The following is a 144,179-nucleotide window of genomic DNA, read 5'->3' as shown; positions in this document are numbered from 1 at the left end:
GTTCAGATGAAGTGGGAAGGGTATGAAACGTAAATATTATAGCAGGTATCTCATGGATGGGGGTTAGACGGATTCCAGAGTTTAATGTTAATAAAACTTACATATAAAATCACCTCTAAGAACCGTGTCTAGCGTGTAAAGCCAGAAATAGGAATTTGCTGCGATACGAGGTCTGAGTATACTGCACTAATTAGTGCTCTGACCCTTAACCCAAGCCCTAATCCCAAAGATCATTAAGGGTACCTAACCCTAAAGATCGTAAAGGGTGCCTAACATCAAACCCTAACCCTAAGGATTGTGAATCGTGTCTAACCCTAATTCCAAACCCTAACCCTAAGGATCGTAAAGGGTACTGCGCCTACTGAACTGCATTCTAGCCAAAAGCCTGTATGGAAAGAGGATGCCAGATGGATTTTTTAATTTTCTTTAAATGCAGGGCTAGACTGCAGTTTACCTTGTGCTGAAACAGATCCTTCTATTCCCCCCATATTTTCTCTTATGCATAGTAACAAAGGTTCCCATAAGTGGTTCAACCCTATATATTGTACTTAATATTAGGGCTTTTAGTTATATTTGTGAGTCCTTTAGTAATTGTTATGTTAGGTTTTGGTAATAATTCTAGTATATATCAATTTACAAATATTTCAATATTTGGGATTGGGGAAGTCTTACCCCGGGCGCAGCACCGTTTACAATACTTACGGTTTGGGGTTAGGGTTAGGCACCCTTTATGATGATATGGGCGTAATCCGTAATTTAATGGGCGCCTCTTCAGTACTTAGTATGATTTAAACAATATTTTATTTCCATTAGTCATGTTAATGTTTACATTTTTAATCTCATATGGTGACACTTGACATACTGGAAAATGGATTAGCAAACAGGCCATAATGCCTATATCAATGCTTCCCTGCAAAAAGTACGTGTTGCATCTTGAAGAATGTTGAGGAGTAGATATTAAAACCTAAATGAATGAGTCAAAAGCAAAATGCAAAATAAAATAAAGAGCAAGATACTAAGTACATTTGTATTCATAGATCATTACTTTGATTCCATAATGCAGTTAGTTTTAGTTACGTAATTTTGATTTGTACTGATTTTCTAACGTTTTCATTGTCTAAAGGCAGTAAATTGTCATTGCTGTAGATTACAGTATGTATGTTGTACCTAGTATGAGGGGACTGTGGGGTAGTCTAGTGGTTAAGCGTTGGCTCGTCAAGCTGAACACCTGCGTTCAATTTCACACGTTGGTAGTTATACAAAATGTGAAATCCATTTCTGGTGTCCCTTGCCATGATGTTGCTTGAAATTTAATATTGCTAAAACTGGCTTAAAACCATACTCACGTATGAGTTCAGAGGATATATCAACAACTTTATTCTTGATAATAAAGGTGAATATATTCCATTGTAGCATCTCTAAATGATAACATGACTATTGAAATGTGCATTTGACTATAATGATGACATCCTGATTGTTAACAAATTTCACTGAGGTTATTAAGATGGAAATAATCGTAAGTGATAATCATGTTGATGTAAAGAATGCGATGTTGCATAATTGAACAAGTTAAATTAAAATGTGGTATATAGGTCATATTGTCATTCATATCACTCTGCATTTCAGGTGAAACTGTATACCCCTCATGGCAGTATGAAGTATCAGACAGACTGCGCCCCCAACACAGGATATTACCTCATCCCTCTCTACGACAAAGGTGACTTCCTGCTCAAGGTGGAACCTCCTAAAGGATGGAGTTTTGGTAAGAGGAATTTTCCAATATTATACAGACTCCCATTTCACTCTTGCTTGTTGCTCTGATTTATTATTGGTGATATCATGCTCATCACTGTCATCTCAAGACGTGTCATGTTTGACGTTTCGATCATTATGTCATTACGTCTTACGTCATCAAGCTTAGAGTGAACACAACCAGATGACGAGAGGTACATGTACATTGTATTTTTTGAGAAATATTTGATTAAACATTAACAACAACATAATTAACAACTGATACATAAGTGGGAGAGGCCAGTGGGAGAGTAGGAACAACATGAGACTTGTGATGACGTCATTGAACAAGGGGATTAAGTTGTAATAACAAGCTGATTTGGTGCTATATTATAGAGTTCATTATTTGATTATTCTTCATAGGTTGATGGTTTGTAGTATCTTTAGTCTCTGGTGATCAGAGGTTTGTTGCGGTGGATTTCGATGACCTCCTGAATCCAAATTCCAATAGTTTTCTTTCTGTGAAGTCTTCATTCTTGGTTGATACAATGATAGGAATTCGTCTTTGTCAGACTTGATTTGAATTTCTGTTGGTGATCGGAGAGGGACCAGAGTTATGTCCCCTAGTGGTGTATGGATCAGAGTGAAGCACAACTAGGTGTCAGTACTCAAAATATCTAACTGTGTTATTATGTGCTGTCATGTGCTGCTATGGTATTTAAAATGTGGTACCCCAAACCTTTAACGTTTGAAATTTGGGTTTTATTAATTCAATGCCAAATAAGGAGAACTGTACTTGTGCCTGCAGAACCTGAGAGTGTGGAGCTGCAAGTAGATGGAGCCACAGACAAATGCAGTTTGGGCGAAGACATAAACTTTAAGTTCACAGGCTTCTCTGTAACTGGAAAGGTTGGTATCATGTTATGTCCATTCTTGTTCTTTATGAAAGATGCATCTGTAATGATAATCTTATAAACCATGGACAACTGTCATCAACAACAGTGTAATGCCATGTTAGAGCACATGCTTATCACACTGTAGACCCTGATTTGTTTTTCCACATGGGTACAGTATGTGAGGCTCATTTCTAGTGTCCCCACCTAAGATTTGCTGGAATATTGCTAAAACAACATAAAACCCAAACTATTCACCCAAAATTGAGTAATCTTAGGGTTCCTTAGGCATGTGGCAATGGCATCTTCATCAGGATATTCTTGAAATGTTTATGTTAGAGTCGGGACATGGACCCCAATACTTTCAGGACTAATTTTGAACACTGATTGTATTACAGGTGATCAGCAAAGGGGAGACTGAAGGCCCATCAGGGGTCAAGGTCACTGTAGCACATGCTGGGAAAGATGAGGTGCTACAAACAGTTACCACCACTACAGGTGGAAGGTAAGATAATGCCAGAGGCTGTTACATGATTAAATGGACACTGACATTGCTACGCTAACTGACATTTTGAAAATTGCTTTGATCCTGAAGTGGGAAGCATCCCATATGGGATATTCCTTAGTAACTTAGTTTGTGTTAAACAACAGACCCATGAAGATCTGATCTTCAGCAACGCTGCTTGTCGTAATGGGGGACTGATAAGATTGAATGGCCATGTTCGCTGTCTTGGTTGACACTCTTCTTAGTCCACTTTCCACTTTTGTAGATCTGTGTTCATGCTGTTGATCACTGGATTGTCTAGTGTAGGTTTGATTGTTTAGATACTGACGTCATATAGCTGGAATATTGCTGAGTGTGGCATTAAACAAGAATATATCAGTCAATCATTAGAAAACTAACAGAATAACATTGCATGTACCTGGCAGCTTTTATACTGCTTGTGTGTTCATAAATGTGGGAGGTTGTGTGGTGACATAGTGGTTAAAACCTCTGCATGTCACATCGAAAATCCAGGTTTGATTCCCCACATGGGCACAATATGTGAACCTTATTTTTGGTGTCCTGCTGTGATAATGGTGTTATTGAAATATTGCTAAAATCGGTGTCAAACCATACTCAGTCACTCAGTCTCTCACTCATGCATGTGGATTTAAACAAAAAGTGAAACAAAGCCTGTGTTGTCAATACTGTTCTCATTGTCTCAGCTGGACATTTCAACATGATGTTCTTCCTGTGTTTAGCTTCAGCTTCTCAAACATCTTGCCTGGTGACTATGTAGTAAAGGCGACTCACCCGACATGGCGCCTCCAGAAGGTAGGTATCAACTGATGCCTGAACTGGGGATGTGGGTGTTGGAAAATATGTAATTTTTAACTTACCTTACCATAGGTCTTATGCATATTACCTCAAGCTTCGCTAGTAGAGATCAGACAGACGTTGATTCGCCATTCCCTGAATGGCTACCTCGTATAATCTACGGATGTAGTCACGGAAGTGACGTGATCTCCCTACTCGCGGGAAAGCGAGCCATCCCAAAATTCACTTTTACTTCTAGCGTTCGTCTGATCAGACGTGTTTGTTTCGCTCGGAGTTTTCTATTGTGTTGAATAAAGTTGTCGTTCAACAGGTAGGTATGTCTTGTTTCCCTAGGTGTGTGGTTAGTTAAATTGAATTTAACTTCACTTACCTTGCTACCTCGTGTTGTAAATGTTTCTTTTTTTCTCTCACTTCGATGTGGGTTTTCCTGCGTTGTTTGTGAGGTGTCATGGCGGCCTTGGAGGTTCTTTATTCCGTCAGGAATACTTCCTCCATCTGTTCTGCTATTTTGTATGGTATTTCCTCCCGATTTTTGCCGTTTTTCATGTGTTTTTTGTCCCACGTGGCATGTTTCACAGGTAGCCATGTTGGTTGCTAGCCGTCGCTGTCGCGAGCTTACAGGCGTACCCACTTTAGGTTGGGGGTGCGCTTTTGCTGCATTTTTTATGTAGGGGTGTTTTTCGTTTCTACCTCTAGCGTTATTGTTTTATTTCACGCTTCGGGTATGTTTTTATCTGTTGCAGTTAACTGTGTATGACTCGGCAGTTTTGTACTGTCTGCAAGGGGCAGAAGTCAGCCAAGGATCCCCACCCCTGGTGTCCGGATTGTGCATCGCAGACCTGTTCCCTTGACAGCCGCTGTCAGCATTGTACTAGTCTTTCAGTGGCGGATTTCAAGACCTTTTTAGCTGTCCGTAGAAAGAGGTTTACTCAGCAGAAGAGGAGAATGTCTTCCCCAGCTTCTTCTTTAGGTTCTTTACAGGACGACCCGGAGCTGCCTACCTTTACAGCACCAACGCCGACGTCTGGTTTGGAGCGCTCATCTACGACGCCGGTTCGATCGTCTCCGGAGCCACTTCGCTCGGACGCCTTTGTTGACTTATCCCGTCCGGACGCCTTAGCGCACCCAGAAGTTCAGAGGCTATTACGGTCTCTCCTGACGCCCAGCACTTCTACTAGAGAGCCAGCGCCGACCTCAGCTACTGTGCCAGCGCCCATGTCAGCGCCTGCCTTGATTCCCGAACTAATTTCAACGTCAACGCCTACGCCTATGCCAGCACCGACACCTACGTCAGCGCCTATGCCCACGTCAGCGTCTACAGCCTTGATGGGGACACCTTCACTGGTTCCAATACCAGCACCTATACCTACGCCAGCGCTTGTTCAGACGCCGGCTCCTGTGCCTCCGCCAGCGCCTTACCGGATCCCCAGGATTTCTCACACGCTATCTAGAGAAGAGGTGCTACAACGTCAGCTAGACGAGGAGCGCGCTCGGCGCTTAGAAGCTGAGCGCTCGAGACGCAGATCATGGTCCAGATCTCCGAGGAATCGGCGCTCCCGTTCTCCTCACCGTAGTCGGCGCCGGCGCTCGCGCTCATGCTCACGCTCTCCTAGACGACGGCGCTTCCGTTCGCGATCCAGATCTCCTCGGCGCTCTTCCAGAACCCGGCGTTCACGTTCACCAGAGGCCTCGCGAGTTTCACTGAAGGATTCTTCTACTCGGACGCCTTCTACCTCTTCCACCCAGCGGCGGGAATCGACTTCAGTCTCTTGGGAAGATTTGGAGGAGCAACACTTCTGCCCTGACTATGAAGAAGAGGCAGGTGTAGGCGAGGATGATGGCACCTATCTACCACTATCGGCAGTGTTTGAGTGGATTGCTGACAGGCTACCTGACTGTCCTTCTCCGTCAGTCGATCCTAATAATCCGGCGTCCATCCGTTTGTCCCCGGAACTACTAATTCCACCTCATCCTATGGTGGCGGAGGCAGTGTCTCTCCTGGACGAGGATTTTGCCAAGCTGTCTCTGAATCCTACGATCAAGGCGTCTAAGTCAAGGAAGTCGGATTACAAGATCCACAGCCTAGACTTCACAGATAATGGTGCAACCCAGGACGACTCACTCAAGCGCTTGTCAAGTTCTTCACTCTCAGCTTATAAAGTGCAGGACTCCAAATTAGCAGCTATTGACACGGAACTCAAGCGTATGCTTAAACCCATTTCGGCGTTAGCCTCAGCTACTTCAGCGGCTGCAGCAGACCTATCAGAAGACAACGCCTCCAGGGTGGATCATCTCACGACGATCTTCCAGTGGCAGGGCAAAGTTCTTCATGACTTACTCGGTCACTTACGTGCAGCGTTGGCTATGACAACTTCGGTTCGCCGCTCCGGCTTCCTGGATACATGTAATTGGCAGGAGGAATTTAAGCGCCTATTACTTCGGGCTCCCTTCACTTCCAAGTTTCTGTTCGCCGACAAGATTCCAGATATTTACAAGTCGCACGCGGAATTAACGAACACTGAAGTCGCGCTGTCTACCTTTGAGGCGCTTGGTTCTGCCTTTCGTGGCAGAGCCAGAGGAAGTGGAAAGAAGCGCTATATTCCCAGGAGGGAATCCATCCGCTCCTCCTTTGGGAGGGGACGGGGCCGCACCAAGGATAATGACACTCAGCGGAAGCCCCAGGAGCGCAGCCGGGACACCCCCTCGATGCCAGGGCGAGGCAGAGGCAAGCGCCCCTACTCTGGTCGCTGAAGCCGTGGATGTCTCCGACTGGGACCTCCCACCCCCAGTCGTACCTGTCCATCCGACTCCAGTAGGTGGGAGACTAGGGATCTTCTGGCCCAACTGGTCATTCCTAGAGGATCCGTTTGTAAGCAAGATTCTGAAGTCCGGCTACAAACTACCATTGGTCGAGACTCCACCGCTGACATCTACTCCCCAGTCGCGGATATATCCTCAACACCAACTAGCTCTCCTAGAGTCCAATATCGACATTCTGTTATCCAAGAGAGCCATAGAGACAGTGCTGGAACCCCACCGCTCCCCGGGGTTCTACTCACCCATCTTCCTGGTGCCAAAGAAAGATTCCGACAAGATGCGCATGATTCACAACATGGCGGTCTTCAACAGACAGTATCTGGCCGACCCTCCTCATTTCCGAATGACGTCCCTAGAGCAGATTCGAGCCAAATTGTCTCCCGGGGCTTGGCTAGCCAGTCTGGACCTACAGGACGCTTACCTACATGTTCCCATACATCCGCGTCACAGGAAGTACCTGAGGTTCGTCTTCAACGGAATACATTACCAGTGGAGGGTGCTTCCGTTTGGCATTTCTACGGCCCCGTGGCTTTTCACACGCATCACGCTTCCGGTTACCAGGTTTCTTCATCTAAGGGGAGTGGACTTCGATCCATACATAGACGACTGCCTTCTCAACCACGGCAGTCCTCTACTGCTACGCAAACAGTTGGACTTCTCCACCCGCCTGCTGCATCAACTGGGTTGGATGGTCAACACCAACAAGTCACATCTGGAACCAACTCAAGAACTGACCTTCATCGGGGGATTATTTTTAACAAAAGACAATCTTGTCAGGGTCCCTCCAGATCGATGGCTAAAGATTCTGGCGTTTGCGGATCGAGGTCTCTCTCAACCCATGACCCTCAGAGAGTGGCAGTCTCTGTTGGGTCTTTTGACATCGGCGCAGGATCTTACTCTCAGAGGGCGCCTTATGCTACGGCCCTTACAGAGGTTTCTGTCACCATTCATCCAGATGAACGACCTCAAGTCACGGGTTCTTCTACCTCCACATCTACATCAGTATCTCCGGTGGTGGATGGTAGAATCGAATGTCTGCGTCGGCGTCTGTTTGGAAGACTCCAGTCACGACCACGAGTTGTTCGTGGATGCGTCTCTACTAGGGTGGGGCGCCCATCTGGCGGGCCGAACGACCTCAGGGCTGTGGTCCGACGCCGAAAGGTTGTGGCACATCAACAACCTGGAATTGCAAGCCGTCATTCTAGCAGTTCGCCGCTGGCTACCGATTTTGTCCAACACCAAGCTCCTGGTGGCGTCGGACAACTCCACAGTCGTCTGGGTTATCCGGAATCAGGGCACGACCAGGTCCAAGCAACTTCTAGACCAGATGTTCGTGTTAGCAGATCTGCTAGACAGCAACAGGATCACAATCAGGGTTCGACACATACCCGGCTGCAAGAACATTCTGGCAGACGCGTTGTCGCGCCCAGGCAGACCTTCACCGACGGAATGGATGCTTCATCCAGACGTGTTTCGTCAGATTTGCCTTCGCCACGGGAGACCCCTGGTGGACCTCTTCGCCACCAGCTTCAACCATCAGCTACCAACTTACGTGTCTCCCGTACCGGATCCACAGGCTTGGGCAGTCGACGCTCTATCTCTGTCGTGGGAGGGTCTAGACGCGTACGCTTTTCCACCACCCGTTCTTCTCCCAGAAGTGATTGGCAAGATCAAGCAGACACAGAACCTGAGACTGCTTTTGGTCGCGCCCTGGTGGCCAGCCAGACCGTGGTTCCCCGATCTGCGACGCCTCGTCAGCGGAGATCCGGTTCAGCTTCCAGATTGGCCACACCTCCTTCGTCATCCGCACAGCCAACAACTCCATCCAGATCCGCTGAGATTCCATCTGCACGGCTGGACCATTTACAGAAGGCATTAAGGGCGAAAGGCTATTCCTTGCATGTGGCGAATGCCATAACCCGAGCTCATCGGACATCCACCAGATCCCTCTATGATGACAAGTGGCGCTCATTTGAAAGCTTTTGTGCTCAGAGATCACAGGATCCCATGACAGCTTCCCCACAGTTCGTGGCGAATTTTTTGATGTTTCTACGTAATTCCAAGCATCTCAAAGGGAGTACGTTGGGTACCTACTTGTCAGCGTTGAACTCCGTCTTGGCGGTCAAGACGGATCGTCAGATTTCTAAAGTTCCAGAACTGGTTGCCCTGCTGAAGGCGTTCAAGTTGGAGGACCAGAAGGTCAAGTTCCGCCCTCCAGCTTGGGATCTGAATGTTGTTTTGCAACACTTGAGAGGCTCCCCATATGAGCCCCTAGAGGATGCTTCCTTCGAGCTGTTGTCCAGGAAGACGGTCTTCTTACTTGCCCTAGCTACGGCAGCTAGAGTTAGTGAGATTCATGCCCTGGATGTCACACAAGTGCGTTTTGAACAAGCTAGGCATGGTCGAGTCCACTTGGGATTGCTGTGGGACTTCATTGCCAAGAATCAGCTTCCCGGGCAACCAGATAGACGGTTCTCCATCCCGCCTTTATCGACCATCCTCGGACGACATGATACGGAGGAGGAGTTCCTGTGTCCAGTCAGGGCCCTTAGATATTACATCCAGAGGTCTGCCTTGAAGAGACATTCCCGAAAGAGACTGTTTATCCCTTTTTCTTCATCGTGCAAGGGGGAAGTTAATAGAAACACTATTGCTCTGTGGCTTCGTGCGACTATCCTGGCGGCGTACGATGCCAAGAAACTCCCCCATCCGACGGCGAACAACCCCCATGAAATTAGAGCCCTGGCGTCCACTATGGCCCTCCACAGGAACTGTACGGTGCCACGGATTATGGAGGGTTGTTTTTGGAAGTCGTCCACCGTTTTTGCCTCACACTACCTGAGGGACTTGGCTGTCGAGGACATGGAGGGGCTTCAGTCTTTTGGCCCGTTGATGGTTGCACAGCAACTCACCCAGCCTTCCGCCCATTAGGTAATTGTGTTGTTCTTACCTTTGGTCTTAAGATTAACCTCACCCTCTGGGTGCGTCGGTTTCTCTTTGGAGTTCCCTTGGGTTATCCTTTGTCCTGTTTCCAGGTTTGCCCTGTGACGTTGGCATTGGTCTCCCGGGTCTCCTGTGCATGTGCTTGGTCTGCTGAAGATGTGAAGGTCCTCCGGAGTCCACACCACCGTCCTCTCTGTCGAAGCCATATGCATAAGACCTATGGTAAGGTAAGTTAAAAATTTATTAAAATCTAAATATTTTAGATATTTAAATACTTACCTTACCATAGGGCGGTGACTCCCTCCCAACGCTGGATGCTCCTCCCCACTTTGGACTCATCGGACCTTTCTTTCCTGCTGCCAGTAAAAGTGAATTTTGGGATGGCTCGCTTTCCCGCGAGTAGGGAGATCACGTCACTTCCGTGACTACATCCGTAGATTATACGAGGTAGCCATTCAGGGAATGGCGAATCAACGTCTGTCTGATCTCTACTAGCGAAGCTTGAGGTAATATGCATAAGACCTATGGTAAGGTAAGTATTTAAATATCTAAAATATTTAGATTTTAATAAAATTGCTTAGGCAAATACTTGTGTCTGCATTAAGGTTGTTAGCACAAATTGTTTTAGGAAATACCTGAAATGTTCTTATTGAATTCCAAAGCTCTATAGTTTAACCTGACATCATGGGAAGGGGTCACCTTCACATCATTGAGAAAGAGGCAACTTAATGCCCTGTATTTGTTTTTCTAATGTGATGGGATTCTGGGTTCGTAGGTAAACACAAGACACCTACTTTGGTTGTAAGAATGGAAGCATGCTCAGTTGCACCATTTCTATTTAGTGTGTATGTGTACCTTATTGCATTGCTATGGTTACAGGGTGAGGCAAGGGTGACTGTTGCCAACGACAACGCCAATACAGGAAACAGTCTGGTGATTGCTGGTTATGATGTCACAGTGAGTATCCCAGTACCAGGAATTTAACCTTGAATGTTGAGTTTTCCGTGCGATGAGTACAGCTGCTTTGAAATAAGAGTTATTCATTTTGTGATTTTGGTGACTTTTATAAATGCTGCATTCAGTTTTGACAAGTCCTCTCACTTGTTTTGAAATACTACATTGGATTACAAATTGTTTTGAGTCGGGGGTGGGTACCCGAGTGGGTAGTTCATTACTCGCCCTGAAGTCAAGTTTTGATCCTGGCAATGTCAAACCTGGCTTGTTCGGTATTTAATATCATCTTTTTATTTTCAGGGTTCCGTATCCAGTGAAGGGGATCCTATTAAAGGGGTTAACTTTCTACTCTTCTCCGACACAGTCAAAAAACAGGTATGATTCTCCAAGAGCATGGAATTATTCTTATTAATAGCTAGAGGGTAACTAAGAAACTATGAGTAGCTATACGTAACCTAGCTCTTTTCATGTGTGTTGTGATGCACAGGGAGGAGTGGGTAGCCTAGTGGTTAAGGCTCTTGCTCATTATGCTGCAGACCCAGGTTCGATTCCCTTCATGGATACAATGTGTTAAACACATTTCTGATGTCCAGTGCTGGGTATTGCTGGAGTATTGCTAACAGTGGCACAAGACCAAATTCATTCCCTCACTCAGTAGGGTTTAAGTGTCCACATTTCCTCAAGGGTACACTGTACACAAGCAACAGCGTTAACTTAAAGGTAAACTTTGGGACTGTTGGTGGGTGAGGTGATGATGATTTTAAGGGAGTGTCACCCATTTTCTTCTGGGGAGGTATAGGGGTCACCAATTTTATTCACATGTTTTAGTGGGATTAGCAGTTTGGTACATAAAATATGAAACAAAATATGGGGCTGCTAATTGATTTTGTACATGACATGCAGGGTTTTTACTTTCTTTGTACACAAACTTTAGAGGCGGGGTTGGAGGTGGGGTGTGTGTTGTTATTCACATTGCACATGTTTCCCCATAAAAATCGTCCTCAGTCCCACCCAGCCATCAATCATGAACAGTCTCCTACTTTCATTGGGCCACTGAGTATTTGCTCTTTTGTCATAAATGCTTTGGTCTGAATGACATTTTCGGATGTTTTGTTTCTTTGCAGGATGTATCAGGCTGTGAGACCAAGCCGGTCAAGGGCTTTACATCAGCAGTAGGGACACCGCTGTGTCATGTGATATCGGAGTCAAGTGGCATCTTCAGCTTCCCATCTCTGCCTTCTGGCAAATACACCATAGTGAGTCAGCTTGTGCATAAGATCTATCATGCCTTTCATTATGGAATGTCAGAATAATCTCGAATGTTTCACGAGTGTCCTTCTATTTCTAGAGCATATTTAGTTAAATTTGAATTTGAAATTATTTTGTTCTTGCACAAAACCATGTTAACATGCCTTTTAGTTAATTGCTGTTCTAATGCCAAGTTAGCTGATAAAATCTCTGTAACTGGCAAGTCATTCCATTGGTACCATTGTCAATTACTGTCACCTGATTTACAGCATATTGTAGTGCTCGGAATCACTGTGTGATTACAGTCAGTAATGAGTGTCAATGATCAGTATATTGGTGAACTGGGGATATTGGGTAGTCCAGTGGTGAAAGCGTTTACTTGTCTTGGCCGAAGACCCAGGTCTGATTCTCCACATGGTTACAAATGTGAAGCCCATGTTTGTTGTCCCCAGCCAAGGTATAGCTGGAATAGTGCTAACAGCTGACTATTGGTAGACTGTGACATCCTAAATGTTTGTGTAACACATTACTGTATATATGCATCTTGTTGTCAGGTGCCTTTCTATAAAGGCGAGCACATCACATTTGATGTGGTTCCATCTAAGCTGGAGTTTGTTGTCAGCCATGAATCCGTCAAGCTTGAGGTGAGAGGCAAACTAGCTGTTGTCATGATGGGTACATGCTTGAATTATGTATGCTTGTTCAATTATCATAATACTGCCAAAATTCCCGATTGGTCTACAGAATAGGTCCTTAGTGTTGAACGTAAAAAGGCAGTAAAGTTAGTTGATTCGATGGACTCTGATAATTTGCCTTTGTATCACAACAGTGTAGATAATTACAGATCAGTCACTGCATTGTCTGATCCAGAACTGATTATGATAGTTTTATTAACAAATATATATATGAAGGCACACTTACTATGAAAGTTGTTTTGGTTGTGTAGCTTTGATTCCAACCTACAGTGACATGTGTATCAGCTGTATTGTATACTTGTGTAATTACTGTCAGCATAAAACAACATTCACTCTCTATCTGATGTTTGTGTTTCAGAAGGGATTCCAAGTGGCAGGTTTCTCAGTGTCTGGACGAGTACTAGATGCACCCAAGGTAAGGAGTCACAAGCACAGTTGTTGTAGAATTCTGATTGACATATTCATCAAGTCCACCGGTTCTCCATTTCAAGTCCAAAGATTTGTTCCTCGTGAAGATCAGAGTTAGTGGGATTGGGTGGTCAGGTTTGCTGACTTGGTTGACACACATCATCGTATCCCAGTTGCATAGATCGATGCTCATGATATTGATCACTGAATTGTCTTGTGCAGACTCTGTTGTGTATGTATACCTTGAATATTGCTGTGCACAAAGTCAAACAACAAACCAAACTAGTAATGTGTTTGTTCCAGGGTGTGGGAATTGGAAAGGCCAAGGTGACCTTAGATGGCAAAGTGCAGACGACCACTGCCTCTGATGGCTTGTATCACCTGGACAACATGAAGACAGGCATGTACACTCTCAATGTGGAGTCTGACCATATCTTCTTTGATGAGCTGAGTGTGAGGATCACTCCCAACACTCCCCAGCTGCCTGACATTGTGGCATCAGGGTAAGTCGAACCAGGTCCTCTGTGTCTGATGCATCATTGATCACTGGATTGTCTGGTCCACATGTGATCATATACTATCATCTCTGTCTGATTTGTCAAGGTTCAGCATGTGTGGTGAGGTGGCCATTGATCATTGGATTGTCTGGTCCAGACCTAATCATATACTATCATCTCTGTCTGATTTGTCTAGGTTTAGCATGTGTGGTGAGGTGGTCATTGATCATTGGATTGTCTGGTCCAGACCTAATCATATACTATCATCTCTGTCTGATTTGTCTAGGTTCAGCATGTGTGGTGAGGTGGTCATTGATCGTGTCCCTGAGGGGCTGAACCAGGTCCCGGTGCAGAGGAAGGTCATCTACTATCCTGAAGGTCGCGGGTCAGACGCAGTGTCGATCACCACAGATGCAAGCGGGAAGTTCTGTGCCCGAGTCAAGTCTGGCAAATACATTGTCAAAGTAGGTTTGACTTGCTGTTTTGGAGGGACATTTAAATATTTGATAGATGCACAGAATTTTTACCATTGATAATTATGGTGTTAGAGAATTTTGTTTGTCACAGATATTTTTGTATTAGGTCAGTGTATCCCTGGGAAGTATTTCCAAGTTGTATTCCCTAGAAATGTTCACCAGAAATCCAAAGTCTATGTCATGCCTTGTCCACTGATCTAACAGCCTCCATGGCCACATGGATGGGTGTCATCCCGAAGAGCTAAATTTGGAGGGTTCGATCCTCCATCGGTTTATGTAGTCCACTGATACTGTGGAAAGTGGAAAGGTAGCACTGGACTGGGGTAGAATAGATCTTCAGAACCCCATGCTTGACACAAAAGGCTACCGATGGGAACGGGAGTCAGGTTTGCTGACTTGGTTGACACATATCATCGGTTCCCAATTGCACGGGCTGATGTTCTTGCTGTTGATCACTTGATTGTTGATTGTTTACATATGGCTGGAATGTTGCTGAGTGCGGCGTAAAACTAAACTCACTCACTCCCTCACTCACTCCACATAAGTGCTGTAAATCTGGATTATTACCCTTGGCCACAGGTTCATCTGAGTGAGCAGGAAGTGAAGGCAGGGCTCACCCTGGCTCCGGCAGAACGCACTGTCGTCATCAAAAGCAAGCCTGTGTTGGATGTCCGCTTCTCTCAGTTCCGAGCCAAGGTGCATGGAGCAGTCACGTGTATGGGTGAGTGAGAACAGCCACTCTCATATCAGGGGAGATAACCACTATCGAGGAGATGACGCCATCAGGGGAGAGAACCACTTTCCAATCAGGGGAAATAACCACTTTCATATCAGTGGATATAGTCACTTTGTATCAGAGAGATACTTTCCTAGCAAAGAGATACCTACTCTTGTATCAGAGATAACCACTTTCATATCACAGGAAATAATTGCTTCATTATCATGGGAGAAAATCGCTTTTGTATTGGGGAGATTACCACTTTTGTATCACAACCATAAGACTGTTACATGCAATCTTTTCTTCTTCAAAACTTGGTTTACAAGGTCTTACTTCCGACAATAAGTGTTTTCTGTTTGGACTTTAATTCAACTTGATCAATGCACATTTTAACATGCTGGAATAAAGAGTATTGCCTCTGTTGTAACATGTTTCTACATGTGTTGCAGAGAAGTGTGGTCACATTGACATGTCCCTAGACTCACTCACTCGCTCTGACTCTAAGCAGGTAGTACAGGTGAGACACGATGATGATGATGATGATGATGATGATGATGATGATGATGATGAAAAACACGACTAAAATGACTAAGACTGCTACTACTTCTAAGAGTAAATGCTGGTGTAGGATAACTACTTACACATAAGAGAACAAATTGTGTGTATTACATTATGGTTTATGTTGCTCTTTTCACATTTTGCTCAATTTGTCATTGTATTTACAGGTCCAAGAATCTGCAAAGGGAAACACATTCTCTTTTGAAAATGTTCTACCCGGAAAATACAAAGGTAAGCGGTAAACTGAGGACCTTGTGTTTTAGTTAGCATCAAACTGTGAACATTCATCCTACCCTTTCGTAATATTATTCATATGTACATAGCTCATTTCCAAAGTAGTACCCCTCAGAAACCCTGGTGTAACCCCGAGCTGTCTGTGACACGCTGGAGGGTTAATAGTCATATGTCAGATCCCACTGGCACCCATATTCCACTGGGTGAACACACGCATTCGTTTTCATAGAGAACATCCTGTGTGTACATATATGCATTTTCTGCTGCTGAAACTGTTTTATGACAGTTGTATCAATTTTTTAAAGGTCACATGCAACCAAAAAATCAAACATAATTAAAACACATTTATCACTTATTCATGACATATAATATACATTGCTGCTTTTAAGAACACAAATAAACAAAATTATAAGCGTACGATCGCGATTCAAAAGTGCATATTTTGTACTTGGGCTTACTTCCCCCGAAACGAAGCCCTCGTGAGACCGAACCCAGTCGTAGCGGGTGGATCTGCACTCAAGTGTAACGACGGCTTCCGATTGGCTGTTTCATTTGCTGATATGCTGAGGGTTCATTGTGTGTGCAGAAAGATGATCTGTTTGATGGGCATTTTAGAAGTATGGCGAGTCACAAGAAAGTAAGATTCTTTATGGATAACAACTTCTTTTTGTGTACTTGATGTGCCGTTTCAGTATGGATTCATATACTGTTGTCAAACAAAAAATCATATACACTAAAACAAGTTGTTATCAATGAAGAATGTAGATATAGATGTTAGGTTTTGAAAATACATGTTCTCTGAATTTGCGCTCGATCGAATCAAAAATCATCTCAGTAGAGATGGTAAACTACTGCGTGGCTGGAATCAGTCATTCGTCCAAGTACAAAGCAGGACTTGAAACTGACAAGAGTTTGCACCAGTTTCCGTCAGATCCACTCATCCAAAAAAACATGACATGTGTATCGAGTCATAAATCAATTTATTTTCTTTATGTCGTATATTCTGATAGGTGTTAAGTTCAAAGTGCACGTGGTCAATGACAACAAGCTGTGTACTGCATGTTGTCTTTAACAGACAGACAGGCAGACATATAGGTGTGAATAAACCAGACACTGAGCTTTCTCTGAGACAGACTGCTTACCACAATCATCAAGTTTTTTTTACGTAACAAGAAGATTATTTACTTGTTTGTGTACACAACCAAGATTAGACTACTGCTCATGACCTCAGACTCTGGGCATGCATACTGTTTCAAGCTCCGCGACCCTATTCACTACGCATGCGTTATGAACGCAGCGCAGCACAGCTGCTGAAACCAGTTTTCCCCCCAGTGCTGGGGGAAATGTTACACACCTTAGGAAATGTTAAGATTTGTGTGAAGCCCATATTTTTGTATCCCTCTGCCTACATGCCATGATATTGCTGGAATATGGCTGAAAGCAACGTAAAACCATACTCACTCATCCGTATGTCAGCAAGATGAGCTGTTTCAATGACACCAACTGGCGCTGCTCAGTGACATGTGTTTCTTGTGTTGTACAGTAACAATGCTCCAGGACAGTTGGTGCTGGAAGGACAAGACTCTGGAGATCGAGGTGGTGGATCAGGATCTGACTGGAGTGGACTTCGTCCAGACAGGATACATCCTCAAATGCAGCATTTCACATGAAATAACACTTGTAAGTACTACTGCTCTCTTGCTGAACAAAAACATATTTTTAACTTACCTTACCATAGGTCTTATGCATATTACCTCAAGCTTCGCTAGAAGAGATCAGACAGTCGTTGATTCGCCATTCCCTGGATGGCTACCTCATGTAATCTACGAATGTAGTCACGGAAGTGACGTGATCTCCCCACTCGCGCGAGAGCGCAGAATCCAAAATCCACTTTTACCTCTAGCGTTCGTCTGTTCGGACGTGTTTGGTTCGCTTAGTTTACCTACTTTGTGGTTTATTTAATAAATTTGTTTTCTCACGGGTAGGTATGGTTTGTATCCCTTAGGTGTGCGTGTTTAGGTAAGTAATCATTTAACTGCACTTACTTTGCTACCTCGTGTTGTTTTTTTCTCTCACTTCGGGGTGAGTTCGCCCGCGTCGTGTGTGAGTGCGGCATGGCGTCCGTGGGGGTATTATATCTTGCTGGTTTTTTCTTCCTCCATGTGATTTTACATGTCGATTAGTATTTTTGCCCATGTTTCACAGCATTTATATGTTTTTCGTGCCACGTTGCGATGTACGCAGACAGCCATTTTGGTTGTTTGGCCTTCGCTGTCACGAGCTTACGGGCGTGCCTACTTTACAGTGGGGGTGCTGCATTTCTGGTATAGGGGTGTTTTTTCTACCTCCTAGCGTTGGTTTCAACACATTGTTATGTTTGTTTGTTGCACTTAACTGTGTATATCTCCCCAGTTTTGCACTATCTGCTTGGGGCAGGAATCGGCGAATATCCCCACCCTTGGTGCCCGGATTGTGCGTCTCTAGCCTGCTCTTTTGACGGACACTGCCAGTACTGCGAGGCGTTATTGGTGGCGGATTTCGAGACTTATTGCGGCTAAGAGGAAGTTTTTTTCACAGCGGTAGAGAAGGTTGTCGTCTCCAGCGTCGTCGTTGGGATCTCTGCCGGACGACCCTGACTTACAACCGCCTTCAACGCCTGTGCCGACGCCTGGGATGGGGCGTTCGTCTGTGACGCCTGTACGTTTGTCCCCGGAACCACCTCGCTCGGATTCCATCGTGGATCTGTTTTCATCCAGATGCCTTGTCTCATCCGGAAGTCCAGAGGTTCCTGCGCTCTCTCCTGACGCCCGGTGCTGCTGCGATGCCAGCGTCTGGACATCTCGACACCAGCGCCTATGCCAACACCAGCGCCTTTGCTTACGCCAGCGCCTATGCCAGCGCCTGTGCTTGTGCCTACGCCTATGTCTACGCCAGCGCCTATGTCTACGCCAGCGCCAGCGCCTGTGCTTGCGCCAGTGCCTATGCCTACGCCAGCGCCTATGTCTACGCCAGCGCCAGAAGCTGTGCTTGCGCTAGTGACTACGCCAGCGCCTATGCCTACGCCAGCGCCTATGTCTACGCCAGCGCCAGCGCCTGTGCTTGCGCCAGTGCCTATGCCTATGCCAGCGTCTGTCTACGCCAGCGCCAGAGGCTGTGCTTGCGCTAGTGCCTATACCTACGCCAGCGCCTATGCCGACGCCGGACCCTATGCCAGCGCCAGCGCCTGCGCCTTACCGTATACCCAGGGTGTTGCATACGTTGTCCAGGGAAGAGGTTTTACAACGACAGTTGGATGAAGGGCGCGCTCGGCGCTTGGAGGCAGAGCGCTCTCGGCGCAGATCGCGCTCCAGGTTCCCTGGGAGTCGGTGATCCTGTACCCTCCACAGTAGTCTTTGTTGGCGCTCTCGGTCCCCGCTACGCCCTTTGAATGAGCTACCAGGTGAAGACGTTGCTTGCGCTCCCAGTCCATATCACCTCGACGCTCCTCTAGAACTCGGCGTTTGCGGTCGCCGGAACCACCTTGGATCTCGTCCAAGGAATCTGCTGCTCATGCATCGACTTGGTCTCCTACATCGCGGCGTGATTCGAATTCCGTTTCCTATGAGGACCTGGAAGAACAGGTTTTTGGCCCGGACTTCGACGAGGAGGCAGGAGGCGATGGTGATGACACTTAACTACCCTTATCAGTCGTCTTCGAGTGGATTGCTGACAGGTTACCGTACTGCCCTTCACCTTCGGCTAATTCCAACAACCCTGCAGCACTTCATTTATCGCCGGAGCTACTCATCCCGCCTGATCCTATGGTGGCGGACGCCGTGGCTGTATTAGATGCGGTCTTTGAAAAATTGTCATCTAATCCGAATTTCTAAGTGTGTAAATCCAAGAAGTCAGATTACAAGATACACAGCCTGGTTTTCGCGGACAGCGTGGCGGTCTTGGTTGAATCTATGTAGCGGTTATTGGGCTCCTCGCAGCTCTCTTACAGAGTGCAGGATTCTAAGCGGGTGACCATTGAGACTGAACTCAAGCGGATGCTTAAGCCGTTGTCTGCTCTGGTGTCAGCTACCTCGGCGGCGGCGATGGACTTGTCTGAAGACAACGCCTCGAGGATTGATCACCGTACCAGATATTCCTCTGCTGGTAGGCGTGAGACTGGGTGTCCTTTGGAGGGACTGGCTGCATCCTCGAAGATCCTTACTTTACAATTTGTCTACATATACTTCAAGCGGAGAAAGTTTTCTTTCACGTGCTTTACGCATTTTGTCACGAAGATTTTTCGAGACAACTACAAAGTGCCACGCCTAACTACACCTCTTATTACAAGAGAGGGCAGCATTTATCTTTGGGGAAAATTCCAACACATGTACTTGGAAAGCAATTTGTCTGCGTCAGTTTTCAAGCGGCGGAAGGGTTTTCGCGCGCTTTACTCCTTTAGACACGTGCTCGCCATACAGCATGGTTACTGTTAAGCCTACAGGCTAGCAGGGTATCACCGTTTACAAGATTTCATGGTGATCAGTTACCTGCTACACCGGTGACGTCACGTCTACATTTTGATTGGTCCCCGAGAGACAACGCCCTGCAAAGGATCCCAGGGACGTTACATCTACGTTCTGATTGGTCATCGAGGGACAACGCCCTGCGCAGAATGTGTTGTTATTATTCTAGTGTAAGGAAGTTGTCTGCAGTGACTTAGTCATTTACGATGGAAAGATGTCGTTACACTCTAGACTAGCAGTCTACAGCGGCATTGGATTTCTCTAGTCGGCATAGAGATCCTGTAACAGTAGTCTCAACGCTGCCTATCAGGAGGCGTGCAGCGATGTATGGCAGTTTCTGATCGGACAGACAGCCAGCTATAAATAGACTTCCTTGAAATGTCAACACATTCATAATGAACAGCGTGGTTATTCTGAAGTCGAAGAATGACGCATCTTTACGGCATACAAGATTATCTTGAGAGGGGTGGACTTCATTATCAGGCTGTTAAGTCAGCTTGGATGACTAACTAACTCCGCGGGACTTGATTCATCACATCGCCGTCCCAGGTTCGGGGGTCGAAGTTCAAGGCTATGTTAAAAGCAAGCTCTACTCTGTCCGTTATCACTATGTCAGTGATAATGTCTACTCGATTTGCTCATGTCACCTTAGGATATGATCAGACGTAGACGTCTACTATTACGTCTATGACAGCGTTTTCTTGATCATGATTTCATGACAGGTTTACGACATTGGACGTCTTGACACCACACCTGTGGTAGGCTCGCTGGTCAATGTTTGCGTAGGAAGTTACTTATTAGAGCCGTCATTCAACAACCATCTTTAGGTAGACACTTCTCTCCAAGGATTGAGTGCCTATCTAGTCAAGAAGGTTGCAGCAGGATTCTGGAAGAGTGGAGCTCAATCTCTTCACATCACCCAGTTGAAGATGAAAGCGGTGATGCATGTCTGTCATTGGTTGACAGCACCGAGAGACAAGCTACTGATGATCCATACGGTCAACTCAGTAGTAGCTTTCTAGGTAAACAAGGGTCAAGGAGGCCTCGACCTCTACTACACTTGTCGTTTCTACCCTTCGATGTGGTCGAGTCTGATCCTCCAAAATAAAGTATCTCACATACCAGGAGCCTGCATCTTCATGGCAGACGCCTTATCTCACCCCCTACGTCTATCACCAACGGAGAATATGTTGTGTGGAGAGACGTTTCAAATAATCGGCTTCTAGAGTGGGACCAATTGTTGTTCCATCCTCACAATCGGACACTGCACCTGGTTCCGTCGCGGTTTCATCTTTGCGCCTGGACCATCTGTGAAAGTCTTGAGGGCCAAGGGGTACTCATCTCAAGTGGCGAAGTTAATCGCCCGGGAGCACAGGGTTTCCACTCAGTCACTTTATGGACCTGGAGGCGTGAGCGATCGACGCGATGTCCCTGTCGTGGGAAGGTCTGGACGCTTACACGTTTCCACCACCAGCCCTTTCTCTCAGAAGTGGTCGCTAAGGTCAAGCAGACTCAGAACCTGCAACTGCTTTTGGTCGCACCTTGGTGGCCAGCCAGGCCATGGTTCCCCAACCTTCGACGACTCGCAAGCGGAGAACCATACAAACTTCCAGAGTGGTTGCATCTACTTCGGCATCCACACAGTCGACAACTGCATCCGGATCCACTGCGATTCCATCTTCACGCATGGGTCATTTGCAGAGGGCGTTAAAGGCTAAGGGCTACTCCATGCACGTGGCGAGCGTTATAGCTCGCGCGCATAGTTTCTACCCGATCCCTATATGACGACAAATGGCGCTCGTTCGAGAATTTTTGCGCTCATAGATCTCAAGATCCTATGGCAACATCCCCTCAGTTTGTGTCAAAGTTCTCTTTCTACGGAACTTTAGACATCTCAGAGGCAGTACCTTAGGCACCTATCTGTCAGCATTGAATTCTGTCCTTGCGATCAAGTCAGGTAAACAGATCTCCAAGGTACCGGAACTGATTGCGTTTCTCAAAGCTTTCAAGCTGGAAGACCAGAAGGCCAAGTTTCGTCCTCCAGCCTGGGATCTTAATGTCGTTCTACAACATCTTAGAGGACCGCCGTATGAGCCGTTAGAGGAAGCCTCTTTTGAACACCTATCCAAGAAGACGGCTTTCCTACTAGCATTGGCGACAGCGGCTAGAGTCAGTGAGATCCATGCTCTTGACGTCACACAGATTCACTTTGAACAGTCAAGGCACGGACGAGTCCATTTGGGTCTGCTCTGGGACTTTGTGGCTAAGAACCCGCTTCCCGGGCAGCCCAACAGGTTATTTTCCATCCCTCCTTTGTCTACGATCCTTGGTCATCATGACTTGGAGGAGGAACTGCTATGTCTGGTCAGAGCTCTGAGATGTTACATTAAAAGGTCAGCCTCTAGGAGACGGTCCCGCAAAAGACTATTCATCCCATTTGCGTCGACCTGCAAAGGAGAGGTAAACAGGAACACGATTGCCCTTTGGCTCAGATCGACAATCCTGGCTGCCTACGACGACAAGCTCCTGCCTCATCCGGTAGCAAATAACCCGCACGAGATCAGGGCTTTGGCATCTACAATGGCCCTCCATCGATATTGCACGGTAGCGCAGATCATGGAGGGTTGTTTCTGGAAATCATCAACTGTCTTCGCTTCCCACTACTTGAGGGACCTGACAGTTGAAGATGTGGAGGGGTTACAGTCATTTGGTCCACTGGTAGTTGCTCGGCAACTTACCCGACCGTCCGCCCATTAGGTAATAACGCTGTTACTTACCGTTGGTCTTAAGATTAACCTCACCCTCAGGGTGCGTCGGTTTTTCTTTGGAGTTCTATTGGGTTACTCTTTGTCCTGCTCCAGGTGTTATCCTGAGACCGTTGGCATTGGTTTCCCAAGTTCTCCTGTTGCATGTGCACTGTTTGCTGAGGGATGGTCCTCCGGAGTCCACACCACCATCCATCTGTCGAAGCCATATGCATAAGACCTATGGTAAGGTAAGTTAAAAATTTATTAAAATCTAAATATTTTAGATATTTAAATACTTACCTTACCATAGGGCGGTGACTCCCTCCCAACGCTGGATGCTCCTCCCCACTTTGGACTCTTCGGACCTTCCGGTTGGCGGTAAAAGTGAATTTTGGATTCTGCGCTCTCGCGCGAGTGGGGAGATCACGTCACTTCCGTGACTACATTCGTAGATTACATGAGGTAGCCATCCAGGGAATGGCGAATCAACGACTGTCTGATCTCTTCTAGCGAAGCTTGAGGTAATATGCATAAGACCTATGGTAAGGTAAGTATTTAAATATCTAAAATATTTAGATTTTAATAATATTGCTGACTTGTATTCTGTTACAGCCGTTTGAAAGGACCAATTCCAATTCTTCCGTAACCCATCCTTGTCATTAGAGATGACTAACGGGATAGGGTGCTCAGACCCACTGACTTGGTTGACACATTGGCTCCCAGTTCCCAGTTGTGTACATCGATGCTTATGATGTTGATCAGTGGATTTTCTGGCTCAGATTTGATTATTTGCAGACTGATATTGATAGCTGAATTATTGCTGAGTTTGGCATTACACAAACAAACAAAGCAGAAGCAGCTGTCAGTTTATATATGGTCACTGAAATGACCACTTCCTTGACACTGTATCACCTGACAAATTGTAGCTCATATTGTATCCACTTGTTTGCCAGTTGTGGACTGTTTAAAGCTCACCAGCTCAGGAGTGAAATAGGTGAATAGTTATTGCCCTTGATAAACATGTTCAGCAATTTTGAATCTTGACTTTGAATGAGATACTTAAAATTCCTCTTCATGATGTTTCAGAATTTTGCTCATGAGAAGAAGGCTGGGAGTGTTGGATCCTTCCAGCTGAACAAGGGTACCAACCGGTTCTGTCTGGCTCAACCTGGTGTGTACCGGCTCACTCCAGATTCTTGTCACAAGTTTGAGAAAGATGTCTACACATATGACACGTGAGTAGTATCTAATCGTGCAGGCAACTAGTGGATATGTATCCTGGAGATCCCGTTCCCAGAGACTTAATCTGAATTACTCTTTTAGGTTGGTTCCTTTGAGCACAGATATAACACAGGTATAACAAACTTAATTCACCGCTCAATTTCATTAGCTATAATCATCGTCCATTATGTGTGTTTTTACTTAAATCCGCAGCAAATGATTGTCACAGAAGAAAACCAGGCTTCTTTTATCCTCTGTTCATTACAAGCATGTTTGATGGGAATGTATTTTGCAGTAACAATTTTTCCCATCTTGCCTGTCTCGGGGATGTAGGTTGGGACTAAGTCACTTCCCTGTACATTTTTGTTCCTGTATTTTTTGGAACCTAATATTTCAAAGAAAAAACAGGGAGTCATGTGTTCCGCATGTAATGAATGCTTGTTGTGTTCAACAGGTGGAACCCGCTGATGGTAACGTTGATGGCTGTGCAGCATCTCACCTTAGGCTCAATCAGCACAAGAGATAAAGTGGACGACATCAAAGTTGTCATCACGTACGTACATCTTATGTCAAGAAGGCTGGGGAGTATTGGTGGCATTGCTGCTGTAAAGATTCCAGGGTAATGTTGGCACAATGACTGCAAGTGTGTTTTGAAGTAGGTAGTTATGAGGGCTAGGACAGGTCCAAATTTCCTACACGGATACTAGACCCCCTTTTACCCGACCGGACCATAGTTCTTGTAAGTTTCCAGTGCATGCTTAAGTGCGGCATGGTATCTCAGTGAGCTAGAACTATGAAACTAGCTATGTCTAAGCTAGTCCAAGCAGCCACACATACACGTATATGCACATCGTCATACGAGCGAAATGATGTTAGACTCCATTGCACGTCACCTCAAACGCTGCTATTTTAATTCAGGAACAGTACTGAGTGCTCTGTCAAACAAATAAAAAACATCATGGAAAGTTTATCAAATCTATCTCCAATTTACTTTGTTTTGTTTATTGCCATCAAGTATCTTTGGTATGGCAGCATATGTTTTTTCTGTCTTCTGTTGATGAAAATCCCTGGGAACAGATGGTGATATTTGTCTGTCTTCAGGTCTTCTGTGTCGGATACACCCACTGTCCTTGGTCCTCTCAAGCCAGAAGGCACCAAGGACAACAAGCAGCCAGCTAAAGGACCGTTTGTGTACAAGTTCTCACACTGGGCCAAGTAAGCATTATTGCCATGATTTGGTTCATAACAAATAATCGATCATCTAAAAAGATTAATTCCTGTGACTGTTATTTCTTACTTTTATGGATGTGTTGGTAGATAAGATTAGGAACTTGCATGTGGTTCTCTGTTTATATTTAGAAACAGCGCAAAATGCGTTTGTAATTTTCTCATCTAACTTAAAACTGAAGGAATCCAGTTTCACCAGTTTGTTTGTCATGTAGAGACTGCAGTAGACATAATAATAATCTGGTTGCAGGACTGGAGAGAAGCTGATGTACACAGTAAAATCTGCTGAGCTGCTGTTCTACCCTCCTTCTGTCGACACCACTATCATTGGAGGTACCTGCAACACGACGTGCTAAACATGGATCATAGTACAGCAACTCATCCCACTAAACATGAATCTTAGTGCAGCAGTTCATCCCACTAAACATGGATCTTAGTGCAGCAGCTCATCCCACTAAACATGAATCTTAATGCAGCAGCTCATCCCACTAAACATGGATCGTAGTGCAGCAACCCATCCCACTAAACATGAATCTTAGTGCAGCAACCCATCCCACTAAACATGGATCGTAGTGCAGCAACCCATCCCACTAAACATGAATCTTAGTGCAGCAGCTCATCCCACTAAACATGGATCGTAGTGCAGCAACTCATCCCACTGAACATGAATCTTAGTGCAGCAGCTCATCCCACTAAACATGAATCTTAGTGCAGCAACTCATCCCACTGAACATGAATCTTAGTGCAGCAGCTCATCCCACTAAACATGGATCGTAGTGCAGCAACTCATCCCACTGAACACGAATCTTAGTGCAGCAGTTCATCCCACTAAACATGAATCTTAGTGCAGCAACTCATCCCACTGAACATGAATCTTAGTGCAGCAGCTCATCCCACTAAACATAGATCGTAGTGCAGCAACTCATCCCACTGAACATGAATCTTAGTGCAGCAGCTCATCCCACTAAACATGAATCTTAGTGCAGCAACTCATCCCACTAAACATGAATCTTAGTGCAGCAGCTCATCCCACTAAACATGGATCGTAGTGCAGCAGCTCATCCCACTGAACATGAATCTTAGTGCAGCAGCTCATCCCACTAAACATGGATCGTAGTGCAGCAACTCATCCCACTAAACATGAATCTTAGTGCAGCAGCTCATCCCACTGAACATGGATCGTAGTGCAGCAACTCATCCCACTGAACATGGATCGTAGTGCAGCAACTCATCCCACTGAACATGAATCTTAGTGCAGCAGCTCATCCCACTAAACATGAATCTTAGTGCAGCAACCCATCCCACTAAACATGAATCTTAGTGCAGCAGCTCATCCCACTAAACATGGATCGTAGTGCAGCAACTCATCCCACTAAACATGAATCTTAGTGCAGCAACTCATCCACCTAAACAAGAATGTTAGTGCAGCAGCTCATCCCACTAAACATGGATCGTAGTGCAGCAACTCATCCCACTGAACATGAATCTTAGTGCAGCAGCTCATCCCACTAAACATGAATCTTAGTGCAGCAACTCATCCCACTAAACATGAATCTTAGTGCAGCAGCTCATCCCACTAAACATGGATCGTAGTGCAGCAACTCATCCCACTAAACATGAATCTTAGTGCAGCAGCTCATCCCACTAAACATGGATCTTAGTGCAGCAACTCATCCCACTGAACATGAATCTTAGTGCAGCAGCTCATCCCACTAAACATGAATCTTAGTGCAGCAGCTCATCCCACTAAACATTGATCGTAGTGCAGCAACTCATCCCACTGAACATGAATCTTAGTGCAGCAGCTCATCCCACTAAACATGAATCTTAGTGCAGCAACTCATCCCACTAAACATGAATCTTAGTGCAGCAGCTCATCCCACTAAACATGGATCGTAGTGCAGCAACCCATCCCACTAAACATGAATCTTAGTGCAGCAGCTCATCCCACTAAACATGGATCGTAGTGCAGCAGCTCATCCCACTAAACATGAATCTTAGTGCAGCAGCTCATCCCACTAAACATGAATCTTAATGCAGCAGCTCATCCCACTAAACATAGATCATAGTGCCACAACACATCACACTAAGTGTGAATCTTATAAAGCAACCCATCCCATTAAGCATGGATCTTAGTGCAGCAGCTATGGATCTTAGGCCCACAACACATCACACTAAAAGTGAATCATATTGCAGCAACAGATCCACTAAACCTAGATCTCAGTGCAGCAAGACATTCCACATAACATGGATCCTATGGCAGCAAGACATCCCACTAAACATGGATCCTAGTGCTGCAACACATCCCACTAATCACAGATGTTTGTGACTATTTTTCTCTCTCATGTTTCCCAGATTCCTGTCCAGGTGAGGTGGCTTTGTTTGAGGGCAAGAGAGGCGTGTTTATCATGGGGCAAGTGAAGCCAGCACTGGAGGGGGTGAAGATCACTGTCACTGCTCAGGACGGCTCCATCGACGCCATCAATCTCCACACGGAGGCATCCGGCAAGTTCAAGTATGTGCAAGCAAGCGATGGCTTCAGGACATGGCACCTACAATACTGCCATGTTGTAGAGGGAGATCTCTTACATCAGTAGATTTTTGTTGATGTGATATTTGTTAAACAGTTTCATCAGCTGCATGATTGTAACCAAAGTGACAAAGTTGTATCTGTTGTGAAACTGTTATCATCATAATTCTCATTCACCTTCAGTGACACTGTCAAGATCGTGACAGTCGGCTTCAGTGACACTGTAGAGATAGTGACAGTCACTTTCAGTGACACTGTAAAGATAGTGACAGTCACCTTCAGTGACACTGTTAAGATTGTGACAGTATCAACTTCAGTAGCAATGTCCCTACCTCAGAGACTTAAAGTGACACTTGGCCGTGTGCTGTGAAACTGTTTCTCTTTCAATGCATCTGTAATATCTGTTACAGAGTGGGCCCCCTGCACAGCAATGTGCAGTATGATGTGTCTGCTGAGAAGAACGGTTATCTGCTCACCAAGGAGAAAGATCAGCAGGCCGTCTTCAGGGCGTTCAAACTAGGAGAGGTCCAAGTCACAGTAAGTTCTTTGTGGCAACAAGGGTTTTCTTGCCTGACTTCAACGTTTACCCTCTGACCAGATAAAAAAAACAAGTCTTAGGCAGACAAACCTTTTTGCATTTCATAATATGATCTGCATGCAGGTTTTGATTCTGGAATTGACATAATGTCGACACTGTGATACTCAAACCGGGAACAGCTGCGTGTTGGTTTGAATCCTAGGTTTTCAAATATTCATCAAGGGCCAGTCTGCACCTAGTAATGTTTTTGCCCTGAAGACCATCTTGATTGACCCATGAAGATTAGTTAGAATTGGGCTTCAGTAACCCATACTTGTCATCATATCCCAACTGTGTAGATCGAGACTTGTGCTTTTGATCTTTGGATTGTTGTAGACTAGGCTGTATTATTTACAGACTGTTGCCATATGGCTGGAATAGTGCTGTTTGGTGACAAACCAACAAAGCAGCTAACAATCATCTTGATTGCTAATTTCGCATGTTAGACAGTCATGTATTGTTGATCCTAGGTTGTGGACGAGGCCAAACAGGCGCTGTCAACAGTGCTGTTGTCACTTAGTGGCGGCAACCAGTACCGCAGCAACAACGTCACCGGAGACAATGGAACCATTGCCTTCACTGCTCTTGTAAGTACTGTGTCCATACTAAGAGTGACATTTTGCTGATGTAAAGTCATTTTTCATTGATGGCTTTGGTTGGTTAAACATGTCTCTGTTGCTTGATGATGTTTTTTGTCGCCCTGAGTAGTCATCACACCCTTTGCAGGAGATAGTTTGCACTTCTGGCGTTTAAGGATGTCATCCTTTCTGGGAGGTCATATTATGTGTATCATAAATTAACTTCAGCCATAGTATCCAGAACAACTTCCATTTGGAAAATGTTAAATCAGAATGGATCTTTCTGATGGATGGGTAGGCTAGGGAAGACAAAGGTGATTGGATGGTTAGGCTTGGGGAGGTAAAGGTGGTTAGGCTTGGGGATGTAAAGGTGATTAGGTGGTCAAGCTTGGGGAGGTAAAGGTGATTAGGCGGTTAGGCTTGGGGAGACAAAGGTAATTTGGTGGTTAGGCTTGGGGAGACAAAGGTAATTGGATGGTTAGGCTTGGGGAGATAAAGGTAATTAGGTGGTTAGGCTTGGGGAGATAAAGGTAATTAGGTGGTTAGGTTTGGGGAGACAAAGGTAATTAGGTGGTTAGGCTTGTGGAGACAAAGTTAATTAGGTGGTTAGGCTAAGGGAGACAAAGGTAATTGGGTGGTTAGGCTTGGGGAGACAAAGTATGGTTAGGCTTGGGGAGATAAAGGTAATTAGGGGGTTAGGTTTGGGGAGACAAAGGTAGTTAGGTGGTTAGGTTTGTGGAGACAAAGGTAATTAAGTGGTTAGGCTAAGGGAGGCAGAGGTAACTGGGTAGTTAGGCTTGGGGAGACAAAGGATGGTTAGGCTTGGTGAGGCAAAGGTTGTTTAGGCTTGGGGAGACAAAGTTAATTGGGTGGTTAGGCTTGGAGAGGTAAAGGTAATTAGGTGGTTAGGCTTGGGGAGACAAGAGTAATTGGATGGGTAGACTCGGGGACACAAAGGTGATTGGATGGTTAGGCTCCAATAGATGGAAAATATCAAAACAGAATAGATCCCCTTTGCTTGACCCCCTGTCTGGGTTGACATTTTGATCAGAAGGTTATGTGATATTGATTATTAGTTTTAATTAAGGCTGCATTATTCTCAAGACCAGTCAGACAAAAGAAAAGATTCACCTTTTTCACACGTCTAGGCTGGAAGTTTGATTTTCAGATAACGTAGAACACAGCACCTTTATTATTTACATTCTTAACATACGTTTCAAGACGTTTCAAGATGCACCTGTGAGATTTGCCATGTTTTGAAACTTGTACAGTGAATTAGATGTCTTGATTAGAGATGGCTCGAGTCACATCCTCCAAGGGTAGGTTTGTTAGGTTTGTTCCCTGAGTGAGGAGGCTGACAGGAATGTTACTTGTGTATAGAGCCCTGGCCAGTACTTCCTGCGGCCGATGATGAAGGAGTACAAGTTTGAGCCAGCATCTCAGATGATTGATGTTCAGGAGGGAACAACACGCAAGATTACCATCACTGGCGCCAGAGTGGCATACAGGTCAGTCCCACTAGCCGTTGTTTCAGGAAACATGCATCAGTTTTAGAAATCAAGTAATTTTTCATCCTGTTAACTATACAGGGTTGAGTGTTTTGAAATTGAAATTAGAATCTGTACTCTACTGAGAAAGTGTAATCCTTAATACAAATACAATACAGTAAGAATACCCTTAAGTGTAGGATGATTGAATTTGGGTGGGCGTGCGTGCGGGCGGGCATGGGTGAGGGTGGGGGTGCGAAAGTGGGTATGGATGCGGGAGTGGGTGTGTGGTGGTGTATATCCTAGTGTTTGAAGTGAATGAAGCCCATTTCTGGTGTCCCCAGCCTAAATTGCTAAAGGCAACATAAAACCCCACTCACTCACTCCACTCGCTTGCTCGCTCAGAAATATTTCCAAACCTCATAATCCAACTCATCACTCTCCACTTGTGTGCAGTTGTTACGGCCGTGTGACGTCCCTGAACGGAGAACCAGAGCCTGGTGTGGTGGTGGAGGCGGTGGGACAAGACAAGTGTTCAATGTACCAGGAGGAGAGTAAGACGGAGCAGGACGGTTCCTATCGCATCAGGGGTCTGGAGGTATGATCACCAGTCTCACTTATTACTTGTGAAGATGCGGGTTAAACAAAACTCACTCATTCTCAGTCACTAGTGATTGTGTCTGGCTTACTTGGTTTTACTTTGACTTACTAACAAAGTGGTCTAGTGGACACCCGTCAATAAATTTTGCAGGTCCTTGCGGGTAATGTGAAGGTCATGTTAAAATATTGAAATGGTGCAGTGTATGTGCAGGAGAAAGCACGACTACAAGGGTTTACCATGCGGTCCTGACTCTTGGGATCACAGTCTCTTGTAGACCCGAGTAGGTGTGGTTACTCCAGCTTACCAACCGTTTTTGTGTAAAATGTCTTCGAAAATATTATATAATGATTGACATCAATAGCCCCCTGTGCCTTATAATAGATCCCCATAGGGTAAATGGTTTAGTGAGTGTGTTGACATTACATGGCCGTAACCTGGTTGATTTTCATGAAACGCTAGTGCATTCAGCGTGTTGGACATGCGCTGCTCACAGTACCTGTCTTGTGATGAACACATGGTTCATACTGACAAATGGTCTCATTCTCTCTGTGATCCTTAGTAGCCTAGTGGCTAAAACCACCAAGCTATAGAGCAAAGTATATCAAGTATTGTTTTTCCTATTTGTGTTGCAACTGTTTGATGCTCTGCTGCCGTTCTCTGAAGAGGACTATTGTAGAGTGAGTCTCAGAGTAGTGTTGTCATTTGTTGCAGCCAAAGTGTGAGTACCTGTTGAGACTGAAGAGTGGTGAGGTGAACACACACATAGAGAGGACAGCCCCAAAAACCAGGATACTCAAGGTAAACACAGTGTTGTCTTCTTGTTTCGTGTGCTGTCAACTGCTGATCTGTCAGCTCACAGGTGAACATAGTATGTGTAACCTTTCGCCACTTTCTATATGGCATAGTGCATTCATTGCTCTCTGCCAAGGGTGCTGTGCCAATAATCACTTGTCAGACTACCATGTGTCCCAGTTCCATTTTTACGAAAGTTGTGGTGACTGAGTCGGTAAGATCTCCGACTTTGTGTCCTGTGATCAGGTGTGTGGGTTTAAATATCAGGTGGGCCTCAGACAAAGGGACAAAACCCCTAGAAAGTGGAATACGAAATATAACGTGTTACATTTGACCATTTTCTAACTGAAATTGTGTATTGAATACATTGCAGGTGTAATTGTGCTGTAGCTTATTAGACATTCACTCAGTATTGTGTGTGGACATGGTGGTTATCTTGAGAGTGCTTAGATGAGTTACTCCAATACCATGGCTGGATTGCTATTGGGTACAACCCAGACCCAGATGTAGTTGGCTTATGAGGATCTGGGTAGAATTGATCTTCAGCAATCCATGCTTGTAACGACAGGTGACTAATGGTGTCAGGTGGGCCAGACTTGTCACCTGTATGCCTGTTGTGTTGTTCAGTGCTCAGATGTCAATCACTCGATTGTTTGGTCTAACTGGAATATTACGAAGGGAGTAAACAACAAAACAAACATATTGTTCACTATTGTGTGCCTGATCAATCTTTGTTTTCCCACCTGCAGGTTGACAGTAAAGACTTCCAGGATGTGAACGTGATCGCCTTCCGTCACCTCAACCAGCTGGATATCAGTGGCAACATCATCGTCCCCCAGGAGCATCTAGCCTCCCTCAAGGTAACACACATGTGTGAAGCATATTTCTGGTGTTCCCTGTCATGATATTGCTGGAATATTGCAAACTGATGGAAACCGAACTCTCTCTCACCCCATCACACAAATTGTTTGCCGCATGTTGATGGACATGGCGAACAGGCTGGCTAGTGATCCAGTGAGCTTTAGGTGTAGTTGGGTTTGTGTTGACTCATACAGGAGTACAACTACACACCCATTGGTGTCTGATGCTTGCTGACTTGGTCTGTCTCCCCAGTGATGTTCAATACATCTCAGTGGAGGTTCTGAGGTTGAGGGGACACAAACACGAATCATTGATTTAGGTTTTGCTGATACACCTGCTCCCTATCGAGATTTGTTTTTATGAGTAATCATAACTTGTGTTTCTTGTGACAATCAATACAGTTAAGTTTGATTGATCTTAATGATACTTTACTGCTTTGTTTATCCTGATCATCAAGTCATTACAGTTGGACTAATGAGGTCGGACTAAATATATGAGAATAAGTTACATTTATTCAATTTGCTACTAACAAAAATGTCGGATAAAGCCAATTGTTGGATAAACGGAAGTTGGATTAATGAGACTTGACTGTATACTGATGGGAACAAACAAAGGAGTTCATGCAAGTTCAGGTGCCTCTTTATGTATTTCCGGGTTTTCACCCACAGTGTAATACACAACATACAAGGAAACCTGGACATATATATCGTTTATCATCCCTCTCCCTCAGCATGTACTGACAGCCATATATAACGTTTATCATCCCTTTCCCTCAGCATGTACTGACAGCCATATATATCGTTTATCATCCCTCTCCCTCAGTATGTATTGACAGCCATATATAACGTTTATCATCCCTTTCCCTCAGCATGTACTGACAGCCATATATATCGTTTATCATCCCTCTCCCTCAGTATGTACTGACAGCCATATATAACGTTTATCATCCCTTTCCCTCAGCATGTACTGACAGCCATATATAACGTTTATCATCCCTTTCCCTCAGCATGTACTGACAGCCATATATAACGTTTATCATCCCTTTCCCTCAGCATGTACTGACAGCCATATATATCGTTTATCATCCCTCTCCCTCAGTATGTACTGACAGCCATATATAACGTTTATCATCCCTCTCCCTCAGTATGTACTGACAGCCATATATAACGTTTATCATCCCTCTCCCTCAGCATGTACTGACAGCCATATATATCATTTGTCATCCCTCTCCCTCAGCATGTACTGACAGCCATATATAACGTTTATCATCCCTTTGCCTCAGTATGTACTGACAGCCATATATATCGTTTATCATCCCTCTCCCTCAGCATGTACTGACAGCCATATATAACGTTTATCATCCCTCTCCCTCAGTATGTACTGACAGCCACATATAATGTTTATCATCCCTTTGCCTCAGTATGTACTGACAGCCATATATATCGTTTATCATCCCTCTCCCTCAGTATGTACTGACAGCCATATATAACGTTTATCATCCCTCTCCCTCAGCATGTACTGACAGCCATATATAACGTTTATCATCCCTTTGCCTCAGTATGTACTGACAGCCATATATATCGTTTATCATCCCTCTCCCTCAGTATGTACTGACAGCCATATATATCGTTTATCATCCCTCTCCCTCAGTATGTACTGACAGCCATATATAACGTTTATCATCCCTCTCCCTCAGTATGTACTGACAGCCATATATAACGTTTATCATCCCTCTCCCTCAGTATGTACTGACAGCCATATATATCATTTGTCATCCCTCTCCCTCAGCATGTACTGACAGCCATATATAACGTTTATCATCCCTTTGCCTCAGTATGTACTGACAGCCATATATATCGTTTATCATCCCTCTCCCTCAGTATGTACTGACAGCCATATATAACGTTTATCATCCCTTTCCCTCTGTATGTACTGACAGCCACATATAATGTTTATCATCCATCTCCCTCAGTATGTACTGATAGCCACATATAACGTTTATCATCCCTCTCCCTCAGTATATATTGACAGCCTCAGTTGTGAATGAGAGGAAGTAGACTAAAAATATGTACATTGATTGTACCAGGTTCATGAGTGATTGAGTTAAATTATATGCCCACTCAGCAGTATTCCAGCTATATGGCGGCAGTCTGTAGATAATCAAGTCTGGACCAGGCTATCCAGTGATCAGCAGCATCAATCTCTGCAATTGGGATGTGATGATGTGTCATTCAAGTCCGACTACCCGATCCTGTTAGTCACCTCTTACAACAAACGTGGGTTCAGTTCTAACCAGTATCTTCACAGATGCAATTTTAAGCTGAACATGGTATGTGTTTGCTGCAGGTGCTGCTCTTCCGTGAGGACTCCCCTGACAGCCCAATCCACACCATCAACATGGCTGTCACAACCTTCTTCTACATGCCATCTCTGCCCATAGACAACAAGGTAGGTAACTCAGACTGTGCTTGATTCTTACAGGATCCCAGAACTCTGATCACTTGGTTCAGATGATTGGATCGGCTAGTTGACAATGACACATTGTAACAAACATTGAGATTTTCAGAGCTGTGTCAAACACTGAGGTCTTAGGAACTGCAGTAAACATTGCGGTCCAGAAAAATAGGCCATTGAGGTATTTACAACTATGCCATACATTGAGGTATTTACAACTATGCCATACATTGAGGTATTTACAACTATGCCATACATTGAGGTATTTACAACTATGCCATACAATCTTGAGAACTGCAATAAACATTGAGGTCATGAGAACCTTGCCAAATATCTAGGTTTTGAGAACTATGCTATATATTGAGGTCTTGGAACTGTTTTGAACAGTGAGGTCTTGGGAACTGGGGCAAACATAAAGCTTTTAATTGTTTTGAGATATATGTAGGGTCAAATGGATACCAATGTTTCACCTGACTGCAGTATGCCCCCAGTTCCCACTGGGCAACTGTAACAAAGAGTCGCACACCTGTGTGAGACCTTGGGTGGTGTGTCTTTGTCGCCTAACTGTCATGTTGTTGTTTCAATCCAGGTGTACACTATCCGTGTAGAGAGCACCCTCAATAAGGGCATGTACGACTACTCACTACCCGAGGTGCTGTTCACTGCCAACACCACGTACCATCACTTCACTCTTGTCTTCCAGCCCAGGGTAAGAAACACTTTGTGGAGATTGATGTCCTACCGACTTCTACCTGTCTGAATGTTTTATTATTGCTGTTTATCTCTCCAAAACAAGGGGTGATGGGGTAGCCTGTTGATGAAATCGTGTGCTTGTCATGCTGAAGATACATGTTGAATCCTCAGATGGGTACAAAATGTGAAGCCCATTTCTGGGGTCCAGCTCTCATGATATTTCTGGAATATTGCTAAAAGAGGCATGAAACTAAACTTACTCACTACCTTGTATGATTTTTTTTAGGAATACATGACCCCTTCCAGCTTGGCAAAAGTCAAAAAACAAAATTCTGACCTTTTACTTGTCCACACAAAATGAACCTTTGAACATTTTCAATACCTCAAGACATTGTCAATGCCGCTAAACATGCTCCATACCTCTAAACTACTGCTAAAGTCTGTTTATGTCACTACATCAACAATATCTCTGTGTAATTTGACATGTTTTATCAGTATAACGGATGGCAAGAAGAACATTCTGAACTCCATGGGAAGAGTTGTGTATGTATAATGATGTTGCAGTAATTTTGATCACTTTGCCTCTTTGTTTCAGCGCAAGTCTCTGGAGCAGGAGTTGAGCAGCGGTTCCTTCCTGCTTCTCCCCCTTCTCCTTGGCGCCGTCTACCTCGCCTACAACTACCAGAAGGTGGGAGACTTGTATCACGTGTAGTCAGATTGCCATTACTCAGGTGTCAGTTAAATAAACAGTTCAGGGCAATGGGGTAGTCTTGTGTTAAAACTTACAGTGGTTCGATTCCAGACATGGGTAGAATGTGTGAAGTCCATTTCTCGTGTTCCCGCCATGATATTGCTAGAGTATTGCTAAAAGCAGCATGAAACCATACTCACTCACTCAGTCAGTAATAGACCACTCCTTTACACTAACATGGACAGTAATACAGCTTTGTTGGATTGTCTTCATTGTTTTGACAAGGATTTACAGAAAGGTTTGGTGCTTAAATTCTGTCATGGAGAGAGACTACTGAAACCTCTCCTGGGAATCCTGGAGGCAACTGCTGAAACCAGGCAAAATAAGAGTTTGTTTCAAATGGTGATTGAGTGAAATGCTTTTTAGAGGCTCAGCATGGTGTTACTTTTCACTTCTTCACTTTTCACTTCTTCACTTCAGGTCCTACCGTTCATGAGTCAGGGCATCGATCAGGTCCAGAGCATGATTAAACCTCCCCAGTATGATGTCATGGCAACCACGCCGGAACAAGTGCAGGACATCAGCACCGCTGCTGCCAAGAAGAAAGCCAAGCCTCGCAAGACATGATTGTAGTGCTTTATAGGAATTGGATAATTTCTGTAAATTATGACCCAGGGATCCACAAAGTGTTTGTACCATTAATTCCTATCGTAAGGCAATACTTTATCACGTGCTTGCGAACGGCATAATGCTGTGAATGGTTTGTGGATATTGTCCCAGACTTGCTCTCATGAATGTTCTCATTGGTTTGTTGATGGGTAAAAGTTTGCATAGAAATTGGATTTTTTGTGAATTTAGCCGAAACTAGAATAGACGGAGTGTGATCAGGTATAGTGTTAATCATCTCCTTTAAATTCGGAATTCAATTCTGGCACTCTGCATGGCAGTAGAGTTTGATCTCATCACAACCTTGTAGACTTAGATTTGGCCAGAAATTTGTGAGCTCACTATTTTCATCACTTGTTTTCAGTACTGTTTTTACTGAATTTTCTTAGCTGATCTACTTGGCTGAAGGACATTTTACTAAATTTCAGCCAAGTGCCTAAAGCGATGGCTTGATTTCTTTATACCCATATGGGGATTGAACTTGTGCTCAACATAATGAACAAACACTTGAAACACTAGGCTACCTGCTGCTGCACTGCAATATTTAATATATGTGTTTGTCAGCAAAAGAGGTAAGTGCATTGTTACAAAGTGAAAGTAGTGTGAACTTGAGTGTTATAAAAAATATTTTGAACTGTGCCATTGATGTGTGTTGAACATAATTTCTTATAATGTTATGGAGTTTGAGAGAAAGTGAAAGTTTTGCCTGTGTGATGTCACGTTGTTCAAGATACAAGGTGAATGTAGGCAGAGATCACGTATATTGTACAGTTGTATCATAATCAGTGTTTCACCTATTTATATGGATGTCTGTAGATGTTCCTACCACTGTCTGTTGCACCAGTGATCACATTGATAGTCATGATTCAGCCTAAAACAAAACAGATTACCTGACCTACCCTTGAATTCTTGAATGCTGATCCTATTATTTTTTTTCTCTGGCACCGATGGACATGGACCATTCTGATACAGAAAGTCAGTTTGATGACCCCAAGCGTGCAGTCTGAAACATGATTAAATAAACAATAACACATTGATATAAAATGAAAAACAATCCTACCTACCTACCCTAAATTTGACGAGGTGCAGTGTATGATCTCGTCCGACTACCGAGACGGACTAGCCTTCTTACAGATGGTCTAAATGTACAGCTAGCTTCATGTTCACACAACCAACCAATCACATTCCTCCATTTCTTGCACAATACCATTTATGTTGTACCCTCACATGATATCATGGAATATTGCCAAACACTGGGTAGAACCATACTCTCCTACTTCCACAACTCTCATCACCTCATCACCCAATATTTGCCAGTCTTCAGGTAATTGCAGTCGTATATGAAAGGTTAAAAACCCCTATCTCATATTCATATCTTAAGTGACATGTTTTCATAATTAAATATCTTTAACATTTGATTAGGTACAGAGTTCCTTCCCCTGATATATTGCAAACATATGAAACTCTTGTTACACAGTAACACTGACTGAACCATGATTTATTTACAGCTTTTTGCACATGATGTTTTGAACGGTATAGTAATGTGTCTGTAAAATGATGTGGGGAAATCCCATCCAATCACACTGTGTGTCCTGACATGTTGTGTATGCTTTTACAGGGAGTGAATGTTGAGTTATGCAGTGTCAGCAGAAACGAGGAATGTCATATCCAGACCAGTTTAATGTGTAGGGGAAGCTTGGCTGGGATGTTTCAACGACCTGAACTTACTACTTTAGCATATCCGTTATGTCAGATATGATCAAATTACATAACATATATCCTACAAGTTATTGTGTATGGCATCGTGGAACGTACACACTTTTTCACAAAGCAAAGTATGGTGGTAATCAATGTGTTATGACCTCAGATCTGTGGGTGGAAAGACACTTCTGACTAAATGGAATAACAGGCCCAGTGTTGTTTCTGGAAGGCGTGGCCAAAGACCTGAAGTTATGTTATTCTGGTTTCTGGAATGTTGAGCATTCACAGTCATTGGAAATAAAGTATCCACAAATCTGTACTGGAGTATACAAATTTGTCCTGTTGTTACACTGTCTAGAAGAAATTAATGTATAGAGGATACTAAAGACCGTCCGTGTAATACCATGTTTGTTAAACGAGTTAATGATTTGGTATTGATACTAAATCTTTCACGAGTTTAATGAAAATACTGTTTCACGGAAGCGAGTTTAGTATTCTGTTTATTACATGACAACATGGATTGAAAGAAACTGCGCACAATTGCGTACAGTGTGAGGACTTTAACATTACCAGTCAAGCAAGGTCTAGTACCATTTTGACAGAGGGATTAGCATTGTGACGTCAGAAGTTTGAACCATTGTGCGTCATAGCGATATTACACTACTGTAATATTGTCGCAAAATATTACACTGCAATATCTTCCATGGACGAATAATAAAATGCTGTATTAATTGTAGGTTAATCATGTGTCCCACCAATACCTATATATATATGGTCCACATTATTTACAGCAATCAAAACCTTAATCTTGTAGTGTCAACACCACATTGTTATTTGTAGGAGGCTGTGTTTGATGTTTTACAGGCCATTCAAAGATAATTTTCTCCAATGTGTATGTTGTATAATGAATGTTTTCTCAGTTGATCTCATTCAGTTGTAATAATCATCATTAACTCCCAGGTTTCCTGTTGCCATGGTAATGGTCATTTGCTGGAATGTCCAAGAATGGTGTGAGTGTATGTATGGAATATCAATAAATATATACCAGTCACTGGTGTTGTGTTTTGTCCGTTATTATCATAACATACTTTTGTCTTGAAGCCAGTGGAATGTCTTTGGGCAAATAATGGAGACTGATTGATCCAAGTGATTGAGGTTGTAAGGGATAACAATGAAGGCTCCGGCGGGCACACAAAACATTTGTTCACGACGACTGGACAAGACAGAAGACAAGACGAGCCTAATGCACACATGTAGCACGGACGCCCGGCTTACAGTAATGTCCTCTGATTGGCTCACTGTGTCACGTGTGATGCACGGGTATCGCACTAATTAAAGGGACCGTCCGTCTCATGTCTACATCTCACATTGTATACTCATGGATACAAATAAAGGAACACATGAAAGTGCAAGTGTTCCTTTATTCTTTTCCAGGTTACAAGGTATGTATTGCACTGTGGGTGAAATGCTTGTGAGAGGTGAACAGATTGCTGACACGGTTCACATGTCATCGGTTTGTTCTTGCACAGATCGATGCTCTTGCTGTTGATCACTGAAGTGTCTTGAATATTTACTGACCGCTGCCATACAGTCAGAATATTGCTGAGTACGGCATAAATATATATATATATATATATATATATATATATATATATATATATATATATATATATATATATATATATATATATATATATATATATATATATATATTGTATGGTTCCTCTGAAGTGAGTCATATCTTTACAAAGTTTGCTAAATATAGGACAGTTCAGGTAATACCACTGGCAATCAGGGCCTTTATCGAATATAAAACGAGTTAAGGGTGTTTAAGGGTATACTGTCCATATAACAGGCTTTTTCAAGTCCTTGCGAACCCCCTATCAATTTACGTTTTCTATTCTATCACGAACAAATATAGATAACAATTTCAAGGGTTTTATTCACGTTGATTGTGGCTAATAATGGTACAAACATTGATACAACCATGATACAATATAATGGTAACATCGGGGTATATAAGTACATTATACCATGACTTCAGTAGATACTCTATTGTGATTGGCTAATCAGAGTTATAACCACGTTATATGGAATGGAAACAAATGCACTGTGTTGGAAAACGGTAAATAGTCTTTTATGAAAGACAGAGACACCCTGTTACCGGCGCCTATGATGGTGAAAAGGTTTATGGCCGATTACCATAACCACACAGGAAGGGAAAAGAAAGCGTAATTTCGGACAGAAACAGAACAGTCCTTTAAGCGTATAAGAAGGCGAAAGAAATGTTAATTGATTATGACTTATATACAGTCAAATACAACGAAAATTTCGTTTCCTGTATGAAACAATCGGTTAACTGCTTGTAGCTGGTGAACCTTTCTGGCACATAGGTTGTTAAAGAAAAGTTGCTACAAAAAATTGGCTGCGATCACAGACAGAATGCTGTCCAGTATAATCCTACAAGATGTCCACCCGGATGTTCGCCAGTACATGGTATGGTTGTCGTGACACTGACGAGTTGCTAGGGCGGTGATGAGAGGTGTCCCTACGTCTCCCACAGTGGTGTTATCTCTGCAACATAGGTTGGAGCAATGAGGACAAGTTAACATACCAGCATCGACTGCCTGACAGAAGCCCCATAGACGAAAGCCCCTCGGACAAAAGCCCAATTGGACAGAAGCCCCAAACATATGAGACAAAAGTCTCATATGATAATAGATACAAAAACAATTCCTATTTAACAAGATTTATTTACATTCTCATATCAAAAATCAACATAGCATTTAAACACTTTCTGCGCCACACTGCTAGTCACATCAAACCACAACCAGATCAGCACAGTCCCATCCAATCTGAGAATATTTTCTTAATGCAGTAATTGTTAAATCTTATCCCAATCGTAAAGTGCGTCCAACATTCTCAAGAAACTCTGGAACACTTTATACATCATGTTTTAAGTCCACACACAGATTTTGCAGAGACAAATACGACGAGAACACCTCAAGAACAATCTGATCCTTAAGACCAACTTACAAAACACAACTCTTAAGAGTCCTATCTAATCCTTTTCAAACCCACTTTCCTCTTCCAAGATCTCAAGCCATGCTTGTTGTAAGAGGCGACTAACTATACCGAGTAGTCGTGCTCGAGGTCGACACGTGTGATTGTATCCTAGTTGCCAAGATGGAGGTTGTTGCTCAATGCACAGCCTGGTCCAGGCTCAACTATTCACAGACCGCCACCACAAAGCTGGGATATTGCTGGAGTGAAGCGTCAAGCAACAAGTACCACATGTATCACCATGTACTGCCATCTTTTTATTACCCTGAGACAGAAACAGTGTATCTACTCTAGGTAATCCAGGGTTTAACAAATATGAGTATAAATAAAATATTACAGATTCACATTCAACGGTCATGAAACCTAAACTTAAATGGAATTAGTCACCATAAATAGCCCCAACACAGTTAGAAGCAAAGCACGCGCCATTCCAGAAACAGAAAGTCATGTGTGGAAATGGAGCACAACAATTGACTTAATTTCTACGTGAGTCTGCTGAATGATTCGAATATTCGTATCGTGTCAATATTTCCTTCTGGTCTATTTTTCCATATAATTACGGACAAAACATGTGGGAAATACTTCATATTCTCAATATTTGAGGGGCGAGGGACGGGTAACGATCTGTTATAATTAATTTAAACACTAAAGAATATAAATGTCATATTTTCTACATAATGAAAATAACACTGGCATTGACATGATGGCATTTCCGGTTCGATTGAACGCAGAGTAGAAAAGGTGAATTATTAGTTTTGATTCTTTCCGCTTAAAGTGTTGTGTATGTCTCGACACAGGTGAGAATGTTGTTGTTACTCTGTTAGTTCTGACAGGTGTTAGTTCAATATTGCATACCTGTCAGTTTGATCTGAGATTGCACCGGATGTGACGTCATCACTTCCACAGTCCATTACTGTGCTCTATTTCTAAATAGTAAGAAAAGCAGGATATTGAACAAGACAACAATTCGACGTGATTGACGTCACTGTAGTAAAAACGTTCGAAATGATACCAAGTCTGTTGAACAAATCAGAATTTTAAAACCATTGTCAATGATTCACGCACCCCGCGCCATTCTGGTAGAAGTGTGATCAAGCCGAGACCATTTCATAAAATCTTATCATATGGTATCAGACTCAAGAGTTTTCAAACATGAAGAATTGAACCCAGATAACAAAGGGACAATTTATCATTTCTAGAATATTCCTATTTTGTATATTTTAAAATAAGCGGAAAGATTGTGCTATATCACTGCGTGAGTTTAGTTTAAGACCACAATCAGCAATATTCCAGCTATGTGGCAGCGGTCTGTAAATAATCGAGTCTGGACCACACAATCAAGTGATCATGCGCATCGATCTGCACAACTTGGAACGATGACACACCAACTGCATGTGATCAGAGGCCTACACAAAGCCACGACTACCAGGTCCATTTAGTTGAAGGCGCGCTGGCTGAGTAACCATGTGTGCTGCGAATAGATGCCTGGCTCCAAGGGTGTGGGTTCGAATGCAGGATGGGACTCAACCCAACATAAGTACTGGAATCTGTACTTCCCTAAGCCAGTGTAATCCCTGACACTACATGTTAGATACTTGTTTCCGCATCGCAAAATATGCAGGATTTAATACCGGAGAGGAGTTAGCTGTAATATATTATGTCAGTGCTTACCATGCATGCAAATTATATATATATATATATATACTGCTGGCAAAGCGTTATTTGATTATATATTTCAATCGATCATCAGTCAGCAACATGCAATGTAATCGTTGGTACAACGCTTCAACCGTTTAACAACAGACACCCTTGTCATGACGAAAACGTAATGGTGCAACTTTGTTAGCAGACCTTCAAATTCTTTTTCGTTATTTTGAATATTTGAGAACTGCTTATAACGAAATTTCCATTTCTTCATAATTTTTCGAAATATCAAGACTATTTTCGACATTAAAATTATTCATTTTTTCAAACATTCGATTCTTTTCTCGTAGTTTAAACTTCATAAAGAAAGAAATAGAAAGTTCGAGGTTTTCTAGCTACAGAATAATCGAAATAAGGCTAAGGTGTGTCGGGGACCGGGCACAAGCCCCTCAGGACGAAAGCCCCTTGATATAAAAGCCCCTCAGGACAAAAGCCCCTCGCTAAATGGAGTACCCCTGTCAAAAGCCCCTCGATTCATGCATTCACCATACCTATTGCACTCTGATCAAGCATTCAGCAAACAAACATGTATTTATTTATCATGTTTAGCTCCATAATGTCATATCATTGATAATGCCTAGTTGATTTGTTTTCATTTGATTGATGATATATTTTTTCATTCTCTAAAAAAATTTGCTGATTACATATGAATTAATATAAATAATCCATAATTTATAGAGTCATTATATTTTCAAGCAACAAAGTGTATGATGTTGTTAATCATTTCTTATCTTTAACCTTATTTGCCCTTTAATTTGTAAAGTGAGGGGCTTTTTTCGCGGGTCTTTTGTCCTGAGATTTTTTGGTCGAGGGACTTTTGTATCAAGAGGCTTTTGTCCTAAGGGGCTTTGACCTTGACCCAGTGTGCCCGTTTCTCCGTCCTTTTATTGTATAGAGTCTACTTTGTTCCAGTAAAGACAAGACTGTGAACAAAATGATATGACAAACTTGTAATACAGAGAAAATGATTGAAATGATCGAAAAACAAAAACGAATTTCGTTTTATTAGACTAATAGACAAACTTCTGTTTACAAAGTGGCACCACTTGGCTTTCGTAGTCATAATAAGATCAAGGGAAAGTCATGCCAAAGTACAAATGTTTCTTTCCAACGTTCAGTAACTCAAACCACCCACAGTTTATTTATTTCCTGATTAACTCATAAAATCAAAGGATACATCATATCTATAATATAATATAAATAAATATAACACTATTAGTTACACGGTGTTTTCAAAGGGCGTACGGGGCAGTGAGACCCTTGTTCATTCCGTATTTCGGATACGATACCCTTGACACTTGATAGCTATGGAAAATCAAAATCAGCATCCGAAGAATGTAAACTGTACATATCATTTTAAAAAATGATATTTCATTTGCCATGACAACATAGCATTTAATCCAGTTTGATCTGGGCACCTTCCTGCGCTGCTCTGGAGGTACCTTGAGGAAACTTTAAACAGATTAACAAACCTGCTAAAATAAATGCTTTTAAAAGGTAAACACATTGTGTAGGTAACTTCGTTATCATTTGAAAGTGAAATGAATTTACGTACTCAGATTTAGGTCTGTAATAATGTAACAATATCTATATATATAACTTTAATTATAATTAAAATTAATGTATTTATTACCCTTTGACTGCTCTTTAAGATCACCATTATATGCCACCAGGCCTTCAGCAAGTACCGATATCGATCTGGCTGGTCCATGTCTTTTATAATCTATTTCATTATTTCTGTATCTAACGATGGTCTTTACTGAAAACAATAAATGCTCTTTAACGAATAATGACTTCTATCTCAATTAACTCATCAAAGAACTATGCCTCCTGTGGGCACTCTTCAGCAACAGGGTTGTTCCTACTTTCACTGTAGGGAGCTGGAAGCAAATTCTATGTGTATTCAACCATTAATTAATGCGTCTCACTAATGGGAGGGCACCAGTTAATGGGAGGACACTCATACCTCTAAGTCAAATAACTCATACCACAGTTTATTTCTAATCAGCTCACTTATATATCAGGATATAAAACGTTGCAGTATTAACTGCAGATATATATCTTGATACCTGTGACATCTGTTAAAATATAATGCTTTATAATGATAATGATCATATAATATGCATAGCTGAAGAATATTTTTTTTCATTTCAGTAGTATTAATTGATTTACGCTAAGTCAGCAATATTCACGCGACACATCCAGCGTTAGATCGTCAGACTCGCTGGCTGGTCCGCCAGCCCGATGTGACAAACCCATCTAATATACTGGACACAAATAGTCAGGGATATAAGTATGTAAATTTTGAAACAGTGAATAATGATCCATCTATTCACTGAAAGTATGATCAAATATCAATAAAAAATACCAATATCCCTAAATTATTTTGTCCAGTATACATTCACGCCTCACTTATACCAAAGTACACTTGAAGATCTGAAGATCATCAAAGGTGTCAAAGATGGAAATGACGGAAAATCAAAACACCTCTGTGATTTAGACAATGCAGTTTGGATATATGTTCATATAAAATAGGGCATGCATTGCAACTGAGTCCAAGACATAACCTAGAGGTATTTGGTGGGTTGTACAGATGACTTCACCTTGCAATGAAAGATGGGTGACCTTTGACACGGCATGTGTTCCGCGATATGGCACCTGACGGCGGTGTCGTGATGGCAGGTTTATAGGGAGATAGTATTTACATGTGGCACAGTTTACATATTACAGACAGCAGCGTGTATGTATGTGTATGTGTTTGAATGAGATAGATAGATAGATAGAGAGAGAAAGAGAGGAGGGGAGAGATAGACAGATAGAGAGTATATGTATGTGTGTGAGAGAGAAAGACAGAGTGAATCACTCGGTGTGTGTCTGTATGTGTGTCCCCCCGCCCCTAAGTTGACACATCGCAGTCTCATGCTGCTCTCGTCTACATCTGATACGTGTATCAGTGGGCGTGGCAAGACTTACCCCCCGCGTCGACACAACACAGTCCCATGGTGCCTTCGCCTACTGTCTGACACGTGTAACGGTAGCTGTACCAGTAGGAGGTTCCGCCATTCTGTGGACACTGCCGGTACCAGGAGCAGTAGAAAGGGCTGCCATTAGATTGCATCAAGGGGGCGTAAGAGTTCTTGCAGATCATCTGGTAATACCATGCGTTGTTCCCCCCCGACGCTGACCTAGTTGTCGAGGAACGTGAACTTGCTGTCGTTCTGGATCTTCCTTGAAAACGTCTGGAACGTTCATCATTGAATTAGCGAAACCACAAGTCGGTAAATGAAAACAGAACTACTAAAAGAGATTCATTTTGAAAGTGTTTTTGATCAGACCATCGGGATGTCTGCAAAATGCAAACCCAGATCAAATGCAGTACATTGCTTTGGGGTTTTACGTAACGTAACTGAATAAACTTATGTGGACTCTGTGCATGACTTGTTATATTTGCATGCCGTCGATGTATGTAGTGCCGTGTGATGTCATGAAGAAACACATTATGCGATCAATTTATAAAACTTTCATGGCAGTGTACTTTGGAATGGAATATGATGACCGGTTAATCAGGACTTGGTTTCTCGTGTTGACGTTATATATTCTACTACCAAGGCGCACAAAATGTCACCATTCTGGTATTGAACCTTCATATTGTTACGAGTGTTTTTTCTGTAATTTGTATTTTCATTCACTAATAATACTATGCTGGCCGCATGGAACTCTTGGCAGGAGAGTGTGTTTACTTCCTGCTCGAGAAAGCTCTAAATGAATGGCGAAGCCGTATTTTGCTCGTGTGTTCTCGACTGTGTGTCGTACATATTAAGGCCGGTTGTTGTGTTGTGCAACACGGGAGATCACAAACATGGACTTACATTCGGAATTACTGTAGTTGTGTGCCTGTGCCTGTCAACGTTTGTTTGTCAACAACATCACATTCATGAGCCTGACTGCTGTCTCATTGGAAACAATATTTCTTTAATATTTATGGCATGTGTAATGCTAAGATTCTGGTCCGTTAATATTTCATATTTGTGATCCATTACTGGGACTTGTCACTCAATTGCATTGTACTAGAAATCTGTAATTTGGTCAGTGTTTGCTCAATATATTATTGAATACTTTGACTTGTCTGTATTTTGCTGGTTCAGATGGGATTTCTCATATCTTTGTCAAGGCAATTATTTAACCGTGACAAAATGCTACTGATCTTTTTCTGATGTTATTGCAGACCTCTTCTCTCAACCGTTATATGTTACTGCCTATCCATTCTGTTATGGTGGAAATGTTCCTTCATCCTGCAAGGTTACAGCGGACCTGTTCATCCACCTGCATATGTTACTGAGGACCTATTTGTCAATCTCAAAGGTTACTGCGGACCTGTTCAGTCAATCTGCAAGGTTACTGCGGACCTATTCGCTAATCTCCAAGGTAAGTGCGGACCTGTTCAACAACCTGCATATGTTACTGCGGACTTAGTCCTCAGTCTGCAAGGTTACTGCGTACATGTTCGATCAGCCTGCGAAGTTACTGCTGACATGTTCTAACCCACAAAGCCTTCACATCTTCACCTGGAAGTACTTAAACTAAAATTTTTAACGTTAAACAGTCACGGCATTCACCTGTCCCAGGTCGACCCGCTCCAAGAGTTCCAGCTCTTCCAGGTGTTGTCACCGCGTCTGTTGGCCCACCTGTCAGAGCTCCAGTAATCGGAGCTGCTCTTATAGCTGTCCACCCCTCGCCTGGATCCCCACCGGTTCTGATTACCATAGTTCCACCCCCAGCCGTCTGAGGATCTGCTGTCCCACCGATTCCACTTCTCCGGCTCCGTGCTCCAGCTTGACCGACGACCGTTGTTCCATCCTCCCCAGTTCCACGACGCCGCCGATCTCCGGCGTCCAAGAATCACAGAATCTGGAGACGTGAGTCAAATACATGCTTCTTTAATTACAGACATCTCATATTATTGTTGATTCTGCCATTGCTTAACGCCGCACTCAGCTATGTGATGGTGCCCGGGGAGGAAGATCCGGGTTAGAATTGGTCTTCAGGAACCCATGCTTGTCGTATGAGGCGACTAACGGGATCGGGTTGTCAGACTAGCGATGACACGTCATCGTATCCCAGTTGCGTAGAACGATTCTCATCACTGGATTGTCTGGTCCAGACTCGTTTATATACTGACCGCCGCCATGTAGCAGGAATATTGCCGATTATGGCGTAAAACACCATACCAACCAAACCAAAATCAGATATGATGAAAAATTATTGAGTTTGAACCAGACAGTTAGTGATTGACATCGTGAACACTGATCCATGCAATTCGGTTACGACGACAAGCATCACCTGTTACCTATAGAGGTACGGTACTTTATAGATAAAGTTACTAACAGATCACCTGCACAAGGGTTGCTTATGGACAATGGCCCCAGTCAGGTTCCATAAATCAAGTTGGAATAGTGTCAACCACGTGCATAAATAGAAACGTTGCATCATAATCTGTCTTTTAGACCCTAAAAAATACACTTTAAAAACATAACCAAGCTTAAGTGTAGAATGAATTGGCAAGTTTAGAATGCCGCATTTCTAAGCCTGAAATGGAAGCCATGGCGGGGAACGCCAGAAATAGACTTCACACAATGTGTCCATATGTGGAATCGAACTTGGGTCTTGACGAGTGAACGCTTTAACCATTAGGCTACCCCACCGCCCCCATAGTCACCAGGAAAATGATGGCATCTCACTGTTCCTTTGATGACCTTGAACGACCTTGGTGATTCCTGTAGACCAGCGTATAACAAAAAGTTATACAAGGTTTACAAGGCTGGTTGAACAAGGCTGGCTCATGTTAACTGATTTACGTCATAGTATGGTTAACCTAGTTTGTCCATACCCGTCCCTGGGGCATGTCATCAATATTTATCTTACCTCACACATAAATGTCACTTTCTGATTGGCTGAGCGCTCTTCTGTTATTTTCAATGTACCCTGCTTACAAGCGAGGTACATTGAAGTGGAATAAGTTGCCAATGGTAACTTATTAGGTACATCGTGGTTGTACTTCTTTATCTCGAATAACATTGACTGACGTGTGATGTACGGAAATTACCGATGTCTGTCCCTTCGGGCTCAGGGAACATAAACAAAGATCGAGGAACACCAACCCATGGTCCCCTCGTGACCAGTGAACGACTTATTATATATAGTACATGTATACGCTTTTGTCATGTCCGATATTGATATATACAAACGTCCCAGAATTACATTTGAAAGCGGATGACGATTTTCATAAATGTGAGTGAATTATTAATGACAGTGGACTGTGTTTACTGTCGTTTTAGCGAAATTCAAGTTTAATCGGTCAAGTTGGTTTTGGGGAAAACACGAAGGGATACATATGTGAAACCACTTTGGGGCAACCCATGAACATGGGTATGGTGATTGTTGGAGCAATCAGAAATTAGAACCCACAATCACTGTAAATTGCAGTCTTTAGACTGGGCCACCCTGTCCGCTGGCTTTTAATTACAGTCTTTAATTCTCAGTACTAAGTGACGAAAACGATGATTCGTCACATTCGTCATGATTTCATTCCCCAAATTAAGAAATGTTGGAATAGATAGGGACGGAATGTTCTTAAAACGGTGTAAAATATTCTCGCTCACTATAAATACAAAAATATAATAAATACAAAAATAATAAACCATATTAAAAATGAAACATACAACTTTATGAATGACCTTGAACGACCTTGGTGATTCCTGTAGACCAGCGTATAACAAAAAGTTAGACAAGGTTTACAAGGTTGGTTAAATTGTATTTATCACTCTTGAAAACGATGTAGGACCCTACATCGAAACTATATGCAATAAATAAGAAGTTGTCACCCATAAAGCTGCATGCTTCATTTTTAAGTCACCACCTTCTAGAATGCCGATCAAACAAATAAATCTTGTTGATAAACAAGTTTTAGGTTAATCAAACTACAGGTACTTACCTACTAAAGCAAGCGAGCAAGCTAGCAAGATAACATGTACATGGAACTCCATGGTGACAGAATCGCCCCTAGAGGCTCGACTGGCAACCCGTGGCACTTACGAGTTGTCAGACAGTTGTGCTTGTCCGTCACGTGTCACGTGCAGTGGCGAGTACAGTCGACTACAGCTTCAACAGCTCCTGTCATGTTACTCTATATTACAGGCATCCGCTGGAATCATAAAAATGTGTTTAAAAACTCAGTTATATAATGCTGGTGTATGTATACATGAGTCGACGTGTATTGAGTTGGACTGCTTGGACAGGTTTAACGATGATGTGAGTGCGTGTATGAGTGCAGAAGTCCAGTATTTGTTTCGGTTGAAAGAACTACCAAATGTTGGGGAGGGAGTGGGTGGGGTTAATACGATCAAAAGACAGGGGTTTAATTCCATACATGAGTACAATGTGTGTACAATGAGTACAATACCCATTTCTGGTATCGCCCACCTCGACATTGCTGGAATATGTCAACACGCACGCAGGACGCACGCGCGCACACACTGATTTATGTAGCGGCAGCCCCACCATTCACTCAGTCTGAATACATACAGAGCACCTGTAAAACCCAAAACCACATGAATTTCGGGATGTCTTTGGAGGAGTGATGGCGTAGTGATGACTGACTTGAAAGACGGATTATACTGGAGCTGACATCGACTCTTTCTTATTATAATAACCTTGACCTTATAGTAACCTTTTTAGGGTTTATATGTGGCCTAGGATAATTATAATACCTAGAATTGCTGTCGGGGAATTAGCTTGGGACCGCACACCTTCAAAATAACTAAGAGAAGCATCAATTAGTGGCCAGTCTTTATTCGGTGCATTTCATGAGTCAAGTACCCCGAATAAAGGCCGTTATATATACCACCGATGCTCTCAGAGTTAGTGATATGGACGCACGTTCAACTGAGTAATCCTTTAAACAACACTTACAAATGTTACTAATCTACACTGCTGCCTATCTGAATTTTGAGATTACCAGCGTAGCTTCAAAGACTTGAGAATGCAGAAATGACTAAAATTATCTAACAGTTTTCACGGCGAGTGTGTTATCATAGCGTAATCTTTACCTTTTCTCTCTGGACATGTATTCTTAACGATTAGGACATAACGTTTATCAAGTAACTTAGTACTTAAAACGAGCGCATATCTCACTGACGGATTAATATACTTGGAACGGACCATGCCTGTAATCTTAAAGCTTAACACACAATGCTAATTATCTTATAACCTGGAAAGTGGAGATCACCAATAACAGATACAGCGTTCAGTATTCTCGTTTTTGAGTAAAAATATACAAACTGGGTTGTTTAGTTCTATTCTATAAACTCAGATATATGTATGTAAGACCGAGGAAAACATGGCGTATTTTAGAACTATGATATACCCCTGGGCGTCGTGGAGCTTTTGTCCTCAAAAGCTTTTATGTTGAGAACAGTATACATCATACAAAAATAAGATTATGTGAAAGAAAGACATGAATGCAAGACATCAAATCACATCAAACATCAGATATCTAAATGACTACACAATACAAAAATACACAATATAATGTATTGCTCCGATGCAATGCCCACACAATATTGCCTACGACATGTCTGTCTGACCAAGGACCTGATAGAAACTGTTGTGGACTTGAAGAATGTATGCACTGAAAGGCTGTGATAAAACCTTACGAAGATGACGACGATTAAAGAAGGATATTCTTATGTTGTTGGGGATGACAATGGAAGTTGTAGTCAGGTTGTTTGTAATGGTGAATCCTGGCCAATCAACAGATAGAGTAGGGAAGAAATAACCTGAGATACGAAGGTTGTCAATGGTGTAAGGTGGCTGAATGTTCCAATAAGAAGGGCAAAGAGTCAAAGATATGACTGGGACGGTAACACAATCTGGACCTGTAGTGAGTTCTAGCCAGAGACCATTCTGAGAAGCGGATCCTCGGCGACAGAGAAGGAGCAAGACAGAAGCAATGGCTACAGTGAGCAATCCTAAAAGAATAGACACGTGATAGTCAGCTAGGTCCCGTAGCACAAGGTCAGATGCACCTTCACTGGGAGTGGTTGAAGCAATATAACTGAGATCTGGAGGCATCACAGCTTTGACAGGGGCAGCCCGGGTGACCAACATAAGGGCAGCAGTAAGTGAACGAACATCCACAGAGCCAAAATAAATGTTATACCAGAGACAGTACTAGCACTAGTAGCAATGAGGAAATTTGTATTCAGCCATGTGGTTTTAACGGGAATTTTTCCATCAAGAAGGGGTTCAGCTATTGTTTGAAAAATAGTTTCATCTTTCTTGGCACTCTCTGCAACATGCTTCAGACTAAGATGTGCCTTATGGTCGTTTGCCAAAATATCGGACATCTCATGTGAATATATATTAAACTTTGGAATCGAAAAATTAAGGGCTTTCTGAAACGTTGTATCTCCGGCAATTGTTGAGAGTGCAGACGAATCAAAGAAGTGTTGAAGTAAAGCTAGATTGACAGGGAAAAGTTTAGAGATGTCCCTAGAGGAATTGTTACAAGATGAGAAGGCTGCTGGATAGGAGAATGCTTCAGTTGATAAAGAGCAGTAACATGGGAGCTCTAGAACACAAAAGGAACAGCCAGTAACCATTCGATGACTGCCATTACAAGCAAGTCTTAGAAAAGGAATCCTGTATATGAGAACATGAGAGTCATCTATCATTAGTATCTGGGGAGGCTGGGGTTTGGGAAGGTAACGAAAATTACAGAGAGCCTTTACAGAAGATTTGGTATTTTGAAACAAGGCAAGAGCACATGAAGGCATAGTTGTAGAATGGACAGCAATACGAAAGGGACACTGAAGCAATATGTCATCACCGAAGCAAGAGCCTATGATAGAACTGGAGAGTTCAACATAACTTTGATGGTCTTGTGAAATTGCAACAATATCTGGAATATCTAAAAGTTGTGTAGCATGAGAGGAAGTATCATTGATGGGTAAGGGTAGAGATATTATTTTGTATAGTTGATATGGCTGGATCATAGAGGACAATGGAAATTTTACTGAAATGTAAACATTGGACTTTGAACGGGTAAAGATGAATTTAGCATTAGCATAATAATAGTTGGGAGTCGTTTGCAGAATCTTGAAGATTGGGTACTTTTGGGAGAGAAGATTTGAAATGTGGTGTACAGTCTGTTGTAGGATCTCAGGAGGAATGAGGAGTGGTGACAATTTATGCTTGGCTAAATCATGGATACCTAACTTTAGTTCCTCCAGTTGATGTTCTACAACATATGCTTGTTGAATCTGGTCAATTAAAAGTGATGTCATTGTTACAAGGGATGACTGAATGGACTGAACATTTTTCTCAAGGGCAAGGGCAGTAAATTGAATAGCGTCGTGGTTTGCTTTAACGCCTTTCACAGCATTTTTGAAGCGAATATCAACGACTTTCATGAATGATGACATATGAGCAGAGTGTTGTTTGAGGGTGTTTGCAAGACTAAGGTCATGTTTTGTGAGGGCATTAATGTGTTGAGCAAGTATGTTGACATCATTTGTAGTTGCTGTTCCAAACAATGTCTTAGACAAAGAACCAACAAAACTTAAAATTGCTCTTTTGGAGCGAGAGGAGGTAGAGCGACTGATTTCAGGGATGAGCTTCATGATTTGTTGACGAGTTGCATTAAGTTGCGTAACACATTTGGTTTTGACAACATTTAAATGCATTTGAAACTGATTGAGTAGTGGACAAATGTTGTCACCCTGGTGACAGCCACTCATTGTGGGAATACTCGGAACTGCTGGAAGCTTGATTTCGTAGGTGTGGACCCAAAACTCTGTGGCAAAGTGAACTTTGGAGGTTGGCTGGTAGATGATTCCATAATTAAGTCGTTGAACTGGTCTTGAACACATGCTAGGATGAGCGAAAACAGTCAGTAGCCAAAGTAACATCAGACTCCATGGAGACCCTTAGAGAAACGAAAGCAATGGAACCAATAAAACAATGATGACCTGGAGATGCAAAATGTCCTGCAGTAACATATGCAAATCCTAGCAATTGAAACACAGAAACTACGTAACTGTTGAAAGGTTGGTCAAACATTATTTAAGGAACCAAATGAAATATCTTTAAGAGACTGAGGAGTGTGAGGCACCTCTTGAACTACTTGAAAAACCGAGGTTTGCGTTTGCGTGCACGTCCAGAATGTGTCTTGTGCTTGTGGAAGTGTTTGAGAAGATGAGAACTGAGGTTTGAAGCAGGCTCCCAGGTGGTTTTGGAATATCCAGTCCATTTGACCTGGTAGTGTTTCCTACCCCTAATGATTTTGCAGCGAAGGATCGCATCAACGGGGAATGTTTGACTTTGATGGATGTCAACATCATGTGTCTGAGAAGTAGAAGGAGTGGGTGGAGAATTAAGGATGTCATTTGATTGTGAGGATTCTGGAATTGTGTCATCTTCAGAGTCATCTGTTTGCTCAGGAGCTGAGGATGGACATGTAGTCTCTTGCTCATCATTTGGAACTTTGGTATTGTGCTGATCTTCGGTTCGATCAGTGTAAGCTTTCAGCCTGTTAGCGTGAATGAGGGACTTGTGAACTTTGGCTGTGTGTGAATGTTGTAGCTTGAATGTGTGATTTGGACCCAAATCAATGATAGTGAAAGGACCTGCCCATTTGCTTGACAATTTGGAAGAGAGGCCTTTTGGAACTGTAGGGTCAGTTAACAGGACCTTGTCACCAACAGAGAAGGAAGGGACCTTAGCCTTCAAATCTGTACGTTCTTTATTGATTTTCTGACTAATCTGCATGTTGTCTTGGGCTAAGGATTTGGCAATTTTGAGATTTTCCAAGATCGTGTTAAGATGTTTCTCAGCAGTTTTCCCTACTGTGGGATTTGGAAGTAGCCTCAAATCTATTGGAAGATGCATTTCCCGACCAAACATGAGATAGTGAGGTGTGTAGCCAGTGGAATGGCATCGAGTTGAACGCATAGACATCATGATACAGGGGATGAGATCTGCCCAGTTGGATTGATCACGATCAATATACGCTCTGAGGGCTTGCTCAATGGTGCTGTTCCGTCGCTCACACATACCATTGGTCTGAGGGTGATAACTGGAGGTATAGTGATGCTTGATTTCAAGGAGCTCACAGAGAGCATTGACAAGCTTTGACGTGCATTGCCGTCCTCTGTCAGAGAGAAGGGTACGTGGTGCCCCAAAGCGAGTGATCACTTCATTGAAAAGAATTGTAGCAACCTCAGTAGCCTCCTGTGTATGCATCGGAAAACCTTCTGTCCAACGCGTTAAAGAATCAACGACCAACAGAACATACTTGTAGCCCGCCTTGGTTTCAGGAAGGGGACCTAAAATGTCAATATGAAGGCGAGAGAAGGTGTCTTCAATTGGCATTGGAACCATTGGAGCTGGCTTGGCATTGATCTTACGCTTAGATCGCTGACAGACATCACAGGATTTTATGTAGTTGTCAATATCTTGATACATGCTGGGCCAGTAATATTTGGTTAAGAGGGTTTGCCGAGTTGAGTCCCTACCAAAATGACAACCACCTACTTTTGAGTCATGATAGGCATACAGAAGATCTTTGCGGAGAGAGAGAGGCACAACCAGTTGAGTGACGACAGAGGGGCGATTGTTTTTGGAACCTCGAAACTTGGATTGATGAAAATGGTAAAGGACACCATCACAGATATCAAATTCTTGAGCACGACCTCTGAGACCTTTGACCTGAGATTCACTGTAGGATTCCGGAATTTCACCTTTTTAAGGAAGTCTATAATAGGCCGAAGATCCGGGGAATTGTATTGTTTTACATCCAGTTGCTCTACATCTAACTCAGATGAAACTGCAGAAACAAACGGGCCAGCAATTTGTGGTTCATTGACATACACAAAATCAACAGCTAGGGAGACAGAATCGTCAACAAGCGAAGCAGGATGAGCTGTGATGTTTGTGACAGAGGTGGATGGTGCAGAGGAGGCTGAAAGCCTTTGCTGGCACTCATTAGTAGTGTGTGCTTTGGCTGTTTCTCCACCATTTATAATAACCTTGACCTTATAGTAACCTTTTTAGGGTTTATTGTGGCCTAGGATAATTATAATACCTAGAATTGCTGTCGGGGAATTAGCTTGGGACCAAACACCTTCAAAATAACTAAGAGAAGCATCAATTAGTGGCCAGTCTTTATTCGGTGCATTTCATGAGTCAAGTACCCCGAATAAAGGCCGTTATATATACCACCGATGCTCTCAGAGTTAGTGATATGGACGCACGTTCAACTGAGTAATCCTTTAAACAATACTTACAAATGTTACTAATCTACACTGCTGCCTATCTGAATTTTGAGATTACCAGCGTAGCTTCAAAGACTTGAGAATGCAGAAATGACTAAAATTATCTAACAGTTTTCACGGCGAGTGTGTTATCATAGCGTAATCTTTACCTTTTCTCTCTGGACATGTATTCTTAACGATTAGGACATAACGTTTATCAAGTAACTTAGTACTTAAAACGAGCGCATATCTCACTGACGGATTAATATACTTGGAACGGACCATGCCTGTAATCTTAAAGCTTAACACACAATGCTAATTATCTTATAACCTGGACAGTGGAGATCACCAATAACAGATACAGCGTTCAGTATTCTCGTTTTTGAGTAAAAATATACAAACTGGGTTGTTTAGTTCTATTCTATAAACTCAGATATATGTATGTAAGACCGAGGAAAATATGGCGTATTTTAGAACTATGATATTATGTACCACCTTTTGTGATAGAAATTCCTGTGTAACCGCTTCTCTTGCAGGAACGCACCTGTCGCTTCTGTCACTCTCATAGGAAGTACCACTCATGTTTCTACATTAAACCTTGATCAGATTAACCTCAGTACAACTCGGCTTGTTTGCATCTTATCCTCTTACTGTGCACGAAAGCTACTTAACACAACACCTGACGTGCATGCATGAACATAAAGACATGCAATAACAATATTGTAAATTCCTTTTTTATTTAGAAACCAATCGCTTCTACCCAACATGTAGATTAAGTTTCTAAATGGGTTTGTGATCATTCAGTAATGTTCAAAAGATTTCCTTTTCACATACGTTCAGTATTTTTATTTGTAACTGCAGTCTATTTTTCACAAGTATAATGTACAGATATTTCATGTTATAACTATTTATGTGTAACTTGTTGATAGATATGTATTTAATATTATTTATATTTGGTTCTTGTCATGTATATTGTTGCCAATCCATTAACACGACAAATGTTCTAGCAAGTGGTACTCAGAATAATCATCATGTTCCTTCCTTATCAAATCACTTCATGTTTCAGAGTGAGTGAGTGAGTGAGTGAGTGAGTGAACAATAATGTATCGTGAATGGTACTGGAGTATTCCAAAGATCGGAACAAATTAAAGAAATTTCGTCTGCTTTTACCGGCACTACTGCATGATGAAGACTTTATCCTGTAAGTAAGTAAGTAGTATGTAGTAATCTAAAGTAAGTAAGTAGTAAGTAGTGGTCTAAAGATCCGGGTTAGAATTGATCTTCGTTAACCTTTTCTTGTCGTAAGAGGCGACTAACGGGATCGTGTGGTCAGGCTTGCTGACTTGATTGACACATGTCATTGTATCCCAATTGCGTAGAAGGATAGTCATAATGTTGTTTGACTATATGCAGACTGTCGCCCTATAGCTGTCGCTGAGTGTTGCGTAAAACTAAGCAAAACTCACTCACTTAGTTTGTGGTTATATAAACTGTATATGATGACTACTCGAATGTCAATGTCAAACTTTATCTCAGAAAGAACAGGACCAATGAAGCTTAGACCTATCTTGCTTGTTTCAATATTAGCGGTGGTGGGGTAGGCTGTTGGTTAAAGCGTTCGCGCGATCCAACACATAGATACGATGTATGACACCCATTTCCGGTGAAACCCGCCGTAATATTACTGGAATATTGCTACAATTGGTGTAAAACCAAACTTACTCGCTTAGTGTTTCATGAGCACTAGCACCAAAACTAATCAACTGTAGCTGTGTTGGAAGATCTATACAGTTCCAGTTTAGGACCATTTTGTGTTAAAAGAGTTTTATAAGTAAGTTAGGGAGCCCCACAAGGCTACCAGTCACAAATACATGCAAAGCCAAGTGAACAAACATGGGGACCTAGCGTACACGTCACAATGTAAAATTTTATTTGGCACAAGTCAGGTCTGTGAGGCACCTGGAGTAGTGTGGTAGCTTAGTGACCACTGCGTTCGCTCGTCACTCCGAAGTCCCGGGTTCGATTCCCCACCTAGGCATCGTATTTTAAGCTCATTTCTGGTGTCAACCTTCGTGATATTGGTGGAATATTGCTAGAAGCGTAAAATTTCACTCGATCACTTGATTCACCAGTAATTATATCAGTGCAGAATCAAAAGCGGCCCTTGCTGGAAAATCTATAAGCATTTGCAAATACTTGACCATTTTTGTCCAAAGAGTGTCTGGTTCAAAGTAAATGTTTCTTTTTTAGCATTTCGCTCGAAATAGAATAAGAGAGATTGAAAAAACTTAATCCACAGAAATCGTTCTGACGAGGAAAAGTTCACACATAAATATACCATTAGAAAAACTGATATGTTCAGATAGAGAGACATTTACGTTATCAGGAAATGGATCAAACTGTGGATAGATTTAAGATAAACTGCGATAAACATACATATTCTGAGTATACAGAATAAGCAGAATAACAACACTTTCAGAACGAAGAACGCGTGCAGGTGTACCTTGGTGGTTTCGTATAATTGATGAAACGGGCATCATGTACCTGATACGGCTGGTCCTTATGTTGTCCTTATTGGGTTCTGTTGTCTCCTTGACATATTGTAGTAACATGAACGACATCATCAACAAACATGAAGTGGAAAATGTTACAAAGGTTGGTGTGAACATGTGCAGTCTCAAATGTGAGACCAGGGGCTACTGTTGGAGCATCGCATATGATGTGGGCGCCCTCATGTGTCATGTGCTGAAGCTGAGACTGGAGCATAGATCAGAATGTGTACAATTTACTTTCATACTTTCATACTTTCATACCAAAGCAAGACAAAACGGTACGTAGCTTTCGTGTTATGGCATAACAAGCAAATGAAGTCAGTATCACACCATTAATATGTTATGGTTTCTATCCCTATTGTCTTCAGGATCAAGCTGGACTCGAGAAACATGTCGAGTCAAACGACATGGGGACTCGTTCTGGAAGAGAAGTGTGTGTCAAAGGTAGCTGCTGATTTCTTACAAAATAGGACATACTACCATTTGTTCTAGTATGTCGACCTATGTTTGCTGTCGTGCAATATTGAAATTGCATTTACTGAAAACCAACTGAAAAGGAGTCAGATGTGTTCTGCTCATGAGACGGGATTAATGAGTCATACATGGTATGTCACATTTGTCAACATTATTGTGACATTCTGTTGTTCCTGATAATCTTTTCATCACATGTGCAATATATCACTTGGCCCTTTATTAATGACGCCTAGTACATATTCTATGATGGAAGTCTTAATCCGTAACCGAGATTGTTAGTAACTGTATCCTCAAAGGTGGTTAAATTATTGTAAAATGATTATCGTCCTGAGAAAATAGTTAAGCCCTGAAGCATTCAGAGAACAATTAGACCAACCATACCTTTCAGTAGAAGCATGTGTGTGTTTATGGTTTATGTCTAGTTTTGTCCTCTGTCGTAGCATTTGAAGGGAAGGTGTAAATTCGGCAGAGTCCATGCAGGTAGCAAAGATAAGTTCCCATCTTCCCTGTGTATTCATGTATCTTCAGATGCTAGCGATCTAAAACCCGCTTTATATCGTACTGTTCAAAATGTAAGAAACATTTGCAGATCTATACTAGTTTTAATGCATTTTGCATGCTATTCTAGTTTCTTTACTGTCCAGGCTTTTATGATTTAACCATATGATCCGTATCTTCAGATTGGAAGCAGGCCCACATTGGACTGACCTCTCAACCTATGGTGAGAAGGACATTAAAATGCAGACTTTATGATGCCTGAAAGGACGGTGATCTAAACCGAGTGAAATGGGTCTTGTCTGATAGTCGGGTGACCAAGAACGCTAGATGTGGGATGGTGAAGTCAAGGCCTCTCCTGCGGACTGCTTTCTATGGACACCAACAAGTGTATGTCTTCCCTGTCAGTAGAGACGTCGATGTTCACGTAACAGACAGTAAAGGTCAGAATGTCCTTCATATAGCATGTGCTGCAGGACATGCAGATACGGCAGAGTATTTACTTTTGCAAAATGTTTTCATATATGATCAATAGCAGAGACAGGCTAGGGAATACCCCCACTATGACAGCAGCATATTGGGGACATAAAGTCGTGTATGATCTACTTGCCAATGAAGGGGCTGATGTTTCCCTGGTAAATGCTGATTGTCAAAATATTCTTTATAGTGCATCTGGGGGTGGGCATGTCTCTATGGTGAAACATATCCTTTCTCAAAAGATTGTTGACATCAATAGCAGGGATAACAATGGGGTCACACCTGTCATGTGGGCAGCATATCAAGGACGTAGAGAAGTGTATGACTTCCTAGTAAGTAAAGGAGCTGATATTTTCCTAGTAAGCCACAAAGGCCGGAACATCCTTCACAGTGTTTCTTATGGTGGACATGTAGAGATGGTGAAGTATATTCTTTCGGAAAATATCTTTGACATCAATAGTAGAAGCAAGACAGGGGTTACACCAGTTATGGATGCAGCAGTTGGAGGAAAGAGAGAAGTATATCGCCATCTTGCATCTAAAGGCGCTGATAGTGGATGATGACGGCAGCAATGTCCTTCTTCTTGCGTGCCAGGGAAGATCAGTGCAGATGATCAAGTGCATCATTTTACAAGATATCGTCGACATCAATTGCTGAGATAACAATGGAAAGACACCGGTTATGTGGGCATCATATCGTGGCAACAGCAAGCTGTATGACTTACTTGTAAGTGAAGGAGCTAATGCTTCTCTTATGAATTATGATGGCAATAACGCCCTCCATACCGCCTGCGCCATGGAACATACGGGAATTGTGAAGCTTATCTTACAACAAAAAGTTGTAAACATTCACAAAAAGAATGCATTTTGCCAAACACCAGCAATGGTAGCAAGACAGCATGGGTATATAGCAATATATAAACTGCTTCAATCACAAACCCCTGGTGTCCAGGTAAGGCATCAAAGCATTAGAAAGTATAGACCCGATGCGCTTCTTGATGTAAATGCCACATAACTCTTGCCGTTTGTATGGATAAGGGATCGTTCATAATTTATGGCTAGGGTGGATGGTGGAAAAGGGGCTGATAATGATTTTTGCTTTTAATGGAGAAGCATGTGTAATGTGAATGATTTCGTTGTTTCTTATCTTACCGTCGCTCCAATAAAAACAAAAATGAAAATTCTGGATTCTTTTAAAGCATAAACGGAATCAGTTTTTAGCAACATTGTCACTGTGGTGATTGTTCAGTGGACGTGTAGGTGGCTGGATAGCCGTTGATCTCCGCACTGTAGAACTAGATCCAAGCTGCAAGTTATTGCCACCATGCTCATTGCCAGCGTTGGGCCAATGACGTAATGCTATTTGTACTGTTTCCCTTCGTGCTTGTGAACTTGCGATTTGAGAGACTGGTCCAGCCTAAGGAAGCTTCTGGTTACCTGTGGAACCTTCAGTTCTTGTTATCTTCCAACATTATTTTTGGTTCAATGACGTACCGGGCCACTTTCGAGACATTCAATACGGACGTATTCTGAATGGTCGTATCAGGATCTATATACAGAGTCATGGGAAAAGTATTCAAGACTTGACGTAATTTCCATTGACTTACATGTTAATTTTCATGGATTTAATTTTCGTATGGATCTGGTCAACTTTTGCACATCTTACCTTCAAGCACAAACTTTCTGTTTAATTTTCCATTCCATATTTATCGAATGGCAACAATTCAATCAACACATGTAGTCCCGGGAACTTCTTTAACATGGCGGCCTATGGGACTGTGCAATGTTACACTGACATAACATGTAGGCCTATGGGCACGAGTTCAAGTTGCCCAATACTTTTTGCACGGGTCTGCACATACAACATATTACGACTCCCAAGTACCAGATCCTGTTTGGCCTTTTTATCGTGAACCAGAAACAGCGTTTGAATATACATTTGTGATAATATGACAGTTTATAAGCGGAACTAGACGTCTCAAAAAGCTGTATCCGTCCCCGCAGTTATTTTCGTCTGGAGGTAACACATGGTAAGTGTGAAGCCTCTTTCCTGGGACCTCCGATGTTATATTGCTGGAATATAATAAGCGGTGTAAAACAATACCCACTCATGCATATGATTCGACAGTTACTAGCTCTGTGTATACTGATTTCTTGGTTAACCTCTGATTTTCAATATTGATATCACCTCGTAACATATTTCATATTCACATCACTTCCTCAGCTTTCAGTACATAATGTTTCAGTTGAAGTTAGTCATATCGTGTCTACTCAACACTCCTTGATTACCGACATTTATGTTTAAATCTGATGGCTGTATCAGACAGACATTTACCGAAGTACAAAACATCGAGTAAGTGGGTGAGTGAGTATGGTTTGGCGCCGCTTTTAGCAATATTCCTGCAATATCACGACGGGGGACACCAGAAATGTTCTTCACATATTGTACCGTTGTGGGAATCAAAAGAACGCCTTCAAGCGAACGCAGTGACCACTTGGATACCCCACCGCCCTAAAACAATAGAACCGGTCACTTAAAGTATTTAATTTAGTAATAATTTGTTTTCGTGTGTTGGATATAATATTACAGTTGAAGTTGTGGAATACGTAAAAAGCAACGATCAAGTCGTGTTAGATACTCTGCGTTGAATGAAGTATAGTTATTCTGATCATCATATGCAAGGCGGAACTATCACCAACACAAAGCGCACATAAAATATCCTTCTGGAAATCCAGATAGGATGAGATTTCAGATCAGGTTATTTCTCGCCGTTCTTGACATCAGCAGAGAATCGAGAAATGGGCTTAACGAATTGTAACTGTATGCGGAATCGAACCCGGACCTTCGACATGAGGAGCAAACGCTTTAACCACTACCCCGCCGCATGTATTGTCTAGTATTCAACCCATATACAATGAAGTTTGTAGGACCATCATACACTTCAATTCTTTTAGTTTAGAAAGTACAAACCTTCTTTTCACAATTCAACCAGAAATAGGATCGGTATTTACAAAAACGAATGCTTGAGTATGTGTCGTCAACAACTCTTGAATATGAGTTGTCGTGTCCTCAGACACCAGTTACGATATTAAGGTCAATAGAAGGGGTGAGTGAGTGGCTGTGATTTTAGACCACTTTTAGCAATTTTCCCGCAATTTCACGGCGGGGTACACCAGAAATGGACTTCACACATTTCACCCATGTGGGAATCGAACTCGGGTCTTCGGCGTGATAGACTACCCAACCGTCCAACAAGAGCAGGAATTGAGGAGAAAATAGTGTGTTCACCTTAGGCGATGGAGTGTTAAGTAATGGCGTTGTTGGTAATGTCTTTATCTGGAGCCGATACTGGGACTATAAAAACCTATAAAATAAGAGGAAATTCAACGAGCTTATTTGGTCTGTATGTTGTCTGGTAATAAATGGACTTCTTTAAACACATGAGAAATATTACTGTCATTGAACATTACAGACTCTTATTGCCACTGAGAATAACAAAAATATTATTGCCATGGAGTATAACAGGAATATTATTGTCATTGATAATAACAGGAATAATTATGTCAAGGAAGGTAACAAGAATATTATTGTCATAATGTGTAACATGGTATAATATTTTTGACTATAACAGGAAATATAAACGTTGGTGAGTATCAAGAAGAATATTTATGTCATAGTCTACAGCAGGAGATATCAATGGGTTTATCATTTCTCTCCACACAAAATTATCTGTTGTCAGGTCCTGGACACAGAAGTTGTGAAGCTGTCTATACACATAAACATCTGTTGTCAGGTCCTGGACACACTAGTTGTGAAGCTGTCTATACACATAAACATCTGTTGTCAGGTCCGAAACACAGAAGTTGTGAAGCTGTCTATACACATAAACATCTGTTGTCAGGTCCGAAACACAGAAGTTGTGAAGCTGTCTATACACATAAACATCTGTGGTCAGGTCCGAAACACAGAAGTTGTGAAGCTGTCTATACACATAAACATCTGTGGTCAGGTCCGAAACACAGAAGTTGTGAAGCTGTCTATACACATAAACATCTGTGGTCAGGTCCGAAACACAGAAGTTGTGAAGCTGTCTATACACATAAACATCTGTTGTCAGGTCCTGGACACACTAGTTGTGATGCTGTCTATACACATAAACATCTGTTGTCAGGTCCGAAACACAGAAGTTGTGAAGCTGTCTATACACATAAACATCTGTGGTCAGGTCCGAAACACAGAAGTTGTGAAGCTGTCTATACACATAAACATCTGTTGTCAGGTCCGAAACACAGAAGTTGTGAAGCTGTTTATACACATAAACATCTGTGGTCAGGGTCCATTACTCAAGTTGTGAAGATGTCTGTACACACAGACATCTGTTGTCAGGGTCCATAGCACAAATTGTCAAGCTGTGTCCACACACAAACATCCGTTGTCAGGCTCCTTAACACAAGCTGTGAATCTGTCACCACACACAAACATCCATTGTCAGGCCCCATAACACAAGTTGTGAAGCGCGTATCAAACAGATCTGTTGCCAGGCTCACGGAGCTGTCTCAACAATATTGTTTGAGATCTGAGGCCAGGATTCGCAAGCTTTAGAACTCTTTCAACGTACACAACCGTCTGTTTGAAGTGTCAGGTACACAACGTGCAAGCTATAAGGGTTCACTAAACACATGCAGGACAGTTGAGAGATGAGTGTTCGAATACATGATTTGGCTGTTGATGAGTACTACAGTAAGTGTTAGTAGGGGTACATACGGCAGCAATCTTCACCCTACAATACAGGTTCCACCGCTATAACCTAGTCCGCTCCAACCTGCTCTGAACAACAGTCACTCTCTTCTGCCACCACAACCTAGTCTAAAAGGAACTCTCTCTTCTGCCACCCCAACTTGGTCTGAACAACACTCTCTTCTACAACCTGGTCTGAACACTGTATTGACCACAGACGCCATCTTCTCGAAAACCCTCGTTTGAAACGCCGCCATTGGTGTTTCCAGAATCCTCGTCATGTGACATTGGACCAGTGCTGATTGGCTGAGGTTTAGTTGGGGTGATCTAGGAAAAGATATTAACGTCATATGATTTATATATGTTATCAGCTCTGAGCAGGCAGTGAAAGTCATGCCATTGAGTATATCTAAGATTCTTTACAGTGGATGCAAACACGTTAGGCAGGCCTGAGCAGGCAAAGTAGTGACAGTCATACCACTGAGTCTCATCACAATCAGCGCGTCAGGTAAATTAGAGCTAATACCAACGTGTACTTTCTGACCAGCATATGAAAACTTGCTACTGCTCGATCTTCCTCTGCAATCTGTTTGTTCAACCGTGCTTTCTTGTTACCTTGTACACTCTAAGTTGCCTATGAAAAGGACTCTTCACCAGGAACATAAACATGGAGGAGACAAGAGTTATCGCCCCTGTCAAGTAGAACCCAGGGTTGTAGGACTTGAGCTGGTCGTGCATTGCGCCTAGAGTAGAAAATGCCATTATGTTTCCAGTGTCCAACTTATAGATGTATAATAATTATAGATGTATAATAATAGCTGGAGTTACGTCAACATACCATGTACATCCAGTGACATAGTTATCAATGTTCCTGGACTATGAGGAGACTAGTGGTTAAAGCCTTCGCTTGTCACGCTGAGGACCTGGGTTAGATTCCCCACATGGGAACAATTTGTGAAGACGATTTCTGTTGTTCCCCGCTTGATATTTCTTGAATATTGCTGAAAGCGGCCTAAAACCAAACTGACATAGTGTCATGTGCCTGACGCCACGAAGAATCCCCCCTCAGGGGATACTGCTACACCAAGCAAGTGGGAAATGGACTTCAGCTCTGTGACTTGACCACAACACGGCATGCTCACGTTGCACCATGTCTGTCATAATTAACTATGATATTGCTGGAGTCGTGATAAGAATCAGGTTTCCCAGGTGGTCTAATGGCTGATCTGCTGGCCGTGAGTTCCTGATATTGGCCTTTTCTGCTAAATGTTCTGACAAATATATTTTTATACTTTATAAAGTGAGTGAGTATGGTTTCAATCTGCCTTTACCAATATTCCAGCTGTATCATGGTGGGGGACACAAGAACTGGGCTTCACGCACTGTACCCATGTGGGGAATAGAACCCGTGTCTTCGGCGTGACAAACAAACGTTTTAACCACCAGGCTACCCGAGATCCTCATCTGAATTAAAGCTGAAGCTCGTGGATGTACATAAAATACTGTCCTAAACGGCGTCGTACTTAACATATTCCTCCGACCACAGAAAGAAGTATTATAGCGGATGCAAAATCCAGTAGATATAAACCCTTAAAGATCCGGGTTAGGATTGGTCTTCAGAAAACCACGCTTGTTGTAAGAGGCAACTAATGGGATCGGGTAGTCAGGTTTGCTGACTTGGTTAACACGTGACACGTGTAGAATGGTGCTTATGATGTTGATCACTGGATTGTCTATTCCAGACTCGATTATTTACAGACCATAGGCATATAGCAGGAATATCGCTGAGTGCTGCGTTACATATCAATCGATCAATCAAGATATTGAAACCCGTGTATTACAAAAAAGGATGTACCTGTAATAACGGGTGCAGACAGGAATGTCGGTATAGAAAGGAGGGAGGAAAAACCAATAGCTTGAGAAGCATTTCCGGCCCCGACCAGCTCGATGGCGTTTGGTCCAAACAAAACCATAATAACAGCGTCCGCCAGTCCTAGAGTGACGGCGATTACAATGAACCCTGGGAAGGTGTGGTTGAATGGAATGCAGATGACGATGACGCCATAGACAAATAGCGCCCCCTGCTGGAGATATATCCTGTATTGGCTTAACAAGTCGGATAGCTTCCCCACCACGAGTTTGAACACGCCCGATACAGCCGCCATGATGGTGATGAGAATACTGACATGGGTACCCGGTAGGATATGGGCCACATGGTTGACCTACAACATTCATTAGACATTAAAGTATGTTACTTTTGTGAAATGCTAAACTGAAACAAGTTGACATTAAGGCTGCGACGATTCACCCAGACTTCGATTCGATTCGATTTTCGATTTTGGATCATCGATTCGATTCCTTATGCAATATGAAAATCAGATGTCACGTAACCCTCAGAGGTTATCAAACAAAACATATTACACTTAAGACATTTCCCTAGATTTGACTAGGAAATCAGGAATATGAATAATGTGACCCTTTTCAAACAAGTTCTGAGTGACTAAGTGAGTGAGTATGGTTTTACGCCGTTTTGTGCAATATTCCAGAAACATCACGGCAGGGGACACAAGCAATGGGTTTAAATTGTTTAACCACAGAACAGCATTCTTTACTATTTATTACAGCATATATTTATATAGCGCACATATCCATGCAACTAGTACATTCTTACTGCGCTGGTATATGTTACAGTGCTGATAATAGAATATCGATTATGTAAGGTTCATTTATAATTGTTTGTAATCTATGAGGCTGTCGATATATAATTGTTTATAATCTATGAGGCTGGATATAATGCTTGACGTTACTAGGCCAAAATTCTATAAAAAGAAGGCAGATGTAGAAAAAGTGACAGTTGTCATGCGAGTGCCGGAATGTGTCATTTGACGGTCGGTTTCTCATGGAATATCCTTCCGGTGGGTATGAAATTAAAACTTAATCTCCCTGAAATTGTTTGAAAAAAAGAAGAGTCTGAAAAGTAGCAGTTGTTAGAGGAGTGCCCAAAATGTGTCATTTTGAGACAGATTGCGGCAACTTGACAGACGGGTCATTATGAAATTGTTATGAATTTTGTGGTAAACGAGGTTTTATTGAAAATAACGTAAACGTATAAAGTTCTACAAAGATTGTAGGTTGGTGTCGATTGATAATAGCCAAAAGGATACGATAAACAGTACATAGTCCCTACCTCATCGAACCACCGGGATTGTGGGGTAGCCTGTTAGGTTAAGCGTTCGCTGGTCACGCCGAAGACCTGGGTTCGATTCCCCACATGTATAAAATGTGTGAAGCCCATTTCTGGGGTCCCCCGTCATGATGTTGCTGGAAAAGTGCTAAATGCGACGCAAAACGTAACTCACTCATTCACCAACTCACCATGTGGAAGTATGGCTCCAGGTAACCGAACCGACTTACAGACAACACAATACACCACGTGACGAACTGTCTGTTCTTCCAAACCCGTCCGTTCAAGACTTTCCAAGACGTGAAACTTAAACACCGCTTCAAATGACTCGTGCTCCCATCTGTACTGCTATGACTTGAATATTCTCGCGTGATCAGAGGTTTCCATGCGAGTGTACATAAGGTCAAGGTCACTCCAAGGCCAGCATAACATATCAACGTCACCTTAAGCCCGAAGTAGCCAAGTATGTAGGGCAGAGAGAACGACATTGCGACGGTGAAGGCCGACGCACCAAAAGTGACAATTCCGTTGACAAGACCGAGGTTTTTCTTGAAATAATGCCCTGTTATGGCCACCATTGGAGAGAAGACGAGGCCAAAGCCGCTCCCGAGGATGACCCCATAGGTGAGGTAAAGCAGTTCCATCTGGGTCACAAAGGCACTGGACAGAAACCCCGACACGCAGAGAACACCGCCAATCAGAGCCATGTGACGTAGTCCGATGACGTCACAGAGTATGCCCGACACACAGCACATGAAGAACATGACGCCATTCATGCACGAACCGATGAAAGCTGCAAACAGAGATATCATATAATTACTAATAGTTATGATCAGTATCTTATCCCTTTCAACTTAATAACCTGTACCTATTTGGAGGCAGCAGGGTAGCCCAGTGTTATACATTCGATCGTCACGCCGAAGACCCGGGTTCGATTCCCCACATGGGTGCAAAGTATGAAGCTCATTTCTGGAGTCCCCAGTCGTAATATTGCTGGAATATTTCTAATGCGGCGTAAAACAAAACTCCCTCGCTCAATTATTTGGTTTATGTGAGAAAACTTATTTTCACGGCATAAAGTCTACAAACACAGACGTTGATACACCCAAAATCACAATGACAACGTATATGAAAAATGCCCAAATGTCACAAATTTTGAGAGTCTATTTCCTCCGACTTAAGAGTAATGTAGGCGGTCTGAGTTGGAACCAGCTTAGCAGATGTAAATAACTTTAGACGTGAACTAATAATGGTTGAAAGCAGGAGCTAATTCCAAGAAAGAATCACAACAGACATATCTTCGGGATGTCAACAGGCGGGTGCCAGTATTAATTCACACGCATAATCACATCGGACCCAACATGTCACTGTCTGCCACCATGTTGCTTTTACCTGAGTTCTCTCAGCATTTCCTCCCCTCTCCTCCCCCTCTCAAACACAAACACATAGACACAGACAGACACAGACAGACACAGACAGACACAGACAGACAGACAGACAGACACACAGACACGCCCACGCCCACGCACTCTCGTCACCTTCTCGCTCTTGGTTTTATTCAAACCCGCATAGTGTTAAAATGTGTAAAGCTAAACTCACTCACGCACTCCTATTTACAAAGTTTTTAATTAGCATGCAAATGTTCCTTATTTACTCCGTAATCATCACAATCGTGAAAAACAAGAACACAAAGAATATCCCCACAATGATTTGTTCAGATCTTGCCGCAATATATATTTCCGTATGAACCCAATCCCATTTCTGAATCACTTGCACCTAATGGAACATTAACGATAAATCTACCGTTAAAGCTGCTTTACTTAAATCCCCGCCGGAGGGCACGTCTTTCAAGTTGATACAGACGTTGCTCCCAAGGCACATCCTTCATCTGGCAGCACACACTGATATTGCCTTTTGATTGCAACTATTATTCAGTTTAAAAAAATTATGATGGTTACTGTATTCAGTATCAGAAGTATGTAACGATATTATAATAGCTCTAAAATATTTGTTTAAAACCACACTGTACCATAACCGCGGTATTAAGATTTAAAAGAAATGCATACTGTATTGGGACATCAGTGGCATATAACCTGTTTATATACCACTGAATCACTTTAATCCTCAAATCACTATTCGGTATTTTCTGAAGTCATGGCAGAATATTGATTCATCCAGATATTACTTAATCCATTAATAGTTATTAACCAGGAAGTGTTGATTGAAGTAATACTTAAACAGTAACACTGGCGTATTCCGTTACACTGACTTGTCTAGTTATCTTGATTAATCCGGTTATGTTGACAAATAAGAAACATAGTGTTTTCTGTAGCAGTTTTGAATAATCTAGTGGCAATAATTTATTTATTATTATGAAATAATCAAACAATACTGATTACTCAGTAATATTGATTTATCCGGAAATGTTGATTTATTGAATAATCTAGTAGTAATATTGACTTCTTCAGCAATTGTGCTGTATTCAGGAATACTGACTTATCCAGTCATATTGACCTGTCCAGTTATAGTGACTTCTTCAGGATTATTAACGTATTTAATATATTGATTTATTCAGTAAAAATGACTCATGCAGTACTATTGCCTAATCCAGTACTACTGACTTTTGCAGGAATATTTATTCATTCAGTCATATTGCGTTATCCTGTAATACTTACTTTTGCAGTAATATTGACTTATCCACTAACTCTTTCACTGATGTTTTATTCATTTGTCTACAGATTTAGTGATTATTTGGTTTCATGTTTCATATTTGTTTTTTCATCAATATTTCATATGCTTGTCTGGTTACACCAGACCATTCCTTCGCTCACTTGCTTAAGATTTTGCTCCAGTACTATCATGAATGTCAGCACACACATTGTCAGGATCTTTCCAGGTAGATTTGAATAAAGTAGTCTATCGTCTCGACGTGTACATTGTCTCGATGGTTCGGGGCTATTAATATTGTCAGGTCAGGTCTTATTGTTTGTTACCATGTACTTGGGAATGTTTTTCTTTAAAAAGGATCAAGTCAAACATATACTCCTTCACGTTGGATATCCCAATTGTAAAAGCGTTCGCTTGTTAAATCGTTCGATATTGCTGGACTATTACTAAAAGCGGCATAAAATTAAACTCACTCACTCTCTGACGAAGGAGTTGGTGACGAGGAACCATGCCCACCTTCACCCGACGAATGTCACTTTGAAACGTCCACTGACACAGTTATTAATTATAGAAAGAATAAAATGGCCAAGTCATGTGAGCTAGATTTAGACGTTAGGGCAGGTCGTTGTGTGGACGTCAGTTTCTGTGCAGCACGCAATCAATCATGTATACTTAACTTCAAATGATCGATAAATGTGCCGGAAACCAAACTAATCAACGTATCTCGGCTTTAGTCATCGGCCTCGCTCTGACTTCCCATGTGTGAGGTCAGTAACCTCGGATGAAGAAGCGAAAGTAATGGTCCCTTTTGACATCCGTGCTCTTTTCGATATTCGGAGTTCCTCGAGTCATGGCTCATTTCAACATCTGCGACATTAAAACAATAAAGCCTTTATATTAGGTAGAGGACAATCAGTGACTGACGTTCTATGCCATTCACTACTAGGTTTCTAGGTGAATAATTGACCTGTATGTGCATGTGTTTGTGACGGTTCGGGCAGAATATGCTCATGTTTTCGCAAGCAGTTTTTGTCATCACCGCTTCATAAAAATGTTCAGGCCATATGTTCGGACTCTGCCTTTAACAGAGATATGAAATGAAAAAAAATAGAAAAAAGTTTGTTACATTTACATTTTGAAAAAGGAAAATTTTAATTAAACATGTTTCGTTTGTAACAAACAGCAAAACTAATTAGTCTCGAGTTACGTTTCCCGCAATCAAAAACATAATTCAAAACGATACGGAATGGGATATTTGGGGGAATCGAACAAAGGTAATGAGCGTGTCAAGATAACGCTTAAATACTGTGTCACCCAGCATTGGGGAAGCAAGAACATTGGCAGTCTGCGAGCCGGCAGCGATGCAGAAGTATTCATAGATGACAGCAAAATGCAGCCAAGTCGTTGTTGCCCTTTAAGAAGCCATCATATTGCCTTTGTTAGTCTTGCTTAACGAAGGCAGGGGCATAACAGCACCTAGACATGCAACTGTTAGGCGTGCTAGAATAAAGTGAAGATTCGTTTTCATGGATTCGAACTTAAGTGGTATTCTCTAACGTGAAACTATACAAGCAGTACTACCTTTGACATTTGAAACGCGTTCCGTGAAAAAGACACAGGCAGTGTTCATGCTCATCATTTACATTACACACATAAATAACAGTACGTGTGAAGAGGTAACAGTATATGTAAGGCAGAGTGGTAGCATAGCCCAACCGTTCCTCACTCATTTAACATCAAATCATCAGACACGCAGAGACACTGTTTGTTTCACCTGTGAGGCTAGCCAGAAAGAAGTCAAGATTCGGTTTCGTGAGTTTGAATTTAAGGGCTGATCTCTAACATGAAATTATGAGAGTAGGACTACCTTTAAAATTTAAAACGTAATATGTGAACAGGAAACAGACATTTGTTATATATATACATGACAAGGTCCGGTGGTGTGAAGAGCAGATGCTTCAGAAAAAAATGTTACGTCGGAATTCACTTGGCAGTTCTCACTATGATACAACAAGGCAGGGACGGTGTAGTTCCACGCATTCCACTGTTATGTCGTCGCTCATTGTGGCGCTAAAGATATGACGTCACATTAAGTTACAGATCACAGGGTCTCTGTAGTCCCTAAGACTATGAATACATACGTTGTGGGACAATAGATATGATGTCACAGTCACTTACACACTACATATTACAGTCATACTACTGGCTCTGTTGTGCCTATGACTGAATACATACGTTCTGGGACAATAGATATGATGTCACAGTCACTTACACACTACATATTACAGTCATACTACTGGCTCTGTTGTGCCTATGACTGAATACATACGTTCTGGGACAATAGATATGATGTCACAGTCACTTACACACTACATATTACAGTCATACTACTGGCTCTGTTGTGTCTATGACTGAATACATACGTTGTGGGACAATAGATATGATGTCACAGTCACTTACACACTACATATTACAGTCATACTACTGGCTCTGTTGTGCCTATGACTGAATACATACGTTGTGAGGCAACAGATGTGATGTCACAATCACTTACACACTACATATTACTACGTATTACACACAGCGTTGTGAGGTGAAAGATATGTCACGCTCAGTTAAAGGACAAAAGGTCACGCTACTGGATCTTTTGTGCCTAAGACTTTGAATACAGACGCTGTGAGGCAAAAGGTATAGCGTCTCGGTGTTGACAGAGAGCGTCATACCACTGGTTCTCTGTTGTCTCTAATACTTTGAATACATTGTCAGGCAGTGGATATGACGTCACAGTCAGCTACAGGAAACGTCATACTACTGGCTTTCTGTTGTCTCTAAGGCTTTGGAAACAGTCGTAGTAAGGCAAAAGATATAACGTCACAATCAGTTACAGAAAAGAAACGTAAAACCTCTGCCTTTCTGTTGCCCCTAAGCACTTGTATACACTCGTTCTAAGACAAAACATATAATGTCACTGTCAGCTGGATACAGTCGTTGTAAGGCAAAAGTCACAGTCATCAGTTACAGAAAATACCCCCCAAACCCCGACATCCTACTGGCTCTTTGTTATCCCACTGGCTCTCTGTTATTCTCAAGCTTTTCCCACAGGCTCTCTGTTGTCCCTAAGCGTTTGAATACACTCCTTCTGAGGCAAAACATACGACGTCACTGTCAGTTTCAGAAAACGTCACACTGCTGGCTCTCGGTTGCCCCTAAGACTTTGAATACAGTGGTTCTGAGGTTAAAAGATATGACGTCACGGTGAGTTATGTCACGCCACGTCATGCCACTGGCTCTCTGTTGTCTTTGTCTATGACTTTGAATTCACTCTTCCACTGAAATGGCACTGTTCAGAATCACTCACAGCAACACCTTTATTCGAGGGGTCGTCCTAGAAAGTTTCCCACATTCATCCAATATTAATCTTGTCACGTGCAACCCACGTGACCCCCTGCCATTAATGTCACAAGAAGAGCCGAAGCCATTCATCACGTCGGAATATCTCTGCAAATCCTTTACAGGGGACATTTTTATTTCAAATTAGCATATATAATCCCAGAGAAAGACACACTCGGGAGAGATGAAAGACGCCATTGTTCGTTCTTAGCTGTGTCCAAATTGGTGCATACTTAAAAATACCTTTATAATGTCGATGTAATCTTTGTAAAGATGTTGAAATAGCGTCACGTAAGACTGTCTATGTCACAGTAAATGTCCCTTACAAAGAATGTCACTATAACCTGCCTATTGTCTGCACAGGGTTTTAAATTTGGAATAATTTTTAATCTGTGTTTATTCCAGACGTTGAAGCAGTCCTGTTGTTAAAACGTTTTCCGGTCACATCGACGATCAAGGTTCGATCTCCCAGTAGGAGAGATGATTCCTGAAAACATGAAATGGCTGGAATAGTGAAATGCCTGGCGTGACTCTTCAAATATGAATAAATATACTCTTTAAAACAGAAGGGTAACTTGAACTTTCAGTTTGGATAGGAAGTATAAAAGTTAAAAAAATTTTCAAAGACAAACATATTATGAAGGCAACAGCATTTCTCTTTGTCGCCACCCTTTAGTTTCTCTGGGCTGTTAACATTTTCAAATTAGTTCGGAAACACTGAAACACTGAAATATTCTGTCCCATTATTGGCCTGTATTTCAAATTATCTCGCATTAGCTCAGGGCATTTCACATTATTTCAAATGATCTAACTTTATGTCAGTGTAATGTCACATTCATGTACAGTATCACACACCAGCACACATCCCACAAGTACTTCTATATACTGGGCAAAATAAGTTAGGGATATTGTTATTTTTGTGGTTGATATTTTTTAATATATTACAATTAATATTTATTCATAATTTCAAAACTTAAATATATATCCCTTACTATTTTTGCCCAGAGGATCAAAACAACACAGAATGAAAAAAGCCCCATGTTTCTTCATGAGCACGTGGTGTATTTCATTACAATATATTATGTCGACCCCTCTAAAAGTGGATCTGAATAACCAGTGTTACTGCAATGTCTTTTTTTTGTCTTGGTATTATTTTTCTTCAACTGAAGTACTGAAAATGTTATTATGTATATACAAAGAACTGTATTAGATCTCTGACATATCTTATGATTGAATGAGACCCATCTTAATCCTTTGGGACATATCTGGGACATGATTGGTCGTCACGTGCATCAAAGGGATCCACCTGTACAGGCCCAATTGGAAGCTGCCTTACACGAGGAATGGCGTAAACTGCCCTTTCAGAGGATCAGGAGGCCGGCATTTGGTATGAGGAGGAGAGTGCTGGTTGTCACATAGTCACGTGGAGGCTATACGCGGTATTGACCTTTAATCGTGTAGACCACGCAAAATGACATTTTGAATGTTCACATTCACCAATCAACATCCAAGTCACTATTAGACATTCCTGGGTCTTAGAAACATGGTTTTGTATGAAAATAAATGTTTGTGAAAATGAACCATTGTCATCATAATATCGACAAGGATTCCAGCCATTTTGTCGTTGTTATGAGTTAAAGGATCATACGGGTAAAGAAAATTCATGTTTCTCTATCGTGATCACCACGAAAGGTTTTATGAATGTGTTGAAAACCTATCGGAACTGCAAGGGAGCTTAATTACGTTCTTTGTGTATATTTAGTGATAACAAGTTTATCTGAAACATAAAATACACAATATTTACAATGTACTGTCTACCCCGTCACGCATTTGTCTCTAGGATATCACGTGATAGATATAACATTTGTCTTTTCCTGTTAGATAACTTGTTTATGACATGTCTTGACAAAAACATTTCCTCAGTGACAAAGACGCAGGATATGTTTTTCACTCATAGCTACGTTCAGGAAAATACTTATTTGTCACAACATAAGTCAATCAGTCTGTTCGTCACAGAGAAAGTCCTTCACACAATTATTTATAAAAGTGGATAACACGTGTTATATCGTGTTGTAATGAAATATCTATTCAGTTTCACGCGGATATAAATAATTAACTATGTCAACTGATTTTTTATTTGCTATCATCAATACACATGGTACATAATATTTGTTTGTTTCCTCGGTATATATGAAATTGGTATATTTGTGAATATTACTATGTGCGTAGGTTCACATTTTTCTGTGTTTTACACATACCTCGTGAGTAAGTGAGTTTAGTTTTACGCCGCTCATATTATAGCAGTATCAAGGCGGGGGACACTAGTAATCGGATTCACGCACTGTATCCATGAGGGGAATCGAAAATGGATCTTGACGCTTTAACCACTAGGCTACCTCACCGCCCCTGCACCCAGTAACGGAATCCAACAACATTTCTCTTTACTGTGTTAAAGATATTTCCGTGTAAGCTGTATCTCTAGGCAGGAAGACCTGTGAACTATGTTCCACCTGTACATGTGTGGGTAAGTATAAGTAGAACTACATCTTGACATGGGCTTTAAGACGCAGGCAGGAAAAATAGATGACGGACGGTTTCACATTATATACTGCACGTGATAAATCTCACTCACAAAGTTTGCGTGGAGAAGATGGAGCCGGATTGTTCTCTATTTTGACATCAGGAGGAGCACCTTGTTAAGCACGTGGTTTAATGGCTGCGTGCACAATTGAGTGAGTCGTCGCCTTTCATTGAGTACGTGGCTGAGAGAGGAGTTGAGTTCATGGTTACGTGCGCACCAGAATGCATGGTTGAGTTCATGGTTGAAAGCATGGTTGAGTGTAGGGTTGAGTGCAGGGTTGAGAGTATGGTTGGGCGCAGGGTTGAGTTCATGGTTGAGAGCACTGTTGCGTGCAGGGTTGAGTTCATGGTTGCGAGCACGGTTGAAGTAATGGTTGAGAGCATGATTGACTGTATGTTAAATTCATGGTTGAGGGCGTGGCTAAGTGTAGGGTTGAGTTAATGGTAGAGAGCGTGGCATAGAGAGTTCATGGTGCGACTGATTGATTTGTGTGTGGTGAATGAGCATGAGATGCGTAATCTGTTGAATGCGTTAGTGAGTGAGTTTTTGTTTAACTACACATTAAGTAGATATTTGAAAGTGTATCAGTTGAGTGTGAAAGAGAACTACGTGACGCATGTTTATCAGCAGGGCACTGTAACATCACAATATTCCACTGATATTTTCTGGTTAGAATATGATCACAGTTTCTCCTGCTTGTCACAACAAACAACAACTGGGAACAATCATATTATCCTTAAACAAGCTGATCTTACACATTAAACGATTCTGTATATGAAATAGGTACTTACAAGTCTTCAGAGACATGCCCTCGTCTCCGAGGGCATTTAACTCCCTCATGTGGTTGTAGAGGATGCCAAAGGTGTTGACTGTCCCCATGACACTTCCGTTCACCCAAAAGCACGTGGCACATACCACCCATCCCCATCCCCCATCCGGGGGAACAAAGTCCAGACCTCGGGTATTGGAGACACAAGTTTCATGTACCCTTGGGGTACTCCTCTCTGTGTTGTCAGACTGTCCCTGTAGGTTTCCAGTTGCTCCACCAGCACCAGCTGTAGGATCACCGTTGTCAGAAGGGTGGTGGTCTGATTCCCCTCCCTGTTTCATGTTGGATGGTGGATCGTTTCAGAGACAACGCTACCGTACATATTATTAAGGGAGTGTCCCTTGTGATGTAAATGTCTGATCTTCCAATGAGCGCCCTATGTTCTTAATTTTCAGTTGTAAAGACATGCTGCATTCCTTGTCTAGCTGTGGTGCACCCTTGACAGAGACTGATTGGCATCCGACCTGCTTCAGTCTTTGATCCTTGAGGATTTTGATAGTAACGAGGCAAGTTCAGCAACTCGCGTGCGTGCTGGAACAGGCTGTTCTGTAATCTCCGGTCATTAATCCACCCTGAAGGCCCCTTTGCCAACAGTTAGCAGCCATACATTGCAATGAGGATGTATATGTAGGACATGCTGTCATTCAAAACAGTTACATGTGTCACGGTGTGCAAAGTCATCTGAAACAAAAACCTTGTCACAATGTCCTGGTGTTGAATGTCAAAGTGGTATAGGGTCATATCATATCATACTGTCATACTGTTGAATGCTATTCCGTACAGAGCCTATTTAGGTCATAATGATGACTGTCATCGACATCATAATCCTATTGTTGACTGTCATCTACATCAGTGTCCTATTGTTGACTGTCATCTGCATCAATGTCCTATTGTTTACTGCTATTTGCACCAAGGTTCTATTCTTGACTGTTATCTGCATCAAGGTCCTATTGTTGACTGTCGTCTACGTCAAGGTTCTATTCTTGACTGTTATCTGCATCAATGTCCTATTGTTGACTGTCATCTACATCAGTGTCCTATTGTTGACTGTCATCTACATCAGTGTCCTATTGTTGACTGTCATGTACATTAAGGGCTAATTGTTTACTGTCATCTGCATCAATGTCCCCACATGAAGTGCTACCTGCATCAAGATCCATCTCTATTCTCTTATTCGTTGTTCAGTCGCGCAGCTGATGCTGCTTGTGTTGTCGAAGAGGCTGGTGTTTGTGAGACTGTCAACAATGCTGGCGACTCATAAAGCTGATGACTACACCAGCGCCCTCTCTACCCCAGGGGTGGGCATGGCTGCACACATATCCGGGGGCCGTTTGATAGCGCTGTACCATCAACAAGGATGCTGCAGGGATTAAGGTTACTTCACATCAATGATGACTCACGTTACTGAAAATTAGATCATATCCGATTGCTATTTTGAATGCAATGACCATTAGCGATCCCTAAATTTAAAACTGTTGTTCTTCAGGTCATTTTGAGCATGATCAATTATTTGTATAAAACTGTAATGACTTCAAGTAAGAGGAAGCTAACGGAGTCAGGATCCCGATGAGTTACTTATTGATCGTGTATCATCGTTTACCGATGGATGCTCATGATGTTAACCCATGGCTTGTCTCTGTTCGTGACTCCTGATTATTTACAGACTGTAGTTATATGGCTGGAATGTTGCTGAGAGCAAGAAATCAACATTGAAACACCTGAACCATATATACTCATAGAAAAGTAGGGGAGTCTGAACTTTCAGCTGGGATAGGCAGTATAAGAGTTAACGGACATGAATGCAACACCATTTTATATTTATCACCTGAACACAACGCATGGGATGCACGTGGACAACGCAGTAGTCCCATTACGTGAATGGGGTGCTATTCCTGATTTTAACAGGTTTCCAGAAGCTCGATAAATCATTGTAGTTCATTGATTTTGGCAATCATTATGCATCACTCAGCAGTTAATCTTTCTTTATAGACGTTTTGCCAAATGCAAATTTCACGTCGAACACCAATCCAATTATCTTTCAAGAGCGATTACTCCTACAAACAGCTATCAACATGAGGGAGTGCAAGTGGTGATCGCAAAAACATTCATTATTATCACATCAACAATGACTCCGATATATCTCCCAACTCTTTCAATAGTAAATCATTAAAACAGGTTCCCCTACTTTTTTGATGAGCATAGTTAGATAGGGGTCATTGAAGGTAACCTGATGACTGAAGCGCTCAATCGTACGATGAATGCTCGGGTTCGATTGCCGACATTAGTACAACGCTTGAAACCCAACTTTGGCGTCGCCGTGATATTGCTGGAATGTTCCAAAAGGCGTAACAGCGTAAAACACAAGTCACTACAGTTCGATCGTAAAGAGGTTTACCATAATTCCAAAATGAAGACACGCTGATTCCATGAGCCGTTAGCTTCGGTGAATACCTGGTCCAAATCTTAAAATACACAATGCCCCTCCTAAGTCACGTCATGGATATACTGATATTACGTTATGATTTTACTGTCAGATCTACCTACCGATTTCCCAGATATTCCACGGACTTGTTGATGGCGTATGTAAGCAACTCTACCGGTGATGTTTTTGTCAGCGTTCACACCGTCACGCCTGAGTGAACACAGTCTACATACATCACTGTTCACATTCTGCTGGAGTACGGGCAGAGTCAACCATGGCCTCGGGCAAGTCAAATATCTTCACAGTTAAATCTCTATCAAAGCCGGCTTGTTTTAATGTGCAGGTTTATACATGTTTACAGCAATGAAGCATATATCTTGCATAGGATTGAGGTATATCATGTCAGTCAGGATTAACATTCTAACTTTGATTGTCAGTCTTTTTCTTGCATACAGGTGTTATTGTGTTGTTGTCGTGACAGTGCTGTAACGTGGCAGTGTTGTAGTTGTGTTGTAAGTGTTATTATATTATCCTGTTGTTGCGACTGTGTTGCATTGGAGAAGTGTTGTATTGTGTCGGTGTTGTAGTTGTATTGTGTCATGATATTATTGTATTGTGAATGTGATGCATTAGAGATGTGTTGTATTTTGTTAATGTTGTAGTTGTGTTGTACGTGTCATTACATTATTGTGTTGATGTGACTGTGTTGCATTGTTGTAATTGCGTTGTAAGCATTTGAAATATGTTATTAGCATAAGTGGAGATGTGTTCAAAACGTCATTTGTGTATTCAATGCATACGATCTGAAAGGATATGGCTTATATCTTAATTACATGAGTATAACAACAAAGAGCGTTGCTTAACGGCTCTACAAACAGTATTTCAGTGACAACACAACGTCTACATCCTAAAGAGAATCACATCGTAGGCTACTGACATACTGGTAAAGTCTAATTGCAAGGATATGGTGCTGCCAAATCTACGTAAATATTGCAAACCCGGCTCCTGGCATTTCAAAGGGAAGGAGTCCCGCAGTGTATATTGTGTATTATTGCACCATGTGCTCCGAATGCACCAAAGCATGAACAAAATATAATCATGCTTGAGAAATACCTTTACTCACACTAATAGATAACACTTGCTATTTAAAAAACAAAAAACAAAACAAAAACAAAACAAAGCAACAGACAAGGTTAGTAACTGAAAAAAGCCTTATGTTATACGAGAGAAGGTCCACCTTGCGAGGTGTTAAACAGTCCCTACCACATTTTGCCCCCATCTGTCTAGCCCTCCCTGCAATGCTGTCTGTCTCACAGTCCATGAACCACTTTATTCATCTACCTAATTTTTTTAGCCTTCCCTGCAATGCTTAAGCCCTAAATGATTTCCTTTGGTTCTTAATTTCCCATCTGACTGGGTTTAAATGGGTTTATTTGTTTCTATCATAAGTTGATAGATCTAGATTGAGGGACTAAGTGTTAGGCAACGTGTTAATTATGGATGTGCCACGATAATGCAGACTAAATGACCTCTTTTCGCCCTAGTTTCAGTATCTTGTTTCTTTTAACTTGCATATTTGAACATTCAACTGTTTACCATCTATTTTGTTTGTTGTTTAGCACCGCCTTCGACAATATGCTAGCTATATAACGGCCGTCTGTAAGTAATCGAGTGTGAACTAGTCAATCCAGGGGGCGGTGGGGTAGTCTAGAGGTTAAAGCGTCCGATCGTCACGTCGAAGAGCCCGAATTCGATTACCCACATGAATACACAATGTGAAGCCCATTTTTGGTGTCCCCGTTGTGATATTGCTGGGGTAGTGCTGAAGGCGGCATGAGACTAAAGTCACTCAACAACCTGTACCCCCTCCAATAAGACATGGCATGGCCGATTTCCTCGAAATGACGTCTCTGGGCAATTTCCAAGAAATGGCAGAGTATATAATGTCGTCAGTTGTACATCACTGCTGGTCATCCGCTGTTAGCGTTTTTTAACATCGTCGAAAAAAACCCAAAATAACATTTATAGACTTTTTCCAATCGCAAACAAGCAAACCCTTAACACTAAATATATACATGCGGCGGTTAACCACAATCGTCAAGCCTGCAGATATGACGCCTGTGATAAATATAGAAACTCACTGGAAAACCCAATGTCATTACCTGAATTCACAGACGGCGGAGTACGTGTACGTATCTACAACGTCGGCACGGTTAACCACATGCGTAAGGCTTGTGTCATTCCTTGTATGAGAGTTTAGTGGATTTTAAAATAGATAGACGTAGTATCATGTGTTTATACCTCACTCGTTGTCAAACTTGTGACCATGACGTATGCAATATTCTGATAATGTCACGGAAAGAAAGGACAAGTGCACACATCAGCATACAAACAGTAACAGCTCATAAATACATCCACGTAGATCTCAACACACTAGTCGCATAGACATACACACATACACACACGTGCGCATGCACAGTACCCCACTGCCCACCATTAAACTCTGTAGCGTACAAAGCAACCGATCCTCTACCCATCTACTATAAAATACCCCGCTCAAAAACATCCACGTGCAACGTCATCACTTCAGAACAGACACCTACATCTCCATACCTTGTTAACCTAAACACGAAGGCTTACGTCAACGTACTCCTATGAAATAAGGAACTGTAATGAATACGTAAATTCATACGAACTCTTTGCCCGGATAAGAATCCATTGTACAATAAACTGCACCATGAATCACTATCAGATTGCAGGTACAGTGAGACGCACGTGAACGGCATTATGTCGGCGTATATCACACTTGGGTGAATTTAATGTCTTTGTCAATGGAATGAATTCAATGTCAGTTTACACGAAGGTGCTGACAGCTGAGCTTCATAAACGGTGTTGAATGCACCACACACGATGTTGTCAATACCCACTGTGATAGTACTGTGTTAGTTCGACACCACGCCACACTTCAGCTCGGTAATGACTTGTTACTGTGTCAGGTTTCGATACTGTGGGGTTTGCCCACGTTGATTAAATGTGCAGTGCAACAGGGGATTTCCCAGGGGCTACTCTCAACGGCTATATAAAACCGACAGAATAACAGCGTCCTCACTTCCACAGCGACGGTCGGGAACACTGGTCTGCCACAATGACTTCAACTGGAACGGTAGCAAAATATACACGTGTATTTGTCGTCATCTACTTAGTTTTCGTTGCCATAGCATCTGGACGTCCAACAATATCGTGGGCTAGATCTGCGAAAGGTAAAAGATGGAGACATTCTATCATTCTATCAGTTGATGGGATTTGAGAGAGAGAGAGAGAGAGAGAGAGAGAGAGAGAGAGAGAGAGAGAGAGAGAGAGAGAGAGAGAGAGAGAGAGAGAGAGAGAGAGAGAGAGAGAGAGAGAGAGAGAGACTGTGTATGTCATACAGTAAATGTTCATGGTACATGATGTAGTGGGACAGCAGTGTTTTCTCGCGTTCAATTTGGCAGAATTGTCACCACGCTTAAAATATAGCAGTTTGATTGATAGCGATTAATAGTTGTACATTTCCACTTGCCAGGTTATCGGAGTCACAGGACCGGGGAGTTGCCTACACCAGGCTGCCTGATCTATACTACTGTCCGAAAGTGTCATCCATCACTTCTACCACAAAACTCTCACACCATGTGCGACATTTTGACCAGAATGTGCAAGGCTACCCTTCCCGTCACACAATACAACTGTACATCTGGCGCTCTCACATGTTACCTCAATGCCATGAAAGCGCATCTCCACGGCACCAAGAAGTACACAGAATCCCCAAACGGTGCGAATCAGTTCCTTGTTGACCTCGGACAGTCACAGAACTGTACACGTACAGGCACTGGTTGAGGAATAGACACATATCTGCACTGCATGTATACAGAGCACCAATATCGTAGATGTCAACGATTCTTGATGAGGTGGTTACTCCCTATTATAAAGATTCCATCTGTGATACCTTCCAATGTCTGAAACGATAAACACTGCCCGTGGAATGGCGTTGCTGGGATAATGCTGACGGACAGACCGGAAGAGCTATTTATCCCCTATCTGTGATACCTCTCTGACACAAGGATTTATTGGAACGACGTTGACCAGGCATGATGTCCCAAATCACGGCGTCGCTGAGATGCTGCTTCTGAAAGGCTGATTGGAAGTACTGCCATCCTATATACACCGTGGCCATATCTGCTGAAGTGTGGCTATGGTGACGGAAACGTATGCAATTATTCCCCGCAGTGGACCATTCGCCTTCTTCCAGGATAAGCGATATACCATTGTACATAAACACATGTGGTGCCAAGATCATCCATGACTCCATTACAGACTCCAAGACATTGTGATGTAGCTACATACCGATGTGATGCCAAGATCATCTCTCTACTAGTGCGACTCCATTAGAGATTCCAAGACATTGTGATGTAGCGATATAACGATATACACTTGTATATAAACACCTGTGGTGCCGAAGCCAGTCTACCACGTTAAAAACTTTGTTATGTAATATGTTTGTGATATAGTGCTAAGTGATGGACACCTGTCTGACTGTACTTGCCATTAAAGCCAAATAGTTTAATGCCTTGTGATCCACAATATGCTATATAGCAGTAGAAACTGCACTGCCGTTTTCTAATAAGTCGCTTGTCTGTATGGACTCAGGAGTATTTACATGTGATTTATATTTTTACGTGTTGCTAGTTCATTTTTATTGAAACCGAATAAAATCAGATGAAATAATCCCGTATTGTACTGTAAATGTATCTCCGATGACGTCTGCAAGTATGGGAAGCTGGTCTGCGTTTGGGAAACACACCATGTATCTATGATAACCAGTTTCCAGCTGAATATGTCAGGATATTTCAAAGCTATCATGCTTGAATGTAACATACTTCGTATTGACGAACGGCGGGTTTTAAAGCTTGTCTAGAGATTAGAACTGACGCCATAAGGAGTGGGTGAGCTTAGTATAACGGAGAATATCCAGCCGCACCAGCTGGATGTCGGATAAATCATACGTTACTGATGTGTTACACATGTACCGGTTTGGAGAAATGTAACAGCATAAATCCTGACCGAGCTACCACCAATACCAGGGCGAATGGGATTCGAACCTGTGATTCTATACCAAAGGGGCCCAACTATTCTGGGCGAATTTTGTTGCCATGGTCCAATGACGCAAGTGAATACACCATGTGAAGAAGTGATCAAAAGTAACGAGAAAGTGGGTGGTCGTGAAGATTTACAAGAGGGTACACAAATCCGTGTTGAAAACTAACAGTTGTCCGACTTCAAGATTTATAGAAGACGCGATGGCTGAGCTGCCTAGGCGGCGGAGCTTGTGTGCTGGCGTTTAGGTGACTGACTCGGAGGGTGTGGTTCGAATCCCGGATGGGACTCATCCCAACGAAATTACTGGAATCTGTAGTTTACTGAGATGGTTTATCCCAAATATGTTACAGATGACTTAAGTATGTACAAGCTCAAGAGAGCAACCGTTGTTATAGAGTTGAACGTTCATAAGCGTCAAAGAGCTGTAGATAGTGGGAAGTCAAGGGTTCTGAATCTAACTATTATTTAGAAGATTTATTTCAGAAAATCAGTCACCATCGAATAATCGTTTTTTGGTGTGCGATTTACTCAGTTTAGTCTGCTACCAGTCTTTGTTTGTTGCAATATTCCAGCTTTATGGCGACTGTCTGTATATTATCGCATCTTGACCAGACAATCCAGTGACATCTACCATGCGTACGTGTACGCCAATGTGGATCAACATTCCACCAGCCAAACTTTGACTGTCAGCCCTGTCCTTGCATACTCGTGTCAGCTGATGGTATCGTGTTGTCGTGTTTGTGTTGCATTGGAGAAGTGTTGTATTGTGTCAGTGTTGTATTTGTGTAGTATGTTGTATTGTGTTGTCGTGTATACAGCGATGGAGCATATCTCTTGCACGGGATTAACGTATATCACGGTCAACCTTGATTGTGAGCCTTTATCATACATAGGGATGTTCTTGTTGTAACTGTGTTGTATCGGAGAAGTGTTGTAGTTTTGTCGTAGGTGTCAGAGTGTTATTGTGTTGTCCGGATTGTGCATTGGAGAATTGTTCCATTCTATTGTTGTATCTGTGATGTAGTTGCTGCTTTGTTTTGTATCCTCTGAGTTGGATTGTGGAGTGTCATAGCTGTGCTGTAATGCGTGACTGTTGAAGCTGTAGGTAGTGTTATTTTCTGGAAACCACTTTTGAATATATAAGTACAAACCTCTGGATTGCAAAAAACCCACACTTATCCACAGATAAACAACGCAAGTGAGAAATGATCTCGGCAATTTAATATCTTCCTAAAATTTTAGTTCCTATAATTTGAAACTGTCTGTGTTCCACGTTAGATCCGACAGACATCCGCTGATTGGGCTGCTGACCTCCAACATAGATGTCCATCATACCTATATCGAAAAAATACGTGTCACCGCCAGGGGTGTGTGGACAAAGGTCACACGGCTTTGGTAAAATACTAACAATAATATTCGTAATATTCATGTGCTTACAGAGAAACTGTTTTGAGTGAGTGAGTGAGCTCAGTTTTATATTCCAGCAATGTCACGGCTGGAGACACTAGTAATGGGGTCGACACATTTTTCCCATGGCCCTCGGCATGATATTTCTAAAAGCCGCGTAACACTCACTCACTCACTCACTCACTCACTCACTCACTCACTCACTCACTCACTCACTCACTCACTCACTCACTCACTCACTCACTCACTCACTCACTCACTCACTCACTCACTCACTCACTGTCGTTATCCGACTAACCTGGGACAACCACCCATCCGTCATCATCTGTCCACACGGCCATGTTCCTGGGGTCCAGTGTAAACTCGTAAACAGCAGACCTACCAGACATGATGGTTGTCCTGGTGAACGACACCAGCTGAATTCTGGGTACAGGAAGTGACGTATTTTGCCACGACATATAGGCCTGGGTTACCTGGAAAGTCAACATGTTTTTTATGGGAACAACATAGAATAAAGACGATTAACAGCTTTATGACGCAATCCCCAGCAACGTCGTGGACAACATCTTCACTTATGTGACGTGACTTCTAAAGACTTCCACCCGTTACTCAATTGCTGTTTTTTTAAAAAAATATGAGCATATTTTCATCTTTTCAACATCAAGTAACAGACAGACACCTGCAAATGCAATAGAGAGGACAAATCTATACTTTGATAAGAATGAGAGATTCGTTTGGTTGGTGTGTTTGTTCGATAATGCCACATTCAGCAAGACTGTAGATATATGGTGTCGATCTGTAACTAATCGGTTATGGACAAGACAATGTAGTGATCAACAGCATGAGCATCGGTCTATGGAAAGGGAATACGATGACATATGTCAACCAACTCAGCGAACCTTTTACGACAAACATGGGTTGCTGAAGACCAATCCTAACCAGGATCTTCACGAGAAGGAACACACAAGAATTTCACAGGAAATCTGTACAGATATTACAATAACACTAAGAGAAACACAAGAAGATAACAGCAACAATACACAGCGTCAACTGCGCACAGTATCAAACATCCATATTTGTGATGTGTAACGAAAGGCGGTGGTCTGGAAACAATGGAGTCTGGACCAGAAGACTTGATCTAGTGAGTGAGTAGGGTTTTACGTCGCCTTCAGCAATGTTCCAGCAATAACCCGGCAGAGGACACCGGAAATGGGTTCCATACATTGTACCCATGTAGGAATTCGAACTCGGGTCTTCGGCGTGACGAGGGAACGCTTTAAGCACTAGGCGACCTCACACGCCTAGAACTCACATGAGCCAATGATGTGTATCTTGTGTCTACTGACCTCATCAGCGTCATACGACCCCGTGTTGTAGACGGTGACACTACACCACAGCCCCTCCCCAGCCATGACGGTGATGTCGCAGGTAAAGTCATCATATCTGAACGTGGTGTACGACAAGCCGTAGCCGTAGGGAAAGGCAGGCTCTCCATCGAAGAACCAGTATGTCCGACCAGCCATGGAATAGTTCACCATCGGAGGAATCTGCAAGAGTAGATTTGAATATGGAAAATGATGCATAAATATGATCTTTGTTTACAAGTTGATTTTAGCGAAGTTAAGTTTGTATGGGATGAGTGAATAAAGAGAGTTTGGTAAATTGCTCATCGTATTGCAATCACTGTGGGTCTTTCAATGTCAGTTGGCTCGCGTTCCACAGTACGTACGCACCCATCAGTGTGATAGCTGATAAGGGGCAGTGGGGTTAACCTAATGGTTAAAGTGTTCGCTCTTCACGCCAACGACCCGAACTCCATTTCCCAGATGGATACAATGTGTTTGCCCATTTCTGGTGTCCACAGCCATGAAATTACTGAAATATTGCTGAAAGCGGCGTAAATGCATACTCAATCGCCACTCGTCACTCTGGATGATACAACAAATAACGAAAATAACTTGTAGGCCACGGGTCGGACTTTAGTTGACTTTCTGACCTGCTTATCAGCGCCTGGACACAAACGGATGCACAAAACTTTCACCTGACTATCAGTGCTCGGCCATGTGAAGGGCAGTCTGGCAGCTGGTACAGACCCCATCCCAGTGTTGGTCAAAGAAGACAAAATGGCGTCGCCTGCTCCTTGAGCCGGATAGAAACATTCCAAAATGGCTACGACGCGTGGATTTGCCATGGCCCAACCGATGTTGAGGGGGCCGCCGTTGATCAAAATCAACACCACGGGCTTGTCCGCTGGGGAAAACAGAATGGTTTTCATAAAGGGAGGCGTCATCACTGACCTTGATATTTCAGTGGGGTGGGGTAGCCTAGTGGATAAATCGTTAGCTTGTCCCGCAGAAGACTCGTGTTCGAATCCCCACATAGGTACAATGTGTGGAAGTTATTTACGCAAGTGACATGATATGATGTGAAGTTTATAATTTGATAAGAACAGTGTTATAAGTGAAAAGGAAACATTAGAGAGTTCTGAAATTACTAACTTCAAGCGTTTTCAAAGCAATTAAACGAAATAATGTAACAGACAATGGCGTTAACCAACAAAATAACACAGTAACTGCAACTGTGTTCAGTTAAATTTATGTAATGGCTTGGCTGGCTGACCGAGATGTCAGGCCTGTTTGCGACTCACGATAGTACATATCACCTTGTAGTTCCAAAGGATGCCTTGTAGACGTGTATACTTATCAACATACTTCAAAGGCAAGGCACCCATGTAAATTTTACAATGGCAACCGTGAGTCGTAAACAAGGGCAAAGGACAGCCAGACACTAGAATTAAAAGCTGGGGGCCCAGACCCATAGGTCAGAAGCGAACAGAAGCTCTTCTTCACTGGTCTGAATGGACCTTGGCTGACACAACGCATCAACCGGACTTATAGGCTACACTCACGAGCCTGATGGAAGTTCGTGAAATAAAAAGGTCAAACAACTTTGATTCGTAGTGTTATACCAAGGCAGAAACATATACGTGGTATAAGCAAAAAAGAAAAAAAACCAAAAACACTCACACACAAAAACCCCTCCAAACGTCACTCTTTTTTTGGAATTGGTAATCAGTTTAATCCACACACATGTAATTAACTCAATAATTGTCGGAAAGATTTTAAAATTGACGTGTTTGATCATCAATGCTTAAAGACGAATTTCAGACAATTACAAGTCAGAAATGACGTCAGGTGGCGCGACAGCGCGACCCGACAGTCAAAACGTGAATGGCCACCTTGGGCGTTGATGACAGCGCTGCATCGTCTGTACATGGAGTGGATGAGACGGTTGATGAAGGCCATAGAAACTTGCGCCCATACTCGGTGGTACGCCTGAAAGTGTACAGCTGCAGTTGTCGTCGCACATTATTGAGCCTTTCCTGAACCTCGCCCCACAAGTGTTCTGTCGGGTTTAAGTCTCACTTTAAGGGGTGAGGGCCTGTGATTGAAGACTTTGTATGCCGTGTTGATAGAGAAAGTCTCTTGTTGCTATGGCAGTATGGGAACGCGCGTTGTCCTGCTGGAAGACGAGATTTCCATGACGACCAAAATGTGGCACGACGAAGGGACTCAGAGCTTGATCAAAGTAGCGGATAGATGTTACACCATTTGCTTTACCAGGACCAATATTCTGGAACACCATTATGCACGAATCTCCCTACAAGTCTCTTCCAGGACACAGTCATCTGCAAACCGCTCCCACGCCATTCTTTCACTTTGCCATCGAGTGAGCGAGTGAGTGAATGAGTGAGTGAGAGTAGTTTTACGCCGCACTCAGCAATATTCCAGCTATACGGCGGCGGTCTGTAAATAATGGAGTCTGGACCAGACAATCCAGTGATCAAGAACATGAGCATCAATCTGCGTATTTGGGAACCAATGACATGTGTCAACCAAGTCAGCGAGCCTGACCACCCAATCCCGTTAGTCGCCTCTTAGGACAAGCATAGTCACCTTATATGGCACGCATGTGATGCTGAAGGCCTATTCTATCCCGGGACCTTCACGGGTCCTTTGCCATCGAGATGCAACACCGAATTTTGTCGGAGAAGACAACAGTTCCCGCGAAGACGCACACACGCACATGGAGACTCCGATATAACATATGACCGCATTAATCTTGACGCAGACGTCAGACCATTGTGCCAAATAGGACCTTGTTCGTTAGCCTGTGGCAAGTAATAATCCAGTCGGGCCAGTAAACCTACAAAGTGACTGGCCCGACTGGCCGCTGGCTAGTGAATTTTCATGGGTTGTTCAATGTTTGAAACTTTTACACAAAGACAGGGAGCCCACAGGGCTGATAACTAAAAATGTTGTCGGCCCTGCTAACATGTAACCAGACCTTATTAAATATGGGAAAGAGAGATATGGCGTTAAAGGAAATTAATTAATTAATTGTTTGTAATGAGGTAAACTTAAACATGTGCAAAAGCAAATTTAATAAAACCATGACTTGCTGGTCACTGTTAATTCATTAAAGGTCACATGTACTCTAATAGGGTACAAATACAAAATCACTTGCTGACATCGTCATAAATGAAACCCCGTCATTAAAACTGCTCATTTCGATCTTTAATTACCTTAAATCGACCTTTTTGTCAACAGTGCTCAATTCTCAGCCGCAAACGAAATTTCAGCCAATCAGAGCGGCGCGTCTCCGTGACGTATTAGTGGGTATAGACATGAGGGTCTGTGAAGTATTCATCTACATTTCAGGGGTTAAACTATTTCGTTTACAGGTTTGTACAAACCTGAAATCGCGAAAGCTGTTGAGAAAAATGAAAGCTATATGTTCTCACAATCTACTATCATTTAGTTTTGTCTCCTGCTTTGCCTAGTTTTCGAGTTACAACCCTTGTTTTCATAAACGATTCTGTCAAAATCACTTGGTGTCGCTAGGTTGTAATCCGTGTTAGGTGGTATAAACCTGCACGTTATTTGTCATCATTCACTTGATGCTCACTTAATGAATTTATAACAGGTATAATTAGTGGTAACGCCACTTAGATTACCCGACAAAGGCCCCCATTTGGCATTTCTTTTGTCTGGATCGATCAAAGGATTCACCGATAACACGCTGATTGATTAATTAGTTTTATGGGGATTTAAATGGGGGATTTGTCAAAAGGTAGTGTTTATGTGTGTACATTTACTAATCTATACTGAATACACTCTGTCGTGTCTGTGTCTATGTACGACAACACCCTTCTTTCAAAGGATTAACCGCCAATACATTGATTGATTGCTCATTATTGACTAACTAAATAACTTTTTAAAAAGAATGACGCACATTATGCAATTAGTTGCCAGGTGTGCTATCTTGGGTAACCAATGAAACTATACAGCAGTGTGAAAAACCTGAAACGATACATCACGTTTTCGTATATGAGACTGTTAAAAGACACATCACTTGGGAAATCTGCAGATGAATTATATATCACTTGTTTTTGTTTATATTGATGGATACATTCCCCGAAGAAGGTAATAGACTGATATCGCTCCTATAACTTTAATTTTAATATTTGCATTTTTGTTTTTAATAAGTTGTCGTAGCTTTCAACAGAACCATTGTTTTCGTCGTTAAGTGTGATGATGCAGACGACATACACTAGGGCGTGCGTGCGAATTATGATTCATATAGGCAAACTATGAAATGTCTACATATTACATTCCTGTTACACATTCGCAGATCGCTTCTTTTTATTAAGTTTCAAAATGCATACAAGTATGATTATGAAGTAATTAGGATTATGAGACCAAGTATAAAGACGTATACTGACAAGTGTCTACATACTGGTGAGTGAGCGTTACAAACCAAGAAAATTTAGCAAGTGAAGACATTTATCGCGCAGTATTTTCACTTCGACCCCGACCTCGCTTAGGTTGTGTTACAGGTTGTGTCATGCAAACTCCTTTTGGTAATGATTCAAATACTAGTACATATTTATGTAGTTTTGATTTTCTAACTTGATGAGTACAAACCATACATAATCTCATTAATTCAAATGGATTTGACCTTCAAAAACGGCGGCGCCCTGTCTTGGGATGAATGCTATTTAAGTTTGTTTTCACCGACTTACAAAAGGACAATTACTTTCTACTGGTAGTAAAATATGTATTTTATTGATGAACAAAAGGATTTTGCATGACATTGCTTATAACATAACAATTTCACTCTTGGAGGTGAGGTGGAGGTCAATATATCATTGCTTGCAATATAAATGTCACGTCGACCCCCACCTTGCTTCTTTGGAAGAAGTCCTTATGTTAAAAGTTGTGTCATGCAAAATCCTTTTGGCCATGATTCAAATGCATATTTAACTACCAGTTTTGATTTTCTAACCTGGTGAGAACAAATCATAATCTCTTTAATTCTAAAGGACTTTTGCCCGTGACTTCACGATTTTAAAAAATGGCGGTGCTCTGTCTGAGGATGAATGCTATTTAAGTTTGTTTTCACCGACTTACAAAATCAAAATTACTTTCTACTTGTAGTTAATAATGTATTTTATTGATGGACATTAGGACTTTACATGACATTGCTTATAACATAACAATTTCACTCTTGGAATCGGTTAATATAAGGGATCAATATAATATTACTTACGATAATATTGTCACTTCGACCACAACCTCGTTTCCGAGGAAGAAAGCGTTATATTCATGCAAAATCCTTTTGGTCAGCAATGTGTAGAAAGCAGTTATTTCAAAGGCATTTAGAAGTTGGAGGAATCAAACTAAAAGTGCTTTATGGTTCAACTTCTTGCCGATCAAGAAGTTGAACCACAAAGCACTTTTAGTTTGTGTAGTAAGCAGTTTTGATTTTATAAACTCGATGAAACTTGAACTCCATTTCCTATCTTGGAAGCGTGGTTGGGGGCGAACCATCAGTTTTAGTATATACCACAGGCTTCCACAAAGCTCACTTCGCACACACAAACAATCAATTTAAGCACAAACTACGGAGTCTGGTGGAAATCAGTGCATAGTGACACCATCACCCGACCCCAAGGAACAATTGACGGCAACATAACAATTCAATGTGTTTGGTGACGTCGAGAAATCAGCAAAATGACGAGCTTCCTACACATTTTCTATACATTTAACAGGAAATCGTTCCTTCTATGACGTCACTGTAGGGCTCTGGCGACAGAGTTACATAACCTGTCTGCGGTTTCGTTTGCGGGTGAGAGAGAAGCAGGCGGTTTTTTTTAGCGCTTGGTATTAATTAACAACAAGTTTTTTTTAAATGGTGTTTCGTTTATGACTAACCAAAAGTCTTTCATATCCCGTGATAAAAAGAGTACCAAAAAATTGAGTGTAGTGGTCCTTTAAGTGTCACTGCCATCAGAAGAGAACGACATTATTCATTGGCTGAAATCATTCCCCAGACCAGTCACGTTTAGTGTTGATATATGGGCAGGTTGATCTGTGAAAGTTACGGTTTGACTGATCATGGACTACACAGACATCAGCTAGTTACCACAGCTGGAAATTATTTTCGAAATATTTCCCGTGGTCAATAACATGGTCAAATATATACCCTTGGAAAATGTTTTGGCGCACAGGGCCAGCTATAAAATAAAATAGTAATATAAACACGCCATGTAACTAGAAAGCAGCGGGACGCCGGGCAGACGTTATTCATACACTGGATTATTTTGTAAATAAATCACACTTGTTGAGTTGTCATACACTTTTAAATCATGCAAGATTATGGCCTGATACAAATGAATGATGCAATCCGTGTCATGGCTAAAATATTATGTTCTCATTATTTAGTAATGCTTTGCCTAGTTTCTATATTCAAATTTTGGGCGGGTAAGTTTTTTGTGGGATAGTAACTTTCAGGCATTGCTTGCCCGACTGACTGGCAAACTAACTCGCACACTGCGTTAGAATCCACTGCACCAGTCCCAGAATTTGATTTAATTAAGCAAAGGAGTTCATGGTTTCCCCACTATACTGTGGTATGTAGTGTATGTTATGGTATTGAGCACTTTCTGTGACTTTGCATGTATTTTGACCTCTGCTAGCAGTGGACCAGGGTACGCAAACACATCGTATCATGACAGTTTGATAGCAATTCATGAACACATTTGTCATATGATTGTGAAAAGTGTTCTGTAGCTCATATTGCATGTGTGATGTAGGTTATGTCTTACTGTTGTTGACGGCGTCCAGTAGAAGTTGCAGTTGCTGTCCCGGCAGTGAGATGTTGTGTCTGTCACGTCCCTCCGCCTCGATAGCCTGACCTGTACATCGTAAGAGCAGAGTAAAGTTACAACACTGTATCCTCCTCCTCGATAGCCTGACCTGTACATTACAAGAGCAGAGTAAAGTTACAACACTGTATCCTCCTCCTCGATAGCCTGACCAGTACATTACAAGAGCAGAGTAAAGTTACAACACTGTATCCTCCTCCTCGACAGCCTGACCTGTACATTACAAGAGCAGAGTAAAGTTACAACACTCTATCCTCCTCCTCGATAGCCTGACCTGTACATCACAAGAGCAGAGTAAAGTTACAACACTGTATCCTCCTCCTCGATAGCCTGACCAGTACATCACAAGAGCAGAGTAAAGTTACAACACTGTATCCTCCTCCTCGATAGCCTGACCTGTACATTACAAGAGCAGAGTAAAGTTACAACACTGTATCCTCCTCCTCGATAGCCTGATCTGTACATTACAAGAGCAGAGTAAAGTTACAACGCTGTATCCTCCTCCTCGATAGCCTGACCAGTACACCACAAGAGCAGAGTAAAGCTACAACACTGTATCCTCCTCCTCGATAGCCTGACCAGTACATCACAAGAGCAGAGTAAAGTTACAACACTGTATCCTCCTCCTCGATAGCCTGACCTGTACATTACAAGAGCAGAGTAAAGTTACAACACTGTATCCTCCTCCTCGATAGCCTGACCAGTATATCACAAGAGCAGAGGAAAGTTACAACACTGTATCCTCCTCCTCGATAGCCTGACCTGTACATTACAAGAGCAGAGTAAAGTTACAACACTCCATCCTCCTCCTCGATAGCCTGACCTGTACATTACAAGAGCAGAGTAAAGTTACAACACTGCATCCTCCTCCTCGATAGCCTGACCAGTATATCACAAGAGCAGAGTAAAGTTACAACACTGTATCCTCCTCCTCGATAGCCTGACCTGCACAGTACAAGAGCAGAGTAAAGTTACAACACTGTATCCTCCTCCTCGATAGCCTGACCTGTACATTACAAGAGCAGAGTAAAGTTACAACACTGTATCCTCCTCCTCGATAGCCTGACCTGTACATCACAAGAGCAGAGTAAAGTTACAACACTGTATCCCCCTCCTCGATAGCCTGACCTGTACATTACAAGAGCAGAGTAAAGTTACAACAGTGTATCCTCCTCCTCGACAGCCTGACCAGTACATCACAAGAGCAGAGTAAAGTTACAACACTGTATCCTCCTCCTCGATAGCCTGACCAGTATATCACAAGAGCAGAGTAAAGTTAAAACACTGTATCCTCCTCCTCGATAGCCTGACCTGTACATCACAAGAGCAGAGTAAAGTTACAACACTGTATCCTCCTCCTCGATAGCCTGACCTGTACATCACAAGAGCAGAGTAAAGTTACAACACTGCATCCTCCTCCTCGATAGCCTGACCAGTATATCACAAGAGCAGAGTAAAGTTACAACACTGTATCCTCCTCCTCGATAGCCTGACCAGTACATCACAAGAGCAGAGTAAAGTTACAACACTGTATCCTCCTCCTCGATAGCCTGACCTGTACATCACAAGAGCAGAGTAAAGTTACAACACTGCATCCTCCTCCTCGATAGCCTGACTAGTACATCACAAGAGCAGAGTAAAGTTAAAACACTGTATCCTCCTCCTCGATAGCCTGACCTGTACATTACAAGAGCAGAGTAAAGTTACAACACTGTATCCTCCTCCTCGATAGCCTGACCTGTACATCACAGGAGCAGAGTAAAGTTACAACACTGTATCCTCCTCCTCGATAGCCTGACCAGTACATCACAAGAGCAGAGTAAAGTTACAACACTGCATCCTCCTCCTCGATAGCCTGACCAGTATATCACAAGAGCAGAGTAAAGTTACAACACTGTATCCTCCTCCTCGATAGCCTGACCAGTACATTACAAGAGCAGAGTAAAGTTACAACACTGTATCCTCCTCCTCGATAGCCTGACCTGTACATCACAAGAGCAGAGTAAAGTTACAACACTGTATCCTCCTCCTCGATAGCCTGACCAGTACATCACAAGAGCAGAGTAAAGTTACAACACTGTATCCTCCGCCTCGATAGCCTGACCTGTACATTACAAGAGCAGAGTAAAGTTACAACACTGTATCCTCCTCCTCGATAGCCTGACCAGTACATCACAAGAGCAGAGTAAAGTTACAACACTGCATCCTCCTCCTCGATAGCCTGACCAGTACATCACAAGAGCAGAGTAAAGTTACAACACTGTATCCTCCTCCTCGATAGCCTGACCTGTACATCACAAGAGCAGAGTAAAGTTACAACACTGTATCCTCCTCCTCGATAGCCTGACCTGTACAGTACAAGAGCAGAGTAAAGTTACAACAGTGCATCCTCCTCCTCGATAGCCTGACCAGTACATTACAAGAGCAGAGTAAAGTTACAACACTGTATCCTCCTCCTCGATAGCCTGACCTGTACATCACAAGAGCAGAGTAAAGTTACAACACTGTATCCTCCTCCTCGATAGCCTGACCAGTACATCACAAGAGCAGAGTAAAGTTACAAAACTGTATCCTCCTCCTCGATAGCCTGACCAGTATATCACAAGAGCAGAGTAAAGTTACAACACTGTATCCTCCTCCTCGATAGCCTGACCAGTATATCACAAGAGCAGAGTAAAGTTACAACACTGTATCCTCCTCCTCGATAGCCTGAGCAGTACATTACAAGAGCAGAGTAAAGTTACAACACTGTATCTTCCTCCTCGATAGCCTGACCTGTACATCACAAGAGCAGAGTAAAGTTACAACACTGCATCCTCCTCCTCGATAGCCTGACCAGTACATTACAAGAGCAGAGTAAAGTTACAACACTGTATCCTCCTCCTCGATAGCCTGACCAGTACATCACAAGAGCAGAGTAAAGTTACAACACTGTATCCTCCTCCTCGATAGCCTGACCAGTATATCACAAGAGCAGAGTAAAGTTAAAACACTGTATCCTCCTCCTCGATAGCCTGACCTGTACATTACAAGAGCAGAGTAAAGTTACAACACTGCATCCTCCTCCTCGATAGCCTGACCTGTACAGTACAAGAGCAGAGTAAAGTTACAACACTGTATCCTCCTCCTCGATAGCCTGACCTGTACATCACAAGAGCAGAGTAAAGTTGCAACACTGTATCCTCCTCCTCGATAGCCTGACCAGTACATCACAAGAGCAGAGTAAAGTTACAACACTGTATCCTCCTCCTCGATTGCCTGACCAGTACATCACAGGAGCAGAGTAAAGTTACAACACTGTATCCTCCTCCTCGATAGCCTGACCTGTACATCACAAGAGCAGAGTAAAGTTACAACACTGTATCCTCCTCCTCGATAGCCTGACCAGTACATTACAAGAGCAGAGTAAAGTTACAACACTGTATCCTCCTCCTCGATAGCCTGACCTGTACAGTACAAGAGCAGAGTAAAGTTACAACACTGTATCCTCCTCCTCGATAGCCTGACCTGTACATTACAAGAGCAGAGTAAAGTTACAACACTGTATCCTCCTCCTCGATAGCCTGACCAGTACATTACAAGAGCAGAGTAAAGTTACAACACTGTATCCTCCTCCTCGATAGCCTGACCTGTACATTACAAGAGCAGAGTAAAGTTACAACACTGTATCCTCCTCCTCGACAGCCTGACCAGTACATCACAAGAGCAGAGTAAAGTTACAACACTGTATCCTCCGCCTCGATAGCCTGACCTGTACATTACAAGAGCAGAGTAAAGTTACAACACTGTATCCTCCTCCTCGATAGCCTGACCAGTACATTACAAGAGCAGAGTAAAGTTACAACACTGTATCCTCCTCCTCGATAGCCTGACCTGTACATTACAAGAGCAGAGTAAAGTTACAACACTGTATCCTCCTCCTCGATAGCCTGACCTGTACATTACAAGAGGAGAGTAAAGTTACAACACTGTATCCTCCTCCTCGACAGCCTGACCAGTACATCACAAGAGCAGAGTAAAGTTACAACACTGTATCCTCCGCCTCGATAGCCGGACCTGTACATTACAAGAGCAGAGTAAAGTTACAACACTGTATCCTCCTCCTCGATAGCCTGACCAGTACATTACAAGAGCAGAGTAAAGTTACAACACTGTATCCTCCTCCTCGGTAGCCTGACCTGTACATTACAAGAGCAGAGTAAAGTTACAACACTGTATCCTCCTCCTCGATAGCCTGACCTGTACAGTACAAGAGCAGAGTAAAGTTACAACACTGTATCCTCCTCCTCGATAGCCTGACCTGTACATTACAAGAGCAGAGTAAAGTTACAACACTGTATCCTCCTCGATAGCCTGACCAGTACATTACAAGAGCAGAGTAAAGTTACAACACTGTATCCTCCGCCTGCCTATCGTCACTATAAGTCGAACTGTGGACATACGGTTATCTATCTGAATCTTATGTTGTAAGTAGTGAACGGTGCTTTGCGAGACCGGTGACAAACAACGAACACAAGGTCCGGTCTATTAAAGTCATATTTGGAGGGGCGCAATTTGGAACCAGAACTGGTTCTTAAACATCCGCGTGTCACAAGAAATCTGGTACCGGAAGTAAGCTTGGCACCGTCTCATATATGGCAAAAGAAACAGCTTAGTACCGGAAGCATAGTTGCAATAAACCTATACGCTCTTCCACAACAACAGATATTCTGTGTATGTTTACTTCTGTGACTCATGTGTGCAATCCGTTGTATACAATACAAGGATTCATGAATGATAATACTCCAGACACATGCACGCGTCCCTGTCTAAACTCTCCCTCTCCGTCTCACTCTCTGGAACAACCTAGGAGTTAATGCTACAGTTCGTCAGGCAGAAGACTCGGGTTAAATTCCCCACATGTGTGCAATTTGTGAATGTGTCCCAAGTCCTGTTGCTGGAACATTGCCAAAACCACACTCCCTCACTCACACTTGTATACTGATGCAGGTTTTCACCTGTTCCGAGACACACGAACACCACGTCAGCTCCTTGCAGCGCCTTTACCACGGCCCCCTTCCGGTAGTCCACGCAGAAGGTGCTGGAACAGCCAGCAGCATGGGTGGCCATGGTGCCCAGTCTGACCAGTCCGGACAGAGGGGAGCTGATGTAACGGGGGTCAGGACTCGGGGCGTAATCGCCAAACACCTGCTGACTGTCATTTGCCATAGGACCAACTACCTGAAACAGAATCGCTCTCTAACATGTTGTGTGTCAATCAGTGACTGGATTGACTTCGAACACGGACTAATTTTGGGTCTCAGTCATTGACAAACCCTTGGGTAATCGACTCAACCCTTTTTCAAAAGTCTGGATTTATACTCAACAAAATAAGAAACGCAGCTGTTTTAATGGGTTTTTTACATAGAAAACTTAAAATATAAATGCTTGCTTCGTGTGATTTCGTTTTCTCGAAACGTGCGTTTCTTTTACTGTTCAGTTTAGGTTGTCAGAAGAAATTATACAGTGTACAGGTACGCGACGAAGTTCTACATCAACCTTCAAACTGAAATGAACATTATAAGCACATTTATCACAACTACAGCAAGTGTTCGTGAAATAGGTATAACAAATAAGAATAATTTCATCTTGTCAGTTCTGAAGCAAATGTTGAAGCTGTTTTATTTAAGCGTCACATTAAGGTAATGATAAATGACACATTGTCAGGTTATGTTACTGGTTTCTGATTCTAGCTTAATGAGTGAGTGAGGTTTTACACCACTTTTAGCAATATTCCATCAATATCTCGGTGGAGGACACCGGAAATGGGCTTCATACATTATATCCATGTGGGAAATTGAATAAGGCTTTACAGAGAAACACTGGAAGCTCTCATCGTTTGACAAGAAACGTCCTGCAGGTCTTGTGTAGAGGCTTGGCGGTGGGGTAGCCTAGTGCTTAAAGCGTTCGCTCGTTATACACAGTTCTCCACTAAAGCCCATTTCTGGTGTCCCCCACACCCCCATTGCTCGAGTGTTGCTAAAAGCAGCGTGAAAACGCAATCACTAAAGTCCCAATGAGACTTACAGCAACGTGGCTATAAAGGGTCTTGATGGGTAGAAAGCTATCAGCATTTTTGAGCAAGACGAAACTCTTGATAGCTGCTTCTACAGCCAGCTGTCGGTGTGTGGAGCTGAGCACGACTTCATCAATGTCAAGGTCATTGTACGGGTTCATCTCCCGCGGGTCGAACTCTCCGAGTCTTAATCTGGTGTAGAGGAATGGTTTCATCTGCTCCCGGACAAAATCTTCCGATACTTTGTTCTGATGTATTGCATCAACTGTAAACAATAATATAGTCGTCAAATGTTATTCAGGGACCTTCTATTGTTTAATGCCACTCTTAGGCTTTGAGAGAAAATATTCTCTGAATGATCGAACCTGGACCAGACCAGCCAGTGATTGACATCTCGACTATCGATGTATTGAAATGAGACACAATGACAAACTGCAGCAGAAATCCCATGATCAAGCCGCTTCTAACAGCAAAAGTGGATCGATGAAGAAGGTGGTAGAAAGGATCCTCAAACGTCGGTAGAGTTGTGGAAACATATGGGTCTTAAGAACATGACTGAAGAGCATGGTTCTTCGAATGGGGGTTGGCACAAGGATCTTCAAGTGCCAGTAGGTTAATGGAAGCATATGGCTCGTAAGAACATGGGTTGAAGAAGCAGGTTATAGCAATGTCTCTAGAACATACTCCGGTTGTGTTAGAGACATAGGATCTACTTCAAGTTCAAGTACTGAGTATTGCCCTGAATGAACTGACTACCCCAGGACAGGCGATACAAAATTATATAATCAGTTATTCTATGGATGACACAAATGTATTTTAATGTGTTACATCTCATTAACGTCTATGCCCCGACATTTCAATAATTAAGATACTGTTGGTTCAAAGCAGTGATACATATCATAGTCGACATAGAAATAATTCACAGTGAGAATCAGTACCACAGTATATTCCTAAAACATCCAGCAATTCGAAGCATTTACACCGTTAGACAAACGTCTATATCATCTCGAAATCAGCTTCACCCCGAGACACATATATGTAAAGTTTACAAACACATATATTCATGTACCTGCACGCGAACAATTACATCCTTAGATAAGCACCTTTAAACAAGAATCTTCACGTTCGCGATTATTACTGTTGTCTTTTACAGATTAAAGATGGTATGCAGCGGACAGCGGACAGGCTCCTTGTCCCCTCTACATGCAGCTGAGGCAGCGAATGGGGATTCTCCCATGAAACGCTGCCAAGTCGAACACTCCAAACATTTTCCGGAGAATATGTAGACTCTCAAACATTGCAGCCTTTTGCATCACCTAGAGTGCCAGAAGGGTTGTGCTCATGTTGGAGAACCCGGACGCTCCCCTGATCTGTGCCAAGAGATCAGGCGATACAAACCATGGCACCGAGAACAATGGCGATTCTGAAGACAGTGTACTTGGGATGCAATCGAGACATGTCAAAGGCCAGGTTTTCATATTTAGCACACTTCTTCCTGAATCTTGCTAATCACATTGTTGTCAAAAGGAACAAAAACTTCAATGATTAAAACTAGATTCAAAGGCTTTATCAAAAAGGACAAGATCAGGTTTGTTGGCAGGAATATGGCAATATATGGGCCTGTTCCAAAGAACTTAAGACACATTATTTTCCAAGACGCCTTGGGCATGTTCGGGGTCGTACCATGGATGGACCTCAGAGCCAAAGCCAAAGGCATGGCGGAGACGGTAGTAGAAGCAGCGAGCAATGCCATCATGTCTTTAAAGATATGCTGTTTGTGCCAAGGACAGACATCCACAAACAAGGTGTTGGACAGTCTCTGTTTTTCATTAGACAGCATTTAATATTTGTACTTTGTTTAAGACTCACATTTAGGAGATTGCGAATGGGGTATTGACTGGGTCTGGGCAACAAAACCGAATTCCCCAGTTTCGCAATGTACTTAAGACCAGCCGGCTTCATCCAGGCGAAGGAGTCGATAGGATTGCTGCTCTGTTCCACACACTGCATTTACACACGATGCAATGGCTTCTCAGACAGCTTCTCCACAAAGGACCGACTCTGGGCAGACTTGGTGTAGAACTTCACCTGGTTTACTCCCATCACTGTACCTTCCAGCAGTACATCACCGTCAACAGAACCAACCTCAAATATCAGATTCTGCCCTACTAACCTTGGCACGCTTGACATAGCTGTGGAATTCCTTGCTTTCATTATGAGTCTTGACATGCATTACCAGATGATCGTCCGATAAATATATATGTGCAAAACTACACAATAAAATGTATCAGGAAGAACCTCCACATTAATCAACCCCCGACCTCCTGATTTGACTGACATATATAAACGATTGAGAAACGAACGAAGGTGGTAAGCTTAGCTTTCAGCCAGGATCCGTCTGGTCAGGACTCTAGATATCTGGTCTGGACCAAACAACCACCCCAGATGAATAAGAGAGGACTGGCACAGCAAAATATTGTGGTTTTTGAGCATTTAGCTCTGGGCTCCAGATTTTCTTTAAACGAGATTTGTACCCGTATTATCTTTTTCACTCACTGATTGAGTTATACACTCTCAAATCACCAGACTGTACTTCCAGGCCACACCCAGCCTTCAGACAGCCAGCGGCGGCGTCGACGGTGTTATTGAAGTAGTGCTGGGCCTGGATGATGTTGAGGAGAGCTCCGGAGTCGGCTGCGACGTAACCGGTGAAGTTCCACTCCCCTCTCACTATGTCTGTCAACAGCTTCTTGTTGGCGCAGGCGGGGACACCGTTGATGCTGAATCGGCAGGATGAATACATTTCTGCTTAACATATTCAGTGAGTGAGTGAGTTTAGTTTTACGTCCCACTCAGCAAATATTCCAGTTGTATGGCGGCGGTCTGTAAATAATCGAGTCTGGACCAGACAATACAGTGATCAACAACATGAGCATCGATCTGCGCAATTGGGACCCGATGACACGCGTCAACCAAGTGAGCGTGCCTGACCACCCGATCCCGTTAGTCGCCTCTTAGGACAAGCATACTCGCCTTTTATGGCAAACATGAAGGCCTACTCTATCCCAGGCCTTCACGGGTCAAAAATATTATGCCGAAAGTTTGCAGAAAATATTGTGATACTCTTACATATTCCAGTGAGAAAAAGTTGTGTCTGCTTTCAGAATGATCACTATTTGTCCTAATGTTTAGAAACAAACTGTTTTCACAAGTGGTTATAAACACCAGAGCAGTATGACCTCTGGGAATCTTCAGAAACACTCTAGGTAATATTCCATCAATATCATGACACAAGAAATGGGCTTCACACATTGTGCCCATTTGGGCAACTGAAGTCTTCAGTGTGAGTAGCGGACTTTTCAACCATTAGGCTACCCCACCGCCCCAAAACGAGAACTTACAATAAGCCGTGTTCAGTAAGACAAGAAGGAGTTGGTTTCGCTAGTTAGATGTGATTAGAAATACAAGTGAGCCTCACAAAGTATTATTGTTCGGAAGTACGAGAACAAGATGGTCTCACAAGTTGAGGGAGCAGTGGAAGCCGAAGGACCCAGCCTCAGCACATTTCCGGAAGGGAGGCAGGAAGTAGCTTCTGAAGTCTCGTTCTGAAACCTGTGTTAAACACATCTTCTTTTGAGACGTCACTCAGCCCCTTGGTCATGTTTATTTATGTCTAATGACATTGGTCGGTTTGTTAGTTAGCGCCGAAATTTACATAGAAAGTACACAAAGTTACGTCTATATTTATGGGTTGTTCCTATTACTGTTGGTAATCCAAGCCTACCTGTCACCGCTAGTCACTGATGTGAAATGAGTTGATGGCTTGAAGGTTTTCTTTGTCATTTTTGCTCAAAAGATACTTGATCAATATTTACTGAAAATCAGTTTACCGATGATGGATCTCTATGATTTATATCTATAGATAGCCATGGTAAACATGTATAAAATTGAAGATGATGATGATGATGATGATGATGATGACGATGATGATGCGATGGAACGGTTACGTAGCAGAGAATTGACCATTTGGCGGAAGAAGACAAACCTTGGAATTAAACACATGAGAGTCCACTGGCCAGTCTTCCGGTCCGTCAGCCACATCGAAGTGTTTACAGGCGGAAGTAGTTCGAACATAGCGTGGATGGTTACCTTGGAGACCCTTCACGTGCTGAAACCCCATCTCTCCAGCGTGGTAGGGGTCTTCACTTAGAGTTTCCTTTTAATTCATATTCAAATTTGAATCTTAAAATTTGTAATTGAATCATGGTTGAAATATCAGACGTATCAATCTGAAGTAGAGTAGCAAACCCAGTATTCTTCCTGTTACGAGGAAGTTACCCATTTGATGCGGGAGTTGCAGTTTACGGGGAACATACGCAGCAAGAGCGGTGAGGTGTGTTGCGTGGCGTGGCGTGGCGTGGCGTGGCGTGGCGTGGCGTGGCGTGGCGTGGCGTGGCGTGGCGTGGCGTGGCGTGGCGTGTGCTGTGGTGAGGAGTGGAGATTACGGGGCGGGGCGGTGTGGAGCGGAACGGTCCTGAGTAGAGCTGAGCGGAGAGGAACTGAGGCAGGGAGGAGAGGCATGGAGCGGGGTGGGGTGGGGTGGGGTGGGGTGGGGTGGCGTTGCTTTGCGTTGCGTTGCGTGGAAGGTGTGGTGTGGTGTGGCTAGAGCGGAGTAGAGCCAAATAGACACGACCGGTTGAAAAGTGCTGGGTGGTGTGAAGCAAAGTGAGTGAAGTCGATTAATCCATCAACGGGACCATGGTCAACTGGGTCCTCGCAACATATGCTACTGCTTTGTGACTGTGCGTTGAATACCACACCTGTCCCCTACCCCAGCGAGGGTCTCTGTAGAGGTCCATGTTGGGGTTCCAGCAGCTGAGAGCCTGGTGGATGCCCATGGACCCTATCTTCACGAAGTGGTTGTAGTAGGCTCGAACCTCTGTACTGCTGGCCTCTGCCACTCGGTAGATCAGGTCCTTGCTGAAAATAATTAACGAATGCGCCTCCCAGTTTTAAGAAGAACACGGTGGATACAAACAGTGTGATATATCCTTAAGGAAAAAAAAAGGGATCGCATAATATTTCATACCGAGACAGATTAAATCATATAAGCTTGAGACAGATTTTTGTCTGTATAAATGATGAAAGTCAATATATAGTATGTTCTCCAAGTGCTCTCTAAACTGTCTGGGCATGATTCCAGTCAGTGTTCTTATTGTGTCACTCGGGATACGACGCCAATCCTGCCTGAGACATTGGGAGAGATCGTCCAAACATGCCTTACACGAACCCTTCGACCGAGCACATCCCATAAATGTTTAAAAGGGTGAATGTCAGGACTTTTAGTAGGCCAGGACAGCAGTGTGCTGTTGGACGTCTTTCAAAATTCTGCTGACACATGAGATGTATGGGGGCAAGCGTTGTCCTGCTGGCACTCAAAACGGCGCCCTGTTGTGGCAAACGCTTCTACCACAGGACGTGAGACTTCCTGACAGTTCCGCAAAACCTGCCAGATGTCCACCAAGACGGATGAGTTAGGTAATCCCGCCCCAGACCATGACGGGCCCACCTGTTTGATGCTGCTGTGCTGATACCTCTCATTTCGACGACCGAAACCCGTACTCTGCCTTCTGCATAGTCAAGATTGAATCTGGACTCATCCCTAAACATGGTGTAATGCCAGTGACGGAGCTGTCTTGCACCATAACACCGGGCCGACCCCAGTCTCCGTTGCTCTTGTTTCTTGTCCTCCAAACGCCGACGTAGGGTCGTCTGATTTTAAGACCTACTGCAATGAGCTTGTTACGGTCTGTACGGTCACGTGAGTGGTAGCTCTGAGTTCAGCGTTTACTTTACACGGCATGTCGCAGGATTATAAGGTTTTGTCTAGGTGTAGTCTTCTTAGGCCGCCCACAACCTTCATTCATTGCAACATATCTAGTCTGACGTAGACGGTAGAGGTTCCATCGCTGAGATAAGACGCTGATGGACTTCTGTTGAAGAGTATGACTTGATCTCACTATACCTATTGCTTGTTAGATTTGAGCAAAAGTCAGATACTGTCTTGCCATTCTGACCAAAGTTTCTGGACTGACTTTACCACAACGAAGCCTCCTGTATACCCGAAGGAGGATGACAAAACTCGAGGCTAACGAGGCCACGCTTATTGGATAAAGTGCGTTTGGGTGCTATGTTTTGAGTCAAGATGAGGATCAAGTTTATTGCAAATGAGGGCTCAGGTCCATATACATAGTGTTATAATGACAGGCAAAGTGTGGACATTGCAGATAGTGGAAAGCATATATCATTGTGAAATTAGTTGACAGGAGAAACTCTTCCTTAACCACAGAGAATTTTACATGCACATATTCGTCTTTTGTTGATAGAATTCTTACAAGTGATCCCCTGTAAGGGTGAACCATATATTTCTATGGAATGTACTCCTTTCTTAGACCGATGTAAGAGTCACATATATGATATTCGTCTTCAATATCCGCCCTACAGACAAGGCAAAATCTCAGATGTTTGGCCAGTAACTGTTTACGGCGAGTATTGATCATTTATGCCTCAAACCAAGTCTAAATCTAATAACTGTATTTCTAAGTCTCTACCTTGTAATGTTTGATAGATATGTCCCAGGCTCGATCAAGTTTTCAAGAATCTATAGACATCAAATCTAGAACTCAGATTAAGGGCATTCATCCAATTCTGGCGAAAGACATCCACGCTCTTTGGCGAGATTCGTCAACAAACAACCACTCGTTACCGGCACCTTGTAAAATCCACGCATATCCAAATCCATACAAAAATGACAAATTTCTTATATTTGATGCCCATGTAACGTAACCAATATTATTGAAATTATACAGGATGTTTCTGGATAGACGCGCCATAATTATGAACCATAATTTATACAACGAAGGGGAGAGTTTATAAAAAGAGGGTATCTTCCACATTCTCCATATATAATATAGTTTGGTGCCGTAATGTTAAAATTAAGGAACTTCTCACAGGCGAATAAATGCATTTTTTCTATCGGTTCAAAAGTCTGGTAACCCCATATTTCTGCCCAATACAAAAGAAAACATTGGTTGTATCTGTGCATCGAAAAGTATAAAAAAACACATTCTTGGTGGTATTGGTGCTAATGGACAGAGTGATGAAAGTAAATACACCATAGGTTTTTTGCTTTACTGATAAGGCAACAGAAGTTATACCCATATTCAACGTATAATTAGAAAGTATTCCAAGATATTTATATTCAGGCACTATTTGCATTGAAGCGCCACCATAAGCGCATTTGCCGCCATAAGCGATTTATCCACCCATTATAAATACAGCAATATTTGATTTATCAATAGTAACATCTATTTTCCATTCTTACGAGTAGTTTTCTAAAATGTCTGATTGGTTCTGTAAACCTACTACTGTGTCCGATACTAATATCACTTCGAAAGCGGACGGTGACATTAAAATTTCCAAAATATCAGGATGTAGTTGTACACGTTTGCCGTTATGAATTATTTCATTTTCCAATTCGTTAATGAAGAGGGACAAAAGAATAGGACTTAACAAGCGTCTTTGCTTCACACCCAATGGGCACTCAAACAGTCAGAGAATCCCCCATAGATACGCACACAAGCCTGTACACCGACATAAATACCTTGTAACATAAATATCATTTTCCCATCTAATACCGCCCTCCTTATACAAGACAATAATATCTGCCGATTTACACAGTCAAATGCTTTCCTAAAGTCATTAAATGCTTTAAATAAGTGAAGGTTTTTGTTATTAAGTAGTTTTGCACAACTCCAAACAATGTAAGGATATGCTCAGATGTGGAATAACCTTTCCTGAAGCCAGCTTGTGTTTCAGGAATTTTATCACTAATATTTGCCCACATGTTTAATATTTCTTCGAGGATAAATGTAAACAATTTATCAATACTACTCGTAAGAGATATGTCTCTGTAACTGTCAGGGTTATTGATGTTACTCTTCTTATGTATCCAGCCTGAAATAGTCGAAAAATTTATGAAGAAATGGCAATATAATGTCTTTGGAAACTTTTAACATCTCTACTAAAGTCCTGTTTGGACCAGGTGATTTTCCTCTCTTATGATTTCTTTTGGCATCGACGATTTCAATTTCGGTTATTTTTCAATCAAGGATTTCCGCACCAAGATCTGCTTCATCACTGGTCTCCAAAGCAACCAAGCTGAATGATTACAATCAAAATCTACGTAAAAACGTGAAAAGACAGAACGGAAGTGTGACAACCACTGGTCCGTTGTTATATTACAAACCACATTTTTTACTTTTCACGGCACGAATCTCCCGCCAAATTTACCCGAATGTTTAGTGAAAGTGCGGAGATCTTTTGTTTCGTTCCTATATTTTCTGCATGATTCTGTATACTCATTTCTCAAAGTACAAAAAGTCTTTCTATTATAGTCGTTTTGTGTACGTTTAAATTTCCTGAGCGCACTTCTTGCGTCACGCTTCGCGGACCTACACTCGTCGTTTCAGTGTTTGGTCTAAAAATCTGGCATCAAACTTCAGGTAGTTTCATATATATGGTTGCATCCAGTACATGACTTCCGAACTTCCTAAGAACAGCATCTACATTAGTATCTACATATTTAGTTAAACTATGGAAAATGCATCAGCTTTGCCTTTTAAGCAGGCTATAAAGTGGTCTGATAAAGCACTATTCCACTTGTACGTTTCCGCGAGATTAAGTGTAATACCTAGTCGTTTATCTAGTATCAAATTAGGAAAGAAACAAAAAAAAAACCTCCAAAAGCTGGTGCTCAGATTCAAGACGTTGCCCCACATTTAACACAGCTATCATATCGAAAACCTCAGCTGAAGAGATTAAATAGTCATTTACACTACTTCCTTGTGCACTTATGAAAGTGGGTTTACCAGTAACATCACCACGTAGTCTTCCATTAACATTGAATTGTCCCTTACATTCCATGACAGAATGCGCAAAATGCACTGTCAGACGTTGTTATATTGCCATTGCAAAGAGCAAAGTCATCAGCGTTATTGGTTAATAACATCCGCGCTTTGACCGCGCCTCTGGCTGTCCTTCCTTGCGCTGTGCGAGAGTTACGGCATCGTGCTGTCAGCGTTCTTTGGGTTGTGGATTCATTGGGTTGTTTTCGGATGGTACGGCATGCATCCGGCTCGGTAATTGATTTCCCATGTTTGGTCCCTACCTTCAAGTTCCTTGAGCTGCTGTCTTTGTCGGGCTGTTCTGTAGAGATTCCATATCCTGCAGTTTTTAATGACGTTCTCGCTATGAGTGCCTCTATTATATCCCCCGTGTCCACGAAGTTGGCGATCAGTGGGCGTGGTCGACCGGAACTTGGACGTTTAGTCCCGATTTGATGAACGCGACCAAGGTCCGACGTTTGCCACTTCTTTATCTTGAGAAACTCATTCATCAAGTTGCCCGCCCTCTGTTTGCACACCACACGATGCTCATCACTGCATTCGGGTACACTATAAATTATCAATTTGTCACTTCAGCTATCTGCTTTTAGGCGGTTAATTTTACCATCGAAATATGAAATCTTTGTTTGCATGATGTCAGCTTTTCTGATAGTGCATCTGTCAAGATCTGAAGTGATGCGAGTGGGTGATGGTTTGTTTCTGGTGTGAAACTGAGTCGCCCGAACGTAACTAAACTGTATGGAGTATTGATGGGGGTTGATGGTGCACGTGCTGCACGGGGTCAATGGAGCGTAACTGTCTGGATGACTGAGGGTGGACGCTCGTACACGGCAGTAAAAGCTGGGATACCACTGGGTGGTTTCGGATGGCATTTGTGTAGAAATGCGTGAGCATGCTTATTTTGTATTTGAAGTTGAAGAATGTTTTCATGTACTTAATTTCACTTGGTTATTAAATGCTAGGTCTAGAAACACAAGTAGTGACTCTATTGTGTTTGAGGCGGGTATATAAATGGTGTTTGATGTATGCATTGAATGTTTACTGCAGTTGTTGAAAATAATAGCACTTCAAGATGCATTGTGTATCGAAGTGTAAAAATGTATGAAACAAGTGTATTGTTTATCAGTAAAAATGCGTGGGTGACTGAACGGGGTGTCACAAAAGTTACATATCCAACTGTAAGAATACTGTTGTATTTTAGCGCCCAGGGCATGGTGCACGGTGTGAGCACACGTTGGTCTGTGGTCAACCGAGGGGTTGATGTGATCTCTGTGAGTGGGCAGTCGAGGACTGTAAGGGACGTCACTTGGAGACGCAAATATACAGACAACAGGCAGTGGCCAGTGTGAAATGCGAGGGGAGTTGGACACTGAGAGCGACTGTCAACAGTGGACTGAAACACCAGTGAACTGGGCAAACAAAGTTCATGCGTGGAAATGAACTGGACAGTTTGACGGAGGTCATTCTGGGATGTGTAATGTGATATGTGGTCAACTGAGTTGTAAATTTAACACCACAACCGTTCAATGTTGACTGATAATGACCTACTTATCTAATTACACTTGCATAATGTTGAGCCTGTAGAGTGTGTGAGATGTACCGTGGGTTGTCTGTAGTTTGTGAGTGATCTGAACACGTGTGCAAGGTGTGTTAGACAAACAGTGGGGTGAACGTAAATAAAGTTTGGAAAATGGATGTTGTCTGTTTTTGTTTGTGACAGCATCAATGTTGCCGTACATAATGCTGCTACTACTTCACTTATTTCGTTCTGTGTGCTGCTTATCGTACTTTCCATCTGGTTACACTTAGACGTCAGCGTTTGCACGTCCGTTCTAAGGGAGTAGTCTGACTAGTCAGGTTTGTTTTGACATCACGTATTTCCTCAAGGATAGTTTCTTTAACCTTCTCTAGTACTACTGGGCCTGGATTTAGCTCGATGTAACCTGAGCACCAAATGTTTCCGAGTTGTCACACCACTAGATACAGGTAAACTGGATTGGAGACACCGGTTTGCTCAAAGCACGTGCGGAAAACGGGGCACAGCCACATTCCAAAGCTTCCGTGTCAAATTATCTTTGAAAAACCTACAGAAAAAAACCCATCAAAACTGTCTCCTCAGACACCATTCGGTGATCCAATGACATTACTTTAACGACCGCTATACCCAGAAGAATCGGTGTGGGTACACACTTATACACTTATTATTCTCTGAAGTTTACGTTCTTTATTTCAGTAGATAGAATTGGTGTGGATATATATATATATATATATATATATATATATATACATACATATATATACCCACACCAATTCTATCAATTCAATTCACCATATATATATATATATATATATATATATGAAAAATACAAAGCCAGATGTGTTTGAGCCATTTGAGAAACAGTGATTGAATTTAGTGTTACGCCGCTTTTAGCAATATTCCAGCAATGTCACGCGGTGGACACCAGAATTGGGTGGGAAATGGAACCTGGACCGTCAGCGGGACGAGAGAACGCTCGTCTTTCATCTTTCGTTCCATCCACATTCTTGGAAAAGCAAATCGACATTTCTCCTAAGATTCGAAATGCATTGAAAGATAAAATTCGTTTAACTTTTGAAGGCCAATTTTCGTTTAAATTTGCAAGAAAAACACATAAGGTATAAAATACAATTCCCTCTCATCATATTATTAAACTAAAATTTTGGTCTTCATTAGTGCACCCATGCCGCACATTGACAGGAACGCGTTCTATGGAAACGGACAAATAACTCACTCAAACGACGCTCCAATGCCAATTGCCTGGGGGAAAGCCGTAGCGTTCTGACCAACATCACCCCGGCCACAGTTTGTCCACCAAGAGTATTCCCCAATACCTAATCTAATGATAGGTGGGGTAGCTCCCTGACCACTGGCCAGCTGAGCTTGAATCTCCTGGATGGTCAGTCTCTCCACCACATCCTCGACACGCACCTGCCAGGGTAGGGAGGCGTTGCGAAAGGGGATGTCTGATGACGTAATACGTATCAGAGATGACAGCAGGATCACAGCACAGGTATATATCATCCTAAGTATCAGCGTGTAGATGCATCTCACTGGGTCTCTAAAACCATGTGAATACATGATCATACTCACATGGGATTTTCACATGTGCCCTACGTTGCTGGGCCTACTTATCGGTGAAAGACTGATAGCGGAAGATCACTGGGCTTTTTTTTGTCAAGGTAGCGAACATTTTAATCTCAACGTTGGAATTTTATGTGAGAATTTAAACTGCTTTGCAAAGGATACCATGGGATTGATTGGTGTTCTACGGAAGCGTATCAGGGCCATGGTGAAAAATGTTTTTAATCTCATTATCTCCCACGTAGGACTTAGTATCTCCTGTAGGAGATGCTCCATATATGTTAATATACATTAATCTGAAACAGTCAGTTTAATTTCCCCAGACATGGAAACCATTTCCTTTATGACTCATTGTTAGTCTACAGTCATGTGTTGCATTTACTCTAAGAGTCTACTGTTTCCTTCACCATCAGACTCATGTGTTCAACTATACTAAGTTTAGACTCACTAGTGTACATGTAACCGCATACTTCAGTCAACTGTTCTAAACTGGATTTCGGAAAACATTCCATACGGCTTACAGGTACTGTTTACACAGGAACTGATGTATATAGTAAAACAAATTCGTAACGCTGACAAAATTATTTTCATGCGTTCAACAAATGATGAAACTCGGCACCAAAACGCAGCAGTTAACATGTACGATATTTGCACATACGTTTCAGCAGTTTGATGAATCATCCTCGTGCAATTAATCTGCATAAGGTTTGCAGTTGTTTCCCCTAAGGTGTGTGCTGTGAGTGAGTGAGAGAGAGAATACCAATAACTGCAATCAGATCAAGGTCCACGTCGCCTAAAGGTAATAAACACACAGACATACACAGAGGCACCCACGCAGACAGACAGACAGACAGACAGACACACACACACACACACACACACACACACACACACACTGCGTTATTGTCATGCATTTCTACGATCTAACGTCCTGCATAATCAAACATTTTGCAATTTAATAACCACACTTCATAATCCGAACCTTCAAAAGGATATAATAAGTACTACGTAGGTGATACTAAGTCCTACGTAGGAGATATTTTGTCCTACGTAGGAGTTAGTGACAGCAAAAAGTTTTTCACCGTGGCTCTTCCGTAGTGTTCCGGTATTTGGAACAGATGTCAGAGGGCCAATCTCTGTATATTTATAGAACTCAAAAAAGCTAGAAGTACATGTAAACTCCTTGCAGGGACCGAGGTCATCTGGTCGGCTGTTCTAAAGTGCCACATTTTGCATAGTTCATTCACCTTCTTGTAATCTAAAACACTTTCGGACACTGCATATGTGCACAGTTGATTTTGTAATTATAATAGTTATGATGAAGCAAACCAATTGTGATAATATACTCTAAAAAAATAAGGGAACCTGGACTTTTAATTTGGATTGGAAGTAAAAGCGTCCCTCTTATGAACGCACCATAGGCGTGCATGGGGTATCATTCAATGTTGACAGTTTTCAAGAAGGTCGATAAATCACTGTAGACCATTAGTATTAATAATAATCTTTTGTCTCTATCTGAAAATGAAAATCGTACATTTTGAAGCGAACTTGCTTTGGCATTATCAAGTTGCATGTCAAATATACCCTGTCTCAACCGCTACATCCGGGTTGTTCACTAGTGTCATCGTCTTGCCATGGAGACTTGAATTTCAGACCAAACTGTGAGGAATCGACCCCGTTAACTGGGGCTTTGACCAAGAAGGCCAGTTGTCGTCCTTTGCTTTGTGAAACTTCCATCGGCGCAGTCGCATGCGGTGTTGTTGTAGAGTCCGGAACTGGAACCTTACAAACTGGGGGCGAGTCTGGTTCAGTGATTAATCACGATTTCTTCGTCACCGGCGAGATGGAACACAGCGTGTTTACCGTCGGAGACATGAACCTGTAGCCCCTAATTGCAGTGGGTGAAGACAGTGTCGTGGGGTGGGATAATAAGGATACACAGATCTGATTTAGTGGTGGTTCGGTAGCAATTTGACAGCAAAGTGAAGTCCATGTATGACACTTGCGTCCGATTCTAAACCGACAGAGGGAGTTGCTCCAGCACATACAGCACGCGTCATGGTCCGCTACCTCGCCAATTATAACGCCATTGTTTTGCCATGACCTTCAAAAGATCTAAACCAGATCTAAACCAGATCTAAACCAGATATAACACCTATGATTGAGTGAGTAAATATTTATCGTCACACTGGAAATATTTCAGAGATTATCGTTCCGAGAACAATAAATTATCAACAAGTTTCTATAAACAAGTTCTATAAAACTGTGTACGAGGGGCAGTAAAACTACTATAGTATCACAGTTCAAAAACTAGCATGTAACTAAACACTAACTATAATAATGCAAAACAATGCAATGTAAAAACGTGCCATAGATCACCTGCAACTGAAGGTAGATCACCATGCTAGAGACAGAATACCAGTGGGATAAAGTCGATATACGTGTACGTCAACGCCAAACCATGTTTTTGACACTTCCACATCTAGCCACCACACTGCAGGAAGAGTGAGGTCGAATTCAACCACAGCGACTTCGTCGACGTATCCAGTGTGTGCCGAGACGGTGCAGTAGTTGCTGCCAGACAACGACCGGACCTTGACGCCACTTTGTGGACACAAGTAAACAGACATACACGAATAAACATGTGAATTTGTTGCACTTTTTTATCACTGAAATTACATGAAATAAGTGTTCTTAAACCAAGGCAACAGATTCTTCTAAAATGGCTTATGCGTTTTTTTGTTTTGAATAGTGACGTTGTAAGCAGCATTGTGTCATTTATTTTTTGTTTGTTTTGGTTTTGGTTTTATAAAAAACGAATTATATTCGAAGGATCCCTTGGTTTCAAGAGATTTTTGCTCTGATGAAACAGTTTTAGAGTCAACATATTTGTCCTTGTCCTATCATGCATCCATTGTCCTCGGCAGAGTGTTTCCGCCTTGTTTGATATGAGAAGGAAACCATACACATATAACAATGAAACCGACCTTTTCATCGTTATGGGTTTGTATCTTACTTACAGATCTAAACATCTTTTAACTTGAACTTAACAGTTTGCAGTAGTTTAAGCCCCAATACCAGGTGTTTAAGCAGTTCAAACCGGTATGACCTTTATGGATACACCTGGAAAAAAGTAAAAGTAACACAATATTTTCAGTAAGAACCTAATCATTATGGATTGCTTAATTACATTATAACTACACATTCGACTACGAAATCATGACTCACCGTTTGCACGTACATGTACGGTGCATATCTCTATGTATGTCGACGCATGGCACTTAAACACGTGCTTTTTGTAAAATGAACAGCGGACGATAACTCATCTTCACTCATCAGGTTCTTAGCATAGGTGATGCCCTTTCTAGTAAACAATCAACGTCCACGTATGCTAACAATATGTGTATCAAGAAATTTTAATGTTCATTGAAACCCAGTTTCATCTTTTTCTGGACGTTATCGATATTAGGGCAGCGACCATGTGATGCCTTCGTTTTGCAGCAAGACATTCATATTCGGTTTGTGCCCCTGCTGCGTCGTTAGCGAACCGTCACATTATCTTCGGGGTTGAGAGTAGACATTATGCAGCAATGTCATCCGGCCTTGAGGAAGTGCACTCCCAACTGTGTTCCCATCATGCACTCCTAACTGTGCTCCCATCATGGACAAAATCCTTTGCACATTCATAAGAAATCTCTACTAAAATCAGAGTCGTTTGTGTAACGCTGACTGCAATATGAGTAGCACACGTCTACAATATTCACATCAGTAATTACTCACTATGTGCTGACAAATAAAGGATCTCACACATGTGTCTACTGATATCAATTATATTAGCACGAGGGTAAGATTCTGTTTATCATAAAAAATCTCTCTCCATTAGGTTTCAGTGAAAAATGTACATATGTACAATACACTCATTAGACTTGCAGAGCAACGATGTCATGGCACTATGACGTTATTATGTTTATGACGACATACCATTGTGATGCCATCGGGCTTTTGCGGTACAGCACTGTGATGCCGTCGGGCTTTTACGGTACAACATTGTGATGCCATCGGGCTTTTATGGTACAGCATTGTGATGCCATCGGGCTTTTACGGTACAAGAATGTGACTCATGAAAAAGATGACGTCAGCGCATTGTACAAAACCTACTGTCAAAACGTTCCTCACAGGTTTAGATGACTAAAAGGTATACCCGAAGATACGCTTAACAGGTTTCTTCATGATCACTCACCCAGGTAGGTTTCTTCATGATCACTCACCCAGGAAGGCATGACTTATGTTTTACAAAAGGCTTAGCTAAAACTTTCAATGTGTCCAACAAAATGTACATATTTACACCTCACCACACTAACGACATGTCACAAGCATTTGTCATTCACGCACATGTCATGAACTCACACTGTCCTCGACAAGTGGCTGCTTCCTGTCACAACGTCCGTTACTCATCATTAGACTGAGACTGTCCAACACGGACGTAATATATAAGCAAATATCTATGTTCACTGACAGAACTGAAGTGAATGCTGGTAGCACGATAACGGATACATGTACACGACTTTATATCACTTCAACACAAATCGTGATAGTAATTTGAAACCATTGACAATGGGTATTGTCAAACTTGAGACAAGCATTTAGTGAAATTAAGTTTCGCCCTCAGAGGCACTCAGCGAACACTTGACTCTGAAGTACTGTGGCATGGACGCACTTCACAGACCAAGACGACATCTTTAATGGACAACACAATGCATATCGTGACGCACTTTATCCATGTGTAACAAGATGGAGACTTATTGGACATTGATCGTATTCTGCATTGTGCAGCATGCGCTGATCAAAACACCCCATGCTTCTGAAGGTGAGACATGATATCATAACACTCAGTGTTTTTGAGATGCGGGAGAAGATATTTGCTTACTTTATAAAGAACATGGCGATCCCTGCAGTGTGTTTAAGTTCAAGGGGCGGTGGGGAAGCCCAGTGGTTTAAGCGTTTGCTCGTCACGTCGAATGCCTGCGTTCGAGTGAGTGGATGAGTTAGTATTTAACGTCACATCTGCAATATTTCAGTCATATCGTGACGAGAACATATTTGACGTTGAAATGGAAGAACATGTCATAAAAACCTGTCACCAAAGGAGAGAAAAACAACTAGAATATCACAATTACAGATAAAACTAGTGTGAAAAAACCTAGTAGCACTATTTGGACAATACTATATGAAAACAGGCTATAGATCGCCACCAACTGAAAGTTGATCACCATACTTGGGTCCATGGGGACTTAAGTACGCTCGCCACCTGCATGGATCCTAGATGGATACACATCATCCCTTCAGTTGCTGACCATTGTGCTGAGGTTTAGCCAGCATTAAAATGACAATATTCTACGATTAAAAGTGTGGTGAGGCTAAATTGACTTATGTACCCTCTCAGGAGGCCTTTGTGCGATTCCCCACATGGACACAATGTGTGAAGCCATTTCTGGTGACACGAATATTGTTAAATGCGGCGAAAGACGTAACTCTTCACTTGAAGCTCTATAGTAATCACACTCTAAGCGTCTAAGGGTCTATACATATCTACCATAAAACGTTTTGAAAGGTTCATAGAGGCCTTGGATATGTTGTCACGTTAATTTAACAACTTCAAGCTGCTATCTGAAACCTTAGTGGAAAGTGTAAGCTCGACGCTAAGACCCGTGAATATTGCTCGGCGTGAAAGGAAAGCTGGCTATTGGAAAGCTGAAATGATTCCTTTGTCACACAACCTTGTGGAGGGTTATCGTCACTCTGAATCTTTACGGACAGATCTAAATATGAAAAAAAATAATTTGGTCTCACTTGTCTGCTAAATATCATGTTCAGGTGGGTAGATCAGTGGAGTGAGCGAGTGAGTTTGGTTTTAAACCGCTTTTAGCAATGTTCCAACAATATCACGTAGTGGGGACACCAGCAATGGACTTCACACAATGTACCGACGTGCGGAATCGAACCCGGGTCTTCGGCGTGACGTGCAAACGTTTTACCCCTACCCTTGGCAATCCTACCGCCCAGTAAATCATTGGAGGGGAAGTGGCTGTTATCGAAATATAATAATATGAATCATTGTACACTATCTGTTGGGTATCCACGTGATGCCTCAGTGTTAACAGTCTGGATCAGTTAAACATACACATAACACGCAGACGCACACGAGCGCGACGTTAATCCCCATTAATCCCCAACATCACCTGAAGCCGACTAGTTTGATATTACCTTAAAGTGTTTATCGTTCCAGAATGTGGTGGCAGGTACACCAGCACATCCGGTTCTTTCACCTCCCCCAATTATCCCAGCAACTACACAGACAACATTACCTGCACATACACTGTTGACGTCGCTTCCTCCCTGGTCGTACTGTCCTTCCAAGACTTCAGCACAGAGAGTGGACATGATTATGTGAAGGTAGTGTGAATATGTTTCTCTTTACCTTGGGGCTTGCGTGTAGTTTCTTGTGATGTGATATGTTTAGTTTGTGTTGTTCCCTTGTATATACACCCGTGAAGATGGAGTTAGATCTGGTAACCCATGCTTGTCGTAAGAGGCGACTAACGGGATCGGGTGATCAGGCTCGCTGACTTGGTTGACACATATCACCGTATTGAACTGTCTAGAACGATGCCCGCGCTGTTGATGACTGGTCCAGATTCGGTTATTTACTGACAACCGCTATATAACTGGAATATTGCTGACTCCTACACAACAATCAATCAACACCTAATGGTCATGTACCTCTTTGCTACCTGAAGGTGTACAATGGCAGTGAGGAGCTCATGGCGTCACTGTCAGGTGACAACGCTGGGCACGTCCTCCAGCCCTCGACATCTCTACGTGTGGTCTTTACAACTGATGAATACGGAAGCGACAGAGGATTCAAGGCTGTGTGGGATAAAGGTATGCCTTGTGTAGAATCATTGTCCCTATGCCAGTATTTGGGAGATTTCTCACTGGATATTTGTGTTCCAAATCTTGACTTCGCAATGCCTTCAATCACTCCAATCTCTATTCGGTACTTAAAACGTCCTAGGCCGAGACTACATTTATATAAACAATGTACAAATGAGCAGCGTTAATATAACGCCCATTTTCAATAAACAAATCATACAGTGAACAGAAAAAATAAATAAATAAAATAAATAAAAACGGGGATAAAGCTACATGGAATTTCTTAAAAGTAATTTTATACAGTTCGTGTCATTGTTTTCAGTTATATATACATATATTAGACCGCAGTGATTACTCGACAGTACCATTGACCACCTTAACTGTATGAATACAAGTGATGATACTACACTTGCAGTAGCCGGTGCACCTTCAGTAACCGGTCTTCCACCCGTCATACACATGAAAGAGCATTCCAGTCTCATGATAGACTGCAGCACCTACACCGTCACTGGTAACTCAACAACACCTGCCTACAAATGGACATTCGGTGAGACGATTGTCAGTGATGGGTCCGTGCTAATGAGAAGACATATCCAGAGGAGGCAGGGAGGCAACTACACATGCCATGTCACCAATACACTAGGCTCTGTATCTGCTACAGTGACTGTCGATGTCCAGTGTGAGTTACACTCTGACTTAATAGCGAGCACATATAAATGAATCAGCAGCACATCTGGCTGTTCCTCTCTCTGTACTCCTCCCTCGTAGCAAACAGTGAATTGGGTCAATGTTGTAATGGTAGTTTGTTAAATAACGTTTTTGTTATTAAATAAAAATTCATGAATTTCAAAATTCACAGTTGTAGAAGAATTATAATGGACAACTTGTGCTAAACTGGAAACCTGTACATTATTAGTACAGTGCCCAATCTGTCCAAACTGTTGTGAAAGGTTTTCTGCCAGACAATGCAACTTATAACACTGCTTCATGACACTGCATTGGGGATGGCATTCAAGTTAACGCAGGGTATTGTCACGGGCAGGGCAGGTAAGCCTATCCTTACAGCGATCACCCCGTGTCATTACAGACTTTTAGAGGTCTGTTCATCTACTCTTCACTGCTAAAAAGGCCGGATATAAATTCTATATTCTCCACGATGGTTCCGGCAAAGATGTCTACACACAGACCTACAATAGGCCATAGATATTCAAGACTGATATTGCCTTTTGAAGTTTAATGAATTACGGAAATGTATAAAATTGAAGACTTGTACATAGTAGCATTTACCCGAGTCATCAAATTTCTTTCCGAAATGATACACACTACAGCTGTTACGTTATATCGTAGCATCGATCATCGTAATGATTCTTCATCGGACAATTAATATATGGATATTTTTTTGTATCTTGATATGAATTGCTGATCTTAAAAGCGTGAATTTTCACGAGAAACTGACGGTTATATCGGAGTTTACACTGTTACCTACGGTCATAAATTAATTTTGTAAAAGAAAATAACTAAAGATAGCCAATCGTGATATGCACCGAATCTTATGGTGCAAAGATATCGCGATCACGTATTGTATCGTGAATTTTCTGCATCGTCACACTCACATGTACACATACATTCGCAAATTCTCAAGCACACACAATTGTACAATATAACTGTTATCATACACAGATGCTCCTCTCATTTCTGGTCTCCCGTCCGTCTTCTCCATCACTGAATTCTCCCGTGTGAAATTGGACTGTAGCGATTACACAGTAGAAGGCAACCCTTCATGGACCATCTATAGATGGACGAGGAGAGGGTCCACCTTCACAACACAGTCTGTCTTTGACAGGAGAAACATCAGCAGAAGACAGGGAGGAGAGTACACGTGCATTGCCACCAACACAGTAGGATCAGTCTACAGTCCCATCGCCATTGATGTCCAGTGTAAGAGAAACACCCCGTTTCCTTTTATATTCTCTCAGCAGCATCGTTATATAATAGGCACTTGTGTTATATAATGTTTAATCCCCTTTTCGATTCTTTCCAGTATTCTAGTTTGTTTTCCAAGGATATTTTTCCATTGGGAGCTTCTGGAATATTTTCTCATTTGAATATGTGTACTTCGGAAACTAACCCATTAACATTAATTAATATATATAGTTGTTTATCAAATAACCATCATACCTAATGCAATGAGTACATATGCATGTCGAAACTATGACCCCGGTGTTTAAAGGACATTTAGGAGTGGAATTCATAAGGAAAGAAAGATTTATGGATGTCAACTTCTTTATGAATAACATGACGTTTCGGAGTGTATCCTTGCTCCTTCATCAATTAATATTTTACCAATAACATTGCTTTACATCCATATATTGCCATCCTTCCTTAGTCCAACAAATCCCATTTCATGTACAGATGCTCCGTCAACGTCTAGCCCTCCGTCCACATACCCAGTCAAAGAATCATCCCTTATGAGGATATGCTGTAGGCGACATATCTCACCAGGCAACCCGTCTATAACCACCTACAGATGGACCCACGCTGGATCCATCGTCAGTACCAGAGACAGACTGAACATTCCAAGCATCAGAAGAAGTCAAGGAGGAGAATACACATGCACAGCTTCAAACCGCGTGGGGTCTGCTTCTGTGTTGGTCAGGTTTGATGTACAGTGTGAGTATTCTGAAGGTGTTTTGATGCAGCATATGTTAAAGCAAGCCTGAGTTTGAAGTGTAAAATGCTATATCCGTCATGCATTGCACTGATACTAACAGAACTACAACTACAACAACAAGAAGAACTACGACTATCGAACACAAAACCTCGACCTCAAACTTCCACCACTACCACTACCACTATGACAACCACCACATTGGCACCCGTGGCGAGCCACCTCCTCGTGGTGGGTGCTGGGTAACGCTAAGAGCTCGCCGACACCCCCGTAGTGGACCCGGGGGGATATTTGGTCCACCAACCCGTTTGCCGTGGGTTGCGGCCCTGTGTCGGCGGAGGAAGGGATCCTGGTGGTTGAGAGCAATAGGAGCTTGCAACCGTGTTCCTGTTGCTCAATACACCACTTTGGCCCTGACTTCGCCTAGACGGGTGGTCGAATGGACCCGGTTCGACCAATCGGCTGGTCATGCCAAGCCCTGTGCATGACTTTTCTATATATGTCATTGCACAAATTTGATTTGAACTTGTTTTCCTGTCGGTCTTGGCTTAATTGCTCATCTAAAATGTTTATTGATTTTGAAATCTGATGTTGTGAACTTTGCCTAGAGTCTTATGCCCAGAAGGCGGTGGCTCATGGGCCAATCTGGTGGGATATATCTTTTCAAGATATTTTCTGCTTGAGTATACCCTCCTAGTATCCTTGGTGCCGTCTGCAGGAGATCCACAGGCATGAGGCATCGTCCTTGTTGACACTCCATGGTGGGTGGGGAGCTAGGAGGGTGAATCATATATTTTTCTACCATGGCACCCCCACTTAAAAAACGATCACACGAATCTGATGATTCGTTATCTTCAGATGATGAGTCGCGTACAACGTCCAGTAACCCTGATAATTGGCCTCGTTTCATTGTGATGTGTGCCCCTGAAGGGGGCCCTCTCAAGTTAAATCCCTTTGCTGTGTCAAAAGGCATTGAGGGTTTGGTTGGGGAGGTGAAAGACATTAAAAAGTTAAGATCTGGTTCCCTGCTAATCGAATGCAGGAAAGAAATACAGTCAAAAATTCTGCTCAAAACAAAGTCTCTAGCAAATGTTCCTGTAGTGGTGTCCCCTCGCAGGACATTAAATACCAGCAAAGGCATCGTCCGTGATACTGGACGTTGCCTTTCAGACATGAGTGAACTTGACATAGTTACTGAACTACAATCACAAGGTGTTACTCATGTTAAACGCTTTACAGTAAAAAAGAATAATGATGTCTTCAAGACAAATACTCACTTGTTTACATTTTGTCTCTCGATGCCTCCAAAATCTCTGAAAGCAGGATACTGCAACTTAAGGGTTGATACTTTTATCCCCAACCCCTTGAGGTGCTATAATTGCCAAATGTATGAGCACGGATCCAAGTCATGCCACAATCCAGCTGCATGCCAACGATGCGCTGGAACGTGCAAAGATAGTACCTTTTGTGATAACACACCTGTATGTGTAAACTGCTCTGGTTGCCATCCCTCTTCATCCAAGGAATGTCCTTCATGGAAGTTACAATCTAAGATTTCACGGGTGAAGCATGAGAAAAACGTTTCGTTCTTTGAAGCAAAACAGATGGTTCTGGCACAAGAGCAGTCGGGCCCGAGTTATGCTGCTGTTGTTTCTGCTTCTGTGCAGGCCTCTAAACCAAAACACGTTTCATGCAGTTCAGTCGGTTGTCAAACGGATTACACGTGGGCTAGTACATCAGCTCCAACATTGCTGTCTGCTGAAATACAGGCGAGTTCTTCAAAAGAAACTTCCAGCGTACAAACTATTGTTCAGTCTAAGGTTTCCTCTGGGAAGGATTCATCTGCTTCTCAGAAACAGGCATCTAAATCAGACTCTAATGTGAAGTCAAATGTGAACATTACATCGAGATCGAGCAATGAAATCACGAAGAAAAATCAACGTAACAGGCCTCCTAAGGGGTCTAATGATCAGGTCCAACTATATAATAAGTTTGGATCACTTGAGGCCATGGATGTGTCCGACCACATCCAAGGTCGGACTCATAGCTTGTCACCCACAAGGAAAGTGAGGGGTAGATCTCCTGTACATCCACCAAGGAAATAATGTCTTCTGCTATAATTCAGTGGAATTGTAGAGGACTTCGGAATAATTCAAATGATCTACACTTATTAAACCAAGATTTTAAACCGTCGGCGTTCTGCATCCAAGAAACCTATCTGAAACAGACAGATAATTTTGAGCTCCGTCCCTTCAATGCATACGACTCCTTTTCTCCTCCGGGTGATAGAGCTTCTGGTGGTTCATCAATCCTGGTGCGGAACAATATTATCCATAGCTCAGTACCACTAAAAACAAATCTTCAAGTTGTTGCAGTCCGACTTACATTACAAGTTGTTTTTACTTTATGCTCTTTATATATTCCGCCTTCATCGGCTGTCCAACTAACTGATCTGCAAGATCTTTATGAGCAACTACCTAAACCCTGTATAATCATGGGTGATTTAAATGGCCACAGTCCACTATGGGGTGGCATTAATACAAACACCAAAGGTAAATTACTAGAGGAATTTATTTCAAATAATGATTTATGCATATATAATGACGGCTCAAATACGTATTTACATCCTGGCACAGGTACTTATTCAGCTCTTGATTTGTCTATTACTGATTCCAACCTATTAAGTGAATTTGAATGGTCAGTCCACGACGATCTCTGTGGAAGTGACCATTTCCCAACAATATTAAACCCTGTGATTCCATCTGACGTTACACCATCATTAAGATGGAATTTTAAAAAAGCTAACTGGCCTCTATATGAAACACTCTGTGCAGACAAACTTAAACCTGAACTTTTTAATGATATTCCTGATGCCATACAATGTTTTTCAGATGAATTGAATAATATTGCTGACGAGTGTATACCAAAGTCCTCTGCATTTCCACACATAAGAAAACCATGGTTTAATGATGAATGCAAACAGGCTAGGAAAGCACGGAAGAGAGCGGAGCATTATTACCGTCGCCATCCTATGGTCCACAATTTAGACAAATTCAAAATTTTAAATGCTAAAGCAAGGCGTACTTTCAAGCAAAGTAAACGCCACTCTTGGCGAACCTATATATCTAAAATAAATTCACGCACACCGATATCAAAGGTGTGGAATATGATCCAGAAAATCAAGGGTAAGGGTTCTAAATCTAGCATTCACCATCTCCAAGATGGGAAACATTTATTGACTAATAAATCAGACATTGCGAATAAACTTGGTGAGACATTGGCAAAACATTCTTCCTCATCAAATTATGTACCCCAATTTCAAAAATACCAAAATCAGCAAGAAAAGAAGGTTATTAATTTCAGTTCAGATAATGGGGAAGATTACAACGAAACTTTTTCGATACATGAGCTTCATACTGCTCTTGACCAGGCTCACGATACTGCTACAGGAGCTGATAACATACATTATCAACTTCTGAAGCACTTACCGGAATCCTGTTTAGAGACCCTTTTAAATATTTTTGATAGTATTTGGACATCTGGTGAATTTCCTTCTTCATGGCGTGATGCTATAATTGTTCCAATTCCTAAACCTGGACGTGACCATACCGATCCCTCCAATTATCGACCAATTTCACTCAGTAGCTGTGTTTGCAAAACCATGGAACGCATGATCAATAACCGATTAGTTTGGTACTTGGAAACAAATAATCTAATCAGTGATATACAATGTGGTTTCCGAAAAAAAACCAGAAGTACCATTGATCATTTAGTACGTTTAGAATCTTTTGTTAAAAATGCCATCATTAATAAACAACATGCAGTGTCGATCTTTTTCGATCTGGAAAAAGCATACGATACGACGTGGAAATATGGTATTTTAAGAGACTTACATGATTTTGGATTAAGGGGCCGTTTGCCTCAATTTATATCAAATTTCTTAAACGATAGACAATTTCAAGTCCGGGTGGGTTCAACCTTATCTGACCATTATAATCAGGATCAGGGTGTCCCACAAGGCAGTATTTTGTCTGTCACACTGTTTAGTATTAAGATTTACAGTTTGTCCAAGGTTTTAAATGATTCAATAGATGGATCACTTTTCGTGGATGATTTTAATATTTCTTGTCGTGGTAAAAATATACACACTATTGAACGACAACTACAGTTATGTTTAAACAAAATAAATAAGTGGTGTCTCGAAAATGGATTCAAATTTTCTCAGTCAAAAACTAATTGTCTACACTTCTGTAGAAAATATAAGCCACATAAGGACCCGGAACTGTTTCTAGATGGCACTCCCATCAATGTGGTCAAGGAGGCCAAGTTCTTGGGTATAATTTTCGACTCCCGTTTAACTTTTCTTCCGCATATTAAATATATAAAAAATAAATGCTTGAAGGCGCTGGATTTAATAAAAGTTGTTTCCAACTCAAAATGGGGAGGGGACCAAGCTACCCTCCTTCACCTCTACGGATCATTGGTCCGTTCAAAGCTTGATTATGGCTCCATTGTATATGGCGGAGCCTGTAAAAGCAACCTTAAACTTCTTGATCCTGTCCACCACCAAGGTTTAAGACTTTGTCTTGGGTCTTTCAGAACCTCACCTATTGATAGTCTCTACGTTGAGGCCGATGAACCATCTCTTACACAACGTCGTATAAAATTGTCTTTACAATACATTACTAAATTGTACTCTAATAAATCTAACCCTGCCTATAATTGTGTGTTCAATCCCCTTCTTGAGGACTTATACAACAAAAAATCTTCTCTTGTTCCGCCTCTTGGACTGAGAATTAAGCCATTTATTGCTGTTTCCGGCATTGAGCTGGAAAACATAGCTCCTTCCTGTCTTCTTTCTTCTCCTCCTTGGCAATTGGTTAGGCCACAAGTTGACCTAACATTTACTGGATTTAAAAAATCAGAAACTAATGAATTACAATATAAACAAGAATATCATCAATTAAAAAGTAAATACAACAACTATAAATGTATATACACAGATGGGTCCAAGGAAGGTGGCACAGTGGCTTGTGCCACTGTCATTGGATCCAGAACAATATCGTCTAGATTACCGGATAATAGTTCTATTTTCACTGCTGAAGCTAACGCCATATTAACGGCTCTTCAATATATTCAGAAACATCCTAAACACAAACAATACATAATCTATTCAGACTCTCTTTCTTGCCTTCAGGCTATTAAAAATATTTCTTGCAGGCATCCACTTTTAGTAGAAATTATTGAACTGTGTAATGATCTTGCCACTGGCCAATACGACATCGTCTTCTGTTGGTTACCCAGCCATGTAGGAATCTCAGGTAACACATTGGCTGACCTTGCTGCTAAGGCAGCACTCAAGAAATCTGTGACACCACTTCCTATTCCTTACAGTGACTATAAAGCCACCATTAGATCTTATATCCGTGATCTGATGCAGAAGAAGTGGGACACCCAAGTGGGTATAAACAAATTACATGCGATAAAACCCTCTATTGGTTATACCTACTTGGGTTGTCAGTCATTATGCGGCGATGTCGCATTGGCCACACAAGATACACCCACGAATATATACTAAAAGGTGAGGATCCTCCGTTTTGTATCCCTTGTGATGAAAGAATCACAGTCAAGCATATCTTGCTTGACTGTGTCGAGTATTCCATCACAAGGGACACTTATTTCAAATCAAGAACAATGAAGGATCTTTTTAACAATACTAGTGCTCATTTAATCATAGGATTTTTAAAAGCATTAGATCTGTTAACTGATTTGTAAATAGATATATGTTTTATAATTGGAAGTTTAGATTAGTAACTCAAATTGTTAGTGGCTGTACCCTCAAAGGGGGTTAAAGTACTGTAAAATTATTGTCCTCCTGAGAGGGTACGTCAGTCCCGAAACATTTGATCTAAATTTAAAGTTTCCAGGATTTTAATCGCAGTATTTTTGTTATTTTATTGTACGGCTAATTCTCCGCATAAAAGCCAATGACTGAAGGGATGATGTGAATCCAGCTAGGGTCCATGTAGGTAGCAAAAGTAATGTAAGTCCCCATGGTCCCTAGTATGGTGATCTACCTTCAGTTGTTGGCGATCCATAGCCCATTTTTATATTGTATTGTCCTCTTATAGTTGAACTGTTCTAGATCTAATTACTAGTTTTACATTCTCTGTGATATTCTAGTTGTTTTACTGTCCTTTGTTGACAGGTTTTTAGGATATAAATATATTCCATTTCATGTTAAATTCTTCTCGTCACGATATGGCTGAAATATTGCCGATGTGACGTTAAATATTAACTCACTCACTCAACCACCACTACCCACTACAACCACCACCACCACCTACTACTACTACTACTACTACTACTACTACTACTACTACTACTACTACTACTACTACTACTACTACTACTACTACTACTACTACTACCAGGATTTGAATTCCACTTTAACTCTCACTGTATTCCTTAATCAGTCAGCGCCATATCTGTTGAAGACCTTACCTCGATGAGGAATGAACGGGGCACTGTTTGCAGCAGCATGAAATCCACTCACCAACTTTCTTCCAGCCCCACCCTCGGCGCCTACAGATTTCCAAGTGGTCGCGGTGACTAGTACAACCGTGTCACTCCAGTGGATCTCCAACTACAACGGGGGAGCAAACCAGACATTCACTCTGCAGTACAAGCCACCCCAGCACTCGCACTGGACAACATGGAGAGATGGCATACAGGATCCGGGAAGGAATATCCAAGTCAGAGAAGACGTCCCTATCCTGACATCGACCAAAGGATGCCAGTTCAAGCTGCTCAGCAGCAATATCTACGGTGACGGAGAATCAGTCATTCTAACTTCAACCATGTTTTGTGAGTAGTATATCCAAATATAATAAACTACAATGTATGTTGAATGTCAGTTTACATGAGGTGTGTTTCTCTGAGCGTAGTAAACGTTAATGAAACGAAAATATGTCAACAAAACATTTACGGGAATGGTGTCCCCATCTGAAGCTAAAACAACATTTACAGGGCATTTTCATATCTTTCACCTGTTCCTTTTTAACATTTGAAGTTACCAGTTAAATGTATCATTACGTTATGTTTTGTCGACGAACGACTCCTGTCACAGATTCGTGTCTATAATATGTAAATTACTCCCATTACAATTCACGAATACATATCTTCTATCAGCATCTGGCACACCGGAAACAGTACTTGGCCTCGGAACAGGACTCGGAGCATGTGTTGTTGTCATCGCAATTATTGTCGTCAGAATTCTCCAACAAAGACGAACCAAAGGTTTGATCAACATAAGTTAATCTAACCAAGAAACAATTATCTAAGTACTCATCAATCTGCTATCACTACCCTTGACTTTGTATTGTTACCACTGAGTGAGAGATACACTGCAGATTGTGAATAATTCCACATCGCAAACTTCACAGACAAGTGAAACATTACTTGCGCCCGCACACCAGATAATTCATCACACGTTGAATTTGTATAGCGCTCTATATGGTCATAACATATAACATAAGACCACCCTGAGAGTGTTGAATAGTGAGAGTCTATCGCCGAGAGGCATAAGAATTTTTATATTGATTGGTTTTGTGGCCCTTTTGAAACAGTCTCTGATTGTGACAGGTAGATTGGTCCAGAAAGTTGATGCTATCTGAGTATTAAATACAATTCATCATGTAGACGTTTACCTTTCAGCTAAAGAGAAACCAAACAATATACAAATGTAAGTAATATTGCAGCATAATGTTTGTAACATTTTACCTTCTTTAACCAGTATTGCAAATCCTTATTGTCCCAGTTGGTTACACAATCTGTTTCCTTTCAACTGTACTACATGTGTGTACATATCTTCATTATATTCTTGATAAAGGATATAAAGAAATTGTTATTCATAAAACGAGTCATGAATTCATGTTATAAATGTTTTTCCAAAACTTGTACCACATTTAAGAAGTTCATCAGGAACCTTGCATGTCGTGGTGACTGAGTAGCTTAGATCGTGGACTTAGTGCGCCTGATTCCGAGTGTATTGGTTTGAATCTGAAAAGGGACTGAATCTGTACTTCAAAGTGCAATCCCCAGTACAGCATATGGTCAGTTCATCTTGTAAGGATGTGTGTAAGGATCCCTTTTCAAGACATTTTATGAAAAAAAATTAGAAACCTTATGACAAAGACTTATTCCATTTGTTTTCCATTTATTAAGGGCTATGCAGATGTCATGTTCACAACTAGAACTGGGTAAGTCAACAATATCCAATATTTAGAAAACAATAATCACTATTTATAAGAACAAGATAAATATATGATAACAATGTCCATATTCATAAGAGCAATGTCAATATTCATAACAAAGTATCCACAGTAATTATTATTATGTATTTTCTTTAGTATTAAGTCATAACGTTTCAAATCATACAGTGAAACGGTTTCTTTTGAGAACAGAAATATGTGTTTACCTTGCTTAAATTGATGCTCTTCTTTATGGCTGCAAGGCGAGGAAACCAACAGAGAAGAACAAATCCACACAAAGACACGAGAGCATTGCCTGAACTCAAACGTTAAAGGTGAAATTCCACCTAGCTTATTGTTTGATCGGCATTCCAGAAGTTGGTGACTTACACCAAACATACAATTTTATGAATGACAGCTTCTTATTCATTGTATAGAGAGGCTTCGTTCATTGCACAGAGAGAGGTTTCGATGTAGGTTCTTACATCGTTATCAAGTTAAAAGTAAGAACCTAATATCGGTCTATGCAATAAATATGAACGTATTATCCATGCATTTGCAGGTTTCATTTTTTTCAATATATGACTAATACCTATTGTAAATAAGTATTGTATTGTAAATGACTGTACTGTAAGTTTCAAGTATGTTCAGTTGGAAAGGGGGCTGATAATAGTAATCAGAACATATGTTAAAACCATAAACCTTGATAAACTCCGTCGTGTATTGTTATCAGTATGTGTAATTTTAACATGAGCAACTGGGATATGATGTAAAAGTACCAGACCACCCCATCCCAGTAGTCTCCTCTTCTGACAAACAACGGTGGTCATGTTCGCTGACTTAACTGACACGTCATCGTATCCCGGTTATGTAGAACGATGCTCATGACATTTATGACTAGACTGTCTGACTTGTTTGACTTGAACAGACCACTGTCATAGATCTTGAATATTGCTGATTGCGGCGTTAAACAACAAAACAACCATTCTCATTCTCAACTCTCCGTACGCAAACGTCACGTTACCATCTGAACCTAAATCTGCGTAGACCACAAAAATATTACATAATTCGTCTTGTTAATCAGAGGCCATTTTCTTTGGTTGTAGGTCCTGTGTATGTGACCACCCTTTGACGAGGCAACATTCTCCACAGCTTTAAAGTTACAACGTCAGAGACAGGAAGGAAGTGTGTCACAGTATGAAGATAAAGTGTTTACCAGCAGCAGTTTTCATGTCAGACCACAGGTCACACCCCCAGATCGTGGAGTTAAAAACTTACATGTTTGTAACATAAAATGCCATTTGATAGTGATTCATGAAAAAAACACATACTCTGCCATCGCATGGTATGGTGACAATCACTAGATTATCTGGTCCAGACTCGATTAAGTACGGACTGCTACTGTAAATCTAGGGTATTGCCGAGAGTGGCCCCAAGCAACAAAGACACAAACAACTTAAAATTGTAAGGTAAATATTACACAAGTGTTTTTGTTCGTGCATATGATAGATACATGATACAAACATACAAACAAACAAAACAAAACAAACAAAAACGATTCTTCGATGATGACTTATTTCATAAAAGTGACATTCCGAACTCTGACTCCCAACCATATACAGCTGTCTGACGCCTCTGAGCTCTATGGTTACGCTGTTACGCTAAGCTCACTCACTATGACGTTTTCTTATTCGTCATGTACCTCTGAGCTCTAAGAAAATTGTTTTCCGACTAACTTGTTTCTCTTTGAGAATCAAAAATGAAGGATGAGGACTATCCTGTATAGGCGACATTTAGACAATGTATTCTAATATCGTTGTCACTTGCTTCATAGCCAGGTGTATAGCCTTAAAAATAGTCCTCATCCTTCATTTACCCAACTTCTAGAATGCCGATGAAAGAAGAAATTAAAATGAAAAAATAAGAAATCTCAAGAACTGTATTAAACCATGACGCGTGTGCCTGGAGATTAAGCTAGTGAATTGTACGATTTCACTGGCGGTGAGGCAGTATAGTGATCACTCGTAAATCCGAAAGCTCGGGTTCGATTTCTCATATGGGTACAATGTGTGAAGCCCACTACTGGGGTCCACCGCCGTGATGTTGCTTGAATATTGCTAAAAGCAGCGTACAAACATACTCACTCACTCACTTGTACGATTCCGATTCAGATAGTGATGATCGCGACCAGGCGATCGAGAAAAGGTCAGTGTGTCCTTCCTCAACTCTCGCACACAGCGAAGGCAAGCAAGTTATTCACTAAGAGAAACACAGATCAAGATAATATTTAATAAATAGCAACATATTCTGTGTAATGAAGTTTCAACGTCTTGAGAATATAGTGTCTGAACACATGACAGTAATCCAAAATGCCAATAAGTTCCACGTATCAACGATAATCTTTTTATACATAGCCATAATAGTACCGTTTACATCATAAGATATATTAGTCAACAGAGTGGACTTTGACTGATTTTATCAACAGGTAACATTTGATGTATATATATATAGTTACTTCAAACGAAAATCTGGAGACAACAGAGAATTGTACACGGAGTTATGATTGCTTTCCTTTGCTATCTCAATTGCATTTAATCCATACTTATTTTTTGCTGTAATATCTACAATCCTATTTACAAGGATATGCTGAACAAGATCGACATTTCCTCCTCTAACGGCTAAAAGGAGGACACCGTTACCATCATCATCAACAAGCAGCATATCGGCTCCCTGCTTCATTAGTAGCTCAAACGTCTCTATATTTCCCCATTCTGCTGCTATCAGGACTGGTGTCCTATTCAAATGTCCTCTAGCGTTGATGTCTACAACGGTATTGGACAGGAGGTACTTCACTATGTCCACGGTGCCTTCACAAGCCAAATGGAGAATGGAGTTGCCATCGGTATCTACTAGCGTCAAATCAGCACCGTACTTCACAAGTATATCAAACAGATCCCTCTGTCCACAAAGTGCTGCAACCATCACTGGTGTTCTGCCTGTTAATGATTTTTTATTGATGTTCTGCACAACGTTCTTCTGTGTCAAGAGATAAATTGCTAAGTTCAGTTGTCCTTCCACCGTGAGCATGTGTAGAATGTTCTCCCCCCAATCATCAACTACTGACAGATCAGCTCCTTTACCCTCCAGCAATATAACTATATCTAGGTATCCTTGCTCTGCTGCCAATAACACTGGTGTCTTTCCCTCATCGTCTCTCCCATTGATATTCACAACATTCTCCCTGATGATATATTTCACTATTTCGCTATGTCCCTCTTCACAGGCCATATGTAGTATGGTCTGTTTATCGTCATTTACGAAAGACATGTTGGCTCCCTTTCTCACCATTAAGTCAAATATTTCTGCCAGCCCTCCTTGTACTGCCAACATGACCGCTGTTATCCCATTATTGTTTCTACTGTCGATGTCTACAAAATCATTTGTGAGGACATATTTCACTGTATCCATGTGTTTGCTGTCTAAAGCAGCATGAAGGATACTGTCATTCTCGTCACTGACAAAGGTCATATCAGCTCCTTCATTTCGTAGCAATTCTAACACATTTGTATGTCCCTCATACGCTGCTTCCATTGCTGGCGACGACCCATCATTTGATCTACTGTTGATTTCAACGATATTCTGTGCGAGAACATGCTCAACTAACTCCACATTTCCTCCCCGACAGGCCATGTGAAGAATATTGTATCTACTGTAATCCTCGTGTGAAAAATCAGCTCCATTCTGAAGCAGAACGTCGAACATATCCTTTCTTCCCTCAGAGGCTGCTAACATTATGGGTGTCAATCCTTCAAAGTCAATGTCGTTGACAATCATACTGTAGGTGGTGAGAATGTGTTTCATTATTTCAATATTTCCCCCTTTACATGCAAGATGAAGGATGCTGTTCTGGTTACCGTCCCTGATTAACAAATCAGCACTTTTCTTTTCAAGCTCGTGAAATATATCTTTATGACCTCTATATGCAGCAATCAAAACTGGCGTGAACATGTCTTTTCCTCTGAGATTGATATCAGCACTTCTCTGTTCGAGGATATATTTTACTATTTTCACATTTCCTCCTTTACAGGCTGCGTGAAGAATATTGTCTCCTTCTTTGTCAACCAGAGACAGATCAGCTCCTTCTTTGACTATCAAGTTGAACACATCTTTATGTCCTTTGAGCGCTGCTTTCATTGCTGGCGTCCAGCCTTTTTCTCCCATGCTGTTGATGTTCACAATATTCTGCTTAAGAATATATTTCACGATATCCATGTTTCCTCCTTCACAGGCCAAATGTAGAATGGTATTGTGAAGAAGATCTATAAAGGACAGATCGGTTCCTTTCCTGGCAAGTAGGTCGAACACGCCCTTGTGTCCCTGAAGCGCTGCTTTCATTGCTGGCGTCCTTCCGTGCTCCCCACGGCCGTTGATGTCCACTGTATTTTGCTTAATGACATTATTTATTATCTCCAAGTTCCCTCCCTCACATGCAAGATGTAGAATCGTGTTGCCCTTACTATCGACAGGAGACAGATCAGCACCGTTTCTTACAAGGAAAGCGAACATATCTATATCTGCTTTCTCTGCTGCAATCATTACCGGCGTCTTCCTTTGTGGATCTCGGACGTTGATTTTCGACCGACTATCAGATAAGATGAATTTCGCTCGGTTTACGTCTCCATCCATGCAGGCACCAACAAGTTTGGTGTTTAAGTGGAATACGTATCGTTGGATGTTAATCGTTCCTGCAATAAATACATGAATGTATGAAGCCATTAAATGATTCATGACTTGCATCTGAAAATACCCCAAGTTTCCATTGAATTGTATTTGTCCATTGAACTGAATTTGTCAAAAAACAAAACAAAACGAAACAAAACATATGACATTATTTGAGTTTATTTTACATTTATTCATGTCAGGTTTTTGCAATAAACATGTTAGCATTTTGTCCGTCACAATATATTCATTATTAATGCCTGAGCTACACATATATAACCCTCATGAGGAAATATGCCACTTGCCCTCTGATGTAATATATTATTCAATAGAAAATATTAGAATGTTGTAACGAACGCATTTATAAAAATAGAAAATTAAAAAAAAATGAATTCGTTGGTATTATTGGTCATGAACTGTCTACTTTGACAGTCTATGTTGTAGGCTGTTATACTTACATCAAGAAATCAAACAAAAATGTGATTAGGGGCGTTTGGCAACATTTCGTGCGTGTCAAATGCTATAAGAGTTGCTCCTGTTAGGTGACTTCAGGAATTAGCATACTTAAATCCTTGCGAAAATTCCACAACATCTATATATGTTTCTAGCGTAGATCTGTTCTCATGATGTTGACCACTGGATTGTCTGGTCCAGACTCATTTATTTAAAGACCGTCGCCATATAGCTGGAATATTGCCAAGTGCGGTGTCAAACAACAACCAAACCAAACCGAACCCTTCCACACTACACAGCAAGTACCTGGTCACAGATTCAAAACTATTTGAAGAAAACTGAAGACATTGAACAAGAACGAATGACTATATTAAACAAAGGCACACGTAGAGAAGAACTAGTATTAGATGCGTACTTGGAGGAGCGTACTTCATTAATTACCTTTGACACATACATCTCTCCCAGAACGCGTTTCCAGGCATTTTCTATCTCTACAGTTCTCAGATGGACAGGGACCAGCTTGAATCTGAAGACAAACATAACAGAGGACACATCATAATGGTGTGATGTTGACTTCTTTTGTTTGGCACGATATAACGTCAAGTCTACTTACAGTTTTGTTTTGCTTTGGTATGAAAGTAAATTGTCCACATTCTTCTCTATAGTCCAGTTTCAGCTTCAGCACATGACACATGAGGGCGCCTACATCATATCCGATGCTCCAACAGTAGCTTCTGGTCTCACATTTGAGACTGCAGATTTTCACACCAACCTTTGTGAATGTTTCTTCCGCGTGAACGTCAATGATGACAGTTATTATGTTGCAATATTTCCCCAATGCAACAATATTTAAATAGGCCAGCAGAATGCACACTCGCATCAGGTACATGGTCCATATGCCAGATGATACAGTGTGTTGTTACACTTGATCATGAAAGCGTGAAAGCAGACCTATACTTCATACTAGAATGGCTGTCGTTTTACACCAACTTTTTATAAAACTACTCATGTTCATGACAGACTTTATCTTAAATGTTCTAAATGTTAAATCAGCTTCATGCATGCATTTATCTTAAAATATAAATGAATCCTTATCTTGCAGCTAATAATCATCTCAAAATATATTTTCTAGTGTCTGCACTAATGATATATTTATGTGTGAATGTTCTTCAACACAAACATTACCATTGACAAAGGGTCTTTCTGCCAATGATCACCATCCCCTTCATGACATCTTTTAAGTACTTCTTTTTATGTTAGTGAATGTGAGCTACAATTTATCGTCACATAGGCAATATTTCAGCCTGTGAGATGAGAACATGTAATTGTTTTACATTGTACTTTATGGTAAATTATAAACAAACCCCAACAACAACCAAAACCAGACTGTCATTGAAGGACAGTAAAACCGACTAGAATATCACAATATCAAGTAAAGCTAAAATATACCTCTAACTTAGAACTTCAAATTAGGACAATGCAATATAAAAAGGCGCTGAGGACCGCCAACAACTGAAAGTAAACCACCACTCTGGGGACCAGTGCTCTACCTGCATGGACTGTAGCTGGATTTATTCCATCAATCTAGCCACTGGCGACTGTACTGATAGTTAGCCATACTAAAGGAACAAATATTGTACGATTGACAAAAGTGTGTAGAGCTATATAGACCTTGAAGCTTCTTTTTGTGTTGTTTTAGCAAGCATGTGAGTTAAAGGGGCACTGATGCGGAGCGAATAATGCTTCTCGCCAACGGTCTAATTACGAAAGCAGACCGCAAATTGGTCAGCGCCCACTCCTTCGACCGTGACGGACAAAGGAACTGGGCTCCTGTCCATATTAGCAGAATTTCTTCACCTAAACACCCAGGAGGCCGGATGCCCATCACATGCCATTTGTTTAAAAATATCCATGGTATTCCTTGTCTGATCGTAACCATATATCCCAGCAATGTAGTTCTTTTCGGATGCTTGGATGGTATACTTACTGATCCAATTTGATCATATTTCTGTGTTTTTAACCTCGATATTTAATCATGTAAATGAAAATATGATGTCTACAGGCACGTAGCAAGCCATTTGTTTCAGTACGGAAGATTGCAAAGCTTTATATTTAGTTAGTTTTGAGTGTTGGTTGAGCTGTGATAGCAAATAGCATACGTAAATTTTGGTAGCTATGGTAGCTACAATGGTTTATTATTTATGATAATAAAACACACAGTTGATTTATTTGAATTCGTAAACAAAAAAAACGATGACTTTGCCTTTGGTAGAGAAATCTGAAAATTGTCTTACGTAAAAAAACCCCTTATTTCACCTATTTACCAAAGTACACAGCAAATGCCTGTGTGTATTCCTTATGTAACGAAATTCCGTTGGTATCCTCAAAACAGTTTCGGCCCATAAGTGTTTTCAGGCTGCATGCGACACAGAGATTACATTTTCCTTGCTGTAACTCGCGTTTGATGGTGTAAACCTACACGTGTTATTTGTCATCATTCTCTTGATGGTCAATTCATGAATTTATAACAGGTATAATTAGTAGCAACACCACTTCGGTTACTCAACAAGGGTTCCCATCTGGCATTTCTCCTGTCTGTAATGGCAAATGTATTGTATGTTATGTAATATATGCATGTAAGTGATGCAAGAGGGTTTATCAGCTGAGTAACAAAAACAAACATCGATCAAAGGATTAACCGATAACACACTGATTGATTAATTACTTTTATCTTCTAGCGGATTTGTCAAAAGGCAGTGTGTGTAGATGACTACTCCCTGTCGTAAAGTGTTAGTGCAAAAACAACATCCTCCCTTCAAAGAATTAACCACCCTTGCGTTGATTGATTGATTGCTCAATATTGGTTAACTAAATTACTTAGAATAGTGGACATCATACAATTAGTTGCCAGGTGTGCTATCTTGGGAGACCAATGAGAGGTTTATCTAGTTTTCACCAACGAAAGACGTGAAACGATGTGTTACTTTTTCGCAAATGAGAGTTGTAAGACACGCGACACAGAGCAGGATTATTTACCAGCTGCAGATGAATGGAATACGATTTCTTTTACGTGGATATTGATGGATACATTCCTGAACAAGGTAGTAGCCTGACATTGTTGCTATAAAATTAGTCTGTTTTACATTAATTATTTGCATTTTGTTTTAATTTATTTGTTGTAGCATTCAGCAGAATCTGTATGACAGAAAACACACACTAGATCGCGTATGTGTGTGAAATAGGATCCACATTGGCAATCTATACAATGTATAAATGTTGCTGTTATGTTAGAAATTTACTATGAGTACAAGCAAATCGTGTGTTCTTTTATTAATTTTCAGAATCATACAAATATGACAACAAACTAATTAGGGTTATGAGACAAAATATAGAGACGTACATTGGCTTCGTTATTTTTCCGTCCTAATAGTTTTTTACCATTTTTACTACTGCCAGATGATTAACCTTCAAAGTGTTTCATTTGTTTTCCTAATACATTTGTAATGAAGTACAAATGACTTCACCTCAGTTGATCTGTCTATAATTAAACTATCAGTTGCGCTTACGGACTGCGCAGCAGAGGTCACGAACCAGTCATGAATTCTGGGATATCATCCGGGTACTCACGGGAGAAAAACAATTATAACAAAAGTTTACACCAGTCCACGGAAATTGCTCCGCATCAGTGCCCCTTTAAGTTGGTTTAAGACAACCTATTATTACCCATACGGTGAAACATATCCAGGTTGATATATAGCACATATGTACATCTGCACATATCACTTATGCCTAGCAACCATTGTTTCATTCTTATTTATTCGTCTGTGACGTCATGAGTTGAACGTGACGTCAATGAAAAGAGCCGTCACATATTCTTACCCTATTTTACAGCAGAGATGCACATGGATAATAAAGAACTTATTACACTTTCAAGTGTGCCATGAGACTTATTTGTCTCGTAATTTACAAAACAATATACAAGCATGCACAACAATGATTCTAAATGTGATAAAAAGGCCCTGTAAATATTTTGTGCACTTCCGTCTGAAGACATGACGTGAAAGAAGACGTGTATGTAGAGAGAGTGAGATGCTTGAGAGTGCACATGGAATGAAAGTGAGTTAGTGGAGTACGGGAATGCAATGAGGGTCAGATAGTGGAAAATGCGTAAGAGCCAATGCAATTTCAGAGACAAGCGTCACCTTGTCATAAGGATATTTGGGATAGCCTAGTGGTTAAAGCGTTCGATTGTCATGCTTGAAAGCCCGGGTTTCCCACACATAGGTACAATGCGTGAGGCCCATTTATGGAATTCACAGCAGGAATAGTGCTAAAAGGGAGGTAAAACCCCGACTTACTGACTCAGTCATGTTCATGCTATTCTAAACTCATATTCCACCTCGTATTAAGTCATGGTCCTCTTGTGCAGCAATGGACGACCATGTCTGTAAACGTCCCGTCCTCAAATCCAGTGAGCCAAAAACTGAAATATCGCGTGCTTCATTTCACAACTATGACTAAATTTGTTTTCCATTCTGATTTCCAGCATGGAAGATACGACAGCAACATTGAACTTATATCGTATTGCTCTTCTGCAGGCGTTTCTTAAAAAAGATACCAGTCCTCCTATTCCTCCTCCTATGGGTTTAACCAGCGGCATAGAAAAAGACAAAAGGCTGGGAGGTTGGCGCAACAGTTTAATAATCCAAGCAGGGGCATTCATTTTATAACCTGATAATGACCTCATGTGCTTCTTTGTTTACTAAACTGAATTAAAAGACGACAGTACTATTTTTTCCTGACACGGCAAAACGTGGACATTCAGAAAATAGTCAAAAACAAACATGTTACTGACCTGTGTAAGAAGATGCTGCGTCCGTTTTCCCTTCACGTTCTTTGGAAACTGCCTGAGGGATCCAACATTGCCCCTGTAGAAGTGCTCTTCCAAAGCAGTAAAGGTATGTAAAGAAAAACATCTTTTTTATAAGGCGCCACCCGTGAAGAACAACCTCCTCGTGGGGAGTGCTGGGTAAAGCTAATAACTCTTCCTCTGTGAAGGTAGGTGTGCCATTTATTGTTTACGCCAGTCTTTACCTTTCATTCCGGGTGTTTTGAACGGATTACATTCTACAATCTCCCGGGTGGCACAAAGGAGCTGTGTGGGATATCTCTGATATTCTTTGAACAGATATAATATATGAAAAGGACTCGTAGATATAACAGGGTGTCGTCACTATGGGGTGATAAGTGGGTACTGAAAGTGATGAACAACGCAATATTCTATGCACCATCCCCCGTCCAGCATGTAAACCGTCTGTCAAAGCAAACTCGAACCAGCACCCATCCGAAGCTATTGTGACAGAGGTAGTAGAATTGTGACGTTTAACTGTAAACCATTATGTCGTCATACGTCTAGCGGTATTGCTTTAGTGAAAATATGAAATATTACGCTGCTGTATCTTGCATCAGACTTTAGTACTCAAGGGGAGAAGCATTCAACGCATTTATCTTACCGACATGTTAAATGCTCAAAATATCATTTTATTTTGTTTGGATGGCTACCGTCTATAAAACACGTACACAAAATGACGTCTGCCTCTCGACTGGACTGACGAGGTCATAACTGCCTTAAGGATGGATGAATTCGGCTTAAGTTGAGTGTGGAAACGATTCAATGCAATAAAATACTTTAAATAAAGCTGTGAAAGTCGGTGAAATATATATATCTGACAGAATGTGTCCACAGCACCCCATTGCTGGTCGTAAGAGACGACCAAATTGGGCAACCTGTTTGCCGTGGGTTGCGTCCCGTGTCGGTGGAGGACGGTAGTTTGGTGGTTGAGGGCACTGGGAGCTTGAATCGTGTTCCTTTTGCTCAACACACCACTTCGGCCCTTACTTCACCTCGACGGGTGGTAGAATCGGCCCGATTGTATCAATCGGTTGGTCCCGCCAAGCACTGTGCTACAACTCTGTGGTGTTGCACAAACATTTGAGAATTATGAGTTGATATTTTTAGCCTTGGCGAATTTTGAAACAGAATTTGGAAAAAGTTACTGTTCATTATTGCCTAGAGTCGTATGCCAGAAGGCGGTGGCTCATGGGCCAATCTGGTGGAATCATTAATCTTTTAATTTTTCTGCTGGAGTAAATCATCCGAGTATTCTTGGTGCTGCAAGTTGGAGATCCGCTTGTTTTTAGCATTGTCCTTGTGATACTCCGTGGTGGGTGGGGAGCTCGGATGATGAACTATTCAACCATAACCATGGTTTCTCAAATCCCCATTAAAAAGAAAAAGCGTCCACTTGACAATGATCCAGATGATAACGACCAAGGACTGTCCACTTCCATTGATTGCTGGCCACGTTTTGTCGTGATTGAGACTCCAGATAACAGCAGACTAAAGTTGAACCCTTTTGCGATACAGAAAGGCATACAAAGAATTGCTGGTGACGTTAAAAATATCAGACGTTTGCGTTCAGGTGCATTGCTCGTTGAGTGCAACAGAAGACAACAGACAACTAACCTGATGTCTACCATCATATTCGTCGGCATTCCAATATCGGTATCTCCTCATAGGACACTTAACACAAGCAAAGGAATCATCAGGGATAGAGATCGATTATTCGCCGACATGTCAGAATTTGATATTGTTTCAGAAATGAAAGATCAAGGGGTCACATATGTTCAGCATTTTACAACACGTAAAAACCAGGAGACCATTCAGACTAACACGTACCTGTTTTTCATTTTCCTCTCCAACAGCTCCAAGATCAGTAAAGGCAGGCTATTGTCACATCAATGTAGACACCTATATACCCAATCCATTAAGGTGTTTTAAATGCCAGAAGTATGGTCATGGTGTTAGTACGTGCACATTGTCTGTTGTGTGTGCTCACTGTGGTGAGAAGACACACACAACAGAAGATTGTGACACTGATTTTAAAAAATGCACCAACTGCTCAGGCGACCATTCCTCATTTTCTAAACAGAAGTCTCAATCGACAGCTAATAGTCAGCAAACTGTTAAAAGTAAACCTAAGCCTAAGCCTGATGCTTCAAAGCAACAAAGTGACAGAGCTCCTAAAGGGTCACACAATAAAATTCAATTGTACAATAGATATGGATCTCTTGAAGACATGGACGTTTCTGAAAAATTCTATTCTAGGGCACATAGTTTGTCGCCCTCCAAAAGAGTGGGGGTAGATCCCCAATAAATCCCCCCCCCCCAAAAAAAAAAAAAAAAAAAAGAAAAGATAGTGTATTCCAGTAATATTGCACAGTGGAACTGCAGAGGATTGAGGACTAATTTACATGAATTACAGTTATTAGTCCAAGATTTTACACCTTCAGTGTTCTGTCTCCAAGAGATATATTTAAAACAAACAGTTACATTTGACCTTCGTCATGTTAATGGATATCATACATTTTCCCCTCCGGATGATAGGGCCACTGACGGATCATCCATTCTAGTCAGACAAAACGTTATTCAAAGCCCTGTTTCACTTATTACTAATATGCAAGCTGTTGCAGTGAGAA

At 41.9% G+C, this 144,179-nt stretch overlaps 6 protein-coding genes and 2 pseudogenes across 7 annotated transcripts in view; 3 read left to right on the top strand and 5 right to left on the bottom strand.

Moving 5' to 3' along the window:
• LOC137289682 (BOS complex subunit NOMO1-like) overlaps positions 1-39,869 on the top strand; it is a 40,617-nt gene extending 748 nt beyond the window's left edge. The window contains exons 2-31 of the mRNA XM_067820867.1: positions 1,627-1,762; positions 2,540-2,640; positions 3,023-3,129; positions 3,870-3,942; positions 10,585-10,662; positions 10,960-11,034; positions 11,784-11,915; positions 12,462-12,551; positions 12,961-13,017; positions 13,314-13,513; positions 13,794-13,971; positions 14,563-14,704; positions 15,151-15,218; positions 15,427-15,490; positions 17,037-17,173; positions 23,826-23,974; positions 24,415-24,513; positions 25,062-25,175; positions 25,438-25,520; positions 27,543-27,702; positions 28,128-28,254; positions 28,765-28,881; positions 30,253-30,380; positions 30,816-30,957; positions 31,672-31,758; positions 32,502-32,612; positions 34,960-35,061; positions 35,657-35,776; positions 36,356-36,448; positions 36,932-39,869. Coding sequence (XP_067676968.1) covers positions 1,627-1,762; positions 2,540-2,640; positions 3,023-3,129; positions 3,870-3,942; positions 10,585-10,662; positions 10,960-11,034; positions 11,784-11,915; positions 12,462-12,551; positions 12,961-13,017; positions 13,314-13,513; positions 13,794-13,971; positions 14,563-14,704; positions 15,151-15,218; positions 15,427-15,490; positions 17,037-17,173; positions 23,826-23,974; positions 24,415-24,513; positions 25,062-25,175; positions 25,438-25,520; positions 27,543-27,702; positions 28,128-28,254; positions 28,765-28,881; positions 30,253-30,380; positions 30,816-30,957; positions 31,672-31,758; positions 32,502-32,612; positions 34,960-35,061; positions 35,657-35,776; positions 36,356-36,448; positions 36,932-37,078 — 3,417 coding nt within the window. The 3' untranslated portion in view covers positions 37,079-39,869. The remainder of the gene's footprint in view (positions 1-1,626; positions 1,763-2,539; positions 2,641-3,022; positions 3,130-3,869; positions 3,943-10,584; positions 10,663-10,959; positions 11,035-11,783; positions 11,916-12,461; positions 12,552-12,960; positions 13,018-13,313; positions 13,514-13,793; positions 13,972-14,562; positions 14,705-15,150; positions 15,219-15,426; positions 15,491-17,036; positions 17,174-23,825; positions 23,975-24,414; positions 24,514-25,061; positions 25,176-25,437; positions 25,521-27,542; positions 27,703-28,127; positions 28,255-28,764; positions 28,882-30,252; positions 30,381-30,815; positions 30,958-31,671; positions 31,759-32,501; positions 32,613-34,959; positions 35,062-35,656; positions 35,777-36,355; positions 36,449-36,931) is intronic.
• Positions 39,870-41,283: 1,414 nt separating this feature from the next.
• On the bottom strand, positions 41,284-50,707 carry LOC137289698 (uncharacterized). 2 transcript variants are annotated; one of them, XM_067820869.1, is made up of 4 exons: positions 50,577-50,707; positions 48,202-48,493; positions 46,559-46,824; positions 41,284-41,392 (listed from the first exon to the last, which is right to left on the bottom strand). In XM_067820869.1, exons 1-4 carry the CDS (start codon positions 50,626-50,628, stop codon positions 41,367-41,369), a joined length of 636 nt encoding a protein of 211 aa, XP_067676970.1. In that variant the 5' UTR covers positions 50,629-50,707; the 3' UTR covers positions 41,284-41,366. The 2 variants fall into 2 exon arrangements, with proteins under 2 accessions (XP_067676970.1, XP_067676969.1); XM_067820868.1 differs by lacking the exon at positions 41,284-41,392 and adding an exon at positions 42,744-42,807 and having other exon boundaries at positions 50,577-50,705.
• Positions 50,708-52,207: 1,500 nt separating this feature from the next.
• On the bottom strand, positions 52,208-54,381 carry LOC137270580 (uncharacterized; annotated as a pseudogene).
• A 10,077-nt stretch (positions 54,382-64,458) lies between these two features.
• On the bottom strand, positions 64,459-78,603 carry LOC137289665 (monocarboxylate transporter 10-like; annotated as a pseudogene).
• Positions 78,604-83,831: 5,228 nt separating this feature from the next.
• LOC137278048 (uncharacterized) lies at positions 83,832-85,458 on the top strand. The gene is made up of 2 exons (XM_067810107.1): positions 83,832-83,963; positions 84,266-85,458. Exons 1-2 carry the CDS (start codon positions 83,849-83,851, stop codon positions 84,574-84,576), a joined length of 426 nt encoding a protein of 141 aa, XP_067666208.1. The 5' UTR covers positions 83,832-83,848; the 3' UTR covers positions 84,577-85,458.
• Positions 85,459-87,051: 1,593 nt separating this feature from the next.
• Positions 87,052-113,612, bottom strand: LOC137270257 (uncharacterized). The gene is made up of 12 exons (XM_067803935.1): positions 113,266-113,612; positions 106,349-106,508; positions 105,574-105,744; positions 105,049-105,140; positions 104,085-104,308; positions 101,540-101,793; positions 100,471-100,693; positions 95,414-95,503; positions 89,285-89,493; positions 88,590-88,790; positions 87,542-87,716; positions 87,052-87,171 (listed from the first exon to the last, which is right to left on the bottom strand). Exons 1-12 carry the CDS (start codon positions 113,610-113,612, stop codon positions 87,056-87,058), a joined length of 2,262 nt encoding a protein of 753 aa, XP_067660036.1. The 3' UTR covers positions 87,052-87,055.
• Positions 113,613-118,103: 4,491 nt separating this feature from the next.
• Positions 118,104-133,402, top strand: LOC137289649 (kin of IRRE-like protein 3). Its single transcript, XM_067820866.1, has 12 exons — positions 118,104-118,482; positions 119,902-120,068; positions 120,413-120,557; positions 120,964-121,227; positions 122,229-122,486; positions 122,961-123,218; positions 129,787-130,083; positions 130,408-130,515; positions 130,933-130,960; positions 131,443-131,477; positions 131,732-131,803; positions 132,575-133,402. The coding sequence occupies exons 1-12, from the start codon at positions 118,395-118,397 to the stop codon at positions 132,598-132,600; spliced, it is 1,746 nt and encodes a 581-aa protein (XP_067676967.1). The 5' UTR covers positions 118,104-118,394; the 3' UTR covers positions 132,601-133,402.
• A 577-nt stretch (positions 133,403-133,979) lies between these two features.
• LOC137270110 (ankyrin-3-like) lies at positions 133,980-136,154 on the bottom strand. The gene has a single exon (XM_067803934.1). It carries the CDS (start codon positions 136,152-136,154, stop codon positions 133,980-133,982), a length of 2,175 nt encoding a protein of 724 aa, XP_067660035.1.
• Between the last annotated feature and the right edge of the window lie 8,025 nt (positions 136,155-144,179).

The sequence above is a fragment of the Haliotis asinina genome, chromosome 1 (assembly GCF_037392515.1).
Source record: "Haliotis asinina isolate JCU_RB_2024 chromosome 1, JCU_Hal_asi_v2, whole genome shotgun sequence".
NCBI lineage: Eukaryota > Metazoa > Mollusca > Gastropoda > Lepetellida > Haliotidae > Haliotis > Haliotis asinina.
The sequence above is the reverse complement of the archived record's forward strand: the minus strand, read 5'-3'. Positions and strand labels throughout refer to the sequence as shown.

What these genes read in the sequence shown, in the direction of transcription:
- LOC137289649 (XM_067820866.1), top strand. Translation starts at nt 118,395, where the DNA reads ATGTGTAACAAGATGGAGACTTATTGGACATTGATCGTATTCTGCATT. An exon ending in GTGGACATGATTATGTGAAG is followed by an intron (nt 120,069 to 120,412) that starts GTAGTGTGAATA and finishes TGCTACCTGAAG; the next exon opens with GTGTACAATGGCAGTGAGGA. An exon ending in AGTGACTGTCGATGTCCAGT is followed by an intron (nt 121,228 to 122,228) that starts GTGAGTTACACT and finishes TATCATACACAG; the next exon opens with ATGCTCCTCTCATTTCTGGT.
- LOC137278048 (XM_067810107.1), top strand. Translation starts at nt 83,849, where the DNA reads ATGACTTCAACTGGAACGGTAGCAAAATATACACGTGTATTTGTCGTC. An exon ending in GTGGGCTAGATCTGCGAAAG is followed by an intron (nt 83,964 to 84,265) that starts GTAAAAGATGGA and finishes TCCACTTGCCAG; the next exon opens with GTTATCGGAGTCACAGGACC.
- LOC137289698 (XM_067820868.1), bottom strand. Translation starts at nt 50,628, where the DNA reads ATGGAGTTCCATGTACATGTTATCTTGCTAGCTTGCTCGCTTGCTTTA. An exon ending in AGCGGGTCGACCTGGGACAG is followed by an intron (nt 46,825 to 48,201) that starts GTGAATGCCGTG and finishes TGAACGTTCCAG; the next exon opens with ACGTTTTCAAGGAAGATCCA. An exon ending in GTGTTGTGTCGACGCGGGGG is followed by an intron (nt 42,808 to 46,558) that starts GTAAGTCTTGCC and finishes CTTACTATTTAG; the next exon opens with AAATAGAGCACAGTAATGGA.
- LOC137270257 (XM_067803935.1), bottom strand. Translation starts at nt 113,612, where the DNA reads ATGTATTCACATGGTTTTAGAGACCCAGTGAGATGCATCTACACGCTG. An exon ending in GAGAGTGTATAACTCAATCA is followed by an intron (nt 101,794 to 104,084) that starts GTGAGTGAAAAA and finishes TATTGTTTACAG; the next exon opens with TTGATGCAATACATCAGAAC. An exon ending in GGTCGTATGACGCTGATGAG is followed by an intron (nt 87,717 to 88,589) that starts GTCAGTAGACAC and finishes TTGACTTTCCAG; the next exon opens with GTAACCCAGGCCTATATGTC.
- LOC137270110 (XM_067803934.1), bottom strand. Translation starts at nt 136,154, where the DNA reads ATGGATGGAGACGTAAACCGAGCGAAATTCATCTTATCTGATAGTCGG.